Here is a 144,179-nt window from a genome sequence, read left to right as displayed (position 1 = left end):
GCGGACCAAAAAAAGTTGTTCTGGTAGCTGGAGAGTTGCCAACACTGCTCCTTTCATTGTAAAGTGACTTGGAGTACCCAGAAGAGTACTGTATAAATTGATATATATACACAATTGAGGAAAAAAAAGGTTATAAATCAGAATGCAAAAAAGAAAAACTTGGAAAAGAAGAATCCAAGTTATACATTAGAACAATAGGAAAAGGATGTGGGTTATGAATATACATCAGAACAATGGAAGAAAAATAACCTTGGTTATACATGAAACAGGAACTTAGGTTATGAGTCAAAATACAAAAAAAAAAACATCAGAACAAGGAAAAAAAAAAAAGAAAAAAGTGAGTTAATCATCAGAACAATGAAAGAAAAAAAAAAAACCTGGGTTATGTTGGAACAATTCAAAAAAAGAACCCAAGTCATACATCGGAACAATGGGAAAAAGACGTGGGTTTTATTAAAATAAAGAAAAGACTGCTGTAGAAGAATGGTGGAAAAATAATTAGCTTATAAATCAGAACAATTTCAACAAATGTCAACAGCAAAACCAACACATCCAGGACCTGCTTTGGAAACCTCTACAAAGATCAGAGTTAGCAAGGAGACTGTCAGTCAAGTCAATTCTGAGTCCATGCAAGTTTAGTCACATGACTTTCCACCTGTATGGAAACGTTAAGATGAAAGGTCAGAGGTCATCTGCTTAAGCAGAAAGAAAAGCAAGGTTGAAGTAGAATAAGGTACAAGCTCGAGACGCACAGGGAATCTTTTCAGCTGCTGCGACAGCTTCGAGACGACAAGGGACAGAACACATCCCGACAAAAATACACAAACGTACAACAAAGAGTATAAGCTAAATTGATAATACAATTCCTATGACATATGAAGGAGCCAAACTACTACCAAAAAAGTTTTAAAAACTCCACAGTATTTGTTTGTCTGTCTCCATAAAGTTCAGCCTTGGAGTGGAGTAGAATCACCACTTCCTTTGTTCATCACGCGCTCTTCATTAGAAGATAAAGGTAATTATTGCTGGACCGTGTTGGTTTTATCCAACTCTTCTCTCAAAGCCTTTGGCATCTTGAAAGGAGTTTTTTGGTGCCGTTTTGTCAAAAACAACCAGGACCTTCTGACATCTGAAGTCAGTTCCATAATGGGTGACATTTGATCAATGTTCCTATTGGATGATGGTTTCCAGTATACTCTGTAATTGTTATCTCAGGGTCATTAGTTTCCATTTGTCTTCCACAGGTATTCAGGACCTCCAAGCCTTCTTTATTCGTTGTGTAACTCATGTGAAGCCTTATAGAATTGTCTTGTATTCCATTAGTTTGGGAAAGGTCACGAATTACTGCAGTTTTGTTGGACACACAATGTGATTGTGGATGTACTTGATTACAGTTATGCCATCGGTCCAGAAGGTTAAATCTGAGACATACATCCAATCCACTCTTGTTGCGTTCTGTATCTAAGGAGCCTTAACTGACAGTCTCCACTTAGCCATGCTATAAGTATACTTTCACTGATTGAATGCATCCATCCATGTGTGTCAGGGCTTGAGGAGTTCCTGTGGTATAACTTGAGTACATCAACACTTGGATGTACTGATCTTTGAGTATTTGTTTAGCTTTCAGGTTGAAGGGTGATCAAAAGCTCACTGTACAGTAGTCGTTCAACCTATTCCTCAGAGTTATTTTAAAGCTGAAGATGTCCTTTGCATGTTCCATTGAATTCCAAGTGCTGGCTCAACTATAATTTGTTCTTTCAGCTTTTCTTCATCCAGGTCCAGTTTTTGGATTTTGGCGATTAGGAATGTTGCCAACGCCACAGTAACTGCTGACTATGTAGTCAACGTAAAGCGTCATTCAGATACTCATTGATCTTAGACAATCATCCACGTCAACCCTGAGGTAGTTTTAGATTGTAAACCTCCAACCAATACAAGAAAGAACTGACCATCCTGTCCGTAAACCTGCATATCCTGTTATGCATCTTGCTTAGCCCCCATTGGTGGGGATGGGAGCTGTTCTAGCATAGTTTTAGTTTTTGCATAAATGTTTAATCTAATATGCATTATTGATTATTTAAAAGAATTGTTTTTGTTCTGCTGTTCAGGCTGCATTCTATGATACAGCGTAGTTTCTCTCATCTTGGGAGCACACAAAGTTAAGACAGTACATTCATTTATCTAACTATTTTATTGTTGTTATTGAAATCATATCTGTTGAAGTTTTGATTTAGAGTTGTATTGGGTCCAAGCTTGGAGTTTTGTTAAATACTGCTCACTAGTAAAATGTTTCGTCTTTTTGGTTATACTTTCTTTCTGGTCTCTGATCTTTTAGATTTGAGTTTGTATTAGTTCTAAATAATGTAGTTATATTCTATAAGTAAGCTAGGATGACATTCTAAATGAAACTGGACCTATTTTTTAACCTTTGTGTGTATTTTAATACCTGCACCATTCCAATCCCATCTTGAAGGTCTCAAGTGTTGTGGAAAACACCATGTCTGGTACCAGTCCAAGCATTGACTCATCTGGCCTTAGCACAACACCTGCGTATTTATATAATCTTTGCACACGTGATTTAAAGATATAATAACTTTAGTACAGAAGACTTCCTTCGCCATTATGCCAAAACTACCTTAATTAGAATGATAGATTACTTACCAAGAGGAAGAGTCAGGGTGTAGATGGGCCACATCCTTCACCTTGGAACACACCAAGTTAAGATACATTAGTTTATTTAGCAAACCTATTATTTTGATTCATAATCCCATCTATTAAAGTAAGCATTGATTCAGAGGTTTTTTGGGTCGAAGTTTGGAGTTTTGAGCCTTTGTGGTCTCAAATTTTAGTTTGTATTGGTTTAAAAAAAAAAAAAAAAAAATTTATAGAATACAAGGTGAGCTAGTGTTGCTTTCTTGATGAAACTGGACTATTTCAACCTTGATACAATAAAAGTGTGTGTATATTTTAATACCTGCACTACCCAGCTGGCTATGGGACTCCAATACTTCTTCAATCCGATCCTGAGGGTGATGAAAGTTTCAGTGCTGTGGAAAACGTGTCTGGTACCAAAGATTGGTTGTCTGGCCTCAGCCTGAAACCTGTATATAATAATAATTTTAGCACATGAGATTTGACAAATTACCAGAGTACAGAAAACTTGTAGATTAATGTCTGTAATTGGCATAATATATATTAAGTAATCTTTTAATCAAAAATAACTTACCAGGAGTAAGAGTCTGGGTGTTTAAGGGCCACATCAGGAAATTAAACATTCGACTGATCCAAATCTTCATTACCAACAGTTCCTCCATATAAATGTTTCTTCTGAATCCTTGGAATACTTCTGAGCAGTTTCTCATGTTCCACTCAACAGTCAAAGTTTAGGTGTAGCCAAGAGCTTAATACGTCATTTAAAGTACACGCTTAATTTTTGCTTCCATTCTCGTGGATATCTTTGATCTGAGTGGCAATTATTTATCGCCTCATGATTTTTTTTTTTTTTTTTTTTTTTTAAAAGTTTATTCTTTGCCAGGTTTAGTTTACAGAAAATACTGAAGGTTTAAACTATGAGTCTGCAAAATTTCTCAGGTCAATAAATTACATTTGTCAGCAATATGTAACTATGACTATGCAACAATAGGGTCAAAAAAAAAAAAAAAAAAAACAACAATACTGCACTTGAACAACAACCCCCCAAACCAAGACGCCACAACAATACAGCCTTCAAACCACCACAGAAAAAGAGCCTTCAATCCATGACAAACACAACATAGCAAAAACACCGGCATCCAAGCATGACACAGCAAAAATAAGCATCAAAGCATGACACAGCAAAGACATAGGCCTCAAAGCATGACAGTGCAAAGATATAGGCATCAAAGCATGACACAGCAAAGACAGGCATCAAAGCGAGACGAGCGAAAAAACAGGCATCGTAGCGTGACACAGCAAAAATGTGGGCATCAAAGTGTGACAGAGCAAAAAAAAAAAAAAAAAACAGGCATCAAAGTGTGACACAGCAGAATACAGGCATCAAAGCATGACAGGACGAAAAAAGAGGCATCAAAGCGTTTCGGTGGTTTGTGTTGTTTGAACCACATCCAAGCATAGGGTTGAGTAATGTTGTCAAGTCATTGATCAAATCAAACTATAAAGCATGACTCATTCTAAGGAATAATTCAGTTGTGAAACCATTGATGAATATGGGTGTGTTTATGTTTGGCTAAGCAGTGAAAAACAACCCATCAACCACAACAATGTGTCCGAGCTGTGGTGAATGAACTAAAGTTTAAAGTATTTAAGTTCTATTTATTACTTTATTTTAGATTAATTAAAACTAAGCTGCATTATTTGCATGTAAATCAGTTTTACTTCCTCATCTGATAACAAAGAGTTTCCTACTGAGTCAAAGCGCTGAGAAGATCTGCCGGGTAGAGGCCGTTGGAGCTCAGATAGAAAGTAACCTGAGCACCCACAGCTTAAATAAGGAGCCTAATCAAGGTGATGAGCTTCACCTGTGACAGGTGAGCAGGAGGGGAGGATCATTTACTCACTCTCAGTCTCAACAACAATCTTTGTCATTCATTCTTTGGAGATTTAGTTTCAAAACCAAATTAAAACAACAAATAAATGCTGTGGTTATTTTGTTTTACTGACTTAAAAATCAAATATGAAATACAGAAAAAAAAAAACAGATAATCAGCATTTTTCTGTTTTAATATTAAGATATTAATAGAGAAATATTTTTGGAATAATTTTGGAACAGTTACATGTTGTCAGCATGCCACACACAGAGGATAGGACTGCTCAGGGTTTATTTCAGCTGCTGATAAACATGATTTCTATTGCAGATTTCTGCAGTATGTGGTTGTTATAGCTAGAAAAAGCTCCCAGATATGGACAGCTGTCATCACAGAGCATTAATCTTTCATATGAGCATTAATACAGGAACATACAAAGAGATCCTGTGTTCTTGTGTTGATTTTTGTTGTTGATTGTCATGGTTTTGGATTTATTTTGTGTACTTTTGTTGCAAATTTGTATATTTTTCTCTCATTAGGTGTCTCATTTTTGTATGTTTTTGGAGTTATTTTGTGTGTTTTTGGGGTATTTTGTGTTTATGGAGTACTTTTGTGTGTGTTTGGAGTCATTTTATGTGTTTTTGAAGTCATTTTGTGTGTGTTTGGAGTCTTTTTATGTGTTTTTGAAGTCATTTTGTCTGTGTTTGGAGTCTTTTTATGTGTTTTTGAAGTCATTTTGTGTGTGTTTGGAGTCATTTTATGTGTTTTTGAAATCATTTTGTGTGTGTTTGGAGTCATTTTATGTGTTTTTGAAGTCATTTTGTGTGTGTTTGGAGTCATTTTATGTGTTTTTGAAATCATTTTGTGTGTGTTTGGAGTCATTTTATGTGTTTTTGAAGTCATTTTGTCTGTGTTTGGAGTCTTTTTATGTGTTTTTGAAGTCATTTTGTCTGTGTTTGGAGTCTTTTTATGTGTTTTTGAAGTCATTTTGTGTGTGTTTGGAGTCATTTTATGTGTTTTTGAAGTCATTTTGTGTGTGTTTGGAGTCATTTTATGTGTTTTTGAAGTCATTTTGTCTGTGTTTGGAGTCATTTTATGTGTTTTTGAAGTCATTTTGTCTGTGTTTGGAGTCTTTTTATGTGTTTTTGAAGTCATTTTGTGTGTGTTTGGAGTCATTTTATGTGTTTTTGAAATCATTTTGTGTGTGTTTGGAGTCATTTTATGTGTTTTTGAAGTCATTTTGTGTGTGTTTGGAGTCATTTTATGTGTTTTTGAAATCATTTTGTGTGTGTTTGGAGTCATTTTATGTGTTTTTGAAATCATTTTGTGTGTGTTTGGAGTCATTTTATGTGTTTTTGAAATCATTTTGTGTGTGTTTGGAGTCATTTTATGTGTTTTTGAAGTCATTTTGTCTGTGTTTGGAGTCTTTTTATGTGTTTTTGAAGTCATTTTGTCTGTGTTTGGAGTCTTTTTATGTGTTTTTGAAGTCATTTTGTGTGTGTTTGGAGTCATTTTATGTGTTTTTGAAATCATTTTGTGTGTGTTTGGAGTCTTTTTATGTGTTTTTGAAGTCATTTTGTCTGTGTTTGGAGTCTTTTTATGTGTTTTTGAAGTCATTTTGTGTGTGTTTGGAGTCATTTTATGTGTTTTTGAAATCATTTTGTGTGTGTTTGGAGTCATTTTATGTGTTTTTGAAGTCATTTTGTGTGTGTTTGGAGTCATTTTATGTGTTTTTGAAATCATTTTGTGTGTGTTTGGAGTCATTTTATGTGTTTTTGAAATCATTTTGTGTGTGTTTGGAGTCATTTTATGTGTTTTTGAAGTCATTTTGTCTGTGTTTGGAGTCTTTTTATGTGTTTTTGAAGTCATTTTGTCTGTGTTTGGAGTCTTTTTATGTGTTTTTGAAGTCATTTTGTGTGTGTTTGGAGTCATTTAATGTGTTTTTGAAATCATTTTGTGTGTGTTTGGAGTCATTTTATGTGTTTTTGAAGTCATTTTGTGTGTGTTTGGAGTCATTTTATGTGTTTTTGAAATAATTTTGTGTGTGTTTGGAGTCATTTTATGTGTTTTTGTGCTTTTAAGTTTTTTCTGTATTTATGTTATTACTGGATTTGTTAGAGGACAATGTTTCCTGGAGAACATCTGCCTCGAAAAAGGTAAACATTAGCAGCTAGCTGCATGTTTAAACCCACAGGCAGCCAATCACAAGCCAGAAAAACGATGAGGGGGGGAAGAAGGCACTGGGGTATCCAAAGTACACAGTGAGTGATAAAGATGACACTGGATTAGGGAATATTTGACATGACTCGCAGTTCTAGAGGTCAGATCCAGTTTGAGAAGATTGCAGACATTTATTTAAACAAATTTTTTTAAAAATAAAAGTAATTTAGGCATTCCATTATTTAAAAACTAATTTAAACATTTATTAATTTTAGCAGTGAAAGGTGCATGGAGCCTTTTTTCTTCCCTTGTGTGAACTTAACCTCTTCCAGTCTAACAGCCTGGTTGTTAAAACAATGTAATCCACTCTGTTTAACCAGAACATGTTATTTGAAAATCCCTCAATATCCGCGCCACGCCTCAGCACAGGCAGACACTGAAAGGCGGCGACACATTTTTTCTCTTCAATTTGCAGATAAATCCTGTTGTCGGATGGAATCAGTGAACTTGAGGTAAGCACCATGTGTTCCTGTCATCACAGGTTCAAATCCAACGCGTGACCTCTGCACGACATCATCTGTTTCCTTCCCCAAATTTCCTGCCACGTTCCGCTGTGGACTATCTAGTGAAGCAGAGGCTTCCCTAACTGATAATACGGATGTCTTCTTGTTGTTCCTTCAAACATTCGTGTCCCCTGAGGAGAAGACATCTGCTATCATTCATGTCCATGCAGCATGAAAAACCACAGTGACGTGAAGCTGACAGAATACAGTAAATCAATCAAAGAGAGAAGTGTCTTTTTTATGAGCCGCTTTGTTTATTGCGGGCAGCCCGTCAGTTTAAATGTTACTGTGAGCCTTGTATCACGTCTCGTATACTTAGGAAATCGTCAAAGAATTCAACGTTACATCAGAAAATGTTCCAGGAGAAACGTTTTTCCGTCGCATTTCTGTCTTCTTAGATTTCTGACTTCCACTGCACACAAATAACACCTTTACCTTAACTGGGAGTCGACAAATAAACCTGGTAGAAACAGGTAATATTAGGATGGCAAATACTGTATATTTCAGCCTATATAACATAACTTTTAACATTATTTCAGAGATTTCAAACTTGATTTCCAGCTGCAGCACTTTAGTATTTGCACTGAAATAGTCCTACTTTAATCACGTGATCCAATAATGTGTTTTATTACTGCCATTGCCTTGGTTTTCAACATCTAGGATGAGGATTTAAATGTTAATACATTTCTAAAGCATAACAAGTTTCATCACCTGGCAAAGATTCCTTATAAGACCAAAACACATGCAGTCCCATATTGTATTTTCACAATAAAGATATTTTTTGTTTTTTCATTTAATAAATTAATCAAATTTAAAAAAAAATTATTTGTGTAACTCTTTTCATACAAAGCATGCAAAGCAAAGTGCACAACAGTAAGAAAAATACGATCGGAACATAGCCCATTGTCCACATTCCAAGAGCAAAGATCCTAAAACCAACAATCTACTCGCACAGTTCTTTAAAACCCGGGTTTTAATATTTAAAAATCCTGAAAAAAATATATATAAAATAATAAATTATATAAAAAGAAACATAGATAAAAAGGTTATATTCTTTGGCTGAATGAAACAACCAATGAGGAAGCTGCTTTTAATTTGTTTTGTATTTCAAATGTAGTTTATTTTTTTATCTCATGTGAGCTGCTATGTATTTTATTTTCATCTGTACAGCACTTTGGTCAGCTGTGGTGTTTTTAAAGTGCTTAACAAATCAAGTTGGGAGTCCTTTGCATATGGAGGTGAGCATCACCTCTGGAAATATGCCCGGTTGGCGGCTGCGTCAAACCTCATTTTGATCAGCAGAGCAGTCACCGCCCCTTTTTATTTTCCTGATCCCAACCCACCCACGGGCGATGAAAGTCAGTGCACCAGCTAGTGAAGCCTGGACAAGCCCCCCATACACTGGATGCAAGTCAATCTCTATGGTCATGGTAAAAAAAGACACTGGAAGATATCAAGTATGTGGGGGCAACCATGCTGGAGATGAAATACGTACCCTGTGGTTGTTCTTTTCCACTTTACACTGAATCAAAGTAGTAAACAAAACAATTAATTGTATCAGTAAAACAGGTGTTCAAGGTGCACTATTGCAGCGACAGTTGCTTGAACGATGGGTCAGTATTTCAGTTTTCGAGAACAACTCCTCTTCTGCACTTTATTCTGTCAAATTACATATAGAGTGTTTTGTATTTTTGGTCCATTCATTCAAGGATAGAAACATTGTGATCACACTGAGGAACTCAGGTCCAAGCAGACCTTTTACCATGTGCCAACAACAGGCACCACCAGGACAAACCTCTGGCTGTAGGACGGACTTTGAGCCCACAGAAGAACAGAGAATCTCTGTTCTCAAGCAGGATATCTGACAGTTCATTATCCCATTAGCTCTGCTTCATTTACAACCCAGACAACATATGAAAGCCCAAATCATCTGCAGCTGAGGCATGAAGATAAAGATCAATGGCTCCAAGCTGCCGCTTGCTTTGGCTTTTCAACCAATTTGTCGGTTGCCTGCAAATAGAGTTTTTCTGGTTTCTTTAACCAGAGGGAATAAAATTCACTTTTAGTAAAGGTTTTAAAGGTAATATTAGTGTTTGACATGCTTTGGTGGTTTTCTGTATGTAATTCATATTTGAAAAATGCATATTTAAGAGTAGAATTTTATTTTATTATTCTATTTTTTGAAAGCTATAAGCGTTTTGCTGCTTTTATACATCTGAAACATAACATTCACAAGGTAAGTTTGTATAACAGATAAAATAATTAATTCATAATAATAACAATATTAATAATAATAATATTTGTTTTAAGCTGAAAGTTATTATATCAAATATACTTGTTTGTGTGTAATTTTGACAGCCAATTTTGATTGAGTTTTAGTCTGCCTTTTTGACCAAAATGCAACTTGAATTTAGTCATGAGGAATAATTCAGTTTTAGTCAATTGAATGACATTAAGATATAGTCGACTAAATCTATTACAGATATAGTCGACTAAATATAAAAGATGAGTTTATAAATTTTTTTAAAGATTCAATTTCCATTTATCAACCTGATATGGGATGATATTCATGTTTGTAATTACACACAAATAGATTTGATGTGATCAATGCAAATAACCACATGATCACATGAGTTCTGACTGGATTTCGCCCCATGTGACGAAATTATAGTTTTATCACAGTTTAGTGCATTAAAACAGAGACTTGTGGACTGTGGGTACAGATTAGGTGGTATAATCTTCTGATGACCGAGGGTGGTGGCTGCAGCAGATTTGAACCTCCACCACTCAAGGTCAGCGAGAAGATAAGAATTTTGAAAACCAGTTCAGCTGTCATGAAGAAATTTGCAATCTAGAATCTGAACAATTGTTTTGTCTAGTTTTTGGCGTTTATGTTTTGTAAGAAGATCCAGGTGAGTTTGATTGGTGACAATTTATGAAGAATATTAGCTGTACATTGTAAATACCAACGACTTATGAAAGTTACAGATGTCAGTCATTATATTTGTCTTAAGTGAACAATCAGTATCAAAAGGAGGTGGCGTGTTTACATGCCAGCATTCTTTGAGAGCATTTGTTCCCTGAGCATATGCCTTGTTTTCTCTCAAAACCCTGTATGCAGGCTTTTTTATTTATCTTGCCCTATACCATGTGAGGAGAAACAAGCCCGCACAGAAAATGTGGAAGTACTCCTTCACAATCACCTCATGTGCAGCATTTGGCCCCTGCCATTAGATTCTACACATGTTGTTTATCAGTGAAACTCAGTAAAACATTAGATTCGACAATACCGTGTGACTCTAAGCAGTAAAAAGTTCACACTCACAAGCCAAGTTTCTACTTATATATATAATAAAATGGAGCTTTCCCTGTTCCCTGAGGACCTTTTCTAGAATGGTGGACAGATGTTCATGAAGTTGCATTGTGGGGCCTGTCCTATAGAAGTGCAGAGCTGTGTTATTGTTTCTGAGATGCCGACGTCTCGAGTGAGTGCCTTCATCTGAAAACAACAAATATGAAGACTTTCATTTTACTAAAAATTGCAATGAAACATTCTCACGATACCATGATCAAGCAAACAGAGCTTCTCTATTTTAGAGCCTCTGTTTGTCTCATAGTGTTAGGTTTCCTTAGATATCCATTTCTGTACATACACATTTGTTTTCTCACAGAAAGGAGCATAAACACTGAAATGCCTTGCAAGGAGGAAGTTGGTAGGCATTTTCTCTGTTTCTAAAGTTTGTATCTGGGATCCATCACATCTATAAAAGCTCTTAAGGACACTGTGTAGCCACATTTAAAGAGGCCATGGTTCTAATTATTAATTAGGTTATTCCTCTCTCTTGAGTCAGCTAAGCAGAACATATGTGCTTTTGTACATGCAGGCTATGCAAATTAAAGGTAATTGGACCTTTTTTTTTTTTTTTTAACAACACTCTTCAGTAATTTCCTGTAAAAGTTGCAAGACATTTGGATTTATTGTTCATTTCATGGTACAACTAAACATTCCTTCATATACACAGGAGGGCCATTAAAAACTCATATAACAAATAATTTTTGTGTTAATATTAGCTTAATGCTACTGGCACAAACATGAGGAGGGAAACACCTCGGGCGAGTTCTGGCAACAACTTGGCCAGAAAAGTCGAGCCTTGGAGGTGCAGGACTGGCTCCCACTACACATTCGTCTTCATCTTGGCTCTGGCTCTTTTGCCGCCAGCTCCTTGTTGGCTGTTTGATGATTAAATACGTTTTGATTTGCCCGACCATGTTGTAAACTTCCTGTGTGGTTGCTCCGTCAGGTCTGCGTTCCACACCGCTGCTCCCCAAAGGCCTCACGCAAACGCCATTATTATCCCTGCAAATTAGCCCAGTTAACCTGCCTCTGCTCCGGCTCACTCTCTGTTAACCCCTCATTTTTCATCAGGTCTGGACCAAAAACCAAAAGATTGCAGAGGCTGCACCCCCTCCACCTTTGTCCACCCTTGTCCCGGCAGATCCTAACCCCTGTGAATATTAAGCAGCACAGACTGCAGGAATGCCTCGGCTAAATTGGCAGCAGATGTTTTTGAGGGGATTTGGTGGTGAGGTGTTTTGTCTGCAAACTTAGCTGTAAAACATCGCAGGCCTGACAGGTTTTCTGGTGAACCTCGAAGGTGAAAAAGCACAAAGGGCAACGCAGACCTTTATTAGCTCCACTGCAGCTCACTGGTGACAGAACACCCAACCATCCGTTTGACGGTGTCTCATGAGGAAATATTTCAGGTGACCAGCGGGAAAGAAAATCTTAGCGCCAACAGTTAAATTAGTGCAGGAGCTCCTCATCACCACAACAGCATCTCAGTTTCACCCCGTTACCATAATCTACGGCAGTATTTCTCAAATGGAGATGCGTGTACCCCGAGGGGTACGCAATGGCACTGCATTGAGTAGTTTTGAGAGAGAGAGAGAGAGAGAGAGAGAGAGAGAGAGAGAGAGAGAGAGAGAGAGAGAGAGAGAGAGAGAGAGAGAGAGAGAGAGGAGAGAGAGAGTAAAACTGGGTTTCCATTACCCTTGGAAATGTCCAAAAGCTGAATAGTGCAATAAAAACTGGTAATGGAAACACCTGAATTTTGAAAAACCCACTTAATTATCGTTAAAAAGTTTTTACGCTTTCATGAGGAGGTTTTTCCAGACGTTTCAATATTGAAATGTGTTGCAAAAGCACCATTGGAAAAACTTTTTCCGCAAATACACGTCACAGAACGTGACGTACCTGGTCACATGACCACTTCTCTCTGAGAAAACATGGCGCAGTACTTGCAAACAGAGGAGGAGACTTTGACATTTCTTAGCATTATACTTTAAAACAGGGGTGCACAATACGTCGATCGTGATCGACCGTTCGATCGTGCACGTGGGCCTCAAGACCTCATAAATTACTGAGAACGGCACAGTCACGTTTACCAGAAATGAAATCTAAAAAATGAAACCTATTCAGCTTTTGGCCTCAGTTTGAGGGGGCGCTAGCGCACTAATTTGTTCATTTACAATCTCTAATCATCAGTAGAAAAAGACCCTCCTCCAGCCCAAAACCGCTACACACCCGTTCACACCAGCACGTCTAAAGCAGGGGTTCCCAAACTTGTCCCCAAAATAACGGTGACAGAGACTGGCGACCCCCACCTTCCCAGGTGATGATTGAAAATGTGCACACAGGACTCATGCATTTATTACCTCAAACATGGGTTTAACAGCAGTGCAAAAAAAAATAACAGCATGACATCCATGAAATTATTTACATGTTATCAGAATATCTAGTCATGGTTGGTTTAATAGCCACAAAACCAAGCACAGGCTGGTTTCTCTTTGCCCTCGAGACGAGGGTAACGCGAGACAGGTGTTGCGTTGGACAGCGCAACGACCAGGGCGAAGGGGGCCGAAGCTTTCTGCGGGGGGAAGCTGGTGAGACTCACGGGTCAACTCAGGGGTCGGCCCTGATCACAAAACAACAGCAAAAACGCACAAAATAAGAGAAAAATATACTGCATAATAAAAAGAACAGACAAACAACAACAAAATACACAAAATGACACCAAAAACACACACACTAAGATATAAATAATACTTACTATTACCAACAACACACAAAACAACAACAAAGACACACTAAATGAAAGAAAAATACACAACATCCATACAAAGTACACAAAAATAACAGAGAAACAACCAAACGACACCAAAAACACACACACACTGAATAATTTAGATAACACCAACAACACACAAAATCAACAACAAAAAGCACACAAAATAAGAGCAAAAATATACTGAATAATAAAAAGAACAAACAACAACAAAATGACACTAAAAACACACAAAATAATGATGGAAATGATATTGATTATAGAACATGAACTGAAAATACAGATGTCAGTCTTGGTCCCTCACCAGGAAGGAAATGATTGTAAATGATACAAACTATAGAAATAAATCTATTCATAAGGCACTAAATGGTGTTTCATTCCACTTATTTATAAAATGTGTTTCTTTAAAATGTGTGTTATCACTCCATCATTATGCTCTATAATTGGTTTTTCACAAAATTCTGAGCAAAGTTTAGAAGTCGGACAAAGGGATTCAAAAGTTGGATTTAAAAGTTAGAGAAAAGGGTACTTGAGCCAAAAAAGTTTGAAAAACATTGATCTAAAGTACAACAAATCTTTCAACAAAATATAAAAAAATATAGAACTCTCAGGTCAATGTGTCAAATCAACTCCCATTTAAATTACCTTTTAAAAAGCCATCCATGGGAACCTGTGGAGGAAAACGTTGCTTACCTGCCAGTCCCGTCACTTTTGAGAGGAAGCAGGCCTTGCGATGTTGGAGTGTCTGGGAAAAAGATGAATGGCTGGTGCACAAAGAAAATGATTTCGTAGTTTGTTCCAAATACTAAAACCAGCCATGGCTTCAGGCAACGGCTGCCGACATAAACTGTGACACATGTGATTTTTTACTCCCAGCCCAAATTATGATGTTTTGGACTACTGGTGCTCTGGCTCAGGTCCTCAGAGGCTCGGAGGAGGAATTGGTCGTCGGCCCAAATGAACCTTAAGGTCGTAACATGGATAAATGTTTTCACTGACCTAGAATCTGTCAGAAGCAACCCAAACATTGTTGAATGGCTTTATGAGTAATGAAGCGTAAACAACAATGTTTTTACAACTCTAATGGGCCAAATGAATTTAATTTAAATCGGAGCCTCGTAGTACCTTTGAGAACAACCAGAAGGCCTTTTCTGTTATTTCCTGCTCAGACTGAAGCATGATTTCTCCTGAAATATTATACTATTGACTTTTTTCAGGTATGTGATTTATTTAAAGTTTACTTCATTTAAAGGATTTGAAAAAAATTAATGAACTCTAGCAAATCTATTTCACATTATTCCAGCATCTAATCAGGTGTTCCTTCTTTGATTAGGTGTAAGCAACACCATGTTATTGCCACTAACATTGTTTATTTACTTTTATAGTTGGTGCATGAGATGCCATTCAAGCTACAATCAAGAACTTTACCTGGGCCACGATTAACCAAGAATTGTGTCATCGTTGCCAATCTCTTACACAGCCAGCGGCAAAAAGCAACAACAACACGGGAATGTTTAACTTCAAGCTGTTTAACCATATAATTCATATTTCTTTTAAACTGTTTCCTGTATGTCATCCAAAAGTTGTTCTTATCCACAACAGATGCCAGTTTGATCCAAAGAAAAAAACACCAAAAGTGACATTTCTGGCGCTTTTACTGATTCTGTGGTTTTCCACAAAAACACCCGATATTTGCCGAAATCTGAGTGACCGCATATCACAGGAAACGAGATAAAAACAAACAAATAAATAAATGCCAATGAAAATGTTACCTCCTTGGCGAAGGTAATAATAATGAAAATAATAAAGTTATATATGAGTTTTGACTATGTTTAGGTTTTATTTAAACAGATCCCAGTTAGCAACAAACCTTTTGTATCACATCATTTGAAATCCACCAAAATTTGTGTCATTAGAAGAATGGACAATAGAGATCTAATTAAGAGGACATAAATCATTTGTAAATAGTGAACAATGGCCACGGTTACATGATGTTTTTTTTTTAATTTTGAATTATTTATTCCGAATTAAAACATTCGGAATTGTTTTAATTCCCGGTTTCAGTTTGGACAGCGGAGCAGAAGAGAGATAGGAACTAATCACCGGTAAAAAGCCCAGTAAACCTCTGGAAAACAATCAACAGGTATAAATATTATCTCCCTGGTAAAGACAGTAGCTCTAACAACTGGTAAAATGATAAACTGATGATATTACAGCCTGTGAATGCAGTACGGGGACGCATTTACTCATTCTCCAGGTCCTAGTGCCAGACATACGGTGAAGCTCCGTTTACCGTGTTTACCGAGGTCAGTATGTGTTTAATAAGTCCATGTGAAAGTCAGCATGTTTATGCTTCCGTCCATCCACTCTTTTCATTATATCCATGTCTTTTAAGGCTCTTAATAAATAGTCTCAGCTGGAGTCCGGGCCACCATCATCTTGGATTATGGCGTCACCAGCGCGTCATAGCCGCAAGTCGCGCAAGCGCAAAACGATCCGAATTAACTTAAAGCGGAATTAGCCAACTTAAGTGTTTACAAGAAAGAGGAATGATCTCATTCGGAATTAAAAACGGAATGAACCAACCACGTAATTTGGAATTAAATTAGCATTAGGAATTATGTGTTCACAAGGTCAGGTTAAAGGGGAATTTACTTTCATTCCGCTTTAAAGAGGAATTAAAGTTCCAATGTAAACGTGGCCATTCAATATTTTTCAAATTTGCCAAGTTCATGTCTTCTTGAGATTGAAAACAAACTTAGGTGACTTTGAAGCATAAAAAGCCGGCTATATCATGTTTTTGTAGACATTAGGCATGATTCAAGACAGCGAAGAAGCTGCTGGTGGTCTGGACGTTTTAATGTGATTTGTTCTCTCGGTGCACTATGAAAGGTATTGCTGCACACAATGAAGCTTTGTTATTGTGTTCTTGTGTCTCAAAAGTTTAAAGCACGTTATCCATCAAGACTTAAAAAAAAAAGACCTGGAAAGTCATCGGCTAAGTGCTGTAGTAGATGATTGAAGTGCCGAAGCTGTAATGTGAGGGTTTTTCTCTCTATCTGATAAGAAACCATGACATCAGCAGCACATGCTTTCCTCTCCTGTGTGTTGCTATTGCTGAGTGCAAGGTGCAACACATTCTCTGACACGCTGAATGAAAGTTAACATGAACACTGAACTCAAGTGTGGTCATGATCCATTCACACTCTGCCAAAAACCTAATACAGCAGCTCTGGGTTGGATCTGCTTACGTCTTGAGCCAAAATAAAGTCTCTGTGCTTAAAAAGATGCTAACTGCCTTTAACGGGAATTAAAATGCCTCTGCAGGAGAACACAGGCTGTTTTCTCCAAGTGCAGGACTTTTATCGGCTTCCAACAGGCACGCCTCGTGAAATTGATTAATTGTCCGCTATGGGACAAAAAGGAAAGTTTTAAGCGTTTTGGCCATGTCTAACCCGCTGTGTGAAGTTGTGTTATTTTATCTACCGATCGCAAGACAGCAGCAACTGAGAGATTAACCAAGATATGAAAGGTATCAGAAATTATCAGCAATGGCGGATCAAGATGATGACTCCTGGGAGGGCGGTGGTTGCCACCTGCTGTGGGACAGATGCGAGGGGAGCGCGGGGTAAAAGGAGGGTCACGCCTGTCAGCAGTCTCTCAGTTATACACACCAAAGAAAGGGGGCTTCACATATGAGGAGGGCACGAACTGCAGCGCTGACATGATGAGAGACACGAGGGTTACAAGACCACCGTCTTCACTCCACAACATGAAGCTTATAAACTCACATTCATTGATTGTTTACCCTCAGGGACCCCTGCCTGTTCTTCCTCTGCAAAACTTTGAATTTTGTTTGATTTCATTATGAAATGTCAGGTAATTTAGTATCAGGTTAACGTTTTAGTTTTATCTTGATCTTTGTTTTATGTCTAGTGTGAAACGTCTGATCTGAAGGCAGCTGACGGAACTAGAATTTGGCTCATGGTCTGACCACCCATAAAGACCTCACCCTGTTGGTGGTGGCTTGACCTTGATCTATGCTGGAGCTTAGGTAATGGGGGTGGAGTTTTTATGGGTGATGCAAATGGATCTCCTAAAAAACCCAAAAAAAGTAGGATTGGTGGGGATAAGAGATGGATTTTGGGACGCAGAACTTCTTTCATCTTCTAAGATGCACGGTGTATTTAAGATTCAGGTTTTGCAACAAAAGTCATTTTTGTCCAAATCTGCTTGTTTGTTTTTGACGACACTGTCTGATTTTCATTAAATGAAACTCATTAACTGATGATAATATTTGTTTTTGTTTCTCTATGTCCGTTTCCTCTCATGTCAGTGTCCATGGTAGGTTTTTTCTTTCTTTATTTAAAAGGATTTAAAAGGTATAGTGACAAAATTGTCTATGTATGTAACGTGAAACGAGAATCAAATACAATCACTTTTAATCGTCTGATACAGTCAGCAATTAAAGAGGAAACAGGCTTTTGGGGGAGTTAAGCAAATGTATTTGCTGCAAAGAAAAAACATTAGTAAAGTCATATTAAGTTATCTTCTGTTAAAGTGACAGTTGGAGTTGGGTTGAACACTATAGCAGTGATTCTCAACTGGTGGGTTAGGACCCAAAAGTGGACAGCTGGTCAAAAATAATGAAATCAATACTTGATGTCTATCATGTTGGGCGTGTCTTTTATTTTTAAAGATACTTTTTTTTGAAAGGCATGCAGTAAAATGCATGTTGCACGGGAAAATATATAGAATTATGTTTTTAAAAAGTTTGGTTCTGAAAAACTACATTTGGTTTGTTGACGTCTAAAAAAAGTTGGTCGCAATTTAATGACTGTGGGTCTCAGGGTGAGACCATGTTGAGAACCTCTGCACTGTAGGTTTTAGTGTTTTGAAATAGTTTTCGTTCGTTTACATCTTGAGGGATTTTGCGATCTCATCTTTTACATAAGATTTCCTTCCGTAATACAGTTCTTCTTTTTCATCATCTGATTAAAAGAAGACTTAAACTCCCGTTTGCTGTTTTGTTCTCTCATTTTTTATGAGGGAGCTGTTTATATACTTTATATGTGATGCTCCCACAGAGGATGCCTGTCCACGACCCTTATAATAAAAAAAGAGGGATGCCCACTTCCTTCTGGCCTCAGGCATGCCAGTCGTGTCCCTGGGGAGCGGGGCCCCATTATTTATTATTTGTTCCCTTCTTGTTAAGGAAATACTTTCTCAATCGCTCTTTCTCCTTTGTATATTTTTACTGTTCTTATTCTCTTCCTTGATCCGACCCCATCTTCCACTATTTATTTGCTTTCCAAACACAAACTTGGCTCGTTACCTTGAAGCTGCCACGAAGAGGGTTTAAAAAATTGCTTTTGTCCTGAGTCAGGACAGTGTTTATTTGTCTGAAGGAGAAGGAGAGCCTGGGGAATACCTATGTGTAGGTGACAGCTGAGCCGACCTCGGTTACCTTTAACTTAATCAGGTTCCTCTGCTTCAGATTGGAGATATGTTGACCGATATGGCGAGCTCCAATGTCATAATTCATCAGCCTGGCCCTGCCACTCTTAATGTAAAGACATTCCTGCTCCATCGGAGCTTAATGAGTTGTTATGTCCACAGCACATGTTGTGTGAAACAGCCTGTCGCTGAAACTTTGCACCAGAATGGCCCCAAACTCTTTGTTTGTTGGTGTTCGTCTGGGTTTGCTGCTTTTTTATTGCTCTATCCACAGATACTCTGCAGAAAAAAATGAAAGATTTGAAAAGGCCAAGTTTGCTGATCCGTGACTCCGCATTTCAAAGTCACTGCCTTTGAATCAATTTTTTTCAGCCGCAGTGCTGCCCCGGGCCCTTCGAGAGGTTAAAGCAGATTTTACTCAGCTGTCAAGGACGTGTGACGCAGGGTCACCACAGCACAAATATCAAGAGCCTCTCAGACACTCCATGCAGTATGAAAGAAGATCAAAGTACAAACTTTTCAGATATAAACACAAGTCACACAAGAAACTTTTATTATTGTCTTGTGTCAAGTGAAGAACATCTCTTTTTTTTAACAGATTCTGTTTTTTTTATATTGTGTTATATTTAACTTTTAATGTGGAAATCACATCAAACTTCCACAAAAAGCAATCTTTTGATATAAAACAGGTCTGTAGTTCTTAGGATGTGTAACAGAACTAACTAGAAGAATGTGATGCTGCGTTCACACCAAACGCGTTTCGGGCGTCAAAATCGTGCCTCACGCCCCAGTTGGACGCTTGTGCTCATTGAATCAGACGCTTGTCACCAGTGTCAGAAACGCTCTGGACGCGAGTCCAAACAAGTTGGGAAGAGTGCGCGTTCAGGGGAGGGGCTTCTCTGTTGCCGGTGGTGTTCATACAATGGATGATATTGTGGTGATCAGTTCATTTTATAATTCACCCAGTGACTGTGAAGTGGTAGGGAACATTATTGTGTTGAGAAGGCGGTGTTTCCTGTCGGGTGTATTTTGGTGTGACAGTGTGTGCACTGTGATGTTAGAGGGCTATAGAGAATTGCGAGTAAATGGAGAATAAAGTTTGGAGTTCCTTGCTGAACACGCCCCCTCCGAACCCCGTTCATCGGCTCTACATTATCGAGAGAGTGACTTGGCTTTATTTGAGCCTCAGCGCCATTTCTGGATTCACCAGAGCTGTGCTCAGACGAGCGTCGCTTTCAGCGCTACTTCCGTCTCTCCCGTGCCCAGTTTGACGACCTGCTGACCCACTTTGGCGCTCGCATCTCTTACCAGAACACCGACTACAGGCGCTCTATTCCAGCAGAAGACTGCCTGTCCATTTATGCATATTTTTGCATAAATGGATCAGAAGTCGAAGATGGCAATAAATACGTGATCCTCAGACGGGCTGACAGCAGTAGCAAGATGGCATGATTTTAGGTGTAAAGATGAAAGTGTCTATTTGTACGACTGCCGTACAGACAACCCCCGGTGCTATTGGTATGTTTACCGAAGTAGACGTGCATAGCGTCTTAGGGTTACGGTTAGGTTATAACCCTATATTGCAACACATTTTAGGGTTAGGGTTAGGTTTAGTCTTAGTCACGTGACTTAAACTGGCCAATGAGGGGCGCAGCGTACGGATAGAATGTCAGTATATTGATACAGCAACCGTACGGATAGCCACTGCCTGTAAAGATAGAGATGTATTATTTTTGTGGTATCTGGCAATAGATGATAGCATTTCTATTACATTACATTGTTCAAAACTTTACATTCTGTCCATACAGTAGGTGAATTTTCTCCGAAAGTCATCTTCTTAATGGAAAATAGACAACAGCCATAAAAAAGCTCTCCCTTGTAAGTGAAGTCACTGTCTATGTTTAACATATGCAACAAATAATAGGCTTCACCAAATGTCTTAATCAGACACTAAACTCAAATATCACAGGATAACTCCTCATCATTGTTTACTCAGTAAGTGTGGATGAACTTATGTGACTCTTTGTTAAGATTGGAGATCCTTAATAGCTGGAAATAATCAAATCAAACATGAAGCAGGAGGGATCTTGTCTTATAAGTTTTCAGCTTGAGGATCCAAATAAAACACCATTTAGCAACAGAAGTGACACAGATAGAAGCGATCTTTAACTTTTATTCAATTTCATTCTGAAGCTCAAAACAGGGTTTGACATAAACAAAGGAGGATATTTTATGGATATAAATACTGCATACATACACATTTTCACAAACATAAGCTTTAGTCTACACGTTCTGTATTAGCATTTCCTTCGTATGTAGAAGTTACCAAATATATTCCATATAAGAAGGAAAGGAGGATTGGAAAAAATGTTGATTTCAAAGATGATTTTTTTTATTATTTTTTAAAGAGGACACAATTAAACATTTAGATCCAGGGGCTGCGTTTGAAAGAGCTTCACCAAAAACTGCTTCAGGAACCATTTGAAAAGCAAACGCAGCATGTAGCGCACTGCACTGTCAAACCAACAGAGGTGAAAGTAATGGATTACAAGTACTCACGTTACTGTAATTGAGTTGCTTTTATGAGTAGTATACTGTATTTCTAAATCAGCAATTTTACTTGTCTTTAAGTACATTTTAAAAGAAGTAATTTATTAAATTTCTACACCCAACCATTACTGAGTAAATTGTAATTTTTTGTGATTATTTTTTTATTCATGTTTCATGGTCTCAAAGCACATTGAACATAATCCATATGATCTTAGTCGTGCCATTTCTGATCAACTCCCAGCCACTTTCTTGGGTTCAGATTGTGGTTTCTACCTATTATGCTGTTAGCCACATGTCACATTTGGCATGGCACTGTTTCATAAATGTAGCTATACTTGGAGCATGACAATTCTTTTGAAATTTTTAATTGATTTTATTGGTGTTATTTTACTTAAAAAAAGAATTGTTCATTTTGACAAACATTTTATTGTATACAGATGTCTTTATTTACAAAAAAAAAGCATGAGGGGGTGAAAATAACTAATAGAGTGCTTTAATGAAGCTACTTTTTACTTGTACTTGAGTATTTTATGTATGACTTACTTGTACTTGTACTTGAGTACAATTTAAATCAAATAACAGTACTTCTACTTGAGTGTTATATATCAGTGCTCTTTATACTTCTGTCAAACCAAGACGACTGTAAAAGCGAAGGCAACGCAGGATATTTTTGGTGGCTACAGACAGAGCCGTCGTTACATTTGTTAACAGTGAAGGGTCGGGGGTTAAGAGCCTGTAATCAGGCGGAGGGTGAGTGATAGAGGAGGTGGGATCAGATTTGGGATGACTTCTTGGAGCCGCTGTGAAGCTCACACATAAGGGAGGACAAAACATGTATGAATCATGCACTGGTAAAGCAGCTGGAGCTAAAACCCACTCTGGGAAACTCATAAGACAGTGAATGGAAGCAGCCATTCTGTGCACGTTCAGACCAATCCATCTATCTTCACCGTCTCGGGGGCATCTGCCAGCGACCTGTTATCAATGGCCCTGCTTCAGCCTCCAGACTGCATTAATCTGTCATGGTACGCAGAGGTGAAAGAAACGGATTACAAGTACTCACGTTACTGTAATCCAGTTGCTTTGATGGGTGCTTGTACTTTTTTGGGGGATATTTCTAAATCAGTAATTTTACTTGTACTTAAGTATGTTTTTAAAGAATTTGTTACATTTGTAAACCCAACCGTTACTGTGTAAATTATTATTTTTTTAGTTTTAAAATGATCAACGGACATTGTGAAACTACAAAAAATGAAATGACCAGAAAACAATCAAATATTCTACATGTTCTTAGTCGTGCCATTTATGATCAACGCCCATTATTTTATTTAAAAAAGAATTGTACATTTTGACAAACCTTTTATTTTATACAGATGTTTCCAATTGTGCAATATTTAATCTCTTCCTTTTTAACTTTATACATGAGTTGTTCACTGGATGCAAGGGAACCGTAGCAAGATTTCTTACCAAAAATAAACATGGGGGGGTGAAAGTACCTAGTAAATTTTAATTAGAGTACTTTTTCATTGAGCCACCTTTTTACTTATACTTGAGTATTTCATGTATGACTTACGTAGGATTTATCAGTACTCCTTACACCTCTGATGATACGTTTACATCTTTTGTTAACCTTTGCTGTGCTCTTTTGTGGTCTGCATTTTTTTGCATGTGTGTGTTTTTTTTTTAGTATCTTTGGGTGCGGGTGGGGGGTTTGGTCCAACCACTCTGGCTCACAGGCAGCACAGCCTCATCTCCTCTTCCTCCACCAGACTCCTGCATCACAAACACAGGCAGTGATAATAAGCAGCCGCAGTAACAGAGACAGCAAAAGGTCCATCAGTGTTGAAATCAGCAGAAACTTCTCAACAGATTATCTTGGATTTGTAGAAAACTGCAGATGTATTTTAAGGCCATGTCCTCTTTGCTCTCAGTGCTACGGAGGCTTTAGGTTTGATTAATTGCCTGCACGTAAATATCCGTGCTATTAATCATGTTACACTTCTGAATGGAGGATACATTTTTTTTGTAAGATTTGCCTGGGAAATGTTTTAAAATACATTCTGAGGTTCCATATCTTGTAACTAATCCACATCATATCACAAAATGTTGATTTACAACACTCTCGGTGGTAGTGAAGTGAGTGTCGGTAAGAAATGTAAACTTTTCACCCCAGGCGTAATAAGTTAAAAAAAAAACACTCTTATCTGCTGTGAAATTTGACCACTGACAGGTAAAATACAAAACAACTGATACACTAAATACACTAAAATATACACAATAATAACATTTCCCCAGTGTTAACTTTGAAATGCTCACATGACATTTTATTTACTCATTCCTGTTTCTACAGAAGCTTTTGTAAAGGTTCAAAAAGTCCCAACTTTAAGCCAACATCAAAGAGGTGTTTGATACAGTGGTCAGAAACGAACAAAGAGGCAAGATAATCAGAAAAATCAAAAAGCTAATGAGAGTGATGCACATGAAAATAAAAAACATTTAAGTAATCACAAAGAATGCATTACAATAGAATTTCAGTTATTGCTCACCCCAAAACTTTTCATTCCATTTATTCTCTCTACATAAGTAAGGAATGTTTTGGTAAATCTCCATCATATAAAACTCAGGATGTAGTAGTAACGACTTGGATGAAATATATAGGTGTGTATATAGAATGTGTTGGTTAGTGTGGCTGCCTGTTTGTGCAGAGACTGGCTTTGTGTTCCACTGGCAGCTCCTACATGTCTATGAATTGGCTAAATCCCTTTACAGGAAAAGCAGGTTCAAAACACAACAAGAGACATTCCCATATCTACTAACGTTACTGTAATTGAGTTGCTTTTATGGGTACTTGTACTTTTTTGAGTATATTTCTAAATTAGTCATTTTACTTGCAGTACGTTTTTAAAGAAGTAAAGATATACCTGACATTTCTGCACCCAACCATTACTGAATAAATTATTATTATTATTTGTTTTAAAGTTATCAACAGACGTCAAATAATCCATATGTTCGTGCCATTTCTGATCAAAGCCCAGCCACTTTCTATGGTTCAGGTTGTGCTTTCTACCTATGATGTTGTTACTCACATGGCACTGTTTTATAGTTCATAAATGTAGCTATGCTAGAGCCTGATGATTTGTTTTATTATTATTATTTGAATTGAATTAAATGGTGTTGTTGTATTTCAAAAAGAATAGTACAGTTTGACAAACCTTTTATTTTATACAGATGCATTTACGCAGGATTTTGTCTCTTCTTTTTTAAGTTTATACATGAGATGTTTACTGTATGCAAGGGAACCGTGGCAAATGTATTACCAAAAAAAAAAAAGTGAAACTAACGAGTAACTTTTACTTTGAGTACTATTTAATTAAGCTACTTTTTACTTGTACTTAAGTATTTTATGTCTGACTTAATTGTACTTGAACTTGAGTACAGTTTCAATCAAGTAACAGTACTTCTACTTGAGTATATACAGTAGGTCAAGGATATATCAGTATTCTTTACACCTCAGTTGATTAAGTTGTGCCAGTTAAATTCCATCCTGTGTGATTTTATGTTGATAAAATTTGAAAATACATATTTTACATAAAGGGATCTAAGAGGCTTTTATAGGAGAAAAAAAAAAACAATTTCATGGAGTGCTGCATGGGTTTCTTGTAGGGATGGGAACCTCTGGGTATCTCACGATACGATACACGATACAACGATTATCTCACGATATGATGATACTGCGATTATTGATATATTGGTCAGAAATCAATCTGCGATAATCTATGACATAACAAGAAGGAAAAAAAAGATAAAGTGAAAAAATACAATTTTTGTTTCATATCTCTGAAAGACAATAAATTGAGAAAGTGTCCTATGAACAGTGACACTATTTTAGTGCAACATTTCTGTAAATACTGTAAGTGTCAACATACCAATGTAAATGAATAAGTATCTCCAATAGTGCTTTCTGTAAACAAAAAATAGGGTCTTTCTTTCCCGTGACACCATTGTCGTGCAATATTCCAGTAAACAATATATTGGTTCCTTCAACAAACAGTGATGTCATTTCTGTGAAGATCTACCTGCACATTTTAGTGAAAAAGCAGAAAAAGTTTTTTAAAAAAAATAATAATAATAACGTTTTAAAAAATTGATAGCGCGAGCATATCGATAATCGATCGTGCCAAAAAATATCGTGATATATCGCCGTATCGAGATATCGTCACACTCCTAGTTTCTTGTGTTAGAAAGTTGCTTGAAAAAATGTGTTGTCTCCCTGGTGCTCTTCAGTTTGGGGATCCAACTTAGAGTTTCAAAAAGATCTGAGGCACTTTATTACATGAGGATTTTTTAATCATAAAAAACCATGCCAGGCCTTTACAACACTTTACATAACTTGTACCTAAAATAAATAATTAAACCTGCCTATCCAAGAGAGGGAACTCATTACCGTCACCAAAGCGTTGTCTTGATGGAACAATGTTCTAACCTTAGAGGAACAGTTACTTTTAGTGGAGCTGCTTGTTGCTGTTTGTGCAGCAGTGGGAGGAAACCACGGAGAACATGAATGAATTACGGTGTAATACAATTCTCATTACCAAGGAGGAAAAGCAGCAAACATCTGCCCAAACTGCTCTGAGATGCTCTCACAGGCGTTAAGCCTCCCGGTATAATGGCAGCCTGGAGGTCATTAAGGTCTGTTGTGCAGACAGTTTGTCACAACAGGGAGAGAAAACAACGACTGTTTTCATTTCTTATGCAACGCCTATATCACGGATGACAAAGCCTCCAGTAAATAAAGGAAGGCAGGGATAAGAGTTGGCAGAGCAGAGAGCCTTTCCTGCTCCTTAAGTGTCTCTGGGAATGTCTGCTGGGTTAATGAGTGGGAATTAAAACTGTGGCGAATTTGTAAATGTGTGTCAGAGAGGGTGCTGACATTAACAGGTCGGCGTGGAGACAAGCTGGCAGCGTCCCAGCTCACAGCGCTGACAGCGAGGGGTCCTCTCTGTACATTCTAATCAGGCGTTTGGAGAGGCTGAGCTTCGGGGCTGCGGGGGGGCTTTTTGAAGGCCGATGGGAGGAAGTCAGCCATGGTGGGACGGGGATAACTTATAGAGTACGTCAGCGTACATACCAGGACAGCAGATGGTTCAACATCCTCGGCAGACGCAAATGTGTTCAAGGTCACAGACACATTTCCTTTCGCCGTGTTTGTCTCGTGGCATCACGTCAGCCCTTTGTCTTTGTTAACACACACTGTGCACGTTCAGCTGATGCCCCCCACGAGACATTTTGGACAATACTAAACTTGGATGACTTGGTTAATGATGTTTTTTCCTGTGCCGGATGACGATTGGCTCATATTTAAAGAACTTTTTTTAAAAAGCTGTATATCCTAAAATAAAAAAAATGTCAATCCAATGAACTCATCAATGAAATGTGGTGTGTTTAACCTCCCAACAACTTCTCACTGCTGCCATGTTTATATAAAACACTGCTGTTCAAGCACCGTGGGGGACGTCTGCTTTCACACACGGAGATTAAAATCAACATTAAAATTCAGAACAGATCAGAGGTTATAGATTTTAATTGCAATCAGAGGTTCAAAGACAAACAAATCAGTGTCTAACACACACTCACCCCACAATCACCTCTGGTATTAACTTTTAAATTCCAGTTACAGTAAAGCCACTTTAGATATTTAGTATCACTAGATCATATTTATTGATTTCTTGCAGCATTCACTAGCTGTTTTCACCCTTACTAAACTAAATTTGTATTTAATACGTTAAGGTTTCATTTATTCAGACTTTTTTTTTCTTCAGGAAATGTCAGAGGCCTCTGAGGAAGACTGACAGTTGGCAGTCGAAACATGTCAGGAGATCAGAGTAAATTTCCTGAAAAAAAGGCATCTGAATGAATGAAACCTTAACATATCAATTAAAATAAATAAATAAATAAATTTGCTGGAATAACTTTGTATTTCCATCAATATTAAGGGAAAACCTTTCACTTTCTGGCTGATATGTGGGTCAATGACGTGACATCAAATATTCTGTCTAACTGCATTTATTTTTGTAAAAAAAAAGGTTTATTTGCATAACAAAATACCAAATATGTAGTAACTTAGTATATATGTGCTAACTTTGATTTATTTCTTTTTCAATGCTAAATTACTTCTGTAATTTATCCTGTTATTCAAAGAGTCAAAATATCATATGACCAGTACTCTAATGTATTCAAATGTATTTTCTGCCCTATTTTAGTTTTATTGTAGTTCTGTATAAGATGTCAATGTATTTCTATGTTTATTTCCATCATAATATTCATGCAAACCTTGCCCGATGATGCCCATTTTATGAATATCACCCACTTACAGCCACTAATGGTTGATATGATGAAGGAACAATGGAAATTGACTTTTTTATTTATTTTCATCTACTGTTTTTTTTTTTTTTTTATCACAACTTTATTTTGTGACCTCTATGTGAAAATAGTGTCAAGGCTAGTGAAAGAAGAGGGATGTGTATGACAAAACTTCAGATGTACGATCAAAAACAAACAAACATATTAAGTTATTAATAAAATTACTAATTTTTTTAATTAAATAATTTGTTCAGTTTTACTTTCCATCCAACAATGGATCCATTTTCCTTGTTGTTATTTCCTTTTGTTTGTATAAGAGCTATAATAATAATCTAATAATAATGAATGGAGTTGACTCAGAATATCAGTGAATACACAATATTAGCTAATTGTTATGCATAGAGAAAATGATAATGCAGTTACCACCGATACCTGTTCATCAACTGATTCATTTCAGTTTATATTTTCATGGTCATCATTATATTTTGATATTTTTATATTCTGTTTCAATTAAATTTTAGGTCAGCATGTGCCGGGGTTGAAATCAACAGTAACCAATCCTCACTGGTGTTTGAAACTCTGTTAACTTTGCCATATACTCATCCATTTGGTATTTTACAGTTGTGAAGGCGACCAGTGATGTTGCATCACACTTTCTTACCTGTAGGCTACGATTTCCAAGTCTCTTGCCATCTTCTCCCTCAGCAGCTCCTGAAAGTCGTCCATCTGCTCGTTCATCTGAGCCTGAAGGCTGGACTCCTGCTGCCTCATTTCCTCCATCGTGAGCTGAACAACACGTACAAGCGCACACGCACACACACACACACACACACACACGGGGAAGCAGATGTTTAAGTGACAGCATTAGATCCAACCATTGATCCCATTCAGGCTCTGATCACATTAATCAGGTAACTTTCATACCTCCAGCTCAGCTATCTCCTCCTCGTACGCAGCTTCTTTCATCTCAACCTCGTTCACCAGCTCCTCGTTGCACTTTTCCATCTCAGAGAGCTCCTTCTGCAGCTCTGAAACCTTCAGACAACAGACAAAATCAGCAGTAGATTGTAGCTCGCCTCCGCCAGTGTGACTGCAGTTTGATTTACTCAAAGTTTCTGTGAAAATATTTGAACTTTTAGTGAAAAAAAGCACTATATAATTCATCACATCATCACAGCCGATGAGCTTGGGAAACAACTTAAAATGCTAATTCATTGAACCACATAATGTCCCATAATGAACACAGGGGCAATTATTTTGTAAATAATCCATTCTTTTTAAGATTGACTCAAACCTTTACGTAAAACTAGCAGGCAAAATATTATGAAACAAATTAATAAAAACAAATGTTAAATTAGTAATGTGATGAATTATAGGTCAAATTGGCTGAAGGCAAATAAATTTGGTTATTTTAAGAATTTTTCAAGATTTCGATTGGTAATTTATTTTAATGTGATATGTACTGCTTCATGTGTGCGGACAACGGATGCTGATCAAACGTCATGTTCCTGTGTGTCTCTCCATGATCTCTGTTGTGTATTTGTTCTCAGCGCACACAGGGGGGCAGACTTCACTTGCTCGGTAGCTGATCCTCTTCCACACAAGTCCAGTTTTTAACACTGTCAAAAAATCTCCATCTCAGCTGTGAGGATTCCAATTTTCATTTTGGAAAAGTTTCTTTTCTTGTTTGACCTAAGTGGGCGGGGCCTACGAAACAGGAGGGTGTAACAAGTTAATGATGATGGCAATAAGCCAGCGGATTTATCAACACCAGATCTTTTGTATGCTGGGATTGGTCAGATACAAATGTTTCATGAATCACACGTTGGTCCTGTCGTACGACCAAACCTGCACTCAAATTTGCACCCGTTTTCATGCAAGGTTGCTAAAAGAGGGTTGATTCCCTACACTTTCTGGGCGGGAATAAGTCTCTGACTGCTGTTTGGCCCATAGGAGGACGATGGATGGATAGCTGAATATACAGCCAAGTTTAGGTCAGTCATCTGCTCCTTTATAAAACAATGAGGCTGATGCCAAATTATATACATGTAATGACGTGTGTGGAATTTAGACATTAAGGATAATTGCACAACTTAAAAACCCAAGATGACCTGGCGTTTTTAACATTCTCTCTGAACTGGAATTGCACATATTGGACTTTAGAAGACAAAAAATAAATAAATAAAAAGAAGAAAAATAGGATCCTGCTTAGGAAAATATCTGAACAACTATTTAAGCCGGGTTATCAATTCCCCTGAAAGCACATCTGTAGACATTTGATCACGTACTGTATCTCCACAGCTGCTGAATGCTGCTGCAAACAGTGGAAGAAATCAAAAAGGATGGGTTATAAAACAAAAACAGTGAGCTAAAAGGAGAGGGAGCATGTTATATTGAGAGCTCATCACTGTGAGTCAACCTTGGAATGATGCTACCTGATTTATTTTTAATGTAAACATTTATTTCACTGTATATGAGCCTATTAACTGATTAAACAGGTGACTTCAGTATTACAGGAGCATCCCTCCCTCAGACGTCTGAGGCAGCCGTGAATAATTACAGCAATCAGCGGCGTTTTAACAATTAGCTGTCAGAGCCAGATGGGGATCCAGGCGCTGTCGCTTGTTTTTCAGGGAGATGAGCTGGTTACAACTTACACCTCCAAAACTGGCTGAGCTGCTGAATCACAATTTCTAATCAGCACAATAATCTGCTGCTCTACTACTGTATATACATCTGATTTTTAAGGCTGATTTCACTGCACTCTGTTTGTTTGGCCATGTTGTGTCTGAGTGAAAAACCAGACCCGAGGCATCCATCACGGTAGAGCAGAGCATGATCAGGCTGAGCCGTCCATCCGTCAGACTGGAAGGAGCTGATCCCCAGCGCAGCATGTTGGATGAGAGTGGATGAGGTTGAAGTGAGAGTCGGCCTCCGGTTACAGAGGCTGGCTGTTTATTTAAAGTGCTGGAAGCCAAGGCACAGCTTTAATAATGAGAACCAAACCACCATGTTTGTTACTTTGTGGGTTTGTGGTCTGAAGACTTTCTGTTCTCGCTCTCTGTGATTCTTAATTCCTGGTTCGTCTCTTTGGTAATGCTTCAATTTGCTGATTCACTGAAACACTTCTCTAAAACATCTGATTCAAGTTTTTTTTTTTTTTTTTATTCTTTTTTGAAGTAAGCCTCCATTTCATGTGTGGAAGGTTTTAAGGCGTGGGAGTCAAATTTATTCTAGTTCAGTGGCCATTACGGCCCAGTTTGATCTCAAGTGGGCAGATTATAGGTGGAGGGGGGAAAAAAGAACAATTTTAACATAATTGTGCCTTGGTTTTCAATACCAGTTTAATTCACTTAAAAAATTCTTAATTTGCCACACATTTTTGTGTATTTTTGAGGAATTTTGAGAGAAATTGCAAGATTTGTAGGAAAATTGAGAGTTCTTTCCACAATTTGAAATAAAAAATGACTGCATTCATGTGGTATCAACAAAGGAAACATGCAAATCCCTAAAAATATAGTGGAGCTTAATAAATTGCTGAATTTGTCCATCTACAACTGGATAATATAGTGATTTAAATAATAATTCATGTTTTTTCTGTCAATTTCATTTTCTCCTTCGGGCCAAATTTAATACTCTTAAGGGCTGGATTTGGCCCCCGGGCCTTGAGTTTGACACATGTTTAAAAGCATTTATGATGCAACCGACTCTCTTAAGGTCTGCACTTAATAACCGCGGACATAGAGGGCCATAAATCCTGTGTGAGCTGCAGCCGAGCCCATCACATCTCCTGCTGAAAGTGTCCACTGAATAAACACTGGTCAGCAAGATCTCCCACACGGTTTCTCTGCTGTCACTCAGCTTCTCTCCACACCCCTCGCCCACTGTGAGAAACCCAACCATTTCCACCATTAACGTCTGATCGAGCAGCTGATGGGCAAAGCAGAGCCAGTTGTAAGCTGTCAGACCTGTCTTTTTTGTCAGGAAAAAGGTTTGAAAATGTGTTTTGGGAAGATCACAATCAGCCAGTAGCAACCAGAGTCTTAACTGCTGTATAAGTAGAAGAAGAAAAGCGTTGACTTGCACAATAAAATTTTAAAATGTATATTTTTTCCTTTTAGGCAGTAGCAGTTACCATTCAAGCTCAGATCTGGCATATTTTTGCCCAATCAGAGAACTGGGAGTGTTTTAATCAGGTTTGTTTGTGAAGCTTTGACACATTTGTAATAATTTTTTTGTGTATAAAACTACCTGTAAACACTGAAACCTTTCCTGTAGTGAAAGTTCACCATACGAAAAGCAGTAAAGTACTGTATTCTGTGAATGAACACATGCTTATGCTTCGTACCTTTAGTTTTTGTTGCGATATAGGGTTATAACCTAAACCTGAACCTAAACTTAACCCTAACCCTAACCCTAACCCCAATCCTAACCCTAAAACGCTATGTACGTGTACTTCGGTAAACGTACCAATAGCACCGGGGGTTGTCCGTATGGCAACCATACGAATAGACACTTTCTATAAACAATAACAATAAGCAGACCCGTGCTGCGTTGCCAGGTTTGACAGTGCCCCCTTTAGGAAACCCCATTTCCTAAAGGGGGCACTTTATTAAGCCTTAATAAAACCTCAACCTACACTTTAAATATTAAGCCCTAATGTGCTTAAAATGCAGTGTATTGGCTATGTTACCTTATTTTTATATACTACCATGTGTATGGGGAGAGATTTCAATATCCGCAAATTTAATCCACAATATTCACGTGTTTTTCAAATCTACAACTACAACCACAATTTACACGTGTATATGTATTTTGTGTGTATCTATCACGAATTATCATGTGCAAATCTTCAAAAATGCTTTAGAATTGCAAAAATCAAGAAAAAAAAAAAAAAAAACATGTAAAAATCTAAAAAAAATACACTGTACTGTGAAAACTGTGGATATATTTGTGAAGATTTTTTAGACAAATCCCTCCCTATACATGTGAGCCACCAATTAAAGCTTTGAAGAGCCGCACAATGAGTATCTCTGCTACAGATTGCAGTGTTGATTCAGAGTGACCGCAGCTTTATTGATCCCCACACGTTGTTAGTGGTGATCAACAAAAAACCTGGAGGAGAACCTGTAAGTTCCACACACAGGCTCCTGGTCCACCCCAAAGAATAAAACCAGGACTCCCACGTTGTGATGCTAAAGATAACGCTGCCACAGACAAAGTTGATATTAATATTATTTCATATGGAGCTGGGGAAAGCAATGCTGATGCTTATCTAGAATCCAGGGGTTCAGTTCCACCGAGGCCTTTCAAAGAACATGTATGTTAAATTCAATAGAATTACAATGGGAGTGAATGGGTCTCCACTGCATCAGGATAGAGACACACACACACACACACACATATTCCCTAGACTTAGGAACGTTTATCTAACCATAAGTAGATCATTTGTAGTGTAAGAGGAAACTGGAGAAAAGCCACAAACGTTCAGGAAAAACCCAAAGGACAGAGAATAAACTCATGACCAGTGCTGCCAACTCTGAGGCATGTTTTATATTGTATTAAAAACATGAAGCCTTTCTATCATAAACTAAAGCATATTTTCAATAAATCCCAAAACCTGATGAAAAAAGATCCTAAAGTATAGAGTTTCTTTCTGGCTCTCAGGGGTCATTCCTTCTAAATATTTATGACTTGCAAAATAGCACACATGGCTTCATTTCTTGTTCCTACAGCAAAACATACAGCATTTAGGACATTTAGCTTTGGAGTTTTCTGCAGACGTCGGATAAATCAATGACAGCAAAGGTCCACATGATGTTGATTTATGGATTTAAAAGATTAGCGATGATAATCACAAAATCTTGGCGAATAAAACCGAAACGATCTGTTTCCAAGTACATTTTCACGGGTTTTGTTCAATAAAGAGTGACAAAATGTGTGAGGTAGGCCTTCCTGAAACATCTTTGTTACATCTGTCAAATAACACTTTCTTATAAGTTGAGAGAAAACTGCGGATCCACTCACCAGCGCTTCGATCCCACCGTCTTCATTCATCTTTGGCAGATCTGGAAGCTTGGACCCTCCGATTCCCCCCACGTCTGTTCCATCACTGCTGCGAACTTTAGCCGAAGACACGCCGCCGCACTCACACTGGAGAGACAAGAGGTCACAGAGAGTCATGGAAGTTTTTTATGCAGGAAAATAAAAGAACTGAATATATCGGACCAACTGCATTGTGGTTTTAATGGTGATTCAAAGGAATTACAGCCTATGGCCTCAAACAGTACAAAGAGTTTAAAGCAGGGGTGTCAAACTAACTTTGGTTCAGGGGCCAAACACGGAGCAGTTGATCTTATGTGGGCCACAGATTTTAAGCTGGAAAATTAGTAATTTTATCATTAATTTCATTGATTTTCATTATTATCATTAATTTTATCAGACTTCCTGTCTGACAGGAGGCAGCACGTGAAGCTGGGAAAAATCATCTCTGCTCCCCGGACTATCAGCGCTGGTTCTCCTCAGGGCTGTGTTCTTTCTCCTCTGCTCTTCTCCCTGTACACCAACAGCTGCACCTCCTCTCACCAGTCGGTCAAACTCCTGAAGTTTGCAGACGACACGACCATCATCGGTCTCATCTGATGGAGACGAGTCTGACTACAGGTGGGAGACAGACCGGCTGGTGTCCTGGTGCAGCCAGAACAACCTGGAGCTCAACGCTTTAAAGACAGTGGAGATGATAGCAGACTTCAGGAAGAACCCAGCCCCCCTCACCCCCCTCACCATGGGAGACTCTACAGTGAGCTCTGTGGAGTACTTCTGCTTCCTGGGGACCATCATCACCCAGAACCTCAAGTGGGAGCTGAACATCAGATAGATAGAGAATAAAGGATAAATAGGATAAATATAATATATATATATATATATATATATATATATATATATTATATATATATATATTTATCCTATTTATCCTTTATTCTCTATCTATCCTTTATCTATCCCTCATCCTTTATATTTATCATTATTATTATTATTGTTGCTGGGTTACTTCTTTGTTCCATCCATCCATCCATCTTCTCCCGCTTAGCCGTTTCCGGGTCGCGGGGGCAGCATCCTCAGTAGGGAGGCCCAGACTTCCCTCTCCCCGGCCACTTCCTCCAGCTCTTCCGGGGGGACCCCGAGACGTTCCCAGGCCAGCCGAGAGACATAGTCTCTCCAGCGTGTCCTGGGTCTTCCCCGGGGCCTCCTTCCGGAGGGACGTGCCCTGAACGCCTCACTAGGGAGGCGTTCAGGGGGGCATCCTAATTAGGTGCCCGAGCCACCTCATCTGGCTCTTCTCGATGCGGAGGAGCAGCGACTCTACTTTGAGCCCCTCCCGAATGACTGAGCTTCTCACCCTATCTCTAAGGGAGAGCCCAGCCACCCTATGGAGGAAACTCATTTCGGCCGCTTGTACCCGTGATCTTGTTCTTTCGGTCATGACCCAAAGTTCATGACCATAGGTGAGGGTTGGAACGTAGACTGACTTGTAAATCGAGAGCTTCGCTTTTTGGCTCAGCTCCCTTTTTACAATGACGGACCGGTGCAGACTCCGCATCACTGCAGACGCCGCACCAATCGGCCTGTCGATCTCTCGCTCCATCCTTCCCTCACTCGTGAACAAGACCCCGAGGTACTTGAACTCCTCCACCTGGGGCAGAACCTCATCTCCAACCCGAAGAAGGCACTCCACCTTTTTCTGGTCGAGAACCATGGACTCGGATTTGGAGGTGCTGATTCTCATTCTGGCCGCTTCACACTCGGCTGCGAACCAATCCAGTGAGAGTTGAAGGTCACGGTATGTTGGAGCCAACAGGACCACATCATCTGCAAAAAGCAGTGATGCAATACTGAGGCCCCCGAACCGGACCCCCTCAACGCCCTGACTGCGCCTAGAAATTCTGTCCATAAAAATTATGAACAGAATCGGTGACAAAGGGCAGCCCTGGCGGAGTCCAACCCTCACCGGAAACGATTTCGACTTACTGCCGGCAATGCGGACCAGACTCTGACTCCGGTCATACAGGGAACGAACAGCTCCTATCAGGAGGTTCGATACCCCATACTCCCGGAGGACCCCCCACAGGAATCCCCGAGGGACACGGTCAAATGCCTTTTCCAGGTCCACAAAACACATGTGGACTGGTTGGGCAAATTCCCATGACCCCTCAAGGACCCTGCTGAGGGTGTAGAGCTGGTCCACAGTTCCGCGGCCAGGACGAAAACCACATTGCTCCTCCTGAATCCGAGGTTCAACTATCCGGCGGACCCTCCTCTCCAGTACCCCTGAATAGACCTTACCGGGGAGGCTGAGGAGTGTGATCCCTCTATAATTGGAACACACCCTCCGGTCCCCCTTCTTAAAAAGGGGGACCACCATCCCGGTCTGCCAATCCAGAGGCACTGCCCACGATGTCCACGCGATGTTGCAGAGTCGTGTCAGCCATGACAGCCCCACAACATCCAGGGCCTTGAGGAACTCCAGGCGGATCTCATCCAACCCCGGAGCCCTGCCACTACTTCTTTGTTTTCTTTGTTTTTTGTTTCGTGGACCGACCACCAAGACAAATTCCTTGTACTGTCCTAAAAACTGTACTTGGCCATTAAAAACTGATTATTGTGCATTACCACGTATAAAAAAATTCTCAATTATGTACAACACTCATTGAATTTGTGTATTATTTTGGAGATGTCTATAGCTGACAAATAGTATCTACAACTGAATTAGTTGGTAATTTACACAATCATTCATGGTTTCTCTGACTTTTTCACTTTCTCTTGGAAGGTGGAAAAAGATGCTTTAAAGCGGCGATTCTCAACTGGTGGGTCGGGACCCAAAAGTGGGTCGCGGACCTGTACTGGGTGGGTCGCGGACAGCTAATCAAAAGTTAATAAATACTCAACATGTCGTTTATTTTTAAAGAAACTTTTTTTTTGAAGGGCATGCTCTGAAATGCATGTTGCATGGGAAAATGTATAGATTTATGTTTTAAAAAACATTATATATGTGTGTTTTCAACAGCTATTTTTGAAAAACAAAATTTGGTTGGTTGAATTCTAAAAAAAAGAAATTGGGCCCCGATTTAATGTGGGTCCCAGGGTGAGACCAGTTGAGAACCCCTGCTTTAAAGCAGACATAGGCAACTGGTGGCCCGGGGGGGTCATATGCGGCCCCCGAAACAAAATCGTAACCCATGAGAATGGAAGTTACATGAAGCCCAACATACCACACAAAACTTCAGAAAACGACAGCGAAATGCACAAAAAGGCAACAAAAGTACAGAAAATAATAACAAAGATACATTAAATAACCGCTTAAACGTAACATGAGTACAAAACATGAAGAAAATGATAATAAAAACACAAAATGCAAACGAAATTGCCCAAAATGACAAAAAAAAATACACAAAATGACAACAATAACATAAGAAATATAACAAAAACACACATCATGAAAAATTTGCCATACTGACAAGAAAATAGACAAAATGAATTAAAACACCAAGAACACCCACACAAAAATAATTACAAAGACAAAACCCTTTGTTCTTTCTTGTATAAATGCTCTGATTGGTCTTTATTCTAAATGCTAACATGACTGTTGATCATTATGTGGCCCTCGGATCAGACAATGGCATTTTTGTGGCCCTGGCTCTGATTAAAGTCGTTCTAAAAGCTCAGATTTGGCCCCTGGGCCTTGAGTTTGACACGTGTGGTTTAAAGGCTTTCGCACGCACACAAACATATCTCATGACTACTTGGACCAGTTGTCTATCCTTCATTTGTTTTTATTGCTCCTATAATAAAACAAAAATGAAATAAAAAAAATAACTTCAAGCTTTGTGAGTTTCGCATATATTGAACCATCTGTTGCATCTTCTGGACATTTGTGTGTTTGGGGAACAAATTTAACTTAGAGAAGCAAGATGGGGGCACAGGAGTATGTAAGTCATCCAGCAATTACTGTAACTGCTCAAATCCAACAGCAATCATTTTAGCTTCCACACAATCATGTCTGCTAATGGAGGCCAGGGGTAGATGGGAAAGCGTCCAGCTGGCAAGGAAAAAAGCCCGAGAGGGAAGGTGGGACCAATACGCTGAGTATTTCAGTGGATTCAGAAACGCACACATGCAATCAAATGCACACATTAAAAAAAACACTTCTATACATATTATTTGTGGGGTATGCTTTAGTCATTCCTCCAAAGACTGGATGCATTTATACAGACACACACACACACACACATGTGCACAAACACTAGTGTCTACAGCACTGCTGCGAAGGAGCCTGGGAAGGCGGCCTGCAGTCTGATTACAGCCCTGACCTCTGAACCGGGCAGACATCCTCAACCCAGAGGGGGTCAGACCCACCGGAGCTCCATTTTGACCCTGCTTTTTGGTGTAACACACACACACACACACACACACACACACACACACACACACACACATTCACACACGGTCACACTGACACACACAGGTGGACAAAGGCAATCTATCCAGAGCTGCCCCCTTATGATTCTCCACTTCTTTCCCCAGTGTTGTGTTAGGAGGTAAAGAAAACAGAGAGCCAGTATCACTGTGTGATTGGTGAAAGCTGAGATTTACGTCGGGAACTAAAGAGGTGGACGAGAGCGGGTGAGAAGAAAGCGATGCTCCCCAGGAACATCAGAGAGGAAAGAAGAACTTTGGATGTTCTCGACGAAAGCAGAAGTACAAAAAACATCTCTAGACGAAGAGCAGACTTTACTGTGCATGTTGTCTATTTAGCAGAGGTGAAAGTAATGGATTACAAGTACTCACGTTACTGTAATTGAGTTGCTTACATGGGTACTTGTACTTTTTTTAGTATATTTCTACATCAGTAATTTAACTTGTACTTAAGTACATTTTTAAAGAAGTGCAGTAATTTGTTACATTTCTACACCCAACTGTCACTGAGTAAATTCTTTTTTTTTTTTTTTTTTTTTAAATGATCAATGGACATTGTGAAAAATGAAATGACCAGACAACAACTAAATGTATCATATCATAGCCGACCAATCAGATTAAAAGTATAATGCATGGCGCTTAAACAGCATTAAATGCTTTAGAGCAGAGGTTCTCAACTGGTCTCACCCTGGGACCCACATTTTGCTACAGCCATTAAATCGCAACCCCCTTTTTTTTTAAAGAAGTCAACCAACCAAATTTAGTTTTTCAAAAAAAGCTGATGCAAACACACATATACAGTATAATATTTATATTATATAATATCTATATATTTTTCTGTGCTACAAAAGAAAAGTTTCTTTCAAAATCAGAGACAATAAGTATTTATTTATATTTGACCAACTGTACGCGACCCACCTAGTACAGGTCCGCGACCCAAATTTGGGTCCCGACCCAGCAGTTGAGAATCGCTGCTTTAGAATTCATAAAGAGCATTTAAAACTCATAGATTTATCTGTACTTAGAGCCTGAGGATTTTATTTATTTTTTATTTTAAATTGAATTCATTGGTATATTTTTTTTTTTTTTTTAAAGAACTGTACATTTTGAAAAAAACTTTTATTTTATACAGATTACTTTGTGGAAAATAAATGAAGATCCAATTGTGCAAGACTTGGTCTCTTCCTTTTTAAGTTTATACATGAGATGTTTACTGTATGCAAGGGAACCGTGGAAAGATTTATTACCAAGAATAAACGTAGGAGGTGAAAGGGACTCGTAACTTTTACTTTCAGTACGATTCAGTTGAGCTCCTTTTTACTTGTACTTGAGTACAATTTCAATCAAGTAACAGTATTTCTATACTTGAGTAGGACATTACATACGTACATTGATGCGTTTATTCAACACAGCAGTGGAATTGAGCAGTTGTGGCTGGTTAAGATTATTTGATCCAGGTGGTCAGAACCGTCGAAAAACAAGTCAAGCTGAAGAACGAATGAATGTGATGGAGGAAAGAAAGAAAGAACTATGAAGCACATACGCCGTTTGTTTGTGGGATTGGATCATTTATAGCACACGTGTCAAACTCAAGGACTGGGAGCCCTTTAGAGCATCAAACTCAGCCCAGCTTGAGAAAGTAGAAACAATAGAAAGACCACGTAACATTTTGTAATTTACCAACTAATTCAGTTGTAGATATTATCTCAGCCCCTGCAAATACAAAAATTCCATTAAAATCCACAATATTTGCAGAACTCAGTTTTCCACTTCTTATATCACATGACGTCAGTCATCTTTAATCTCAAATAGTTGAGAAATTTAAATTTCTCCAAAATCTGGCAAATTATTCTACAGAATTACCCCAAATTCTCAAAATCAGGTAAATTCAAGTGAATATCCTGCAGGAACCGATATACTCACATACTTTATTATTTATAAATCATTTATACGTGAAAGTGCAAACCAGGGCACGTTAATTCTGAATTTGATCTTTTTTTTTCACACAAAAAAACCACTTAAGATCAAACTGGTCCGTATTTGGACACTCCTGATTTATAGGTTATAAACACTACAATTAGACATTTGAAGACTTTTTTAGAGGAGATATTGTTTCTACAGTATAATGTTTCACCATCCACACATAAACACAATTTACAATCAACATAACAATGTGTGGCATCAGGAGGAAACAAATATCAAGTTAAGACTTCAAAAGAAATATATGAGAATGATTTTTCCTATTAAGGATTATATGTAATATAAATAGTAAACAATGAAAACAGATCATTAACCTAGGGCTAAAGATAAATATAAAAAAGACTTTCATAATGATGGGCGGTTATTTATTTATTTGTTTGCTTATCACCATTTCAACTAAAGATAATTTTAGAGTGGATCAGGATCAATATACTGATTCTGGATCACTTTAAAAACTGGAAAAATCTCTTTGTCATCATTGGCGAAATTAAAGAAATTCATATCTCTGTTCCTAACTGACTAATCTTTATGAACTTGACTCAGTTGTGTCAAGTTGGTTCTTCTATTACCCCAACCAAGTTTCATCTTCTCTCGGTACCTGCAGCCTTTGGGCCAGCTGGGCGTAGTACTCCTTCACATTCAGGACCTGGGTAATGTCCGGACTGCTGAATCGTACAGTTACAGCTCCACGCATCCCATCGTCTGGTCCCAGGAGACTTTCCACCTCCTGCTCCACAGAACATAGAAATAATAAATAATGAAGTACAGTATCATCACCTTGTGGCACGCATAGCATTTAAATGCTTGATTGCAGAACCAGTGTGAAAGATATTTGCTATCATATGCTAAACTTAACTCTGTGCACTCAAGACTCAACATGATTCATAGGTTTCTTTGAAGCCTTTGGGATAGTTAATTTACTAGGTTATGTATTTGAGGTTTTTAATCAATAAATATTCAAGTCAGGGAACACAGTTGAGTTTGGTGGGTCTTGTTTTGATTTATCCTTCAAGTATCTGTCCACGTTAAGGTAAAACACATGTGGCAGTGGTTAGCATCACTGCTATAAAGACCTTTACCCCTAACCACAAGTTTTTCTCTTTGCTCTGCCAATCCAGAAGACAGAAGTTTAAATCCCTGAGTTTTTGCGGTGCTTTTGGGTTTTTTCCCTAACCACGGATGTCTTGTTTGTTTTAGTTCTCAGACATTCATCGGTATTCTGTTTCGTTAATCCACAATCTTTTGTCTTGGTGTGCGGATCTGGCTTCTTCTGCTTTTCTAAATCTCCGTGTTTCGTCACTACGTGTTGATCGGTTGGTTAGGTTTTCCGTCCTCACTCGTCTTCACTCAGGCAAAGCTCCAACTCCTGAATTATTTTCCATGCACTAACAAAGATGCGTTTGTCGAATCATTTGTAAAACTTTGAAAAATGCATAAAATGTGATCGTGTCAGCACCGTTTCCATGACAGGGTCTATTAAAGGAAGTCAAAACCACATCTGATGATTGCACGTGTGACAGTCACGTCCAATATTTGAAAACAAAAGCCTGCTTTTCTGATATTGATTTATATTCAATTATTGTCATAAATTCGTCCGAGATGTTTTACTTTAAAAAATGTTAAATTGAGGAGGAAAAACGTCACTGTGACAATAACTCCCCTAAAGATTTCCTCATGAAAGTGAAACAAGATGGAATGTATTCCACAAAATGTTGATTTTTGTTGACTGTACATCAACAATGACAGGGGGCTTCACACGTGTGTCTCATCATTTCAATGTGTTCACCTCCAGGTGAGAACCTCACATTCATCACAGAGAATGAACTGCTACTGAGCTGCTGTGGCAGACCCACGTTGTTTCTCCATTTTACTGCACCCAGGCAGTAACATGGCGACTGATCTTTGGGGGGGGGGGGTGAGTGGTGGGGGTTAAGGGCCTACCCAACAGCGCTGGTAATAACAACTGTTATTAAAACAAAGGCAACTTCTGCTTTCATGTGTTATTCAGCTGCACTTCTCAGGCCGAGAGTTATGGTGCGTATGCCAGAGGGAGGGTGCGTAGCGCTGAGCGACCTCGCCTTGGCGAGAGGAAACATGGAGTGATGAAGGAGCTGCTTCGCTCTCTGTACCGTCAGCAGACTGATCTGATACTGAGCTGTGTCTGTCATCTCCTGGTGAGGTGGAGAAAATTATAGGAGCGGTACAGAGCAGGGCTTGTGAGTGTGAGTGTGTGGGGGGGGGGGTAATTAATACAGTAATGGTACAAAGATTCTGATTTCATTTTTTAAGTAAGCTGCAGGAGATGATAGGGATAGTGAGAGGCCTATAAGATCAATACATTTGAAATAATTTGCTTGAAAAAAAAATGTATGAAATTGCCTTTGTTTTGATCTCCACTGTAAACACACCGTTTATTGACTTTAAAGTTTCCCACATTGCATTGTGGGATGTGAAGTCGCATTGAAGTGTTTTTTCTTCTGTTTGCCCCCCAAAGACTCTGCTGAAGTGACTTCCCAACACATTTCTGCTATTTTCACAAACTGAAAGTTGCGTACTGACAGATGTTTATTTTGGTGTTTACACAGAAAGATCCCAATCCGGCCGATATTAAATGTCTCAGGAGTGAGGTGATATCACAGGGAATACTGGGAACAAACTACAACCAAAATGGTTTCAAGAAAATCACTGTCCTCCATGGCTGGAAAGAAATCCCAGTAAGAATGAAGTATGCATCAGTCTACGGGACTCCACATCCCATAATGCAATTCGTAAAACTTTTACGACGTGAAACTGTTTACAGTGGAGATCAAACCAAACATTTACATCTTTTTTCGAGCAAACGATCTTCGGTTTACTGATCTATGAGGTCAATATGTTAATAAAACATAACACGCACCATTTGTGGAACCTTTTCCAAACAGTCGAAGTTCTGACAACTGTAACCATGATTATAAACAACCTCATCACCGACCCATTATGTGCCTTTGCTTAACTATGTCTGTCTTTCCTGTGTAAGCAAACACTTTGTTAAATTGTCTAGTGAAGGGAAAGCATTCACCGTTCTGTCTCCACTGGTATCTACTCGTACTACCACTCCACGTAGGCTGTCACTTCCTGTAGTTTCTGTGCGTCCTCCTGTTTCTGGTTTGTGCAGAGTCAAGCAAAGCTGCGCGTGTCATATTTACCACAAACATAGAATGATGCTCAGCGTAAACCTTTGAGACATTCAGCGCCAAACATTCCCTTTTCCTGTTTAGAGTCTATTAAAAAGTGTTTCATTCCTCCCTCCACATGCAGTACAACTCTGTGCAGAGGTTAGTGGGGTCATCACAGCTGTGTTTGTCGCACCAGATCTGGGCATTCCTCCAACACTGCTGTCTGACCTGAGTGCCACATTTTCAGCCACTTTCACGGCTGTAAACTGTTGTTGTTTGGCCACGCTGCGGCTACACACACTCTCCGTCTGTCTCACCGTGCTGTGCTGGGCCTCCATGCTGGCCAGCTGCTCCTCGTAGATGGCAACTTGCTCTCTCAGCGCCAAACACTTGGCTGTCGCAGCATCCACTTCCTGCAAAGGAACTAAAGTCAGCAGATGCTGGAAGGAGAAATGTTCAACTTCATTTATTGAAAGGAGTTAAACAGAAATGTTCCTATGTAAGGCATAGATAGACATTTTAACCCCCCCCCAGGACCAACATGCAGCATCACCCCCTCCGTTCACTGAACAGCAAGTCGACGCCGCAATGCAGAGGAGAGAGAAGGAGCAGGAATAGGAGAAACAGGGGCTAACTAGACACAAAAGACTTGTCATCCAATCCATTTGCCAGCGGGGCTCCTCCGCTCATCCACTCTTTTAGAGCACCGGATTAATTGGTGTTGGATGCAATTAGTGTCAGCATCCACATTGTGGAACAGAGGGAGCGTTTATAGTGAAGAGATAGGGGATTCTCGCTGGGAGCGAGTCAAGAATGTTGATTTACTGCTGAAAGCAAACTTATTCAAGTTCCTGCTGTGACACTGTTAGAAAAAAAAAAAAAAGAAAGAAAAACAGCAGCAGCAGCTTGTGAACAAACTGGCAAATCCCTTGAATTTCAGTGTAAATAAATACACAACTATCTTAATATTTACTCAAGTAGTTTCCATTGACTTTATGTCCCCACTCAAACAAATGTAATCTAATGTACAATCAGAGCATAACAGTGCTTATCATTACAATGTACCCCCCATTAAGGGTACAGTTACATTTAAATAAAAAAAACACACAATATGTCCCATTTTTGGTGATTAGCTGCGATCAACTCATGAAAGTTCATTGAGTTGATATAGAAACAGTTTATTGTGGTTAACCCTCCTCTCCCAGACAGCTTCACTCTTTTTCGTTTCCCACCAACTTTTTTCAGCCTGCAGCTGCTTCCAATTCAAAAATTGAACAAGTGAGCCAGCAGAAGCATTGTAACACTGCACTGTAGCCTCTGTTACAGTCGGAGGGTAGAATCTTTGAATTTGACCCGTGTGTGTGAATGTCAGAGAGGGGAGGGGTGAGGTGGTTTGGCTTGCACTGGATCACAAGTTCAAATTATGATCAACAGGCATCAGATGGTGGACCAGAGGATCAGCTGTGCAGGGGAAAAGAGATGCAGCACAACACTGCCACATAGTGGTGGAAGGACATCAACACATGCAACACCATCTCTTTTATTAAAAGATTCTTCTACTCAGTTATTAATGCTTTCAACATGATTTTTAGGTTTTGTCATATTTTAAGTCATTATATCTGTTTTGGTTATTTTTTGCGATCTGTTTGTGTGTATTTCTGTCATTTTCTGCATTTTTGTTGTCGATTGGTGTGTTTTGGGGTCACTTTCATGACATAATTAATCTGGGTATGTAGTGTTCAACTTAATAGAAATATAAAAAATGAAAACAAACCATATCTGTTGTGTAGGAGATTGTGTGGATTTTTTTAATATTCAATTTGCAGGTGTATAAGAACAAAAATACAAGTTATGATGACTGTGATTACTGTAGTTCTGTGCTCAGCATTTAGGACAAAATGATGATTGAATGATTTGTTTTGGTACACCATTTCTCCACTTGTCTCTTTACGTTACCTCACTGATCATCTGTCGCTCCTGCTGGATGAGAATCCTCTGCTGGGCCACTTCCTCATACTTATTCTGCATCCGTTGGAGCTCCTTGTTCAGCTCCTCTGTGTCACACAGTATCTCATCCTGTGGGCGACACAGCACACAGTGAAGGATGCTGATAGGCCAACCTGTCACTGACACACTGTGGTCACACTGTGTGAGATGGAAACCAGACATGCTCATAAGATGATGTAAGAAGAGTCAAATAAGGCCTGAGAGTTGCGGACACACCCAGCTACACCCTACGCCAGGGTTTTTCTAACTTGGGGTCGCCTGAAATGTATAGTAATAATAATAAAACATAAAAATTACTGATCAAAATTACATTTTTATATTTTACATTTTTTTGATGTATTTATTAATCTATGTTTTTATTATTTTGAACAAAAATCAACACGTAATTCAAGGATTATGCGCATGAACATGGTACATGAAAAAATATCGTTCCCAAGTTCCCAGTTAAGCCCTTAAAATAATAAATAGAGTAAAAGAATAATAGTATAAAATATCAAAAATAGAAAAAACCTGTAATATGAATAGAATATATACAAAAATAATACAAATATACAATGATATACAAAGCAATAGTGACAATTATATCACAGAAATACATAGAGAGTCCAGGAAGGAGCAGAAAGCTAAGAACTTAAATTATTATTGTTATTTTTCAAAATTAAAACACCACACACTGTATTCTTCACTTTCTCAAATTTAAATCTAGTTCAAATAAAAAGCAGAATGAAAATATCTGAGCTGGTGCATATTGTCACTTTGTATTGGTAACAGTATAATAAACATGATCAAAAAACGAATTTTAGTGAAAGAAAGTCCGTGTGATATAAACATGGGGTCATAACAAGAAAAATGTTAGGAACTAATGCCCTACCCTCTGTCTCTGCAGTCTGTCCACCACTGCATCCAGACTGTGGACTGGTTCGTTCCCAGTGGAGACTGTGGTGTCCGTCTGCCTGTTTAGATTCTCTTTTAGATCCCAGATCTGTTGTTCCAGAGTCTCGTTCTCCTCCTCGAAACAATGGGCCTTAAGGGCAAAAGGTCACATCAGCACATAAAGGTGGACAGTAAAAAGCTATATTGGCAGCAGTGGAAGCATCTTTTCTCACCACTTGAATCAGATTGACCAGGCGGTCGTTGAGGGCGGCGATAACTGAGCGGTCATGGACAAACTGGTCAAGACCTGTTTTATTTAAAGTCCTCGCAGCGACAAAATCCAACTTATCACAGTCGCACTCATCGACAGAAGAACGCCTGAGAGGATGGAGAGAAAGATCACATATTGAAAAATGTCATTTAATTAACCCTCCTATCATCCTCAAATATTTCAAACACATTTTACCCTTGGGGTCAATCTGACCCCAGGGATATTTTCCTCCAAAAAATGATTTTTAGAAAATTGTCAGGTACTTTATTTATTTTTTGAATACATAAATAACCCCTTGATAATTAAACCTTGACCTGTTCTCTAGCGCCACCGTCAGGCCAAACTTTTAAATTAGAATGAATTTATCTTGAATAGTTTTCATCCAAATCCTCTCAAATTTATTGACAACATTAATGACCACAAGAGTTTGATCCCTATTTGTTGCAATGATGATATGACAATTCCTACTGCGCCACCATCAAGTCAAACGTTCCGTTTCACTGTATTTTGAAAATCTTTCATCCAAATAGGTTCTAATTTTGGGTGCACATTCATGACTCGTACATAATGAACCCCCCTTTCCTCTCATCAACATGTTTATTTACATATTTTATCTTCTTTTTTGTTACATATTTGGGGTTATTCACTATAAAGTCCTCTGTCTCAGACACATCCTCCTCTACGTCACTTTTACTGTGAAAGAGCTGTTGTAGGGAGGTGTAGGGATGTCACACATGAGTCACACAAGTAGTTTTATGCAGCTAAAACAGCTTGGGGTCAAACTGACCCCAGAAGAACACCATTGCATGCAATATGCATTCAGGACATTGGAAAAAATACTATCATGATGATTTCATGCTTTAACAATTGTTTCCCTCAAATTAGGAAAAATCATGAATTATGAAGCAAAAGAGAAAAAAAATTCAACTGTTATTTTTTTTAATGATAAACATTGAATGGGGTCAAATTGACCACATGGATAATAGGAGGGTTAAGATGAGTACTTTATATAAATGTCGACCAACATCTTCACACTGGTAGGAAACCCTGGTGCACTGACCTGGCAGAGGCGCTGTACTGCCTACTGTTTGGACCCCAGCGTTCCTCCTCAAAGAGCCGACGGTAGGAAGACACTCTGAGCACAGCCATGGACGCAAGAGATTTGGTCTGAGCTACAACAAAACAGGCAAATGGTGACAGCATGGTGAAGTTGGGCTTTATACTGGGACGGAATGTGGCACTGAAGTGCAGCAGGACAACTATAGCCTGAGCATCAACCGGCAACCATTTCACACAGACCTGCAGAGAAAAAGGCGATGATCTGTTATCTCAGAGATGATCCTCCTGTAGCTCCATCTAAATAAATTTAGTCTACACCCTAGCTTCGACTTAGGCCTGCATCGGGTTCCAGAGGTGCAAATTCAAGTTACATGACTTGGACTCAAGTCACAAATTTGATTACGTTAGACTTGACTTGACAAAATAACAAAGGACTTGCAACTCAACTTAGACTTGATAACAAATGACTCGCGACTTAACTCGGACTTCAGCCTGTAGACTCTGGATGACTTGACATCCTGCCCTTCCATGACAAAATATTTTCTAAAATTTATAAAACTATTATTAACCTCTGCTGGACGATACTCTGCGATCCGACTCTGATTGACAGGTCCACCTTTAAACAAACTGGTAGCCAATCAGGAAACAGTTGAAAATATCAAGCGAGGTAGAAATGTGCACGCACGAGCAGAGAAAATGATTCCAAGAGTGATAACCTTTGGATTTAAAGATTATACCATCATTAATAATTGATTTGGAAATATTATACCTTGTTCTACATCCCAGTATGATTATTGTTTGTTTGGTTAACAGAAACATTTTGCAAATTTTAAAGAGGTGCTGGATTGATTTGTTTACATCAGCATTATTTGACAAATACTCTGTTCAAGTAATTCATTGTTTATATCAGTTAGATAAACTTGTTCTGTAAAACTGCACCAGCTGTGGTACAATATGTACTCTTGACTTGTTAAGACTTGTAAATGAAAGATAAAGACTGTTGACTTGACTGTCTTTACTTGGGACTTGACTCAGGACTTTAGTGACATTTATTTATATCCTTTATTTAACCAGATAAAAGCCTCATTGAGATTAGAAATCTCTTTTTCAACAGGGACCTGGCATGGCAGCAGGAGACAAAGTTACAACAATAATAAATACATTCATACATCAGTACATCAAAAACCAGCAGTTCTGGAGACACCAGCTCAAGATGACGAGTCATCAGAATTAAAAACAGTAACATTGTCCAAGTCTAGCTCTTTCCTGGTCCTTTAACAAAGATTTAAATTTTCCAACAGTGACCAGATCTGTTAGTTTCATATCAATCTACAAACTGTTTCATGACTTCAGACTTACTTGAGACGCTAGATTAGAAGCAGTGACTTGTTCCCACCTTTGTTGGTTTCTTTAGGAAGGCGTGTGTGTGTGTGTGTGTGGTAATTTTGAGTTTTGTATTGGGTGAAACGTGTTTTTTTTTTTTTCATTTTCTAATTTCATCATTCGCATTCAAATGGTGATTTTTCCTTAAGAGATTTTTGAGGAACAATTATTTTCAGTTAAGATATCTAAAAAGAATGTATTTTTGTTTAAAAGCTATAAAAAGTTGCAAACCAAAAGTTTTGGTTTTTTTTTTTTTATTATTGTTATTAGAAAGTCAAGGCTTTAAAAGCAAAAACTAAATAAGTGTTACGGCAATTTCTATATTCATCATAATATCGTCAAATGTGTGTTCATGTGTACAATTTGTCATGTTTTAATACATGATGACTCCATTACTCTTTGCACTTTTGAACAGCTGAATCATGTTAGATTAAACAGTACAGATCGTATTGTACTGAAGGCCAAAACTCAAACTCATGTGCAGATATGCACGCACACACACACTATCAAGGATAGATAAGAGTGGCGCCCAATCTTCCTCATAATATACACGTCTTCATCATCCTCAAATGTTTCCACTGTTGGGCATCTGACTCCCTCCTTCTCCTCACCTCAGGGTGGAACTTTTTCTGTTATCTGTATAAAAGCTTAAGCTGTGAAACTGTTAGTTAGAGTGGGTCTTGCCTTTTTGCTCTGCCACGAGCCTTTTGCCTTTCATTCTTTCAGGATAGAAGCTTCTTTTTTTACTCCTTTTTTCTTTAATTTTATAATAAATCTTTTTTATAAAATCATCAATACCTCGCCTGGACTCCATCATTCAACCAGAGCAATAAATCATGTCTCCAAATGAAGTCAACCGCAAATTTGCCCTGACATAAGTTTAATATTTTGTTTGAGTATTTGTTTATATAACATGTTAGGTGTTTATGTTTTGTTTCCCAAAAAGAGACTACTAAAAGGTTTACTTTTTATAAATAAATATCTGTGACAGGATTATTGCATTTGAAGTATGGTTGTGTGGTGTCCTTATTTATTTTAATTAAGTCAAGAAAGCAAAATTCTGGAAAAAATTAAAGGAGGTAAATTCAGGGATAAAAAATAAATCAAACAGTTCAAACAACTAATTACTATCACAAAATATAACATAGCTACTTGGGACAAGGTAGGCAGTCAAGAGTGTTTAAAAAAATATATATAGTCTTGAAAAGAAAAATGGATTTATAGATTATTTTTATTTCTTTAAATAAATTAAAAGTACCAAAATTTTAAAACAAGCGTTTTCTTGTGTACAGTGAGAAATAATTTTGACAAACTGACAAAACTGAATGAATCCACTTTTACAGTGCCATGCTATAACAAATAAAATCAAATTAAACAGTAATGACTTCTCGTAAATAAAACAAAATCAATGAGAGGTAAAGGTGAATTAAAAGGCTGCTGAGAAACTGTTCTCCTAGATCTGGAGGAAATGTTCCCTCAAGCTTTTGCCCACATGAGGGCAAAGCTCTCATCAATTACACAAGATGATAAATAAGAAACAAATAAGGATGGATGTGCGGATTAGTGACAGGAAGTGTATGCGTTTTCCTTTTAGGTACATGGTCTCGTGTCCTTTCCAGATAAATGAGACCACTTCAGAATGATCCATAGCATCTGTTCAGTGAAACTCTACCAGAGCAGGTCCTACTTAGTGGGCTCCACATTGGGTTTGTTGATTTTTAATAATCACATGATAATTTTTGACAGTAACAGGGTGAAACAAATGTGGTGGCGAGAATGAAAGCACACAAAAACAAGGTGTGCAGCTGCAGAATGACGAGCCATGATAATATATGCTGCCAAATCTGCACCCATTAAAATACTGCATCATTTAAAGCTTGAAATTTACCCTTCAGTGTTTACCTGAAACAATGCACGATGGGCTTTGAGCTGTGGCATTGCTAAGGGAACGTATACGTACAGTATTTCCACACAGACGAACGCACACCTTATCATCCTCGTTATAGACGCCGTCACAAATTCACACCACTAAACAGACGTCTGAGAAGACAACCACAAGTTACACCATTTAAAACATCTGGAACTAAAGCGGGTGGATATTCACTCCATTATAATCCACCAGGAAGTCAGAGAACTGACTTGCTTCACAACTCCAGAGGAAGTGACTGAGCAGGAGATAAGGCGTCACACAGCAGACGATCACATTATCACAAAAACAAGCAGTACAAACTATAGGTAAACAAAACATTAAAAAATAAAATAATCAAAGCATTTAAATAACTGCTAAAATACCGCTTATACTGTACCCCTCAGCTCATGTGCAGCAAAACAAATGATTGTCCTAATTATTCTAAAGCTAAAAACATTCCTATCGACAAAGACAAGTACACACTTTTCGTCTATGTCCTTAGATCATCATAAAGTAACTCTCCTAAACTTTAGTGTATGTGAGATTAACGCAACATTTATGGATACATAGTGTTTCTGTTAAATAACCACTCTCTGTTGGGGCTAATTTTGGCATGAGCACCGATGATAACAACATGTGTCGCTCTAGTCTGGAGGCACAGATTCTGTACGTCGTCTCAAAGTGCATCTGCTTCCACATTCAGCGTTCCCGTCTGTTCGTGACACTCGCTCAATTCACGCTGAAAGGATCTGTTACGTTTTTTTTTTTTTAGGATAAGTGCAGACTGTTCCTCCGCTCGTAGCAGATTACCACACGTGTAGAATGTTTGTCTCTACAAAAAAAAAAAAAACTGCAAACTGGGGTCAGAAATTAGAATCTCATCACTCCTCATCTGTGGACATCAGGAAGCCCAGGATGAAGTTGATAGCTTTCTGCCTTTCATGAGGCGTTTGCCTGCCTGACAGGGTGGGAGGCGGTCGGATGAGGAGGCTGCCAAAGAGAGTTGCTGAAAAACAAACAGAGATTGTGTTAAAAAATGTATAAAATTTTAAAAAAATAAACAAGAAAATAGTCTGTATTCAAAAAATAAAGTTACCTATGAGGCTGGCAGTGAGATTGTTGTTATTAGTGTGTTTGAGGAGCTCTTTCAGGAAGGCCATTATGTAGCGAAAGACATTTCGGTGAGACCGGGGCAGCTGGGAAATCAGCTGTGATGAGAGACAAAGAGAAGATTCATGTTGCAGTGTCAGCACTAATGCAGCATTCCACTGGATGCGCACCTGCTCCGAAACTGCTCCGCCGCGTAACTGCAGCGCAATCTGTTGTCCGGCAATCCCCACCGCCTCCTGTTGTACTGCTTATCTGTTACAGCAAGGACTCAGAGGATCCTGCTAATTCATGTGTAATCACGCAATCTATACGTGATTCAACCATGGATAAGTGCAATATGTATATGTGAAATACAAAAAAAATAAATAAATAAATGAAATACAATTTTAAAAGTGCTCGGACCGGGCAAAACGTGGTATCAACGGAAAGATATGGTCCCCCCAAGTCTGAATCTGTGCTTGGTTTTTGGGTTGAGTCCAAATTGCGCCCGCTAGAGCTGATAAGCACAAAAAAGTGCTAATTTTGTCAAAAAATGTGGTAAAAGCAGACAGGTTTTATTCCCCTAAATCTGATTATGTGCTTTGTTTTCAGCTAGAGTCTGAAATGGGTCCATTGGAGGCCCCGGAAGGTCTGTGTTTCCCTCTACCAGGGACAACCTCAGCCAATGGATGGATCCACCTTGAACACAAAGTAGTTTATTTTGAAAATAATCTGGGTATTTTATTATGTGTCTATGCACTACTTCCTGTCCCGCACGGCCTTATCTTTGTAAAATTTCTGCAGCACAGCTCTGGTGTCAAATATAGAAATTGACACAGCGACTTTAATAGAAACCTATTAGCTAAATTGCGGTTCCGCAGCAGTTTCGGATGCGGTGGAAATTGGGGGTGATGCAGCATTTCTCTGTTCTCTGACTCTCACCTGTTTGCACAGGCGGCTGTCGTGAGCACAGTCGAGGCACCGCTGGTAGAGCTCGTAACAAACCACGGGCTCTGGCAAAGCCTCCAAGAAGATGAGCAGCGCTTCAGCTACAGAGTGGTTACATCCAGCTGCGTCCACAGTGAAGGAAAAGTAAGGATTCATGAAGAACTGTGGGACTGAACTGTAGAGAGAAAATCTCCAGCACTAATGCTGTGGTTCATTTCTGCAGAAAATCAACTTAAAAGTAAAAAAGGAAGTGATAAACAGATGATGAATTACATTTTGTTTTATCAAACCAGCAGCCTCCTTTTGAGAATTGTTCTTCTTATTACAATAATTTAAATTCAACACTGTAATATCTTTGTGTGCATAAGACTTTTACAAATTTAGAGTACGGTAATAATTTAAGGTGAAAAAAATTTGTTACATTATCAGCTGATATTTGCACTGAAATATAATTTTTTTTATTCTACATGTCAGTATCTGTATCAGTCATCTTTTCTTGACAAATATGCATGGTTTTACTTGCAAAAAAAAAAAAAGGAAAAGAAAAGGCATGAGAAACTTTAGATGGGGAAAATACGTAAAAAGAGCTGTTTGAGACATTTTAAAAATAAAAATAGCACTTTTTGCATTACTGAAGTTAAATCAGTTTTTTCAAAGATAACATTTAATACATGCTGTGGAGCATCACATTAAAAGTTAGGATTAATGTGTAAATTCCATTAAGAATTATTCATATAATTATATTTATATATAATATGACCTAAAATTAGGCTGGGTAAGAAAGGGTCTATGTATATGTGTGTATATTATAAGATATACTGTATATATATTAGATATATATATATATCTCAGTATTGGAAAATATGGCACACCAGATATCACAAAAACTAACTGTCATAACAATCCTTAAATACAACCATTGCACATTACTTTCATTAGTCCAATGATAGCACTGTGATGGTATCTAATCAAAGTGCAAGTGTTATCTTTACATATTTCTGTTTAATGCCAATAATGGTAGTTTGATCACAATAGAAGGCCAAACAGTGAGAGGCAGATTTACACTGTGTCAATAAATAGGCACAAAATTATCTTGCATGCTTGAATTAGGAGTGTGACAATATTTCGATACAACGATATATCACAATATTTTTTTCGCACGATCGATTATCGATATGCTCGCACTAAGTATTGATTTAAAAAATATATAATTTTTTTTTTTTTTTGATTTAAAATTTATTTTATTATTTTCAAAACTTTTTCTGATTTTTCACTAAAATGTGCAGGTTCGTCTTCACAGAAATGTTGTAACTGTTTGTTGAAGGAACCAATATAGTGTTTACTGGAATATTGCACTATACTGGTGTCACTGGTAAGAAAAGACCCTATTTTTTGTTTACAGAAAGCACTATTAGAGATACTTATTAGTTTACATTGGCATGTTGACACTTATTTACAGAAATGTTGCACTAAAATAGTGTCACTGTTCATAGGACACTTTTTCAATTTGCCAAGCTTGTCTTTGTATTTTTTCACTTCATCTTTTTTTTCCCCTTATGTCATAGATTATTTTAGATTGATTTCTGACCAAAAAATATTGATAATCGCAGCCTTTTCATGAGATAATTGTTATCGTGAGCTTTGTATTGCGTATTGTATTGTGAGGTACCCAGAGGTTCCCACCCCGAGCTTGAATACTTAAATACTAGATGCGTGCTCAACACGGAGAATGTAGAACAGCCGAGTGAGCGAAAGCGCAAAATTAAATGTGAAGCCGTTAACTTTGAAGTGATAGTGACGTTTGAGCGTGTTTTCACAGGAGCAGACCTTTCTAAGATCAGACCCTGAGACGTAATCACACTGAAATTATAAAATAGTCAGCACTCTTGTTGTGTTTCCTGCTCTTGTTCATTTCACTCTGTAAAATCCAGTCGAGTGGGACTGGTTTAATGAGGATACGAATATAGTCCGGGATGCTGGTGTCCAGACAGTCGATGATGCTCTGCAGCTCCTCCTGTAAGCCTGGCGTCTGAAACAGATCCTCCTGGGAAACACACGTGGATCCAGTTCATAATTGTCAAAATGTGTTGGTGTCAGGAGTGCAAAGACAACATATAAAGATATTCCTCATTTCTTTTATTGTTGAAACTCACCTGATTATAGGACTTGGTGAAGAGGTGGTTGACTAGAATCCACACTTCCTTTGGGATTTTTAGGGGTTTGTCCTCACTACTGGCCCCATCGGCCACCAGGAAGCTCATCTTGGACTTTTCCTGCTGAGAGAAATATCACCATATAGTTATATATATATTTTCATCGTAAACAATAATTGTATTCACAGAAGTTAGTGCTGTGAATACAATGCTGAATATTGTGATTCAAGATATATCGAGTTTTCTATTTTGGCGTTATGGAAAATGACAATATCGCCTATATCGAGATTTCATTTATACAATAACAGTACAAATCACATCACACAAGTGTTTAATATTATTCATAGAGTACAGTCAAACAGTGTCCTTTACAATTTTCCATATTTCTGATATATATTTTAAAGCTTTTTGTATTAAAATACTTGTTTTAGGAATCGCTGCTTTCGTTACTTCTCAGAACAGCATGAAAAGCTTAGTTAGATGATCACTGAGTGCGTCCTAACCCAGACCTTCCTCAAAACAAGCCACACTACAGAACTCACTCACACTTGCTGTCCCCTAGAGGAGAAAAAGCCAAATAGCGCAGTTATTCATTAATAAATGTGCCTGTGTGGTATTTTTCATCAGCAAATTTAACCTAGAATTGTCTGTCTGGAAAAACTTTATTGAGTTAAAAATATATAGATTTATATCGTATATCGCCATTTTGGTCCATATTGCCCAGCCCTAGCAGAAGTTAATGTTGTTTTTGTTATATATAAACTCAAATGAATATACAGCCCACCTGCCCCACGGGGTGACAGTAACTGGATTTCACTCAGTAGATTTAATATTTATCTCGACAGTTACAGACATGATGGATGCACACAAACAGCCGCAGTTAGTGATGCGGGAGGTAGAGGAAGGTAGAAACTACAAGTATCCACAAATACAAACTGCAAACAGCTGCTTTAAAAGAAAGAGGAACAAAGCTACACCTTCATCTTTTTGGAAATACTATGGCTATGTGTTCGAAATGGCAAACTCCAAATTATTCACAACAAACACAATGAGTATATACTGTCTACGTTATACTATAAGTGTGATTTAACTATGGTGAGCGTTCCCACTGATGTATACTTCAAGTTTCCAAAAATGCATTTCAAACAACAACAAAAACTGAGGCTAAATAACTCACTAATAATAATAATAATAATAATAATAATAATAATAATAATAATAATAATAATAATAATAATAATCCACTTTTGAAAGTTCTGAAAACATTTTAAGTGAGAAAGTGACCATGTAGAATATTAACATGTGAGTAAACTTCTGGTTAACTGCAAAACAAGAGCCCCTACTTACAATAGTGTCAAACTAATGAAAGACAAAAAGAGATGCTTTTATTTTGAAAAGGGGTTGTTTGACTTTTAGCTTGACGGTCCCAGGACAATTTTACGTTTCACTCGCAATGCATCATGGGATGGTTGAGTATGACCCACTGTGCATACTTAGGAAATGTCCCAATATAGTATACATATGGGATTTTCTCGCATACTCAATCTTTCCATGCTATCTCATGTGAACGCACTACATACTAATTTTGATATTAGACATACCATCTTATGAGTAGTACGTTAGTATGCAATTTTGAACACAGCTTAAATCAACTAACGATATGGGAAGTGTGGAGCGTAATCAATTAAACATTAACAGTGACTCAGATTGAGGAGCAGGTCATTCAGTGACCTTTGACCTTTAATCTAACTGATTAATTAAATTCCTACTCACTCAAAACCACTACATGAATCTATGCTATCCTCATCCTTGTCCTGTGACCAATCATAAATCATCATAAACTCACATTTATACAAGTCTTCTATTGTTTGAATCCCATTGTATATATCAGTGGGACTTTCACCAGTTGGTTTTTATGACTGGCGTGTCAACACTGTGCCATAAAAGCACAACAAACAGGCCTCGTAACCAAGGTGACATTCATCCAGTTCAGATGTGATGGTTTTTACCTTTTCCATGTAGCTGTCCTCTCCCTGTGCAAGATGTCAGCCCACAACCACAGTGGAGATTTGGAAAAGGAATGATGAAGGCAGAGAAGAAAAAAAAAGCAACAAAAAAAAAAAAAAAACAAGAGCAGAGAGAGCAACGTAGATGCAAGTTTTAGCTCTAAAACAGAATGAGAAAAGCAGATCATTGAGTCTTTCTTTCTCCAATCATCAAAGCAGTAGGAATCACCACACAAGTAGAAGAAAATGATAGTTAAAGCACAAATAAAAACGTGCTGAATGCTTCCGACAGTTCTCTTTAAAGTCAATGCAGATTTGACTTTAAAGAGTCAAAAGGAGACAGTGATGGTCATGTGAGGAAGAATTTTTTTCATGAAACAACAGGTTAAAGAAGGTTCAGCCCATCAGCCTTTCCTCTCCTCTAGGAGCTCCCTGCCTCGGTTTCTGTCACTTCCTCATTCCTCTCATTGTCAGAAGTATGCAGCGTAACACTCTCAAACTGCCCAAACATAGACTTTATCTGTGACTGGGTTTAGTTTGAACGTGAAGAGTAAAACAAGCCCTCACATGTAACACGCTGGTGTCAGGCTTTACACAGCAGCAGAAAGATTACCATCCTAGTTAGGCTGCTCTCTACACCAGGGGTCACCAACATGGTGTCTACGGGCACCAGGTAGCTCGCATGGACAATGTGAGGGGCCCTCAGGAGCTCTCGTCACCAATGAGCTCCACTTTCCAGGATTCAAACTCAAAAAAATAAATATATATGATGGATGTGGTTGGTACTTTTAAATGTCAATACTGCTGTTAAAGTTTTAGTATTAAATTAACCTTCTTTAAATGTTTATTTTCACTGAAACATTGTGACAAATGTTTTTAAGTGATGTTGTAGATTTGGTGTATGGGATGTGGTATGTTATATATTATAATATAAGATATATTTTTAAAAACGGACAGCGGATTTTCAAAAAATATGACAATTAACTTTTAGAAATGTTACATGTTATACACATTTTTTACATTATTATCCTATGTTGGTATTTGTTTTACACTATTATCTTATGTTGATATTTATTTTTTTGCACTATTATCCTATGTCAGTGTTTTTTTTTTAAATTTTTTTTTACTTTATCCTGTTGTTTATGTTGTTGCTTTTTGCACTATTATTATTATATTTTGATATTTAGTTTTTTGCACTATTGTCCTATGTTGGTATTTTTTTTGCACCATTATTATATGTTGGTATTTATTTTTTGCACTGTTATCCTATGTTGGTAGCTAGTCAAATAGGAAGATGATAATTTTCTATGAAATGTAATAAAAATTACACAATAGCATACGTTAGGAGAAATAAAGTGTTGCATGTTGAAACATTTCCTACATTTTTAAGATATTGCTATCCTTCCTTATTATCTTACCCTCTAATTAAAGTGAAATCATGAACAATTAGCATTTAAATTAAAAATAAAATTAAATTGGGTTTTTTGCCTTTATATATATATATGTGTTGGTACACATACATTGAAATTTGTCCTCTGCATTTTAACCCATCCCTGGGGAGCAGTCAGCAGCCATTTTGCGGCCCCTGGGGAGCAGTTCGGGGTTAAGGGACTTGCTCAACATCCCACAGTGATGGCCCAGGAGAGGTTTGAACCGGCAACCCTCCGATTACAAGCCTTAACCACTAGGCCACCACTCCCCTAAAAGTTCTATTCTAACTGATAGCCCTATTCAGTACCTCTGAAGTAGTTTGGGGACCTGTGCTCTACACAGTCTCACATTGAGTTATCTGACCGGCTGCTGATCAGCTTTCCCTCACCAGGTCAATGAGCTTGGTGATGGGGATCTCTCTGATGGGCTTCTTCATGCGACACAGGGTCTCCAGTGAAGTGCCGAAGCAGCTGGGCAAATAGTTTCCGGATATGGTGATGAAGTAGTCTTTGCCACGATCCAGGTGGAGCACCAGGATGTCCTCGATCTTGTCCTCTCCAGAGTTCAGCAGCGTGACAGAGTCTTTACTTACATACACCTCCAGGTAGATCTCCAGCGTCTCATCTGATGAGAACCATGAGGAGGTTTCAGAAAACTGTCACATTTAATATAAGGAAGCAAGCATCAAAATAATGTATCTGATGATACAATTCACGATTTGCGCATCACGGTGTGATATATCGTGATATCAAACAATATAATATATATCGCAATATCAATAACGACAAATTTCACCTTTAGAACTTCTGTGATATAAAATAAAATGTATTGAATTTTTTTAAACTTGCGAGAACAAGTAAATGGTAAGTAAGTGTAATTCAAGTACCAATATCAACAAAAAGACATTGTCATCAACATCCCTCGCCAGATTGGTTCTCATTATAACCTTTTCCTAAATGTCCTAAATCTGACTTAGATGTATACATAAGAAAATAGTATCACATTAGAATATAAAATTACTAACTATCTAAAACATCCCCTTTGAAGATACCTCAAACAGAGTAAAAACAATGGAACAAAGGCAATAACTACAGAAAAGATTATTGCATGCTTCTCATTTTCGAACTCCATCAAGGTATTGATACCCTGAAGCCACACCGCGAATTTGACTATCCTATCTTAAACAGTTTCTGAGAAAAACTGTCCCCTTTAACTCGGATGGACGGACGATGCTCAAACCTATTTTGTGGTGGGGGATAAAAACTAGAGGTATGTTTATCAAACTGTCAAATTAAATTTTTCACAAAAAGTTTAACTTTTGCTTTTTCTTTAACAAAGTAACCACCTACATCTATAAAAGTGCTCAGGATGTTTTATTAAAATAAAGCGCAATCAACTTTAAGCTAAAATGCATTGAGGAGTACTTTAACAAGGTCTGATGTGGTTCACTGACACCGAGTGACTAGGCATTTACGTACTATGCATATGTTAGCACAATTACATGTTTTTTTCATTAAAAAAAAAAAAACTTGATTTTGGACATTTTTTGGATCGATACGATAATCGCACAGTGAAATATCACGATATATCGCCAAACTGATTTTTTCTTACACCCTTAGCTTATAATGATGCACTCAGACTCTTTAAAAAAAAAAGCCCACATGGACCAGTACCAATGTATCTGCTGGGGTCAAAACATTGAAGGCCGTCTTAAGAAACTTTAATTTTCTGCCAACTAAATGAGACGAACAACAGAGTCATTCTTATTGGAACCAACATTGTATACAGTGCTATACGTTACTCCGCTGAACTTTGGAAGCACTGGTATGGCCTCCTGAAAGGATAGGGGTCTCTCTTTTAATGTAAACTCTTTTCTGTGATTTATACACTGTATATTCTGTTTATTATATGGACAGGACAACGAGTAAAATAAAGCCTATCTAGCTATCTATCTATCAATCTATCTATCTATTTATCTATCTATCCATCCATCCATCTATATGTCGTATAAAAACATCTCTTTTATAAGACAGCCTCAAGCTCTGAGGCAATGATACCTTTTAGGGAAATAAAAGAGGCTTTCTTATCTTTTTTTAATCTTATCCGACCTTATTTAGCTGAGGGTTAAACTCTTGTCTTTATGTCATGTAATAATCACACCCTCCTTTTGTAATGTTTAAGTCGATCTCTTGAACACTTTCCAGTTACTTAACTCAAGCAAGTGCTTAGTTTTAGCCGTGTATTCATCCAGCATTTTACATTGGCCTTTAAACCTATTTGTCTAATTTAAAAGACGATAAAGAACCTACTTGGCTCTAGGAATCCATCACTGGGCTCTGCATGCAGCCAGGGTTTGCAGTACTGGGAGTCGTTGAGTTTGGGGATGAAGGCGAAGTGACAGGGTACCTGCCCGTCATTGGTTATTTGGAAGCGCTCTTTCTGGAGTTGCCTGAATTTCACATTCTCAAAAGCAAACTGCAGCACAAGCAGAGAGAAACAGCATTAGGCACAGGTCAGGAGAACATATTTCTAATCTCATATTTAATAAGACATGAAGATTAAATCACTGAAGAATAAAAGTGTGACAAAGTTCATGAATATGTTGAGGTTTAATTTATTCAGACAACTGTTTTCAGGAAGTTTACTTTGATCTCCTGACTTGTTTCGACTGTTAATTGCCAGTCTTCCTCAGAGGCGTGTGCTGATCGCTTCGATGTGTCCAATGCTTGGACACAGTTTTGTTCATGACTTTCCGTATATTAATTCCAGCACGTTCATTTTGAACAAGTTTACTTTTGAAAAAGTTTACTTTGATTTCCCTGTTTTGAAACATGTCAGGAGATCAAAGTAAACTCAGTTGTTTGAATAAGTGAAACCGTAACATATTATGAAAAAAAAACAAAAAAAACAAAATAAACTTGCTGGAATTATTACTCGGAAGTCATGGACAAAACTGTGTCCGAGCATTGGACACATTAAAGCAATCAGCAGAAGCCTCGCTGGAATTACGTACTTGATATATCCCTACACTGAAGTAGTCTCAAAGCACTTTATAACATCAGCTCATTCACACTCACAAACCAATGGGACAGAGCTGCCATGCAATGCGCTAGTCGACCACTAGGAGCAACTTAGGGTTCAGTGTCTTGTGCAAGGACACTTTGACACATAGACGGTTATAGACTTGAATCAAACCCCAAACCTCTCAATCAGAAGAAAAAAATAAAATGAAATACATCATCATCATTAGCACCTCTCTCCTGCTCAGAGACACAGACGGAAGGAAGTCGTTCTCCATTCGGTCCATCGCTCGAACGATTTCTTCAAACACCTTTTTGTGGCGCGTCTCATCGACCACTTTTATCTGCAGAAAAAAAAAAAAAACAATATTTATTCATTTTTACAAAAAGTATCATTTGAGTCCAATGTATTCATTTTTTCATACATTTTTATATTTTACTTTTTATTATTTACTCATTACATTACATCATTCCTTCATGTTTTGACCATTTCCTACCCCTACGCTGAAGAGGGAGCTGACTGGCTTGTGGTCGCTGGTTTGCAGCTCCATGTGACTCCGATATTTTAGCTGCTTAATGTTGCTGCCCCGCCACAAGATCCGGTCACACCAAGCGGGAACGCGACATTTTCCACTGCAAGAAACAGCCGCAAGGTTCAGAGGACAGAAATTAGAGATTGGGAAATAAACACACTCCAAGATTACATTTTAAACAGAAAAAACACGATAAGATTCCTTACATAATCAAGAATATCTAATTTTTCTTGTTCTAAATTACACTGGCTTTGGTTTGTGATTTGACAGGCAGGACATCTCCAATGATCGCTGCCACCTTAACTCATTCACTGCCATTGATGCATATATGCCTCATTTAAAATCCAAACGCTCGCTGCCATTGACGCATATATGGGTCAGATGTGTTTTCTGACTGAGGTTGCTAGGAGACAGTGTGATGGAGTTCTCCTGTGAATATCAAGCTTGCACTATGATGTAGTTACCAACTGATGGCATGTAGGTGGCAGTAGCGCAAATTTGGATGAGAGATTAGCCATGATGAGCAGAGGTTAGAGGAAGAGGAAAGAAGTTTATGAAAGAAAATGACACGAAGGGATATGAAGGGGTGGACCTAAGTGGACTATTGAGAGTGTGGCAATGGTGAGAGAAAACGATCAACAACCCAGGCCAAACGGCGGACTCAGATGTCGCAGAGAAGGAGGAAGCTGCATGTCTGGGAACTGAAGGGGGGAGGGAGATCTGGATTAACATCAAAATTTTGGTAAAAAAAACCATGCAACTTTGACCTACATAGCAAAACAATAATAATTTTGCCATCAAAAGCCTGGCCTAGTGAAAGTAGAGAGTCTATTCTTTCAGAATCTGGTTTCAGATTTTCATAGTACAAAATATTCTGTGGGTCTTTAAAAATCAGTCAAAATGCTCTAAAATGGCTGGCACTGAGGAGTGTAACTTTTCTGAAAATGGCTGGCAGTGAATGAGTTAACCTTTTCAGCTGTCGAAAAGTTTTTCTGATCCATTTCTGGGTTTGCGTGATCACATGGACCTTGTGCACATTTACTGTATATAAAAATACCCTTTTTCAGCCAAGTCCATAGCTGCCCCCCCCTCTCTGGAACACACTCCATGCACACATTCAACACTCCACCTACCCTCCAACTTTCAAATCACTCATCAAAACTCACCTTTTTAAACAAGCTTTTAACTTATGATTATTATGCATTTCTTGTAGTTACCTTTGTTGTTGTTATTTTCTTTTTTGACTTATGTGTAACTGTTTTAACAACTGTAAAGTGTCCTTGAGTGTTTGAAAAGCACTAATAAATAAAATGTATTATTATTACTATTATCATAATTAAGCACCATTAGATCATAAATGTGGCACAAAATAATTTTTTTTTTAAAAGAATAGAAGTAAAAAGACACATCAGCTCTCATCAGGTTGTGATAAGCTAATTCAATCATGTAATGTCTTTCTGTATTATTATTTTTTATTGAATAATAATAATTCCCAAAGGTTCTAACCTTGAGTCCCATCGATCTGTTTGGGGGTCATACTTGTAGGTGGGAATGAAGTTGATTTCGCCCTCCATGAAATCTGAGAAAGCAGTTTTTTGCTGCCTCTGAATGTTTAGCTAAAAAAGAAAAAAAAGACAGCAAAATAAAGTGATATCCTCTCAACCACTCTGTCTCCACCCTTTCCTCTGCACACACCCAATACAGCATAACGTGGATGGCTGTTCATCATAGGAATGGGATCCACACAAGGTTCCTGCTGCTTAACAGAAGGTTTTCCTTGCCACCATGATGAATTCATGTTGGGTGTGGGATACATATGTATGTGTATATACGTATATATGCATATGTGTGTATCCATGAAATGAAGAGTCCGTCCTTAAGACTGCTCTACTGTAAAGTGTCTTGAGATACCATTGGTTATGATTTGGCGCTATACAAATAAAAGATTGAACCTTGGCATCGCCTGGAATGTGTTAAAAAGATCATTACTGGTTACATTCAAAATAATATTATATTTCATATTAAAAATAAATAAAATGCAATATAAAGAAAAGAAGAAAAATTAAATAAAAACAGTACAAAAACATCTTATCTTGTCACTTTGTGCACTAATCTTGTCTACTCTGTATTTGTTACACATGATCACAAACTAATTACAAAAAAAAACTGTTCAGGGTCGCCAGACATTTGTGATGTAAAAAAGGGTCACGATCCAAAAAAGGTTGGGAACCACTGAACTAGGCCATTTTATTGATCTTGAATTGAAGACTCAGAAAAAAAACTAATTTGAAGTCATCAAATCTGTAAACAGAGTTTGTTTGCACTAAGCTGCACCGACGTGCAAACACACACACACAATGCCATTTTTAATCACCTGATCCACTTCCTGAAGCTTCTTGAGCTCATTGTGTGCAATCAGCCTTTTAACCTCGGCTGCATCATTAAGGAAGAGTCGATAGTTCAAGTCTCCGAGCCAGATGACAATACTGTCACACACGCACACACGCGCACACACGCACACACACACACACGCACACACACACACACACACAAACGAGAGAAGGATGAGGCTTAACACAACACAACAGTAATGACGCTTTAGATGTAAATATTCATTCTGGGCAAAGACTCACTCGTGCTTGACGATACTGAGAGGTGGGTGTTCCAGTAGGTGGAACGTCATTCGGGCACATATGTCTTTATAATCCTGATTGCGGCGCTCAAAGTCTTCCACGTGCGCTGCGAGATGAGTGTTGACGATGCAAAAACTAGTGTTGTGGAAGATGAACCTCACAGCTACGCCTCCTTTGTTTCCCTGAAACATAAAAAAAACCACATTGTTTTAAACCACATATGTCAAACTCTAGGCCCGGGGGCCAAATCCAGCCCTTTAGAGCATCAAATTCGGCCCCCTGGAAAAAAGTAAAAATGACAGAAAAAACATGAAACATTTTGTAAATTACCAACTAATTTAGTAGTAGATATCGCAGCATCTCCAAATACAAAAATTCTATTTAAATCCACAATAATTGCAGAGCTCAGTTTTCCAGTTCTTATATCACATGACAGCATTCATTTTTTTATCTAAAATTGTTGAAATAACTCAGATTTTTCCAAATCTAGCAATTTTTTTCTTAAATTATTCCACGAAATCACCCCAAATTCCCCAAATCTGGTAACTTTAGGTGAGGATCCCACAGGGACTGATATACTCACATACTTAATCATTTACATATCATTTATACGTGGAAGTGCAAACAAGGGCACATTAATGCTGAAATCGCTTATTTTCCCACCAAAAATCTGTGGCCCACTTAAGCTCAAACTTGTCCGTATTTGGCCCCTTGACTAAAATCAGTTTAACACCCTTGTTTTAAACAAACAGGACCACAGTGTTTAGATTTTGATTCTAAGATGTTTTAATAAATGATAATGTGACAATTTACAACACAATTTATGTTTAAGGAGGTGATGTTTACAGAAATAGTGTCACATTTTAATGAACAAAGCAAGTGTCAGCCTAAACAATCCAAATTGTGGTATTTAGTGTGAGAATAAGTAAACAAACCATTTTCCCCATGATTCCTGTCCCAACATGCTCTGCAGCAATTTCTTTGATATGATTCTGGTGTATCTTTTTCACAAAGACAACAAGCATCATTCCAACCAGTCGTATAATCCGCACCTGAGGAGAAATAAAGCAAACAGGTCTTTTATTGTTGTATTTATCTGAGGCTGAGAATGATGAGTTCTTCTTCGTTTTCTAACTAAACATGCCTCTTTATACAGCCAGGCTGACTAATCAAACATGAAGCCGTTATTTATTCACCCTTTTGTACTTGGCTTTTCGATGTAAGCTCCTCTCTATGGCGTCGACCCACAGCTGCTCCTTAGACGAGTCCATGTAGAAGAAAGCCTCGGTGCTCAGGTCCAGCTCTTGGAAACTATATTTGTACACAACGTCACCAAGCCTGTGTTATTAAGTCTGAACAATCACATGTATGTATTGTGTGGCTTTGAGATTAACACTGCACTGTTTATATACATTCACTGACCCGATTGCATAAATATCAGGAGGGTCAGAGTCACAGCAGAGCCACGGCTCAAGATTGCTGTCTGGAGACTGACCGTTCACGTTCCACGTACCCGTGAAGAACCTGCCAAAGACCAGACAGTGTATCGCAGAAGAGTAGACGTATTTTAGTAATCCATGTCTAACCTAATATTTTTAGGGATGCACCGAAATGAAAATTCTTGGCCCAAATTTAAAACAGAAAATGAGAAAACCAAGGCCAAAAACCGCAAATTATTATGACCATTGCATTTATGAGCGTGTACTAACCTCGTGTACTAACCTCACTAAATTAAAACATTGCAATTGTATAAATGAATATTAATGCTTCAAAGAGTAAATCAATTAAAAACATTTAAATATTTCTTTAGCGCTGACATTCCAACAACGCACAATATAAAATAAGCAAAGAAAATGTTCAATTTGCCCCCACTCATACATTAAATAATAATGTATAGACCTGTAACTGACTGAGCTTCTGGAAGAGAAATTAAATATGTTATCATTAAAATTGCATTGTGCTTTGATTGCAGCGTGCAGCATTTTTTGTGCGCACTGGTTTAATCCCATCAAAGCACCGTCATTTCTGGGCTATAAAGCGCACCGCTGTATTGTCCGCATTCCAATAATTTAGCAATTTTCCAAGAAAAATCCACACAAAGGCCACATCGTAACATAGGCCGCACTCTATTGGCTGATGAAGGTGCCCTTCAGATGACTCAGCCAATCAGAACGGGCAGGTAGACGGGCTGTTCTACATGATTGAACAACTTTATGCCATTTATTGTTTCCTTCCTACTTTTACTCCATTCAGACTGCTGCAGCGCTGTCTCTCTCTATGCATGTGTGTGAAACTTCAAAGCTGCATCCTATGCATTTCTCCGTGTCTTTGCCATGATGAGGGTGTGTGCATGACAAAATGACTGATCAGAATGATTCAGTGGGAGTGCGCTTGATTTAATGTGATGTTTTATTGATCCACCTTAACGGCAATTTCATTGGTCTGATCTGACGGAGCTCAATTTTTTGGTGGCATGAAAACTTGTAAAACCAAAAAAAAAAATCCACAAATTAGCCGCGTCATTGTTTAAGCCACAGGGTTCATTCAAAGCGTGGGAAAAAAGTAGCGGCTTATAATGGTAATGATCTTTATAACGCGGACCAAGTATGGTCGTGATGTAATAAAGAGCACCTCTCTGAAACCAGATTCTGCTTCCGTGTGGTCCACGTTAACGGAGGGCGACGCGTAACAACAGTGGTAGTGTGACACAAACATAAATCGCACTTAAGCGCCCCGTCAACTCTGCTCAGAAAATGCTTTAGTGGTCAGTTGGATTGAAATACAGCTGCTCTGCGGTTCCATGGACAAGTTGGCCCATTTCCAGACAAGTGCGCGCGCTGATTGCATTGTCACAACATCCTGTTTCGGTCGGCTTTTTTCGGTGGCCGGAATTTCGGTGCATCACTAAATATTTTACAGCATTTCTGAGTCAAAACTGTTGTACAAAACAAAGTCTTGCAGCTTTACCTGTAGGGACGGATGTCCACGTACTCGCTTTCCTTCTTCGCCAGGCGGTGTTTAATGAGGTATTCTCTTTGTCCTGCCTGGCTGGAAAACATGGCCTGTCTCATGCTGGAGGTGGGACTGTCGCACCATGTCGCTGGCCTGTCCGGGGAATCAAACCCTGACCTAAAGCTGCTGTGATAGATAGGAGAGGAGAGGGCAAACTCAGATGGATCTCATAGTAAATCGATGGTCTGTTTATTTGGGGTTTTTGCAAAGAAATGCAGCTATGAAGTTAAGCCAACTCACTCCGGCTTAGTGTTAACAGAGTTGTCCTTGGCCTGTTGGTACGGAGCTCTTTCTTTGGGGACCGGAGCAGGAGGCAGAGGACTGGATGGAGAGAACGATGCTTTGCGTGGAGGTAGTGGAGGAACGGGCGGAGGCTCTCTCGTGCCGACTATTCGATTCTGGTGATTCTTTTTTTCTTCCGCTTTATGAACATGACTGAAGTTTTCAAATCCGAATTCTGAGGCAAGTGTTGGAACTGGATTTTTAAGCACATCAATAAATAAGGAAAACTGACAGTAATGAAGAATGGAAACTAAGTATAAGCCTCTTTATAGTCGTCACCTGTGCTGTTCTGGTTGATTGAGGTGCTGTTGACAAGATTAGTAGGGAGTGCATTGGTAGATGTGTGCTGGTTAGCTCCCGGGGCTACAGAGTTAGCTGGCTTTGTTGCTCTCTGAGCTGGGATGGGAACGTGACCTCTATGGGCTGTGGGTGGAACAGGCTCCATCACTTTGGCGAAAAAAGATTTAACTGGAGAAAATAAATAATAGAATTGTCAGAAAGAAATACGGTGCATGAAAAGCTTAAGCTACTACACAGAAAGTAGAGTAACAAGTTACAGTAACTAATGGTAAAAAAATAATTAAATAAAAAAGTTTTTATGTAATACAATAAACTCATTTTCAGCAGCCCACCTAACCGTAAATTTGAAAACGTGATTGTCAATGATGCCATCAAAGCATGCAGCATATGGATTGTGTGTGAACATGAGTGGTGATGGTATGTCTCCATGTCTTTTACCAACAAAAGAAATAATAGGGCCCTTTAAAATCCATGTTAATAAAATCGCGGACGGAATCGCAGAATCAATCAATGAAAACAGAATCAACTGTTGAACGTGGAAATGGTCAGAATCAGTTAGAAACGCCGTCACCGTGAAGCAAAGGAACGTTTTTTTAATGGGGAAATGTTTCCGGGGACCGCTTATTAGGTGCACCGCAGGCCCAAACACAGTCTAAAAAACACGAAACACAATCTAAAGTGCCAAATAACTACGCAACTCATCACTGAATACTAAATATGAAGCCACCAGTTCCCGCTTAACTTTAACGTGTCTGTGAAACTCCGCTGGGGCACAACATCTCATCAGAGCTACAGAAGATCTGTGGATAAAGTTGTTCTGTTGTTGTGGACGAGACCATCGATGGGATTGTAGAGTCTGAAGCATCGTAGGTTAATGATAACTTCTAATACTGTCAAATATTCTGACCCCTAGTGGTAAAATGACAGATGCATCCTTATCTCCATTTGTTTTTGTTTAATCATTACGGTCTGGAATGACGTCATCAGGATCATTTAAATTGGGTTAATTTGAATTAAGTTGATAAAAACTTAATCAATAAAGCTGATCAGTAAACCATTGAGGGGAATGTGGGTGACATTAATGCTGTTCTCATACATCTTTATAAGACATATAAACACTTAAAAAGGTTAGTCAGAATAATCCATGTCACTACAACTTATATCTACCTTTTAATTGCATTATTTTACATTACATTTTCATTTTTGACTTACATTTTTGTTTAATTATGGTTTTTTTTTTTTATTAGTATTTATTTTGTTTCCTCACAGGATTTAAAAAATAATTATTTTCTGGAGAAAAAAAATATTAATAGTTCTAAAATAAACAGAATTAAAAAAAATTAATGCGGGAAACACTGAATTTGGGAGAAAAAAAAAATTAACAGAATTTGGGAAAAAATCAAATGGATTTCATAGGGCCCTAAAATAAAGTGGTGATGAAAAGGTTCCAAGTCAGACTTAAATGAAATGAAAACTAAAAATGACTTTGGCTGAAAGCCTTAAACCTTCCCTGTTGCCATAGCTTGAAGACGATCATTTAAACAGATATGTATTTTCCCTACAGGGAGACTGTCTGTTTACAGGCTGTAGAGTGAAACTTATTAAAGTCCCTTGGATAAAGTTATTTCTTTATTATTATTAGGAACTTTATTGTTTCACTTGGTAAAGAAATATCAAAAATATAGGACACAGTAAAGAAAGTGAGAAAAATTAAACAAATTGATCCAAACCTATTAATAAAGGGTCTAAATTTTTTACCTCTACAAAGAAACTCTTTCAACATTACTTGAAATTATATATAGTCTGTTTTTAAAAGGTAATGTGTGTAAAATACTACTGTAGTAATAAAGCAATATATCTTAAAGAAACAACAGTAAAGAGTATTTATGAGAAGACAGAAGACAGAAAATAGAATGTTACACAATAAAAAAAAAAAAAACTGACAAATGGTAGCTTGTCATTAAATGTGTTATTTAAATATGTCTGGAATGGTATAGAGTGCCATTTGTAACTGGATTTGGGATTGCAAGAAAGCTAATAATAATCCAATTAAACGCAAAATGAATTCAAATCACATGCAGTCCAAATTCTGTCTGATTAAACTGAGCCAATCTCATCTAAAGTAATAAACCCTCTGATCCTTTTACTGGTATGAGTGAAACTGAAACAAACCAGGGAACAAAAACACTAACCCACAACTATATCCATGGAACTGCACCTGTTCATCCAATAAATTCAAACAATTCAACAAAAGAGAGAAGAAATATTTACTTATCTCTCCTGCATTCATGATTAGATCCTCAGAGGAGCAGCTACGTACAGTATATGTGTATCTCTGTGTCCGTAGACCAAGCTGAATTCAACCAAGACTGAGAACGCTGTAAGCTCAGGTATTGTTGAGTTAAGGTAATGGTAATATCTGGAAGCTCAAGAGAAATGTGTTTGCTAACATTTAAAGTTTTAGTGAGAGAGTGCAGCGCGCTGGATAAACAAGTTATCTCTTTAATTATCTGAGATCCTCCATGTTACATCTATGGATAAACAAAGGCTCTGCTCCTAATTTGATTAGAATTAGCTGTGTCAAAATGATATCAAACTTGAGCACTGCAGTGGAAAAACAACAATTACTTATGAACAAAGACAGTTGTCACTAAACCACATGGTTGCCCTATAAGATAAGATACAATAATGTAACCTTTATTAGTCCCACAAGGGGAAATTTGCACAGTTTCCACAGCCGATAAATTAAATTAAATAAATCTAATTTCTACAAAACCAAAGATATTGACATTAGACATCAGAATTTGCTCAAACAACACAGAATGTATGATTGGGGGGGGGGGGGGGGGAGCTGAATCATTTTGTTGACCAAAGAAAAACCTAACAAAAAACATCAAAGCCACCAAAACTCAAAATCATTATGGTACTTTTAAATTCAATAGGTGAAACAATACAGGGTTCCTACAGCTTCTGTCAAATTACATTCAAGACTTTTTAATGTCATTTGAAATTAAATTTAAGACCACCTTCACTGTAAACACAATTGGGGGGGAAAAAATGCCCCATTACTTACATAGGGTTAGGGTAAATTTGTTTCCAGTGTCTAGTGCAGTTGTTCAACTGGTGACCCCCAAAGTAAACACACAAAATTACAGTGAAATACACAAGAAAAAAAGACAAATAATCAAAATCACTCAAAACACACAAGACGACTACAAACATAAATCTACTAAACAACAAAAATACAAAAAATAAAAACCATTAAGAAAAATCTTAATTTGACAGGCAATTTTCTTTAAATTTACGTTTCCCGATGTTGTTAAAAGTTGCTACAAGCATGACGCGCATCTGCACAGAGTCCCGCTGCAACCACGTCACTGTTTTGTAGTTGTTCTGCTTTCGTGATTGCGCGATGTTACGGTAAATTATATATTTTTTTAAAACCAATTAATGTTATCATTTATTTGGCAATGTGAGACTAATTACAATCATAAAAATCATACGTATGTGTTAAAATGTAAGAATTTTGAAACATTGATTTAAGACATTTTAATGAAAACTAAGGCCGTATTTTTAGATTCATGAATTTAATGCCTTTTAAGACTTTTTCAGGATCCGCCTGCAATAGAGTCAAATTGATTTTACATAACTTTTATGAATTTAATATAATTCATTTTTTAAAAATAAAACACTATACTCAAAGAAATAACATTTAAGCATCAAGCTAATGTATTGTGTAACATAACGATTGATGTATTCAACAATGTGTTTCAAAAATCACAAACATCAATGTGTTTGAATTTAAAATGTCTTGTTCTTGGTGATCTTGAATTGAATCATAACCCAAGAGCAATATACTAAAAACTGAAAAAGGCACTGGTTTTTGTTTTTATGTTATTTTCAGCTTGTTTTAATTTTGTTATTGCTTTTTTTTCCTATATTTGTGTATAAAACATGTGATACTGAACTGATTCGTAAATATGAGTATAACTGAAAATTGTATCACTTTGAAAAAGCCCAAAACAAAATATTAATGGAGAAATAAAACAAACTGAAAGGTAACACACAGACATAAACCATGTATGATCATTCAAGCTTTCGAAAACAAAGGAATTTGCGAACAAGATTTAAGTTTTGAATAATAGTGAAATCAGGCAGGTGTAGGATTTCAACTCCTGTGCACAACAAAATCCCTTCACTGACTTAGTTGTGGGTAAAGTTCTGGAAAAACAGCCCCCAGTGTAAAGTAAATGAACCGCAGAAAGTAAATGTTCAGTGACTGATCTGATCATTAATAATCTGCTGAAAGTCTTACCGTGGTCCTGTGCGCTCTTCACCTGAGCAACAAAAGTCTGAGTCCGATCATCGTCCTGAACCTCCAAGAGCAGATCTGGGACTTTTTCTCCTTTTATTCGTATTCGGATGCACGCTAAAGGAGAAAAACATGTCTTCATGTTAGATACTGAAAGTCTCTGGAAACACATAAAAAAGCAGAATGTCCTGGACACAAAGAAAAGTGACTTAACAGTGGAACCAGTTCAGGATTCTTGAGGAAAACCCTGGCAACTAACGACCAAAGTAAAGCCCCTAAATAGGTACTAGCAATACTGTGCAAAAAACTAAAAATGTAGTTTTAAAAACAATATCATATACTCACAATCTACAGAGAAATCAATGAGAAGAGCTTCTTCAGCCTCTGAAATGAAGAGAACAAATACAATACTGTTAATGATCTACAGTGGGAGGTGTAGTGCTGTGGGGAAGGATTCAAACAGCTTTTCTTAGTTGCATTTTCAGTTTTGTAATAAACACAGGTGAAAGGAAAAGTATCCTTGACCGAACCTGTTCACTGCTGTTTTATTACAGAGGCAAGAGTAACTGAACTGAGGGCAGGAAATGAAGAAAAGGCCTGTGCGTGTGTGCGTTTTTAAAAAAAAAAAAAAAAAAAAAATCCAGGATGTTTGCAGCGGTTGACAGCAATTTGGTTCAGTTAAGTTTACTTTGCAAAGACAAAAGATTTTCACCTACCTCGAATAAATTCAAAGTTACCGTTGATGGGTATTGACAGCTGAGCAACCGGGCGAGACACAACAGCATCAGGGGTCGCCAAAACATTCAGTCTGGATAAGAAAAGCACAAAAAAAGTCATTCAACATCAGTTCTAGTTAACTTCTCAATAAGGATTAATGTTTAAAGCAGGGGTGTCAAACTCATTTTAGCTCAGGGGCCAAATACGGAGCAGTTGATCTTATGTAGGTGGCAGATTTTAGGCGGGAAAAATAGTAATTTAAGCATTATTGTGCTGTAGTTTGCACTCTAACTTGTAAATAAATCATTAAAAGCAATAAGTGACAGATATCAGTCCCTGTCTTTGCTTTAAATGTGTTTTTTGATCTTGTGGCCAATTTTTATGTAATTTGGGGACATTTTGTGGAATAATTTGAAGAAAGTTGCAGGATTTTGGGGGAAAAAAAATCAAGTTCTTTTAACAATTTAAGATGAAAAATCATCATGTGACATAAGCCTGGGTGAAAATGTGAGCCCTGTGGATTTTAATTACATGTGTGTATTCTTTTGGAGATATCTATGAGATATTTACAACTGATTTAGTTTAATTTGCACAAAAATCCATGGTTTCTCTGAATTTTTGACTTTCTGCAGCGGCCCAAATTGGATGCTCAAAAGAGCCGGATTTCCCCTCTGGGGCCTTGAGTTTCACACGTGTGGTTTAAATGATCAAATAAATGCAATGGAGATGAGATGATATCCTGATGATAGCGTTTTTTTTTTTTTTAATTCACAGAAATATTAATCTAAAAGTGTAATTTAGACATGCAATGTCTAAAAAAAAATGAACAAATCAGATAGTTTAATTGGTGATGAAAATGTAAGTTTATATTTAAAACAAAAAACAACTTAATGCACGCATGCATGCAAAACGCTTTCGGTACTAAAACACAGAAGGGAACTCATTAGCACTGTAGTAACAAACACTAGTACCAGACAAGCAAACAAGCATTGTTAAAAGCAGGAGTTGTAATATTGGTTTATGCATGAATTTCCAGTCATAAATGACTAAGAGTGGAGATCAGAGGTGCATGCTGGGCCCTGCCCACACACACACTTCCTGTTCATATCAAAGTGACTAAACTGCAGAGGAAAATGAGTCAGCTCTGCACCACAAACTCCCCCAGAATCAGAAAAACCAGCGCTTGTGTAAAACACAACATCCACCATCATATCAATGCCTCTCTACAGCTCAACATCAATATACAGTATATTTAAAAAATAAAAAAATAAAAAAAAAAAAAGAATTACTATTATTCAATATGCTGTATGTCTTTAATTTTCAAGCCACAGGTGGGGTCATATCATGACAATATCATTTTATATGTCTAGTAACCCTGCATCAGTGCTTTTTAACCTTGGGTTGCCTGAAATGTCTAGTAATTGATTAAAAAAAATACTGAATAGAAATCATTTATTTATTTATTGTTAATATTCTTTTTCAAATTAAAACAACACAATCTTAAACAACTTCTACTATACTTCTATACGTAGTTATTCGTAATAATAATAACAAAAAGACAGTCATCAACATCCCACGCCAAATTGGTTGTCATCATAACTCAAAACCTTTTCCTAAATGTATTAACTCTAAGAGCTTAGATGTATAAATAAGAAAATATTATCACATCAGAATATAAATTTACTAAATATTAGGGATGCACCGCAATAAAAATGTGTGGCCAAAGACGAATAAAATATAAAAAACTTGGCCGAATACCGAATGCTGTTAAGTTTTTCACTATGTTTTTAATAGTGCATAAATAGCATAGAATACATTTTTTGACATGTTTTTTTAAAGAAAGTAAATGTTTACTTAATATTCTGACATTTTTAAAATATTCCAGTAGCCTTTGCTTTTCAAAAAAGTACAACAAAGTTTCTCATTTATGTTAGCCCTTCAAATAAAACAAAATATACATTCCAAAAACAAACTAAAGTGCATTAAAGTAGATAAACCCACAACAAATGAATTATTGTCCTTTTGGCACAAGTCTGCTTAGCCAGAGTAGATAGGCTAATAACAAAAACCTAGGACTCTATAAAATCCATTTTATTTTTTTCCAAATTCCGTTTTTTCTACTTTAATTTTTTAAATTGTGTTTTTTATCTTTTTTTTTTTGAAAGAAAATATTAGTTTTTCTATTAGTTTAGTCTTAAATACAAAGAGTAGTATAGGAATCAATAATTAATGATAAAGATCATTGTACAGAGCACTACGTTGTCATAAAATACCCCACTAGGTAATTGTAAACAGTAAAATAGCTTAGTCGCTTCTTCAAAAAGATAAAAAAAACTAAGTATTTCCAAATTGTAGCCCCAGTGGGAACAATGAATTGTAGCGAGTGCACTACATTCCAGTCCAAATTAAATTTAACAAATTAAATTTGTTTTCCTGCTGAACAGAAAAGAACTCCAAAGATTAACAAAGTGAAAGAAAACTTTTTATATATTTTATATATACTGTCAAATATTAAACACTGGTATACTATTTTTCACAATGGCTGTTATTGTTCTAGGATTTCCTTTCTGGCTAAATATTTGAACAAAACCCTCCCAGTGCCAAGCTTTATGTTGGGATTGCAGCTCAGCTCAATATGTCTGATTTTAACGCAGTCAGCTGAGCGTGGAACAGCCCCTGCTGTTGCTCATGTGAGCGTCATTAGAGCAAAACAGGACCCAGTTAAGGAATGCTGGATTTGCTGAGGTGGAAGTGACTCGAGGCAACATACATGTAAAAATGTAACAAACTCCCAACTATCAGCCACAACATCCCACATACAGAGCTGTTATACTTGGTGCACATGGAATGTGTTTAAAAAGCACTGCTGGTGTAAAAGCTAACCTCCTGATGCTTCACATAACTGCATTAAGTTAGCTTCTTTTCATGTGATTTGTCCTTTCTAACCTCAATAGTTCATATCAGGGCACAAAACGGAATTACTCCCTCCTATCACTACAAGGTAATAACCAACCATAAAACTTCATTTTATTGTTTAGGCCTTTGTCAACCACCCAAAGAAAGGTAAATTATTTTATATATATATATAGTCAAAATGTTATTAATCAAGCAACTGCTATTGGAAAACAATAATATTATTCAGTGCAAAGTGTAAAAAGCTTTATTTTACAAAACAATGCAGCACATTAGGGCTGGGCAATATATTGAGATTCAAAATATATTGAGTTTTCTATTTTGGCAATATAGAAAATTACAATATTGCCTATATCAATATCTATTAGGGCTGCACAATTGTAGCCAAAATGAAAATCACAATTATTTTTGATGAATATTGTGATCACCATTATTTACCATGTTGGGGGGCAAAAGTGTTTAATACATAACTTTAAAACAAACAATATGTGTACAGTTTACAGTGCAAAATGAACCAAAGGCTAACAAAATAAATACATTATTATAGAGTGCAGAACCCGTATTTTAAATGTAAATATTGCCAACAATCAGACTAATTTAATCGTGGCAACCAAAATCCTAATCACGATTAAAATGTAATTAATTGTGCAGCCCTAATATATGCATATATATAGCTCATTTTGTATTAAAATACTAATTTTAGGAAAAGCACTGTTAGATGGATTACTGAGTGCATCCTAACCCAGAACTTCCCCTAAACAAGCCACACTGCAGAACTCACTCACACGTGCTGTCCCTTAGAGGAAGAAACGCCAAAAGTGGCACAGATTATGCAGCTTAGGGCTGGGCGATATGGCCTTTTATAAATACCGCGATATTTTTAGGCCATGTCACGATACACGATATATATCTCGATATTTTGCATTACCCTTGAATTAACACTTTGATGCACAAAATCACACCAGTATGATGATTCTATATGTCTACATTAAAACATTCTTGATCATACTGCATTAATATATGCCAATTTTAAACTTTCATGCAAAAAAGGGGATATCACAACTAAGTCAAAGAATTGTTATTCTGGTGTGAATTTATTGAGATTCATATCATTATCATCATTTTGAGGTATGAATTTTGGTCCATATCGCCTAGCCCTACAGCACATACTTTAAAGTGCATGTCCAGACAAAGTACAGCATTTAAGAAACCACCAAAGTTCATAAGAAGAATAAGACAAAATGACAAAAAGTGTTTAATAATCAAACCCCATTGAAATGTCCCTCGTACTGTCTGATACAGTGTACAGTGTACATGCCTCCCTGATACTTACATAAATTCTCCATTGCGCTCTATTAGTGACAGCAGTCTGGACTCCTTCTGGCCAGACCTCAGCTCCAGACCTTTTACAGTGTAAACAGCACAATCAAGGAATAATCATCATAACTGAGGATGAAAGAAGTGTCTAGATATCATAAGATCAAGGCATAAGACTGAAGGGGACAAAAGCAAAAACAAATTGAATAGTATTAAGATTTTCTGCAATCCCCTGTGTGAAAAAACCCAAATAATAAAAAGACGATCTGCATTCTAACCCTGCCCCGATTTTGGGGTGAGGGGGTGTTGTTCATGGATCCATAGTGGTGTTGGTAAAACTTAAAGATGTGAACTTCGTTTGACAATAGCCCAAAACAAGATTGAAAATGATAATAATCCTATTGTAAAAAGCACGGGACAGCAGCCACACACCAGCATAAAAGAAGCTTTTTTTGGGATCAATGAGTTGCTCATGTTCTAAAATGTTGGTGGTTATTGTTGGTGCGGGTAGTAAACCTGACACTAGGTTATAGCAGAGCAATAGATTCATGTTAAGATACCAGTGCAGGGAATTCCTGGAGATGTTAACACTGATGGTACGTGAAAGATCTCAGTGCATTGTGTATGGAGGTAGATTTGTCATTACAACTGAATCAAAAAAAACAAAACAAAAAAACATTTTCAATCAAAAAACGTTAATTTCTTTTACTTCAATCAAAAACATATTTTCAATAAAAGAAAAAAAGTGTTCAAATGCAATTATTTGGGTTCAATTTTTATTTATTTATTTTTTTGCATTTTAACACCTTTTCTTTGATTGAAAATATTTATTTTTGATTGAAGTAAACTTTTTTTAATGAAGTGATTTTATTGAAAATATTTTTTATTGTATGATAAAGACACAAATCTACCTCCAAACTTGTGCTGCATAGTTGTCCTAAAATCAGAAAGTTCATGCTGACCACCTCAAAGAAAGTGAAATTTCTCTGCACCTTTTAACAGGACATAAAATTATCTGATGGCAATCAGAGAAGATCCAGGAAAATATTACTTTCACATTCTTAAACGTCCCCATAGTCCCCAAAGGCTATTGATACGTTTCCGTATCAATAGACACTCCCGTTGTTATTCTGTCCATTATTTATCATTATTATTTATTCATTATTATTCATGATTGCAGTCGTGAAAGAAAAAAACATGCAAATGGACGTATGGAAAGTCATAAAGCTGTGAAATAGAGGAGAGCAGCTCAATGTAAGAAATAAAGTTAGTTTTAGTAAGTTAAAAGCACAACATTTAGATTGGTAGCATGTTGATAAAACATGTGCCTGCTAGAGAACAGGCAAAATCTGACTAAAACGTGATTAAAAAAGGATATTGCCAGACATTGCTCCTCACTTATCCCCAAAGCTGACTCCATCCTTACCAACAGGAGACAGACATCGGTACAAACATGGATCAGTTGGTTTCCAGCGGTCTCAGCCCCGACGCTGAGGCGGACAAAGTTAAATCCACACCGGGTACCGCGACGGCCTCCTTCCGGGCAGCTGCTAATGCTAAGCACCTCTGTTCCAGCGGTGCCTGTGGGTGCTATAGCAGCTGGATGGAGTCAGAGAGGTCAAAGAAGTCAAAAAGTCCCTGTTAAAGTCCACCGTAGTGTTTTAAACCATGGAGCAGACGATATTTCCATAGGTCCGCTCGGACTACATGACACCTGAGCCGCAGACTGTTGAGCTCCGGCTCAGTTTACTGTCCGAAGGCTGACTCCAGGCACCAGGCTGGCATGCCACAGCGCCCCCTGCGGCCAGGAGTGTGAACTACAGCCATGTTTTTATTGACCCTTTCATAGAGAAACAGGAAAATAGATTTTCACATAATATTTTATTCAACTGATCTTTAATATATAAACCAAACATTTGTATCATTTTAATTTCATGCTGAACTAAGTAAAAATGTGCCAAAGTATGTTTAAAATGATGGAGCAGGCTTAAGGAATGGGATAAAATCAGGGTTTGGGTCAATTACATTTTTCAATTACAATTATGTCTTCAATTATAATTACGTTTCAATTTTTGAAGTTCAAATGTATTTAATCACAATTACTGAGCCTGCCATAAATAAGCTCAAAAAAATGTAACCGTCCTCTTGTGTAAGCTTTCTGTTAGCATCTCTTATGATAATGGCTCAGTTTCTAACCATGTCTTAAATCAGCTGTAAAATACACTAAAAATATATTATTTATCATCTAATTTGTTTTTCATCTGTTGGTTACCTCGTTAGGCTTCCTTGTACATGAAAATATTAGTATTAATAATTTTGGTGTGAGCGTCTGAGCCTTTTTTCTGTATACCCCTAGATTTATATATATATATACATTTTTTTTTTTTTTTTTTTTTAAATGGTAAAATGATCCTGAAGAGAACTGACAGGTAGTGGGAAAATATGATATAAAACATATTTTGATAATTGTTAACTACATATCTACATAGAGGCTTGCATTTCAATTCAGTTTTTATAGAATTTCCATACCAATTGCAATGACAAAGAAAATTATCTGATCTCAATAATAATTCAAATATGATTAGAACAGCAACTGATTTTTTTTTAAACTGTACTGTCCTCTAGTGTTAGAAATATGACAGGCTTTCTGATCAATCAAACGAGCTAACAACCACATCAAAACTTGTGTTAAATGTACGTGTTTTATTCATGTTAAATATGATTTGAAGGTACTTTCCCCTAGTTAGTTTATTATAGTAGAAATGTATTATTGACGTTATTTTTAATTAACTATTTATTGATTTTGAGAAAATATGAAGTTTGATTTGAATGTGCTGAATACATTTATTTTATTTGTATTTTTTTATGTTTTTTCAGATTATATTTGATTTGATTTAATGGAGGAAAAACGTAGAAAAATGTAATATGCGTAAACATTTGTTCAATAAAGTTTTATTTTGAATCGCTCCTCTTCCACAATGTTCCGACTAGGAAATGACACCGAAGCTAATAAATACCAACATTACAAACGAATGAATTGAATTAGTGTAGGATTTGTCTGTAAAAATAAAACAAACAAAAACAATCTACAGATTGTTCTTCTTCTAAATGGACGGTGTTTATTGTCTTCGTGTGAATCGGCGTCAAACTCAGGACTTCAGGTAATAATACTGTTTTTTATGCTAAGTTTAGTTAGCATCACAGCTCTCCGTGTTATAAAGCTCGTATTTGACCACAAGTCAAATATATATTTTCAGCTCCTGTTAGGTTTTCCTAGTCCGCAGTGATATATCAAAGTAATAAACTAGCAGAACACGAAGCAACAAATGATGTTTGAGCTTTCCAGTGGAAATTATATAACTTTCAAAATAAGAGTATCTTTTCAGTTTATTGGTGTGTAAAAGTTTTACTTCATACATTTCGCATGTATATTTGTAAATTATTCTATTACTTTAATTGATTGGAAATGACATATTTAACCCACCAAAAATAAGATGATGAAAATAAGAAATATTTAAAATCAAATGAATCAAAAAAGTGTTTTCCGTTTATTCTTAAATTATGTATTACCAATGTGTGCAACATAGAGTAGAACATTGCAACAATCACAACAAAGTCTTTCAGTCAGTGCAAACAACACTAATTTTAAATAGAATAAATAGGAAACAAAGATAAAAGTGCAAAAAAATAAAATAAAAATCAGGGTGAGACGCAAGAGCTGCCAAAACAAAAATATATATTTACAACATGTCTTACAGGAAATGTCTACAATCCAAAGGACTCCTTGATGGAAGTTTGTCTTTAGTCAAAGACTCGGATGGGTTTGTTCTCCTTCCCCTCACGTTGTCTACTGTGTCCCAGCTGGATCTTCACGCTTTGCAAACCACAATGGGTTCAAATGATGCTTGTCAACTAGTTTGGACTCAGGTAGATATGGCTGTTTTTTTTTTATACACAGACCTAATTTGTAGGGCTGCCAACTTTGGTCGCTTAGTCGACTAATTGGTCGATGCCGTCGTGGTCGACCAAGATTCTCATTGGTCGACCAGCAACGGTATCAGTTTCAATACCATTTTTTTAAAAAATGCAATGCACTTATACATGCGATAAGGATTAAATATCAAATATAATTTCTTTAATGCTTAAACATGATTCTATGTCCAGCAACAGCTGTGTGTGAGTGTGTGCTGCACTGCAAAAAAAAAAAAAAAAGTGTTGTGCTTCAACTTTCAGCGCAGAGTGATGTCCTCAGAGCAGAGAGGGAACGAATTAAGACAGGCTTGAAGCACAAGCATCCACTATTGAATCAATCCTTTTTGTGCACAAGAACATGGATTATCCTTATATTTGATACGTGGGTTATGTAAATAGATCCACTGCTGTCTCTGGCGCAGTGACGCCCACTGCTTACCTGTGTTTGACATGCGTTCGTTTCCCCGTGCGCTGATCTGATGTTGACATTGACAGTTGTTTATTAATAAAAGCAGGTTTATCACTAAAACAAATGTAAATATGTCATTTGTATGAGGAAAAAATGGTTTTAACTGTTGGTTTAAGGTCGGGCACGAATATAAATACCTAATGTCTGTCGACCTGTAGATTTTACTTTTGCTTTGTCGGGTACTGGTCAAAGCTTGAATAAGGGTCATTTCATAAATTGTTTGTGTTTAAAAGCAAATCAGCACCACAACATGCCAAAACTAAATATTTGTGTCTTTTTTCTTTCTTCTTGTCCTCCTCTGCACCTGCTCGTTCATTCTTCGTTCTATTTTTATTTTTTTATTTTTTTGGTCGACTAATCGCTTCGTGTGCCATAGTCTTGGTCGACCAACCATTTTCTTGGTTGACTATAGCCCTACTAATTTGACTGTGCAGGATCTTTAAAGTCTGTGTGCATGTCATTAATTTCGGTGTCCCGTTTCAACCGCAGACTCCTCCTCCGTGCTCAAAGCGTAAAGGTGGAAAGAGGAGCTGTAATAAACTGGAGGGACTCCTCCAGGAGCTGCTGGAGTCTCATGGTGAGAGATGGTCAGAGGAGATAAAGGAGGATCTGCCTCTCAGCTTTCAGCGACACGGAGACCTGGTCCTGATAGGAGACAACACTTTCTGCCTCTCACTGTGGAAGAAAATGGGTCAGAGAAAATTAAATACATTTCTGTTTTGCCTTGTTAGAGCCAGATATGTAACAATGACCCGAAATGTAACAATAACCAAATTGTTTAAAAAAAAAAAAAGAAATGCAATAAACCCAAAATGTAATAACTTGTCAATAATGTAATGCTGAACGCAAAATGTAACAACTCTTTGTTTGCTATTACATTTTGTGGCAGGCAAAATATTTTTCCCCTAATAGTAGTATAGTATAATTGTGTTACATCATAGAGTGAGTCAATGATTTATGGATTAAAGGGCCTATTGCTTCTATGTAGAGTGTAGTATCATACACAAATGGGTATGCGTAAGTGTGTGTCAAAAAAAAAAAAAAAAAAATATATATATATATATATATATATATATTAGAGCTGGGCGATGTGGTCCAAAAATCACATCTCAGTATTTTTTCCCTGAATGCCGATGTACGATATACAGTAAATCTCAAGAATTTTAATTCTAATTAAGTCTTACCAGAAAGACAATTCAGGGTTAAAATTGCTGATTGAAAATGCCACACAAGTACATTTAATAATAAACAGCTGCACAAAATGTATTTTCCCCTCTAAGGGACAGCACGTGTGAGTGAGTTCTGTAGTGTGGCTTGTTTAAGGGAAGGTCTGGGTTACAACGCACTCAGAAATTCATCTAACTGTGCTTTTAATGCTGTTCTGAGAAGTAATAAAAGCAACGACTCCTAAAACAGATATTTTGATACAAAATAAGGTAAAAAAAAACCATCAATATAGGCGATATTGTAATTTTCTATCTCGCCAAAATAGAAAGCTCGATATACCTTGAATCTCGATATATCGCCTAGCGCTAATACAGTATATATACACTTAAGCATACACATTTGTTCATGACACTACACTCCACATTGAAGCAATAGGCCCTTTAATTCATAAATCATTGATTCACTCTATGATGTAATACAATAATTACACTATAGGAGAAAAAACATTTTGTTTGTCGCAAAATGTAATAAAAAACTCAAAAAGTAACAATTTGTTACATTTTGGGCAAAAAGTTGTTACATTTTGCGTTCAACATCTTGTTACATTATTGCATTATTGGCCAGTTATTACGTTTTGGGTTTTATTAAAAAAAATATGTGCATAAAAGTTTTAGAACACCACACTTTTTTCCTGTTTTTTACTGAAAATTATTCAGTTTTTTGTGTCATTGCACTGTGAAACAAAAGCGTAGAACAAATAAGCAATTTGAGTTGAAAAAGAAATGATAGAATCCATGAACAATACTGTTCACACCACAGTGTGTTCCAACACTGCTGCTATGCAGACAGAGGGGGTTGGAAGTAATAGTGGTGTCCCGATCTGATTTTGATATCTGATATCGGTCCGATATAAGCCAGAAAACAAATATCGGATTTTATCGGACTGCATCTAAAAACTTTGATATATATTATATTTATTCAATTGTAGAATACTGTAGATATTATGTTGAAGGTTAAAATGTACGTATGTAACCAATTGGTTAATAATAAATAGGTCAGTTTCTCTCATTCCTACTGTTGCTGATTATTGTTCTGTTTTCTAACATTCCACACCAAAAAATAAGTAATAAAAGTATGTATGATTCGTATCAGATTGATATCGGTATCGGCCAACACTCAAGGCTGCAAGTATTTATCGGAATGTGAAAAAGTTGTATCGGGGCATCCCGAGGACGTAACCAAGAAAAGTTGGAACACCTGTAGGAATTATTAGCACCAGATTCCAAGGCTGATTCAACCTTCATTACATTTTTTTAACCCACTTCGTGTTTCCTGAAAAAGGCCTATTTGTATAATTCTGAAATGTACATTTTTTTCAGTTTAGGGTAACCAAACCTCGTTTTTTAACCTCTGGCTGTTCAGTACTTACCTTTGTACCATTTCAGCTATTCATTGGACTTGCACTACTTGAATTGCAATAAATAACTGAAAAAATGTAGGTTTTTTGATATAACAATTCAGTTATTTTTACATTTCGGGCTGTAACACACCTCCTATTAATGCTAGATGTAGCTTAAAGAAAAATCGTTTTTTCTGACTTAGGTGAGGATTTATGGAGCACAGTTGCCAAAGGACTCGGAGCAAAACGACTGGCAAAACAGGGCCGGGTATCCAGGGATGGGTTTAGAACCCCTGAGGTCACGATGCTGTTGGGTGAGGACAGCTGGGTCACACACGTCGACAACGGTATCAGGTAAAATCCCAGTCTATTCCACTGATTACTGTCACACTGGACATGTCTGCCTTGTTGCTGGTAACCTTTAAAAAAAAAAAAAACAAACCTGAACGTGTTTTTGTTCCAGCTACCAGTTTGATGTTACAAAATGCATGTTCTCATCTGGAAACATAACGGAGAAGCTCAGGGTGGCTGCATTCGACTGTACAGGAGAGACTGTGGTGGATTTATATGCAGGTACACTAAAGTTGTCAAATTATGAAATAAACTGATGAAAGTAAAAAAAAAAAAAACTCCTACAAAAAGAGGAATATTTTGTGAAATGAATTGCTTGATGCATCAAGATGAGGTTAGAAAAAATTGTAAAAATTCAAAACCATATTAGCACCTTTTAAACTTACTGCAAATTGCAAATATAAATAAATAAAATCAGCAGACATGCAGACAGCATTAAACAAAAAAAAGCCATGCTGGTCATTTAAAGGCTCAGATGCTAAGGCTTTATAAAGAAACGTATTTCACTCACACACTCTCCAGGAATCATGGGAAATCTGTCAGCTGTGCCCATGGTTTTCTAGGTTTTGTTGCTAAAGACCTACAGCAATGGTTCCCAACCTTTTGTGGGTCGTGACCCCCATTCTGACATCATCCATTTCTGGCGAGCAAAAGACATTTTTTTTCTTCCTAGAATTAGTTTTTGATCATGTTTTTTTGTATTGTGTTACAAATACAGTAGACAGGTTTAGTGACAAGTTGCACCAGCTCAGATATTTAATTTTAATTAGATTTACATTTGAGAAAGTTAAAGTATAGAATACAGTCATTTAAGATTGTGTTTTAGTTTAAAAAAGAAGAATAATATTAAAATTAAACAATATATATATATATATATATATATATATATATATATATATATATATATACAGTATATCTTAATCAGTAAAAAATAAATAAAAAATGATCAAGTACTAGACATTTCAAGGGACACCATTTACATTCCAGGCGACCCCACATGGGGTCACAATCCCCAATGTTGGGGTAAAACTACTGTTAGAAAATTTTGTTTTGGAATATTCAACCATACTCAAATATCAGTAACTGAACCGGTGTTTTGTATATCGCCCAAAATATGATTATTTTGTTTGTTTTTAAGAAAATCCTTCAATTCTTCCTAAAACTAGGAAATACTTCCTATATCAAAGTGCTGTTAGAGTATTTTTAGATTTAATAATATTCTGTAGTTGTGTAAAATTTGACTTTTTTAGTACCGTACATCTCATGCAACTACCGTCCCAACTGAACACATTGCAAGAACATAATGTCAATAATGTGTTTTGTTCTGGAGCCTTTAGACAAGTTATGGTGCACATAGGCCAGTGGTGAGCCTTACTGTTATTTCCATATCAGGGATCAATAAATGCTTTCTTATTCTACTGCTCTGTGTGGACAATAATCTGATTTATGTCGCATGTTGCTGTTAAACTGTGGCCTTCTATCACCCTGTGACAGGTATTGGATATTTTACTCTCCCTTATTTAATGCATGCGAACGCCTGCCACGTCCACGCCTGTGAGTGGAACCTGGAGGCAGTCAAAGCTTTACAGAAGAACCTGAATGTGAATGGCGTCTCAAATCGCTGCACTGTTTACCAAGGAGACAACCGTCAGGTACAGAGATCACCTCTATTTTTCATCTGCTTATTCTAACTGAATTGCATTTATTAATTCACCCTAAATTTATATTAGTTAGATTTGAGTAAAACTGCAGACCTGAGGGCAGTGCTTCTCAAAGTGTTTGGCACTCCCCCTGCTGGGTAATGGAAGTATGACAGGTGGGGTGCGACAAACAGGATTGCAGTCTGCAGTTTGAGGCGGCGCTCAACTTTTGGGGCAGAGCTCAACGTTCAATAAACCAATCGCGTTCAGTCTTACTCTAACCCTAACCCATATCTATTTTACATGCCTATAGAATTATGTAACATAAACAATTATTTTTATGGCACGATTTACTTATTTTGAGGTTGATTATTTTTAACTGTCTGAGAATCACACAGCACAATAGCATGCCGCATTGAGCTCCGCCCCGAGCTGCGGACTGAAAGCCTATAGCATGCCGATGTTGAGCAGCTTTGTGCTCCGCCCCGAACTGCGGACCAGAGTCAGTGGTACTTCACAAACGTTTCAATTTCCTGCCAATCTTCTTAAAAACATTTCTCCAACATCATTAACACTAAACAAAATGTCTCCACACAAACAAAGTAATAATGAATAGCTTAAAAATGTAAAGAGTATTAAATTATTAGACTGCATTAGATATGCATTAGGAGAACTAATGAAGTGACATGTGAAGTGGAGTAGAATAACAAAACAAATTTGACTTAAAGGAAATTTCCTTTTTTGTTTTCAGACTGCAAACAATGTTTAATTATTTCTTGTATTTTTGACTTGACATTTGTTTTTAAGCTGGGTTACCGGACTCAAAACGTCACTCACTTTGTTCTTCTTCTTGTTCTTGTTGTGTACACTAGTTAATATCGCTACTCCTCTGTTATTCGTGAACAGATCGGGCTGAAATTTGGTAGGTATAATCTATGGATGTGTACGCATTGACACTCAAGCCTGATTTTTGATTTGGGGCCCAGGGGGGCTCCAAAAAAGAAAAAGAAAACTAAAGTCGATTTCTCATTTATATGCGAGTCAAATATTACAACGGTTGGTGGTACCGAATCATTGGCACATACCAATGTATAAATGGGGCCCATTACCTCGTATGTGTCACGGGGGGCCCCATTTGTCAAATGACTACTCCTCCGTTAGTTCTTGTTAGATCAGAATGCAGTTTGGTATGAATACTCTATGAATGAATATGATGAGACGCTCGGAGCCCTTTTTTTTAAATGGGGTAGGGGGCCCACCCCCTATTTCCACTAATTTCCACATTTATGGGAACATAGTCGTGTGATATATCCTTTCAAAGGTAATTCAACGTAGATTATGATTATGCTTCGCACAATTTGATTCCCTTTTTTCGGCAATTTCCATTAAAGTAGATTTCTCATTTATATGCGAGTCTCCAATATTACAACGGTTGGTGGTACCGAATCATTGGCACACACCAATATGGAAATGGGGACCATTACCCAGCACATTTTTCAAATGACTACTCCTCTGTTTGTTCTTGTTAGATCGGAATGCAGTTTGGTATGAATACTCTATGAATGAATATGATGGGGTAGGGAGCCCACCCCCCATTTCCGGTAATTTCTAAATTTATGGGAACATAATCGTGTGATATATCACTTCAATATAATATAATATATCCCCTTTTTTGGCTATATCCTTTAACATAGTTTTCTTCATTTGTCAGTCAAATAATGTGACATTTGGTGTTATTGAGTCATTGACATACCAATATATGAATGAGGCCCATCATGTCACGGGGGAGCCAGGAGAATCTCCATTCTTTAACCATAAACTGTTTTTGACTTTTTGTGTTTTCTCGTCAGCTCCAGCTGTGTGACGTCGCTGATCGAGTCAACCTGGGTCTCATCCCGAGCTCTGAGGAAGGCTGGCCAGTTGCCTGTCGACTACTAAAGAGAACAACCGGCGGCGTTTTACACATTCACCAAAACGTCACCTCGCAGTTACAGGCACGTCATGATGTACCGCAGGGACTTTCTGGGAAGAGAGCAGACAGGAGGGCGTGGCAGGAATGGGCCAATGAAACGGCAGAAAAAATAGCTTCTCTGCTAAAGGACGTCACGGGTGGACAGTGGACGACAAACATCCAGCACATTGAGCGTGTGAAGTCGTACGCACCTCACGTTCACCACTTAGTGCTGGACCTGGAGTGCAGACCATCATGACTTGAACATAAACTGAGTGAATATGCTGAACTAAAATCATTGAGATGTTGAACCTGAGAATGATTTACTTTGTTTTTCTCCTTTAGGCAGAGGTGTAAAGAGTACTGATATATCCTATACTCAAGTAGAAGTACTGTTATTTCATTGAAATTGTACACAAGTACAAGTAAGTCATACATAATATATTCAAGTACAAGTAAAAAGTAGCTCAATGAAATAGTACTCAAAGTAAAAGTTACTATAGTTACTTTCACCTCCCATGTTTATTATTGGTAATAAATATTGCCACTGTTTCCTTGCACACATTAAACATCTCATATATAAATTGAAAAAGGAAGAGATGAAATCTTGCACAGTTGGAACTTGATTGAGTTTCAAAATGTGAATAAAAAATAATAAAAAAAACACCAATTAATTCAATTTAAACTTTTTTTAAATGCTTAAGTATAGCTAAATTTATTTATGAACTCGAAAACAAACAATAACAAGCATTCAAAGCTTTTTTGGCACGGTGCAGTATGTTTCATCTGGTTGGCCAGTTATGATGTGAATGCTTTTGATTGTTTTCTGGTCATTTCATTTTTTTGTAGTTTCACAGTCATAATTATGAGAAAGAAAGTCATAATTATTCGATAGAAAAGTCATAATTATGAGAAGGGAAGTCATAATTATGGGATAGAACGTCATAATTTTGAGATAGAAAGTCATAAATATGAGAAAAAAGCTGCAATTATGTAGAAAAAAGTCATAATTATGAGAAATAGTCACAATTATGAAAAGGAAAGTCATAATTATGGGATAGAAAGTCATAATTATGAGAGAACGTTCCACATATGAGATAGAAAGTCATAATTATGAGAACAAAAGTAATTACATGAAAAAAGTCAATCATAAGAAAGTCAAAATTATTAAACAGTAAGTCATAATTTGAGAAAGAAAGACAATTATAATTATGTCTTTCTCAATAAACTTAATACACTTAAATATAAATGAGAAAGTGAGTTAGTACCTCATAATTATGATTTTCTATCTCGAAATATGACTTTACTAAATCCTAATTATGACTGCACTAACTCATAATTATGACTGATGATTTTTTTTTGTAAAATTACTGTTTTCGAAATATACTCAAAAACATACAAGCACCCATAAAAGCAACTCAATGACAGTGACTACTTGTAATCTGCTACTTTCACCTCTTGTGTTTAGGTTTGTGTAACTAACAACCAGTCACTGTCCTCTGATGGGTTGTTATGTGCTTTACTTAAGAGCTTTCCAACAGTGCAGATTAGCTTCAAGTGTTTGTTTATTCGCCTCATAACGTGAGCCAAGATATTACATCACTGGTCTGATTCACACGGAAACATCCAAACGTCATTCATGACATCAACACTGACCAACCGTGACATCTTAAAGTAATGAACTTCCAACTCTGTTGAGCAGTAAGCTTAGGACTCAGCGTCACTTATGAGGCACTACACTATGGGTTATTGTACTATTACAGTTAGATATTTAATATTAAATATAGATTAGCAATCTTAAGCCACAAATGTAAGTTATACCAACAGGTTTGAAAGGACAGGTGGTGTCCACATGCTTAAACTGTAATGAGGCGTGTCCCTTTACTTTTCACCAGCGTGACCTTGATATGCACGCAAAGATACAAAGATGATGCTCTTAAAGGTGATCCTGAGCAAACAGCAGATTAGAGATGTTTCCATACCGAGGACTAGCAGAGTTAAGTCTCTGGAAATCACACGAATCATATGATACATTTTCACAGCCTCCTGCTCCGACCCCGCTAAGGCTCAGAGGGCACATTTGTAACCAAATATGGGAATCTCTTCTGGATGATTGAGGTTTAGCTTTGCACTAAAAATCAATGCTGAGGGTAATGAAGCAGCTTTGGAAAGAGAAACATGTTATTTTGGCCTTTGAAAACCATCTGGAGATCCAGAGTTTTGTCTTTTCTATCACATCAAACAACATTTGTGGTACGTTAAGGTTTCATTTATTCAGACAGCTGGCAGTTGAAACATGTCAGGAGATCAATGTGGATTTCCTAAGTAACAGTTGTCTGAATAAATGAAACCTATTCAAAAAGAAGACAAAAATAATATTGCTGGAATTAACATATGTTGTACTTGTTGATATGTTTCTGAATTAGTGTGATTTAGAGCAGGGGTTCTCAACATTGGGGTCAGGTCGCAAGACACTTGGAGGAAGTCGTCAGATGCCTTCAAGAACAGATTTTTTTTTTTTTTTTTTTTTTTTTAAGAATTTGAGCCCATTTTTGTTTATTTTCAGCCTTTTCCTGCAACTACACCAAACTTGCCATATTTTCACCTATTTTCATCACATTTTCTTGCCATATTTGCACTCCTTTAAATGCATTTTTGCTACTTTATTCCCATTTCTGCCACTTCCCTATCAAATTTCAATGCCTTTTCTGCACATTTTTTTTTTTCCACTTTCAAGACATTGTCATCGCTCATAAACCCATTCCACCACTTTTCCACCTAATGTCGCATGTGTTGACCCAATATTGTTACTTTTAACCTCTTTTCACCACATCTCATGCTTATGTTTTGCCAATTTAACCACTTTCGTGACTTGTCATGCCCATTATTTGCCAGCTTTGAACCCTTTTTTTTACCACTTTTTCTGTCTGTTTTTGGCCACTTTAATTTGCAACTTTTAACCAATTTCTGTGGTTCTTAAAATCTCATTTCACCACTTTTTCCACAATTTTTGGTCACTTTAAATCCAGTTTTTTAAAATCTCTGATTAAAACAAGGATTTACATCTTTAAGATGACTTTATACTTTGGAATAATAATAATAAACTTCCTGGATAACAGTGGATATTATTCAGCTAAATAAATACATGTTGTTATCACAGATTCATAGAACAATGGACCATTGTTTTGGTGACTTTATGGATGGGCCCCTAAAAAGCCCTTTATTCCCCCTTATCGATGGCCCTTTCTCCACATGACTGTTCTTCAATGTTCATGTCTGTTTCAACCACCTTCAGAAACGTTTTAGTATAACCATCTAAACCAACTAACTTTTCTACATGTTTCTCCCATCTTATTGGACCTGAAGCCATTTTAATATTTAGTTTTGTTTCCTTAAGTGAGTGAATTATTCATCCCATTCCTCTTACTGCCCTAGAGACAAACAGAAAGACAACATTTCCAAACCTGTAATGCTTTTCATTTGCCTTTTGAGCACCTTGTTCAGTCTCGACTCCGTAGACGCCCTAACAGCAAACAGTGACAACGTAAAATGCAAACATATCAGCTGTAGTTGCAGAATCTCCCAACTTCTCCCACAGGTTTTAGCTTTTAGGGCCACATTTTAGGGAACCATTTTCTGTTCATTCTCTTGATCACATGTTTGAATAATTGGTTATATTTTAACTCAGTGTTTAAGGGTCTATTTCTGACCATCTGTATAAAGCAGAGATGGGCAGCTATCACAGATGTTCTACTATAAAATAAAAACAACTCTGAGTAATGATACAGGAAAAAAAAGTGTATTTTTGATGTCATGTTGTATATTTTTTCTCTCATTTTGTGTGTTTTTGTTTTGTGTTTTTTTGACTTGTCATTTTGTATAATTTTCTCTTATTAGTGCTTGTCGTTTTGTGCTTTGGGTGTGATTTGTGTTTTGTTTTGTTTTTCTTGTCATTTTATGTGTTTTTGAAATCCTTTTCATAATGTTTTCACTGTCATTTTGTGTATCTGTGCTAATTTTGTATATATATTTTTTTGCATTTTGTGTGTGTTTGTTGCTGCTTTGTGTTTTTTTTTTAGTTATTTCGAGTGTTTTTGTTGTCATTTTATCAAACTGAAACTGAATTGCCCCTCAGCATAAATAAAGTTTTCTGAATCTGAATTTTAGTTGTTGTTTTCACTGGGGACCGCACAAAGTTTGTCTGAAGGCTGCATGTGGCCCCCTGGCCACCAGTTGCCCATGTGTGGTATAGAGACCACACACAGGCAGAAGATGTCACAAATATAAATGATTATAGAAATAAAGAAAGTGAGAAACTACAAAATACACATTTATCCCCCTTAAAAAGGCGAGATAGTTTAAAAAAAAATGTTCATAATAGCTACCCAAAAAACCCCACAAAACTACACAAATAATGGAACTAATAAACATTCACAAAAAGGGAGACGGGGCGGGGACAATTAGCATATGTGCGAAACATTTACGTTCAACATTTAGATTTAGATTTAGATTGAACATATAGATTTAACATTTAGATTTAACATTTAACATTTAGATTTAGATTTAGATTTAACATTTAGAGTTTACATTTAACATTTAGATTTTACATTTAACATTTAGATTTAACATTTAGATTTTACATTTAACATTTAGATTTAAAATTTAGATATAAAATTAAGCATTTAGATATGATATATAACATTTAGATTTAGATTTAAAATTTAGATATAGATTAAACATTTAGATATGATATACAACATTTAGATTTAGATTTAACATACATTATTTAGATTTAGATTTAAACATTTAGATTTATATTTAACATTTATATATAAGATTTAACATTTAGATTTAACATATAACATTTAAATTTAGATTTAAAATTTAGATATAGATTTAACATTTAGATATAATATATACCATTTAGATTTAGATTTAAATATTTAGATTTAATGCTTTTTTTTTAAACTGGTTAAATGTTGTATTAAATGTAGGAAAATGTGCTAAATATGAGAAAAGTGAGATAAATAATGAAAATGTGTTAGCTACAACTTTTATACTAAATTTTTACACTTGGCACCCCATAAAATAAAGGCTCCATAGTATGTAGTCATCCAGATGTACCATAAATTCTTGTTTTAATCAGAAATAAAATGGGTTAAAAGTGACAAAAAAAAAATGGTGAAATTGCATTTTAAAAACCACAGAAATTTCTTAAAAGTTACAAATTATAGCAGCCAAAAACAGATGGAAAAGGTTGTAAAAAGGCTTCATAGTGTCAATATTGGCTTAAAAGGGGAGGTTTGGGTAAAGTAATTTAAAAAGTAGGAACAATTAGTTTAAACTGGCAAATAATTGGTATGAAAAATTGTGAATGTGGTTAAAATGGCTTTAAATAAGCATGAAATATAGTGAAAAGAGGTTAAAAGTGACAATAACTGGTCAACATATACGACATAGGTGATGGTTTTATAAGCGCTGAAAATGTCTTAAAATTGTGCAGAAAAGGCTTTGAAATTTGACAGAAAAGTGGGTGCAATGTAGCAAAATGTTGCATTAAAATGAGCAGAAATATGGAAAGAAAGAGGTTCAAATATGGTAAGTTTGACGTAGCTGCAGAAAAACAGTTTAAAAAAATAAATAAATAAAATAAAATGGTGTCTCGCTACCTTAAATGGGGTCCTGACCCCAAGGTTGAGAACCACTGCTCTGAATAAGATAAAACGTCACAAAAACAACCAAAGCACACGTATAACCATTAACTGCAGACATTCTCTTAACGAATGGCAGCTATTGTCAAACAATGCTCCAAACGTTAACAAAAAGACACCAAAGTGTTTAAAAGTGTTGGTAAAGAAGCACAAAGACAAAGACACGCCCCCTGACCGCCGGGGGCTTTTTTTTTTTTTCTCCCCAAGTCCAACAAACTTCCAACTCCAGCCCACTTCCCTATTGACCACGTAAAGTATTAACAGCTCTAAATGTGAGAAGGTTCAGACTTTTTCCCTCCACTACGTCCTGCCCTTCACTGTAGTTTATTCATAGTAAATACAGGAGGAAGGAAACGCACCTGTCATCATGGAAAACGACTAACTTTCCTTTTCTTCCGGGTCTCACGCTGCGCCTCCAGAGAGGAAGAGGAGGGAGAGGATGAAGAGTAGGTAGTAGAGGATCGCAGGAGATCCACTCGATCATCTCGACACCATTAAAACCACCAAATGCGCTGTTGTGCTGCGGATCTTTAACCAGCAGGTGAGTCACTTTCATTCTAACACATTGTTTTCCTTTCATGAACAAAACATAACAGGACGGAATATACACGGTTACACTTTTAAGAAATAAAATAAAATGTAGGTGTATTGGAGCTGCTGCAGTTTTTCAAGATGTTCAAATAAATAAATAATAAATAAATAAATAGTTAAATATATATATATATATATTTTTTTTTTTTTCACAAAGTATGTCTTGTGTTCTAGCTGTTTTTAATGAAAGCCCATCCACCCCAGCTGCTACACGCATTAGTTCACTGTGCATTTGCTTAGTTAAGATGTTTTTATTTTTTATTTTTTACCATTTAAAACAGCACAAACTCGGTCAAAAACATGCAACATTTCCTTAAAGGGCTACAGTCAGTGAAAGCAGCTCTTCCTACTCTTTCCTAGTGGACTGTAGCTATTCACATAACGAAGGAAAAACAAGTGTCTGAGTTATAAAGTTATAAATATATATATATATATATATATATATATATATATATATATATATATATATATATATATATATATATATATATATATATATAGTTTTTAATTGCAGGAGGAGGAAGCTATTGTCCTTTGAAGCCAGTTTCTAAAGTTTTAGTCCACATTTACATGAGGCTGTTAGAGGTTCTATGTTGTTAAACTGGGTGAAATATTTATTTAACCATGTATCATACTCTACTTCAGTGGTTCTCAAACTGGGGCAAGCACACCCCCAGGCGTCCTTCAGACAATTTCTTGAATTTTTTTTAAAAAGAAATTCAAAACACCCTAGTATTCATGTTGCATATCATAAAACTGTATAATGGGGACCAAAGCACCAATAGAATAAACATACTTCACATATCACACATTTATCCCCCTTAAAAAGGTGAGATAGTTTAAAAAATAAAATAAATAAATAAATAAAAAAAAAAAACACCACAAAACTAAACAAATAATGGAACTAAACATTCGCAAAGAGGGCACATGATAGGAAAATACACATGTACAGTGTACAGATATTGGATATGACACACTGCTGTATCACTGTGAAGTACGATGGCTAAAAAAACATGCAAAAAAGTACTTGTTTTTTTTTGTTTTTGTTTTTTTTTTTTTAAAGAAATGCATGTTTTGTTTATACTTTGGTAATACTTAAGACTATTTCTACGACAACAATCTTGAAAAGTTCAAAGAATAGACCATTCCTATTGCTTCTAGAGATACAAATGGCAGTAAATTGTGTTTAATATGAGGTTTATGAGAGGGTCTTTGAAATATTTTATCCTATTTAAGGGGTCTCGGGATCCAACACTACATTCTTAGCAGGTGCAGCATGTTTATCAAAAACAATTGTTTTAATTTTAACTCTTGGGTCGGGGCCCAAAAGTGGGTCCCGTTTTCAATGAGTCACAGTCAACTTTATTCTGAAAAAACAAAAAAAAAAAGATCTTGTGATTATTATTTTAAAACGTTTTTTTTTTGTTTTTTTGGCAGAAAATAGCAAAGTATATTCAAACAGCTGGCAAGGGATGGAGACATTTTTTGCTTATTTTTTTTACTTAATTTGTAAAACTATAATGGACATTTGTTGTGGTTGTTTTAACCTGTAAAGTGTCTTTGAGTTTCTTGAAAAGTGCTTTTAAATAAAATGTATTATTATTATTATTATTCAAATCATTTGAACCTATGTTATATTGGTTTCTAGTGTCTGTGTTGGATGCGTGTATCACCACGTTTGAGGTTTGAAGGCTTTAGGATGAAAAGAGGCAAATGGAACATTTCAGATATTCTGCTTTTCTGATCATTTATTTCCTTTTTAACATAATTTGGTACAATTACATCCTTATTTTAGTTTATTTAGTTTTTTTCAAGGCTTTCTCAGAAAAAAAACAAAAAAAACAATCAATTCCCTGGGCCTCGTTGGTTATGTTTGTTGCACCATCTTTGAGAGCTGGTTTTTTACGTGTGATTTGTTGGAATTTTAATCATGGAAGTAAAACAAACTGCCCTCCACACAAAAAGCCAAAGAGGCATTGACTCCCCCTCTGCTCTGGACCCCCACTTTTTTACACAATGAAAAACCAGCATAAAGACTGAAGAGTGTTAGTTATGTCAGAATCTGTTTTTATTGCTAAGTAGAGTGTATAGACCAGGGGTCTGCAACCTTTACCCCCCCAAAGGAGCCGTTTTGCCTCGTCTCGCCTGGATTAAAGTCCTTCCAGAGCTGAAAAAATTACATCTCACTGAAGACAATGCAGTGTATTCAATTATATACAGTTAAAATAGTTTTAAATCATTTCATGAGTTAATGGATTTGAAGGGCTACAAAAATACTTGAATTTGACAACACATGATCATGTGATGTCGCATGCTAATTTTTTGCAACATATCAAGCATGCATATTAAGTCGGCATGTTGGGCAATTAAATAAATCCTTTCCCCGCACAAATAAAATTTCTATTTTCTTCCAGAATAGTCTTTTTGTTAGTTTGGTTATCTTACCAGGATTTAAAAGTTATGATTAGCCACAGGTGCAGGAAAGTTGATGGTCTGTAGATGATGAAGTAGTAAGGTGGCAGTTATTGCACAATATGATTATTTTTAGGTTAACCAATGGTTTTATCATCATTTTATTTGAAGTTAATGCCATTAATCATCAATACCCTCTAATTCATTATTTAATTTATTTTTTTAAAGCTACAGGGAGCCATTGCAAAAGAGTCAAAGAGCCACATGAGGCTCCAGAGCCACAGGTTGCGGAACCCCAAGGAATTTTTACATGGTGGATGGTCCAAAACAAACCAAGAACAAACCAGAAACCAGAGGTCGACGGATATATCGGCCAGCTAATATATGGACTTTTTTCCATATTTAAGCACTTTAGAGTAGCCATCCATCCATCCATCCATCCATCCATTTTCATACCGGCTTATTCCCGTTTAACAGGGTCGCGGGGGTCTGCCGCTGCCAATCTCAGGCTCTCATAGGGCGCTGGGCGGGGGTACACCCTGGACAGGGCGCCAGTCCATCACAGGGCCTTTAGAGTAGCCATTAAAAAAAAAAAAAAGAACATAAAAAACTTCCATTCGGATGTATGAATGTACAACAAAAAAGTAATAATTATAATAGAATGTGCATGGGAAAGGTAGAAGCCAATAGGCTTACAAATAAAAAGCCGATATAATAGGATAAGGATATAATATAATAGTCCCTGATCAAATGCTGCATCCTTATCCTATTATATCCTTAATATGATAAGGATTTTTGTTTACTTGGTTGTGTGCGGGTATATTTAAAGTTCAATAAATATTAATATGTCTTTCATAATCAATGTTTCTTTAAAAAAAAAAAAAAAAAAAGTGTATCTCTGCCTCAAATATCTGCTTCCAAAATCGGCTTTAGATATCGGCCATCGCCTGAAATTTTTGGTTAAAAATCGTTATCTGGATCGGCCTTTGAAAATCCCATATTGGTCGACCTCTACCAGAAACAGTATAATAATAATAATAATAATAATAAATATGAAGGACGAATATAAATATAAATGCTCATTTGCCTAGAAAATAGGGAGTATCCTAGGTAACTACAGGGTTCATTCCATCCGCATGTTATATTTTCGTATGAAATGACTCAAAATGGACAACCCGACGATGACGGACAACAAATCTGACTTTATCTTAAATGATCAAATCAGCTCCACCCGTCTCTGTATCATTAGAGGGTGGGAACTCATCCTCGGAGCCGAGTGAATGTTTTCTTTGCCTCACACGGAACAACCTTTGGCTTTGACCAGGGCTAAAGATCTCTGTGGGAATGTCCTTACGTATCCTGGATCCTCTGAGTCATCCATCAGCTTTGAAGGGCAGGGCTCATACAGAGTGTTGTTTATGTAAGAAGGTCCCCGTGCTCTTGGCTTTATGGGGATGTTCAAGTGATGAACTCTTAATATTGGCACAGGATAACACATGCAGATCTAATGGCTATTCAAACACACGTCAGCAATACGACGGTCCACTATCTGGATCCTTTATCAAACCAGGTAACAATCTCAACCTGGCCAACAGTGCAGCACAAGTTGTTGTAATGAAGAATCAAAGTGATGAGGCTTCACCATAGTTGAGTTCATCAGTTCTGATGGCTTTAATTCATGCATTTATTTTCTAACAGTAGCACACAGTGAGTTTATTTCCTTTTCCTTTCCCTGTTCTTCCTCAATGCTCTGCTGTGTTTCTTATTTTAGAAATGTAAGTCGATCAGGACACTAGGGCTGCTCGATTATAGAAAAAATAATAATCACGATTATTTTAGTCATAGTTGAAATCACGATTATTTGTCAACCAAAAAGTTATTTATTTTTTGTACGAAAAAAAAACAAAAAAAATTTCTTTAAACATAAATAAAACCCTTCAAACATTAAAATCAAGTATGTTCACTTTTGCACAAAACAAAACACTTCTTGCACGTGATGTGTCTTTGCTCTAGATCATCATCATCAAACCCAAAGTGTTCCCATAGAAGAGAATTTGACTTGCCTTGCTTGTGTACCAAGTGTTTTTGCTGCGTTTCTCCTGCCATGTTTCAAGAACAGCTTTCCTCGTGTTAGCCTGCAGGCTAGCTTTAGCTTTGAAAGGGGCGGGGCGGAGGGGAGGAGCTTGCATGTGCATGAATTAAACAACTAAAAGTTAGTATTAATAACATGTTTGTGCCAAGTTTTATTATTTGTAGATGTCCGAAATTGTGGGTTTGTTTTACTTAGCAAATTAAACATATATATATATTAAAAAAAAAAACATTTTTTTTTTTTTTTCATCGTTTTTTCTCGATTATGTTATTTTTGTAATCGTTGGGTGTAATAATCAAAATCGTAATATACTAGGGGTGTACATTGCCATGAATCTGACAATACGATACGATTCAAGATTTGTGTCATGCTACGATATATCCCGATACTAAACAATGCGATATACATCACAATTTATCGCAATATCAACACATTTATGAAAAGTATCAAAAACAAGTGGTATGTTTTTGAAACTGTCAAATTATTTTTTTCAAAAAAGTCTAACTTTTGCTTCCGCAACAGATTCTGATTCTGTTTAGTTCTTAAATTCTGTAAAAAAAAAAATAATAATAATAATTCATTCATTCATTTTCAGACCCACTTATTCCTGTTCAGGGTCGCGGGGGTCTGCCAGTGTCAATCTCCGGCTCTTATTGGGCGCTGGGCGGGGGTACACCCTGGACAGGGCGCCAGTCTGATAATAATAATAAAAAATAAAAAGTAACCATAAATGCATTGAGAAGTGAGGTAGTTTAACAAGGTCTGATGTGGTTCACTCACACCTCATACTGGGCGTTTACATGTCATGCATACAGTATGTTAGTGCATTTAAATGTTTTTTTTCATTAAAAAACACGATTAATTGGATTGATACGATTATCGCGCTGTGAAATATTGCAATATATTGCAGAATCTTTTTTTTCTTACACCCTTAGTATACACTATTAATGTAGATATTAATATTCATAGATAAACATTGATCACAAAAAAGGGGGAAAAGAAGGGACGAGTTGAAGTTACATAGTTTGCAAAGAAACCCGGCGTACACGGTTGGCATTTATTGTAGAATTTTTACCCCCTTTTCGAATAGATAAATGTATCTACTTTCAAACAGGCTATAACCTCATTAATCCACCCGTGTGTCATACTGTAGATTTCCATTTAAAAAGAGGTACTCAATATTGTCCTTGTGACAGCAGCATATCTGTTTGTTTCTCTCAGGGTCCGAGGACGACATGATGCCAGAGGCGACCGACATGATTGACCTGGGCTTCCTGTCTGAATCTGAGCGGGAGCTGATCCTGGAGGTTCTGCAACGAGACGAGGAGTTAAGGCTTTGTTGAGGAGCAGCGAGTGCGGTGAGGACAGAGCTTTGTGCTTCACCTACCACTTAGTTATTTTAATGTAGTCCAAGGCCAAAGTAACTAATTATTCTTTAATGTCAATGTGTGCAGAACCTAATTTAAATTAAATGCAATTGAAGCAGTGGGTTTATTCTCAAAGTTTAAACAAAATTAGCAAGATTTCTGCTTCATGATGGATGTGTACCTGAAACTTTAAGTACAGTACTTCTAAGAACATTTCATCTTTGCAAAGGTGACAAACTAACTTAAATGTTTCACACCCACCTAAAGGAAAGTTTAAAATGTGTGTGAAAGAGTTCCCTGCCTTTCCTTATTTTGCAATCCATGACATTTCCTTTTGTTTGCGCTCTACTGCTGTCCGACAGCTGCCACTAATGCTCTGACTGGTTGATTCCTGCTTCTGTATTTATATTCAGTCATTGCACAACCATCAATTTTAAAAAGTTTTAAAGTGCAATAAAGTATTGCAATAGATTTATACTGTACTAATAACATCTATATCAGGGGTATTCAATTAAAAGTCACCGAGGTCCAGTTACTAGAATTTCCTCCAAGTAAAAGGTCCGAACATTTTCATTTCAACACACATTTTCATATGGTTTCGATAATATTTATTGTCAATGCAGGAAACCTTAACAGAGTGAACTTGTATAGTAACTCGCTCTTTACCATAAATAAAAGTAGTCCCTGCAGGCAAATAAATTTAAGGCCTTTTTTCAGAAAACAGAAACCTCAGATAAAATAAATAAAACAGAGCCTAATAACCATTTTTTTCTCTTAAAAGTGAAAGGAATAATAAATAAAAAGTGGCTCTTTTAGGGACAAACAAGAAGCAAACAGAGCACTGACTACATTTTCCTTGAAATCAAAGAGGTCCCAGCCTAAAAAACTGACAGGTCAACATCTTAAGAACATAATAAATAATAAATTGCTCTTTTAGTGGGAAAAAAATGGAGAACAAGCTTGGACATCACCTTGTCTCTTTTGATTGTTCTTTTTCTCTTAATGAGAAAAATGGGCATGTGACTGCCCTGCCAATGATTTAAATCTGGGTTGGAATTGAGTCAGGGGCCATCCTCATGCAGACATGTAAGTGACTATTGGTCAGCCTAGAACGGTACTTGTTTTTGATGATGTTCATGGTGAAAAGGCTGACTCACAGCTGTAAGTAGATCCAAACATGGTCAAGGGGTGCAGTGCTACTTTAGTTAGACCGGGGAACACACTCTCAGACACAGTCTGTAGCCAGAAGGTAGCAGGGTCAGTTGCCTCAAAATGCTCTTTTAATGCATCATTTCCTTGCAGATCAATCAGCTCAAGCTGTAGAGATCCTGCATGTGCCCACTTGAATGTCTGTGTCACCTCCTTTGAAATCCTCTGACTTCTCTGATCAGGAAAGGATTCTGAATTAGCAGAGGGAGCTGTGGCCCAAGGCAGAAGCTGTTGAACCTGTTACTGAAGTTTCAATCAGCTTGTTGATGAAGTCAACATAGGGAGAAAACATCTCTCTCACCCTGCATCTGTTCCTGCAGTTTTGGGAAGTGTTCACACTCTCCTTCAATATCTTCTTTGAAAAATGTCCAGCTTCCTCTGGAAAGAGCGAACAGCTGTCATCAAATCAGCAACTGAATTGTTCTGGCCCTGCAGCTTTAAATTGAGCTTCATTAAGATGTGATGTAATGTCAACCAAAAAAGGCAACCATATCCATCTTGTGCTCATCTTGCAGAAACAGTGAAAACGTGTTGCCTCTCATGGCTCTTGAACCTGCTTTAAGAAAGCTTCTATTTCTTTTCGAATAGACCAGAAACGTCCCAGTGCATTGCCCTTACTCAGCCACCTTACATTGTTGTGCAGTAGCAGGTCATTGGCATTTGCCTCAACATCTTCCAGGTATTCTCTCAGGAGGCGATGCTGAAGGGATGAGGATGCCCTAAGGAGTTGATGAGTTTCATCACTGTGGTTTCATTACTTCAGCAAAATGTTCTGATAGAGTGGCACACAGAACAGTCCTGATGGATGAGACAGTGGTAAGCAATAAGATCTGGGTTGTCCTCTTTCATCCGGGACACAGCCCCCCGCTCTTTTCCCACCATGGCAGGGGCACCATCCGTGGTGACAGAGACAACCTGCTTCAGATCTATGCCCCTCTTTGTCAGCATCTCTTTATTGCTGCATATATGTCCTCTCCTCTGTGTGTGTTTCAAGTGGGTGTTACACCCAGCAGGTCCTCACAGAGCTCCCTCTTATCTTTGTGAAAAAATCTCACATACACCAAAAGCTGGGCATTATCAGTAACATCTGTAGATTCATCAATTGCCAAAGAAATGCATGGTGCACTCTGAATGGCTGCATCAAGCTGTGCCAATACATCATCTGCTATATTTCAGATTTTCTGGTTGCTGTTGAAGCTGACATCGGGATTTGTTTGATTTTTTCACACATCTCGTCTTTTTGTTTCCCCTCAAATAATGTCTCAGCAACAGCATTTAAGCACTCCTTCACAACTGTCCCATCACTAAATGGTTTTTTTTGTTGCCCCCAAAATCCACGATACCTTAGAGAGCATTCGTTTGCACGTTGCTGGGCTGTAAATGTATGCGTGATGAGTCGGGTAGACCTGTCATACTGGGCTTGCAGTTCGGTTTATTTTGCTTGGCCCTCAGCTCGGACTTCAGGGGAAAACTTTGCTCAAACGAGCTGTGCTTTGTTTCGTAGTGCCGCTTCACGTTGCCACTTTTAATTAAGTGCGACGTTTTCGGAGCATATGAGGCACACTGGTTTTGAACTGCCTGCCGGAAGAATGAACATAAACTTCTCCGTCCATTCATCTTTAAAACAACGGTTTCCGCATCGACCTTCCTTCTTTGGAACAAGCCATGTCTCTTCCTCTCTGCTCTGGTGCGCCGGCCGTGCAGGGTAAACAAAGGATTTGATTGGCTCAACGGAGTGAAGCAATTGCCGTATTGACTCGAGTAGCAGCGCCCGCCGTCTATAGTTCAGACCGTCAGAAAAAATGCTCCATGAAAATCGTCTATTCTCGTAAATTTATCAGAGATTGGTCACGGCTCACGGGTCCGGACAGAACCATCACTCGGTCCGAGTCCGGACCGAGGTCCGCCATTTGGTGATGCGTGATCTATATAGTGTTGTTATTTTTGTATTTTATCTTTTCGTCGCTGACAGTGAAGATTTTCACCCATACTAGGAATACATAGAAAAAAACTAGGATGAGTTTAATTTATTCAGACCACTCCTGATATGTTTCGACTGTCAACTGCCAGTCTTCCTCAGAGGCATCTGCTGATTGCTTTGATGTCTCCTTTGATGTTTCCTTGACTTCCGCTTAATAATTCCAGCAAGATTCTTTTTGAATAATTATCTTGCCGTCTGAAGTTTCTGTCTTGTTTTTGTTTTAGGAAGCTGAAGGTGGACTTGCTTGACATTCGGAGGAAAGGAGCCAAACGCAGCAGTGAAAAATACAGTCCGAGAAGCTGTGGCCGATGTCAGCAGCCTCTCAGTGCGCTCACGTTGTTCCCCACCCAGTGCAAGATGTGCAAACACCGCGTGTGCCGCACATGCCGAGAAGTGCTGATCGACGGGTCCTGGGTGTGCAGCGTTTGTGCCAAAGAATTGTAAGTTATGTTTTGGTTGAGTTGTAATTACCTACATTTTGGTATTTACAAATCAAAACATACATGGATTTATGATCTCTGCGCTGAAAAGAAACCACTTTAACCTGTTTGCCAAGTGTTTGCTATTAAAGTAAATGTAATGCAGAATGAACTATCTGCTTAGTGTAAGCATTAATGCTTTTCATTTGAATGGGTGTGACTTAAGTTCATCTATCCTGTTTTCTTAATGGTTTATCACTTGTTTTTCAGGGATTTAAAGAAAATGACCAGCGACTGGTTCTATGATCAAAGGGTAAATCGCTTCTCATCAGCTCCCGGACACGACATTATCAGCGTCTCCCTTAAGAAAAAAGCCACCGGTTGAGTTGAAGTTCAGGAAGCGCATATCAGCAGCTCAGCCAGGAATGTAAACAGTGCTCAGCTGCAGTCTCAGCAGGGGTTTTTCCAGCCCAACAGCTAACTAACACTGTCCTTTTGTACGTTATTTTTTTCTTTTTTCCTCTGTGTTGCAGCAAAAAAACGCGAGACAGCAGGAGAGGCTTTGTTAAAAAGTAATGAACTGAACCCACACCCTCCTCATCGGCCTCCACCTCCTCCTCCTCCTGTGCAGATTCCCAGAGATAATTTTCAGCCAGACAACAAAAGGTGTCCGTTTGGTCTGCTTTGAATAGGAAATGTGTAGTTTTGTTGTTCAGATTAAGAAAAAAACAACATTTTATCATTAACAGCCACACAAGTCAGCACTCGGTATCCATCGCATCAAAGGACTCTTTCGATTCAAAGCCAGCTCGCAGCGACACAGAGTCTGCAGAAAATGCCAGTATTACCAGCACTAAGATGGGGACTGAATCCAGGCACGTATCCCCAGAAAAACGAAGGTGAACTACTGATCATATATTTACTTTAAGAATTGACTTTAACTTATAAAAGATCACCACTTATCTTCCTGAAAAGAATTGAAACATATGTTACATTCATTTAAATATTACTCAGATATCTACATCAAAAGTTTGGGTTTAATAATTGTACATGTTGGCAAGTGCTGCAAAATAAACACATCATCAGATCATTGCTTATGCATGCATGCACCAGGATCACAATACATATAATCTTCCTGAAAAATAAATGAAAATAGATATATTAATTCATGTTTTAATGGGGATTGAAATCAAATTGTTCACCCTTTAAAAGGCATCGTTTTCATGCACAGTTGTGGCTGCAAAGAAATCGCAAATTTCACCCTTTCCATGTGTAAAGCGTTGCGGTGGCCATCTTATATCTTGCTCTGGATGCAATTTACAGTATTTTAAGCTAATTCCTGACAATCCTTGTCCCCAAAAACCTACATTTTGCCACAAAGATCATCTTTCTACATCTAACAGAACCAAAGTTATGTAAGATTGGAATTTGCAATATGGATGGTGGCCATCTTGGATCTTGCTCTGAGCACAATTTACGGTATTTTAAGATATATTATTGAATTCCTTGACCCTGAAAACATATAATTTGCCACTGGGATCATGCATCATGTCAAAAAGAACCAAAGTTAGAACAAAATATCCAAATTGGCAATACAGGTGGTCGCCATCTTGGATTTCTTCATTTTGAGTGGGAACCGTTGGTTTGCCAGCATGGATTCCATTAAGATTGGATCAAGCAGATTCAAAAACTCCCATGTACAAGTTTTCATGTTTTCTTTCAGAAGTGAACATCTTTTTGACATATCTGCTGGGCTATAATGTTGATAATGTGTTTATATATTGTGTAATCAAGTTCTGGTTGGCTCAAGATAAGGGAAAGTTCCCTCCAGTCCAGTTTAGCAGGATCCAGTGTCTCTAGTCTGATCGTTCCAGTTGAATCAGCTGCTGTCAGCTGTGAACATACCAACCCTCCAACTGTAAGATACTTTCCCACACTTGTAGAATATCTTATCCTAATCTCTTCAGATCAGATCACTCCATTTTTGTCATGACAGGAAACAAAACCAGAAGGTCTGAATCCAGAGCTGGATGTTGACCGACTCTTCAAGAAGAGTGTCAAACGACCCACAAAACATCCTGGTGAAGGTGCGGAACACACACACACGCATGTGTTTGTAGGAGAAAATGTGGGTTATAGTGTTTGGTTTTTCATTGCAGAGTCTGTCTCGACCCTGGACCTTCGTGATGGACTTGGTGATAATTCAGGGACATCGATGGGAAAGAGGAGCCGCTCTGTTCCTGGTTTGGATGTGAAGGTGAATGATTATTCCCGCTCAATTTGGCAGAGCTTTGTATGTCGTAAAATGCCACATTATTAATGGGATGTATTACTTTGAATAAAGACTTGGCCTATCCAAAGTAATATTATTTATTCCAAGGTTGACATTGGATATTTTCTCCCTGTTGGTGTTGTCAAATATCTCTCTCTCTCTTTCTCTCTCTCTCTGTCTCTCTCTCTCTGTCTCTCTCTCTCTCTCTCTCTCTCTCTCTGCTATAGGAAGATGAAGGAGAGGAGGATGAAGATATCGACAGCTTGGTTCATGTTCATAAAAGGACAATAGCACTGAGTTCGTCCAGTCTCCACAGCTCAAAGGTAGAGGGTTATTTCTGTTCTTCAGGCGCACTGAGAATGGCTGATTTTGTCTTATAGAAACCGAGTCAACTTTTTTTTGTCATTGCACACGTTACAGAGCATCAGAGCAATGAAATTTCATTTCAGTTTCATCCCATCCAAGAAAAACACGCGCTGATGGGGTCCAATCTGAACGAGCACCTGTAACATCACCATTTCCTCCTGCATGAACGAAAGTGCACGTCTGAAATTAAGTAAACTGTCTCCATGGTTACTGGAGAGAGATAAAACAAGTCATGGTTTAAAACTGTTTTGTACTGAGAAAATTATATATTTATGTAATTTGATGTTGTCTTTTGGTGTCTTAATTCAAATATTACTTTACGTTGTGCAAATATTAAAGAGTTTAGCACATTTTAGCCAATCAAACATATAAATCCTAACAATAAGACAAAACAGACACGGTTAAAAGACAAACTTTAAAAAGTAACCAAACCCCCTAGGTTTTGGCTGACGTGCGTCTCGGCTGGAAATTAAAAAAAAATAATTATTGATTATGGGTGGAGCTTCTGAAGTAGTGAAGACACACCCAGTCTATACTATAAAATCTGCAAATAACTGAATCAATGCTATGCCTGTATGCTAACTATCCTCTCAATATTCACTATACCTCTCTATTCACAATTCTCTCAATCCAACCTACTCATCACAGATTGCAGAGTCCAAAATTTAAAAGGGGCGGGGCAAAGAGGGATGTAAGAAGACACCAAAACATCACAAACCACCTTTTTCAGCCAGTAGTAAAATTGGATATTAATAGCAGTCACTTATATTTTTACAACAAAATATGGCAAACGGAAATACTTAGACAAGAAGCAATCAGTCAACAACACTTCTTCAAACCCAAATACATTTGTTTTCAGCAGAAATTATTCATTTATTTATTTAATAATGGACAAAACTGGACAGAAGAAAAACAAAGACAAAAAAGGAGTAAACAAGCAGGATAATGTAGATAGTCTGTATTTTAAAATACATGCTGCAAATCGTGAGGCTTGTTGGCATAAAATTAAATAAAATAGGAGACCAAAAGGTGAATGAAAGTCATCCAGAAAAAAAGGGCATTACATGGACAAAAACATATTTAAAAAGACATAAATAAGTACCGTAAATACAACAAAGACATTTTCTATACATCAATACACATTTTAGTTCATATATTCACACACAACAAGTTTAGGAACACTGAGGAATCATTCTTGGTGGTTATGTAAAAAGGGGAACCATTTTTTCTATTTTGGTTTAGTTTTTCCAGTTTAAAAGTATGACTTTACTTACTCTTTAAACACAAGGGTTTCTAATTACATCTAAGCACTGGATTAAAAAGTTTGACCTACAAAAAAAAGTTAAATCCAACAAATGATCTATTGTAAATATTGAGTGAATCGACCTTCAAGGAAAAGGTTTCCTTTTAAGAACGGCTCAAGAATACCTCTTTATTTTTGCAGTTTATTATTTTCCAGTTTAGAATGTATTATCATTATATTATAGGACAGACTGGAAGCTACAGCGTATTGGTTCTAAAAACCTTTAAATCAGACATAGGCAACTGGCGGTCTGGGGGCCACATTTGGCTCTCCGTCTAATCCGGCCCCCAAACCAAAATTGTAATTAATGAAGTTGGAAGTTACATGAAGGACAACATAATACACAAAACTCCAGAAAAATGGAAAACGACAGCAAAATGCACAAGAAATGCCAAGCAATGTCAAGAAAAGTACAAAAAGTAACAACAAAAAGATCAAAAGTTATTCACAACAAAGACACTAAACAACCACTTGAACACACAAAATGACTACAAAAACAACAACATACACAAAAAGACTTCAAAGACACACACAATTACAGAAAAATACACATTTTGACAACAAGGACAGAAAAAATTTAACATAAAACACACATAATGACTTGACAAACACACAAAAAGACAACAAAAATTTGTCATATTGACAAGAAATTCTACAAAAGTCATTTAAAAGCACACGAAATGTGTGTTTTTCAGTCTTGTATTAATGCTCTGATTAGTCATTTCTCTAAATGCTGACGTCAATGTTAATAATGTGGCCCTCGGATCAGACAATCACGTTTCTGTGGCCCCCGCTGTGATAGAAGTTGCCTATCTCTGCCTTAATTGAGAGTTGCATTGGAGAATAAACCGGAATGTGTCTTTTGTTGAAATATCCCTCCATCTATCTAACCACAGACATTGTAATGGACTAATTGATGCCACTATTTGTGTGTGCAGAGTACGCTGGGCAGCATGGCGAGCATTTACAGCGACGCAGGAGACTTCGACAGCGTGGATGTGAGCGGAGACATCGTTTTCTCTCTGAGCTACGACGAACAGACAAAGAGTCTCCACGTCTTTATCAAGGAATGCTACAACTTGGCCTACGGTGACAGCGCACGTCAGCTTTGCAACCCGTAAATACTTGAATTCTTTGGGACGTTTGGTGTTTGTTTACCTCTGTAGTTCTATTTGCACCTCTGAAAAAGCAGATTTCCAGAGGTGTAAAGAGTACTGATATATCCTTGAAAGTATACTCAAGTACATGTAACTAAGTCATGCATAAAATACTCAAGTACAAGTAAAAAGTAGCTCAATTCAATAGTACTCAAAGTAAAAAATACTAGTTACTTTCACCCCCCCCGTGTTTATTTTTAGCAATAAATCTTGCCACAGTTCCCTTGCATACAGTAAACATCTCATGTATAAACTTAAAAAGGAAGAGATTAAATCTTGCACAATTTGGACTTCATTTATTTTCTACAAAGGCGTATGTATAAAATGAAATAAAAGGTTTGTTAAAATGTACAATACCTTTAAAAAATAAAATAAAATACCTACGTAAATAAATAAAACTGTAGCTAATTAACTCTAAAACTGAGAAAATAACTGGCATTCAATGCTGTTTTGGTGCAGTGCATTAAGTTTAATCTGATTTTTGTAGTTTCACAATGTCCGTTGATCATATTAAACAAAAAATATAATTTATTCAGTAAAGGTTGGGTGTAAAAATGTAATGAATTACTTTACTTCTTTTAAAATGCACTTAAGTACATGTATAATTACTGATTTAGAAATATACTCAAAAAACGTACAAGTACCCATAAAAGCAACTCAAATACAGTAATGTGAGTACTTGTAATCCATTACTTTCATTTCTGTCTTTGGGTTATGTAACTAACAACCAGTCACTGTCCTCTGATGGGTCTTTCTGTGCTTTACTTAGGAGCTACCTAAAGTAAACACGCTAAAATGACTGAAAAAATACACAAAACAACTGCAAAAATACACAAAATGACAACATAAGTACACACACTTACATTACAAACACATGACAACTGCAGATATACACAAACGCAACTGAAAAAAACACAAAAAAAAACTCAGAAGGATATGTAATCCATTACTTTGACCTCTGCAGATTTCACTTGTGAGCTTACTTCCCTCACTGATGTTAGAGCCAATGTGATCAGTGTAGATAAGGAGCTGCTGTGTTTACAGAATCCCAATAATCCCATCCCTGATGTGATTAGGTGTGTCTCACAGGAAATTAAACGCCAGTCCCCTTTTTAGCCGTCTCCCAGGCTTCAGTCAGGAAACACGGCTGCTGATCAAACCGTTTGATCCGGGTGAACCTCTGTGACCTGTTTATGTTTCAGCTACGTCAAATGTTATCTGATGCCGGACAAGTCTCGCCAGAGCAAGAGGAAGACGAGCATCAAGAGGCGCACCACCAACCCGGTCTACAATGAGACACTGAAGGTGATGGTTTGAGAAAGTGTTTGCACAGTGGCACTCCCAGATTAGAGACCTTGCTCCTTGGCTGCTGAAACAGGACCAACATCTCTGGGTTGATATTGACACTGCAGGGTAGAATAGCTGTTGTCAAATATTGATTTGTGTCGCGGTTTTTCAGTGTTGTGTCAATTTAAATAACGTAACTCGCCAAACGACAGGACTGAGCAAGAAATCAGCTGGATGGATTTCTTTCTGAATGTGTAATTATTTAGATGTATAAACATTTAATGGTTTTCCTTTTTTTTCATATATTTAAAACTTTGTCGTTGCAATTGCCATGAAAACTTTATATACATTGTCAATTATAATTAAAACGGAAAACAGGGGAACCATGTTACAGTTCTACACATACTGTATGTAGTTAACAATTATTAAAATATGTTTCATAATCAAGCTTTCCCATATTTTACCATTTAAAAAAAACAAAAAGAATGAAGACGCCCTCACCAAAAATATTAATACCAATATTTTCATTGATTAGGAAGCCTTTTAATGAAACCAACAGAAAATGATGATGATATGGTATTTTTTACAGCTGATTTAGCTTTGATTTAACACAAGAGGAAGGTTAACTTTTATTAGGTAATTTATTTCAGGCTCTGTAATTGTGACGAATTGTAATTGAACTTTTATTAATTGTGAACGTAATGGTAATTGACTTTCTGAGAATAAAACAACAATTCTAGTTTAATTGGAATTGGAAAAAATGCTGGTCACTGTAGTCGTAATTGAATTATAATTGAATTACAAACACACAGAAATAGTCTAATGAACCATTTCTCCCAATATTAGTACCCCATCAGCCGCTCTAAGCTGTTCACCCGCTCCCTGTTGATCTCTGTGTGGCATTATGGTCGTCTCAGCCGGAACGCCTTCCTGGGAGAAGTGGACATCGGCCTGGACAGTAGAGACCTCGACTCTCCATACGAGGACCGTGTGGCCCTCATGCCAAGGGTAAAAAAAAAAAACGTAGATCCTTATGTCATCATTTTAAACATCATATGTTTATTCACATCTAATTATCTGTGGAAAAAATTTACAATTATCCATTAAGAAAAATATCAAATAATGCACAGGTCAGCAGTAATGAATTAAATAATAATTTAATCCCCACCCTGCGTCACAATTTGGTTATTGGCCAAGTGCCAGTTGAAATCACACAAAACCTTAAGTTAAAAAGGACATAGTAATGAAATAGTAGTTATAGTATTAAACTGTGTTTAAAGTGTCTAGTTTCATTTGTCATTGACATGGAAAAATGGACATCGGAATGTTTGTGTCTTTTGCTTTTATTTTAACTACATTAACTCAAATATAATGTTATATTGAAATTGCTTCAGCGTAATTTGCTTTGAATTTCCCAAGTAACAAAAATCCTTTAACCTTTTGTAAAAACAACTGTTTTCTATTTTTGTGTGTGTGTGGGGGGGTGGGGGGTGGGGGACTGGCTCCTGATTGGTGATGACGTCAGGGTCGCCTGTTTATTTTTCAGCCATGCATCCTCACTTGCATTTTCTTCAGATAATGCAAATATTCTAGTTTTGAATATCCTAAATATCAAACATCCTTTAACCTTTTATAAAACAGCTGCTTTCTATTCTTTTTAAAAATCATTTTGTAGGGTTAACAATCCATGAGTATTATCTATTTATTGGTTGATTTCAACAACATGCCTTTAACAGTATTTTTAGTTAAAAAAACAAAAACAAAACTGTGTTATTGGTAAAACAAAAAGGTCTGTACATACCAATGCTGATGACTGTTAGCTTTATGTGAGAGATAAGTTACTCAGACCATTTGATGAGCATGGGTGTTTTGTTGAAATTTAATTTTCCAATTAATGTATTAGCGTCACAAAACGCAAACTGGATTGGTCTGTAGACTTACCGTATTTTTCGGACTATAAGGCGCGCTTAAAATCCTTTAATTTTCTCAAAAGACAGTGCGCCTTATAATCAGGTGCACCTTATGTATGAAATTAACTACTGTGCTTCAACATACTGAACTGAAAAAGTGAGTGTATTCTGTATTTTATGTGTTAAACCTGAACAATGTTGAGAGTTATTGTTAATGAGTTGAATAAAGTTTGACTTATCTGACTATTTTATTTCGCTTAATGAGTCATAATAATAATAATAATAACAAACCGGTGCGCCTCATAGTCCGGTGCGCCTTATGTATGAAAATAGACCCAGTCAGACCCATTCATTGATAGTGCGCCTTATAATCCGGTGCGCCTTATAGTCCGAAAAATACGGTAATTCAATCACATAAACTATAATATTGAAAACTCGAAGATCTAATCAATAAATAAGTTCAATATTTACTAGTAATGCTATCCAATTTGTAGGACATTCTATCCAACCACTTTAAAGGAATAAAATAAAAATGGCTTCTGTTTTATCTTTAGGTCACATCGCTTATATCCTTGTTATTGCTCTGTCAGCATTTAACCAAAGCTACTGGGGCTGTGCTCTAGTTTCACAGACTCTTTTCTACAAATCTAGGTTCATTTGATGTGAGCTGCAGCTGAGGCATAAAGCAATGATGAATTGTGTACACACGTAGTGTTTACCCTGAGCGTTTCCCACGTGCTGTGTGCTTTTTCATCTGAGAGCTTCATCGTGCTTTGCTTAAAGACATTCGATCAGATTCCTTGTAGTAAAATATTGGTGAATATAATACATATAATAGTTGCATCGTGGTAATTATCAGGTATTTTCTTAAATATTTCAGTGTATACACTATATTCAGAGCTCTTATTGTGAAAGAGAAGTGGAAGCTGTTATTCTGTTGAGTTGAGCCATCTTTTCAACCATTTTTTTGTTAGTTTTTTATGATTTTTGTACATAATCGGGAAGTAGTGGCCTTAGGAGTTAGGCGGAAAGAAGATATGCTGTTGTTACTTGTCCACAGCTTTAGAAAAGATGCATGTTAAAGTAGTTTGGTGTTATTAATTCACTGTATGTACCTTTAACAGCCAGCACCCACTGGGTTGACCACAGCCTTCGCTCAGTACAAAGGAGAGCTGGTGATCTCCCTGAAGTACATCCCAGTTAAAAAACCAGCTGCAGAGAATGTCAAAGGTAAATACATTTGGCCCAGGCTGTTTCCTCTGATTAACATATTATTTCGTGTTTTTTTTTTTTTAATTATATATTATTCCCAGGTAAAAAAGCAGCGCCCACGGAGGGAGGAGAACTCCAGGTCCTCATTAAAGAGGCCAAGAACTTGATGGCTATGAAACCTGGAGGCACATCAGACAGTTTCGTCAAAGGGTTTGTAGCAAACTATCGATTTCTACCTTCTGCCACGTAGACAAACTGCTTAATGCGTGGTCGTTCTGCAGGTATTTGTTTCCTACGAAAGCAAAGTCCACAAAGAGGAAGACATCTATAGTGAAGAAGAACCTGAACCCCCACTACAACCACATATTTGTGTACAAGGACCTGACTCTGGAGCAGCTGAAGGAAATGTGCCTTGAGCTGACGGTGTGGGACAAAGAGGCCATGACGAGCAACGAGTTCCTGGGGGGACTCCGTCTGAGCTGCGGAGAAGGTTAGAAACCAAAGCTGGCTTGGGTTGAACATGTTGGGCATCAAAATTAGCATTTGAACACATTACTTAATCAGACAACTCAGCAAATACTGTATGAGAACATCAAAAAGTGATGGAAGGGTTGCAACTTGGGATTTAGCCAGAGATCACCTTTTTATAAAGGATAATTTGGCCTTAAAGCTGCTATCATGAGTTTCTGAGAGAACATCTCGATGTCCCCCCCTCAACAGCTCTACTTCCTCCCCTGCCTGTGCCAATCTAACAGAAGCTACGCCTCTACGTTTGTTCACGCGCATTTGCAAAACATAACAAAATCGCATAACTGCAAAAACTACACATTTGTTGTTAGAGTGCCATAACTTTTGATTAAAACATTTTTATTACCTGTCCATGAGAAATGTCGCCAAATTTTGGTCCGCTCGGAATTGTTTTAAAAGCAGAAGATGTTTATCCACAAGCTTTGTACCCGGAAGCTTTAGTAGAAGCTTTTTAGGTTGGTAATCGTGGAATAGGTAACTGGAGTAACTCCTCCATGACGCTAAGCTGCTCAGAGTGATACCTGTTTGAATTGCGCGGCCTCGTTGCCGTGCACAGTTTCCGCAGCACGCACATTCACTTTGATTGACAGTCCTCGCTCCAGGAAGTCGAAGCCTATTGGCTGGGCAAAGTCGTCGATCGTTTCCATTTGTATAGGTGTCTATAGGACGAAGGCGTGACTTATATACATTAATGTATATGAATGACCACCGGCAGTAGACCATATTTAAAGACTAGTTTGGTATTTTTTCGCATTTCAAAAGAATTATACATAACATAGATTTCTCGGAAACTCCGGATATCAGCTTATTTAGTAAACATGTCAATCTTGCAGCAGATCTGAGATGGTTTATGGAAGGATGATGTGATAAATAGGAAACATGTTCTTGCAAAACTGACAACAAAATAATAATTAAAATGAAATCTAGCCTATGTAAAAAATAAAAAAAAAATAAAAAATCCAGTTTCTAACATTAGTTTTTACTTTTCGATGGACCAACGTAATTCTGTCTGGTAGTTCTGAAGGAACAGATTTGTTGTTTGGTTTTTCAAAATGTCAGGAAACAGATTACATTGTTTCTCAAGCTGGAGAAGAAAGATAAAATGCCTCCAGCCAAATTAAGTAGTGGTTCCCAAACAGGGGTACAGGAGCACATTGCAGGGGGTTCTTGGAAAGATTTAGCAATTGATTAAAAATAAATCAGTTCCTAGTTGCTTTTTAAGCTATTTTTTTTTGGACGAATCCACCACAAACTAACAGTACAATTGCAACATTTTCTTGTAATTTATTTATTTTATGCTGAGGCCTTTTTATCACACTTTTGACAATAGGAGACAATAATTAGCTGCATTTTACTGTATTGACACTGTTTTTAATAAATTCCATTTTAAATTTCACTCAATGTTTTAAAGCTTTAGACACAGTTAAGGGTTTAGGAGAACCCGCTTATCCACAAAATTAAAAAGCATTTGAAATTATGGAGCAGGTACTAATGATATAAAAGCAATACACACGATTTGACAAAAATGCAAAGGGTGTACACAGGACAGAAAAGATTGGGAACCACTAATATAGAGGATTTCCACTTTTTAGGAAGCAAAATTAATAGTTTAACATGTACAGTTAAATTAGAAAAAAGTTGTCTATTCTACAGTGAATAAAATGAGATTTGCCTGCTAAAAGTAGCTCTTAATTCTTTTTTAGTGTATGTATTAATTGTTAAACACTGAATCTTTCTGTTCATTTGTAAATCCAGCACTGAGAGTTGTGTTCTAGATTTCAGCTGATAGAACAAAAAATGATGAAAACATCTTGTTTAACTGGTTTCAGTCATCACAAGGGCACTTCTATAGTTACAAGGCAGATCTGGACTTAGTTTTATGGTCACGTTAAGATTCAGTAGCTCAGTCACAGAACCATGGGTTTGCTCTCCTTACAATACAGTGTGTGAATTATTTGCTCTTGTTTTTTTTTTTATTTTTTAAAGTACGATTTTGTAGATTGCCATTGTCTCTTTGGTTTTTTTGTTTCAAAACCAAATTTTAAAAAAAAAGAAAAAATTGATTTTGTTTTATTCATTTAATACCAGAAACAGGAAAGCGGAAAAACCAAATACAAAAAACAAAAACAAAAAACGGTGTATTTCTGATTGGTTTTCCGGTATATATATATATATATCAGAAATACACTGTTTTTTTTTTTTGTATTTGGTTTTTCCATCTTCCTGTTTCTGGTTTTAAATTAATATAACAAAAAAAACAATCCGTTTTTTTTTCTTGGTTTTGAAACAACATAACCAAAGAACGAACGGTACGCGAATTGATATTTAATACAACTTTGTGGTTTGCTTTATCTCTGCAGGAATGATAAGAATAGGAAAAGAGGAGGTGGAAATGGACTCTGTTGGAGAGGAAGTGGATCTATGGGAGAAGATGATGCAGTACCCTGACTCATGGGCAGAGGGAACTCTTCCTCTCCGCTCCACGATGGGCAAATCTAAGGGGAAATGAGGCCTGGATCATTAAATAAGATCCTACATGTGAGACACAGAGAAATTGAGGCCTTCAAAACAAATATGAGCAGACATCTACTGACATGTCAATCTTCACCAGAAAATACTGACGCATTTGTTTGACTCGTGGCGAAGCGTCACATTTACCGTTTAAAACAACGAAATTGTCACTTTGTTTAGTCGAGTGTTTATTATGATAAATGTATTGCACAGAATGTGTTAAAATATGCTACTTTTAACTGTGTACAACAGCCTCACAGTGAGATGTACAGAAGTAGATTATAATCAATGATATAAAAAAAAAACAACAACTTTATCTCACAAATGTTGACCATGTTATAACATGTCAGTGGGTTTTATATAAAATACTTTATTGTAAAATGATGTTTATACAATGTGCATTAAAACGTTTGTTATACATAGACATTGTACAGGTTCGTTAACATCAAGGGTGGGTGCCTTGAATATTCTCCTTGTCCAATAAAAAATAACTGAACACAACAACTGCCTTTCTCATGGTGAGTTTGAGCCTAAATGTCAAAAGAGCGTTTTTAATTTCAGAAAAAGCTCAGGAGTGAACCTTTAATCCCTGATTATCTGAATGCATTAGTGTCACAATTTCTTGTGTTTCACTGTTTGTGTTATACATGTCTTTATATAATTACAGACATCATGACCAAACTTTGTATTCCTTCAGAGTGGACTTTAATTTAGTTATTTATAGATGATGAAGAGGGCGTGGCTTGTAAGCAGCAGGAAGGAGTATGTGACGGCGGAGCCTCATTAATGCCAAGGGATGACCACGTTATGGACACACTATTCCTTTACTGGTCAGTGAAAGATGCTGCTGGAGGCCGTGAAACATTAGCATTAAGCTAATAAAAGAATTTGATAAAATTTGGATATTTTCACCAGCGTTTATTTATGTGTGTGTTTGTTTGTTTGCAGGGTTACGTCAAAAGTTCATAACAGATTTTGACAACATTTTAACTGATGATAGACTTCACGCCATTTTGGAGGGGATTTGGATCCATATACTGACTCTGGATCAAATTTCATCATTGGCAAAAGTTCTTTTTTTTAAATTTATTTTTACATTTTTTACCTTGTCTGCACATGCTTTTGAAGGTCAATACTACATGATGTGCAATCTTTTTACAACAGCAGCGCATGTTTTGTTATTGCAATTAAATACTGTAAATGAATTTGTTTTATTGCATAATTGTGACCATCACCTGCCCTCCCTAAGGAAGGGTGAGAAAAACTTTATTAAAGGGAGAATATAAAATAAGAGGACAGTGATGTGTCGAGGAGAGGGGGAAGGGAATAGGGAAGAGGGAATCAGGGTAGGACAATGGAATGGTTGGGGAAGAAAATTCAAATCTTGATTCATAATTGACTGAATAACGCCCCTGAGTTTGATCTGATTCAGATCCGGATTGCACATTAATGGGGATAGACATTTTAAACAAACCTTTAAAGTGTTGCTTATGATCAAGGTACCATGATCAGGATCACTGATCCAGATATTTGGCACTTGGTGGAGGTTTTCTCTCTTCGTGCTCTTATTTTGTAATTAAGTTAGTGATTTATCTAAAAATATAAGAATATATATTTCTATCCAACAGTGAACAAATTCTGTGACATTCAACATCAGACAAATATTCAGCCTGTTTAGGGTTGGATGGGCAAATTTAGAATTCCACATGCTATGATATGTTAATTAGGTTTGTGTTCATCACTTGTTATTTTGCTGAATAATCTTGCTGACTGTGACAGCGATAATGTAGGCCCATACAGACAGAGAAGGGACACTTTCATTTCCAGGTCTACGTTAGACAGGGCTTCAGTTTGGTTGTGTGTCTTCCTCTTCTACATGTTCAGCAGCTCCATCGCAGAAATTTCGGTAGCGCTCAAACCTCTCTCGTTCCTCTTCATTCATCATGAAACTGTCTATGTAGGAGAAGAGCTCCTCTGAGCCCACCGGAACGATGAAGCGCTCTCGGTCCAGCCCGAGCTTATCCAGCAGGACCATACTGAAATACCCTCTGGAGATTCTGAACGCCTGTCTGCAGAAAAAACACAACAAAGCAAGCTGTTGGAACACTTTGTCTATAAAAGTGTCTATTTGTACGGTTGCCGTACGGACAACCCCCAGTGCTATTGGTACGGTTATCGAAGTACAAGTACGTAGCGTTTTAGGGTTAAGGTTAGGATTAGGGGTTAGGTTATAACCCTATATCGCAACAATTTTTAGGGTTGGGGTTAGGTTTAGTAAGGTTTAGTCTTCGTCACGCAACCGAAACCGGCCAATGACTGACCTATCACATGACCTAAACAGGCCAAACAGGAGCGCTACTTACAGATAGAATGTCGGTATATTGATTCGGCAACCGTACAGATAGCCACTGCCTTTTTGTATTACTCAGCTCTGATATTTGTCTGTCAGAGAAACTTTGTTTACAGGGAATTTTTCCAGTCTGGAAAAGCTGGGACATACCTGTGGATCAAATTTCACAGTGACTGGAAAAATCTTTACTTGTGCCTCCTAAGAGGTGATTCAGACTCAACTGAGCAAGAAGCTCTCAAGAAAAAAGAAACCAGATGTTAATGCGTTAATGGCTTGCCATCAATTCCTCTAAAAGCAGAAAGTGGTTCCATGTACTTAATTTTCCACTGGTTTGTTTTTGTTATTTGGAGGCAAAAAAAAACGTTTAAAAGCTCCTAAGAACCCAAACCAGCATCTGAATAAATAACTGATGTATCTCAGTCTTACCTCAAACCCTCTATGACTTCAGCTTGAAGCTGACTTTCTTTAATCCGACCCGTCTCTCGAGGCGGCGAGCCCAGGAGCTCGATGACGGTCACATGACGGAGGTCTAACCCACAGTCGGCTTTCTGGAGGAAACAGATTTTAAGGTTCTTACTATTTGTTGTACTAAACTATTTCATCAACACAAGTTTTTCTCACCTGTATCATGAAATTCTGTAGTTGGTAGTCCGAGTCTGAAATGTTTGGTGCAGACAGGATCAGCAGTCTCCTCTTTTCATAGAACTGATCCAGGAGAGCTGGGGCCGTCTTCACGTCGGCTCTAAACTCCATCGCTGCAAAGAGGAAGTGACTGTTCAACCCATATAGTTATGCTATATAGGCACATGCATTTAAGCTATACATTATGTAATTAGTGGCAAAGTTCGTCTTTAAATCTACCTCAGAGAGAATGCATTGCACACTTCCCCTATAAGCAGCAGTAAACCCAGAGAAAACTATGACTCCTGTTTATATTGTTAGTTGAATATACTTCATTTTAGTATTTGCGACATTGCCAATCTTCTTTCAGAAGGTGTTCAAAAATACTTTACGCTACAGTCCAGCAAATACAGCCTAAAATATTAATGTATTGTACCAAAGGCAAAATTGGAACTAAAATGAAGATGTCTGTCCACTCTCGGAGTTCAATTGTAGAATAATTTTGATAAAATAAAATAAAATACATATATATATATATATGTATTTTATTTAATTTTTTGCATTATTTAAAAAAGGCAACTCAAATGTACTTTGGCAAAGTTTTAGGGGTGGCACACACAAAAAAATCACTGTAAGAAGGAAGTAAAAATGCTTCTATGTACTGTATCTGTCTACCGCATGTGTGTCAAACTCAAGGTTCGGGGGCTAAATCCGGCCATTTAAACCATCTAATTTGGAATGCAGGAGAAAGTAAAAAAAAAAAAACTCTTCTACGTATATACACAAATTCAATTAAACTTCACAATATTAATTCCGCAATTTTCCCACGCTTTTAGCACATGACTGCCTTTATCAAATGACTGGCATCACTTTAAATCTCAATTTGTTCAAAGGACTACATTTTCCTGAAATTATTTCTCGTAATTTGCAAGAAATTAAATAAAAATTAGCCACAAAATCAATGACATTTAAAAGAGAAAATCCTGCAGGGACTGATATCTATCGCTGCTTGGATATTGTCAGCGCCTTACATACTTTATTACATCAAAGTGCAAACTTGGGGAAATTATTGTTGAAATTGCTTGTTTTCCCGCCTGAAATCTGCTGACCACTTATGATTAAACTACTTTATATTTGGTCCCTGAACTAAAATGAGTTTGACACCCCTGGTCTGCAGGACTCCACATTCCAATGCACCCACTTTTCTACATTGTGGTGCTGGTATTTGCAGCTGTACCACTACTACACAGACATTATAGTGCAGGTGTCACCAACCTTCCTGAAACTGTGGGCAACTTTAATGCTAGTGAATAGTCCAAAGGGCTACCAGTCTAAAAAGCACTACATTTTCACTGTAAGTTTTATCGTGCAACACTTTATTTCTCCTAATTTTCATTACATTCCAGGAAATCATCATGTTCCTATTTTACTAATTACTAGCCAAGAACAATTTTAAATAATCATAAAAAATGTAGCATGTTGGTCCAATTTAACCATTATGTAGTATTTTCTGAAAATCCAATATGTATTTTTTTTAAAAACTTATCTTATCACAACCCATATACCAAATCTGTGACACCTAAAAACATTTGTCACAATGTTTCAATGAAAATAAACATTTAAAAATTATGCATGTAATACAAAAACTCATAAAGTGCAGCAGTATGTTGGTCCATGAGGGCTCCCTGGTGTCCGCGTGCACCGTGTTGGTGACCCCTGTTATAGCGCATGCAGGCTCAGTACGCACGGACACACTGGGCTGGTTCTCCGCCCCAGTTGCGGCTGAACTGGCAGACCCGACTTGACACGCCTCTCAGCTCGTATCCTCCATCACAGCGATAGTCGCACGTGGCGCCGTAGTTGTTGCCGTCAGAAGAGCAGGTGAGGTAACCATGCATAGGCGAGGGCAGTTCTGGACATCTTCTCACTTTGACCAAGAAGAAGTTAGAAGTAAAGTGAACTCTGGTGTGTGTGGCAGTGAATAATGCAGGTTTGTGTAAAGCTTACCCTCGACACGTACTATAAACTTGCAGGCCGCCCTGTTCCTGGCGAGATCGTACACTTTGTATCGAATAATGTGTCCTCCCTCTACAAAGTCACTCCCTGGCTCCTGGCCAACGAGAATCACACTGCCGAATGGAAAACAAAAAAAAGTCCAAAATGCTTATTTTCACCTTACAAATACATGGACACAGAAGCAGAGTGAAGCAGTGACCTACTCCAGAGATTTGTCTGCAGTGTCTGTGGCGACTGGTGGATCCCACGTCACCCTGGTGGTGAGCTTTCCAGGCTCCGCAACCTTGAGTCTGGATGGAGGACACTTAATCTTTGGAGGATCAGTGTCTGAAATAGATTGGTGGGAACCTGACTCAATGTAGTACCAGAGAAAACACATTTTTAGGACTGTTTTGGCTACAACAAGCTACACATAAATACTGAATCAACACGAAGGGACCGAGCCTGGAGGATTTCCCAAAAACTGATGTAGGAACTGTTTTTGTGGGAGTGTACACACACATGTGGGCCTGGTTATGGGAAAGAATGATGGAAAACAGCTCAGATAAACCAAATTAGGATTCATGCTCATGTAACAACTTTAAACAAAAGACTAAAACAAGCTTGTCCAGATAACGTCATTTTGTATACTTGGGCCAAGAGGAAAAAGTTGGATGTTTATCTGTGGATTTGAATCACTGCAGAAGAAAACAAAGCCAATGGACATTTGATTTGTTTTTGTGCATGTATCCCATTGGTTTTTACACAGCAATATATATATCTTTAGTTGAGTTTTGTTACTGCATAACTTCTTCATGGGGCCTTGATGTACCTGCACACACTGGCTGTTCTCCGCTCCACCAGCCTCCATGATGGCATATGCGCGATTGTTGGCCATCGATGCGATAGCCAGGGTCACAGGTGAAGTCGCAGCGAGAGTCCACCACGAAGCCTTGAGTGCAGGTGTATCGACCATGAGGGATGAGGGGCAGCAAGTGACATCGCATCCCTAAAGGTACCACACACAGAAAGGTTGAAAACCTCCATCGCATCCAATCAGGTTCCTCTGCTGTTTCCCACAAGTTTCCTGTTTCATTTTGGGAAGGGCAGTATTACTTCTGACTTTTCTATTTCATAAGAAAGTTTGACTCAGGTAAGCCTAAACCCTTGTGTTTAGCTTCACTGCCATATGTTTGATTCCCTTTCTGCTATGTTTAATTTGTAATGTTGTTGGATGCAATGCAACAAGGCTTTGAATATCTGAAATGTCAGCGTTAGAGACCTCAAAGAGTAACTAAACCCTGAGGTGTTGGCTGGTATTGTTTTGTGCATCTAGGCTGTAAATTCAAAAAATGCCTTGACTATGGGCGGGGCTTCTGGAGAAGTTAAGACACAGTCTGTAGCAGGGGCATCAAACTCATTTTAGTTCAGAGACCAAATAAGGACTAGTTTGATCATCACAAGTGGGCCGCAGGTTTTTCGGCGGGAAAACGGACAATTTCAACATTAATGTGCTCAAGTTTACACTTGCAGTTAGAAATTAGACATAAAGTATGGAAGGCATCAACACTATATCAGCAATAAGTGGCAGATACTTACTTTTCCTTTGATTTATTTATTTTTGGACCAAATTTTATTGAATTTGGGAATATTTTGTGAAATAATTTGAGAAAATTTGCAGGATTTTGGAAAAATTAGTTTTTTCAACAACAATTTACAACTGAATTCTTTGGTAATTTGCATAATGATTCCAGTTTCCTTTTTCATTTACACTTTCTCCTGAGGGTCAAATCGGATGCTCTGAAATTGATTTGGATTTGGCCTCCGGGACTTGAGTTTGACACATATGGTCTATAAAACCTCCAAAGAACAACCTACAGTATGTTATGCTAACAACCAACACAATACTCACTTCACCTTTTTATTTACAATTCTCTCAATCCCGCCTACTCGCCACAGATTATGTGCTAGTTTTTATAGGGGGGAGGGGCTAACAGTGGTGGTTCATGATGTAAGAAGCCACCAAAATGTCACAAACCACCATTCTCAGCCAATGGCAAAATTTGATTGTAATAGCCAGGTTACAACCCATAGAAAGGAAGTCACTTTTCCATTTTTGCAACAAAATATGTATTGTTTCAGATCAGCTGTGAAAGTAAACAGTGGGTGCTTGTTTGTCTGATGGGAGCTTTGTAGTTCTTGAACAGATAAGCTCTTCATTTATTAACTATTGGATCTTGAAGTGTGAGTTGCACATACTTCGGCAGTAGGCGGTCCCTGACCAGCGTCTGTTAGTGAGGCACTGAAGGGAGTTTTTTCCCAACAACCGATATCCTCGATCACACCTCATGTCACAGCGGGTGCCCAACGAGCTCCTGTTTGCCCCACCTCGAGGGGAGTGGCAGGTCACCTCGCCATTGGTCAGACCCAGAGGGTGACACCAATATGGATCTAGCGGAAGAAGGTTAGAAATTGATCAATATGAATCATATATGCATAAGTTCAGGGTTGGGGTCAATTACAATTTTGAATTACAATTACATCTTCAATTATGCATGTCCAATTACAAGTCAATTACGATTACATTGACTATACCTTTTTCCTATTACAATTATTTTTTTCCCCTGAAAGTCAAATACAATTTTGTTCTCAATTACTAAAGTTAAATTACAATTACTGAGTCTGAAGTAAATAATTCTGTAAACTGTAATCTTCTAGCGTTAGCTTTCTGTTAGCATCTCTTATGATAACAAGTCAGCTGTAAAATGCACACAAAAAATATTATTGATGCAATTTGTTTCTCAACTCTTGATTTTCTGAGTCTTCCTTATCCATGAAAATATTGGTGTTAATATTTTTGGTGCGGGGCGTCTGAGCCCTTTTTCTGTCAGTATAACCTGAGATTTTCAGTATTTCAAAATGATAAAATGATTCTCAAGAGAAGTGACAGGTAGTGGGAAAAGTAGATCTGAAACATATTTTAATAATTGTTAACTACGTGTGTTTGTGCGTGTGTGTGTGTGTGTGTGTGTGTGTGTGCGTGGTGTGTGTGTGTGTGTGTGTGTGTGTGTCTGTGTAAGCCATGGAACTGTAACGTGATTCCACAGGTTTGTGTTTCATTAAATTGTAAATGGCAGTTTTTATAAAAATATCCATGGCAATTACAATTACAAAGTCAATTATCTGAACTCAACTAAAATTAAATTATGGCTACAACAGCAACAGATCGTAATTTCAATCAATTATCGATTACACAATTACAATTTGCTGTGCTTTATCCCTAATTAGGTAAGGTTAGCCAAAAAGTAAATACAAACCATAATCTGACCATTTTCTGTAAGGTGACCCCACACACTAAGGGAGAACATGCAAACTCTGCACATAGAGACCAAAATACACGACCACCTTTGTAGTCCAGCTGAGGAGTGCTGTCCTCCTCTGTGAAGTCTCCGTAGCTGTCGTACACTGTGGTCCCTGAGCCAGCTGCAAACACAGGCAGATGGATTTAATGTTATTCTTACAATGTAGGTCACACTAAGATTCTCCAAACAAACACTCACATTTACACAACTTCCTGTCAGGTCTCTAAGCCCAGTCACCAGACACCTGGTTTTACAATGGACACTGCAGAGAATTGTGCTTGTTTTTGAAATGTTGATTGCGTTGGAAACCATGCGTCTTAATGGTCACCTTTTTAATTGTGACACCAGTGAAGGATGTTCTTTAGAATTTATTTTTACTGTTATCTTTTGTTCTCTGTAGTTGGAGAAAAACATTTCCTGTAGATATCCCCAAAGTGATGGCGAGTGGGATTTTTCCAGCCTGTAAATGCCAAACAGCACTTCCTGTCTTTCAAGCCCTTTTTGTCTTGTTGTGTTTAATTTTTTAACAATGCAGCAAATGCAATACTAAACACATGAAGATGAGCAGAGTGAACATTTCACCAGCATTTTACTCCTAATGTTTCACAGTCACTTTACTCCGAAAGTCATATTCCCTTATATCAGGGGAATTCATATATCAATACCATTCACTACAATAGTTCATCACTTTAAGAAAGCAAGTGGTGCAGAATTTCATTTGCATGTGACTCACTTTTATCTCATTTTTAATTTCATTCATGTCCAAAATTTTTGAATTCGTATGCTTTACTAAAGTCTTACTAAAGCATTTCCTCTGATTTTGGGTGTTTGTCACTTTTTTCTCATTTTTCATTTTTCACTTACTGCATTTTCATCCTAGTTTAAGTGTGCGCATCAGATGTGCACTAAGTTTTAAGGGCCTTGTGATAGCCTCATCTCAGAAATAAATTAAAAATTAAAAATTAAATGTATACACCTTACCTCTGATGATGGGTGTGTTTCCTGAGGTTTATAATACATTGCTTTCAGGGCTGCAATGAATAAATATATTGACGAAACTATGTGCTTTGTTTTGGATTTGTAGGAAATACCTCATCCAATGATTTAAGACCACAAATATTCTGTTTTCTAACCACAAGAGGGAAAAAGAAAACGATCAACAGAAATAGCATGAAATCTCAAAACATTATTTTAAAAATCCTCACAATCTATTTTTACACTGAGGAGAGCAATACATGCTGTAGACATGAAAACAACAGGCAGAGTCTGTGCAGCAGCGATGGTTTCTGTCCATAGAGTTGCAATCTTAAGTCTTTTTCCTGTGTTTCATAAAGTGGATTTCAGGTCACACACAAACATGATTGAGGATTAAAGGAATGCTTGATGCATCCACAGAGGAACGTTTCAATAATGATCAAGCACTGATTTGAAGCCAACAGTAAGTAAACTGCTTGGTCAGCACATGTAGTAGCAGATCATTCCAAATCCGTCATCGTTTGAACCACTTTCACAGTCAGAGGTGATGAGACGCTCTTGTCACACATTCATTCGTCATATAGTCGCCACAGCTATTCACCACATCTGGATTTAATACAGATGTGACCACAGCATTGGTGAGGGTTGTTTCCAGGAAGCAAGGAAAGAAAATGACTTCTACACTAAATATGTATATACAGTTGAAAACGAGCTTAGCAGCTAATACTGACACATTTACATAAATGTTCATTAATGTGTACTGTCCCTGTCAAATAATGAAATTAATAAATAAACAGCGGGGTAAAAAAGTATTTGGCAGCCACTAATTGTGCAAGTCATCCCACTTAAAAAAGACGAGACAGGTTTCTAATATTCATCATATGTACACTTCAGGTGTGAAAGACAGTATGTGGAGGAAAAAAACCAGGAAATCACATTGTATGATTTTTAAAGAAGTAATTCGTAAATTATTGTGTGAAATAAGTATTTGGCACCTACAAACAAGCAATAATTCTTTAAGAAGCTCTTCTACTCCCCACTCGTTACCTGTATTAATTTCACCTGTTTGAACTTATCTGTATAAAAGGCACCTGTCCTTCACACTGCCAGACTCCAACGTCCACCATGGCCAAGACCAAGACCAAGACCAAGACCAAGACCAAGACCAAGACCAAGAGCAAGAGCATGACCATGACCAAGACCAAGACCAAGACCAAGACCAAGACCAAGAGCAAGACCAAGACCAAGACCAAGACCAAGAGCAAGAGCATGACCATGACCAAGACCAAGACCAAGACCAAGACCAAGACCAAGAGCAAGAGCAAGAGCAAGAGCAAGAGCAAGAGCAAGACCAAGACCAAGACCAAGACCAAGACCAAGGCGAAAAAAAAGAAGAAAAAAAAGCATAACACTCAAAACAGATGTAGCTTTAGTGTTTTAACTTTTAGAAAAACACTGTCAAGGATGCCCAATTGTTAAAAGTCCCTTTAATTTCATAACATTTGTTTATCTGATTTTGTTGTCATTTTGATTGTCTTTATCTATCAAACAAATGTGTGTAGATTATGAAGATAGTTTTTACCTGTGAGGAAGAGGATGAACACAGCAGCGGTGATGCAGAGGAGCATGTCAGTAGCAAAAAGAGAGTCCTGCACGATAAAATGTGGTCCGATGTGTGACTTGGAAAAAGGAAAACTGCAGAGTTCAGTTTCAGGAGAAGGAAAATAAAGGGGCGTGTGTGTGTGTGTGTGTGTGTGTGTGTGTGTGTGTGTGTGTGTGTGTGTGTGTGTGTGAGAGAGAGAGAGAGAGAGAGAGAGAGAGAGAGAGAGGAGGGGAAAAAATATGGGGCCATTATTGTAACAAAACTATTTGTATGTGCGTAATACAATCCGTGTACGCACACAAAAATAGTTGTGTTACAATAATGGCCCCATTCAAATGTACTAGTGTTCAGTACTCAAGTAAAAGTAGGGATACTTGAACAAAAATTGACTCTGGTAAAAGTAAAAGTATGGAAGTTGCTCCCATACTTGAGTAAAAAGTATATGCTACTAAGTGTCCTTTCAAAAATAAGACAGGATTTTTAAACCACCAAATTCCATATCTTTCATTTTTTAAAGAACTTGTAAAATACTTGTACATGGAAATAAGTTCAATATGTTACCTTTGAACACATGGAGAATGCATCACTCATTATAGATAACATTTGTAAATAAAATGTGTCAAGAAAAGAAATAAGTACAAATGCTCAATTAAACCCAGAGCAGCTTTGAGTTTAAGATTTTTAAAAACTTGAAAATGTTACCCATATAATAAGAGACCTGCCTAACAGAAAAAGCTCAAACTACCAAAATGTTGTCTTTTTACGTCGTGGCGTCATCTTCGAATGTCTTAAAAGAAACAATTGCTCATTTTTAAAATGTAAGGAGTATAAAGTACAGATATTTTTTAAAAGCAAAAGAATTAAAAGTAAAAAGTTGCCAAAAAAAATAAATTCTCAAGTAAAGTACAGATACATGAAAAAAAACTACTTAGGTACAGCAACAAAGTATTTGTATTTTGTTACTTGTCACCTCTGGTCTTTATTATTCAATAAGAAAAAGAAGAAGAAAAAAAAAAGCTTTTCATACAAATATGAGTTCAATAAAAAAAAAAGTTTCAATCAAAGTAAAACTGTGTTCAAATGTACGCTTCCGTACAAATGCAATTATTTGGCTCTCTCAAATATGATTTTGAATTTGAGCATTCTCTGATTAAAGTAAACTTTGTTTTGATTGAAAAGGTTTTTTTTTATTTTTTTTTTTTTATTTTATTTTATTGAATAATAAAGACACAAATGGCACATGGAGGAAGGAGAAAAAATTGTGTTTTTCTAAAATCTTATCTTGTACTATTTTTATGTCAAAATAGTTGACACTATTTGTTATTTGAAGAAAAGAAGAAGAAAAAAAACAATACCACATTATTTTTAACCACACTACATTGCAAAGCCTATGAAATAACACTTCTGAGTGTTTTTGACTACAGGACACTCTAAATGGGGGGGGGGGGGGGGATATGGTTATTTGTGATAGTATATTTTACTTTCACTTCAGCTGAAAATGTTATACCCAGAATATATCTATGGTTAGTTGGTTATTTTTCAAGCTGTATTTTTTTCCTCTATAAAAATATCGTATCGTCATCGCGAGCCTCGTGTCGTGTATGTATCCTCCTAAACTTTGTATCTCGTCCCACCTATACGATTTCTGTTTTTATTTATTTATTTTTATTCTTCTTCTGTTGTTTTGTTTCTGCTTTTATTCTGACAGTGCGTCTTCCTGCACGCGCAACAGCAGTTTCCGTCTCATTTCCGCAGACTTGACGGTGGTCCGGATGAAGGGACGTGTTTGAGGAAAGTAGATGTAGGTCAGTGACGACATTTCCCTTTGGATTGACTCCTGGAGTAGTTTTTGTTGTCCTCCCCCCCTCTCTCTGCTCTCTGAAGAAGGACTTTTGTTCGAGTTTTTAGCGCTGATTTAAAACTGCAACATGTCGCCTCCGTCCCGTCGGCTCCAGACCAAGCCTGTGATTACCTGCCTGAAGACTTTCCTCATCTCGTACAGCCTCATTTTCTGGGTGAGTTTAACGGTCAGACACGGAGTGAAACCCACAAAGGAGCAACAATGGTGCCAACGAGGCGAACTTTTGTTTCACTATTATTAAAGAGCAAAGCGCAGTCGGACCGCTGCTGTTGTTTCTTTCACCGACGTGGACGTGTTTTTTTTTTTTTTTTTTGTCGTGATTTATCCAGCTGCAGGTTTTACAACCGTGACACAGCGGTTAGTGTTTCAACTCCGACTAAATTACTTTCCTTGACCGTGTTAAAGAGATTACACCGTATACGATTTAATCCGATAATAATCGGAAACAAGAGTTTGCGAAGGTTTTTTTTTTTTTTTTTTTTTTTTGCTATTTAAGATCACATTAAAGCTAACTAATGCTATCAGGAGTTTCGTGAAGCATTGAAGTTCTCCAGGTTCAGTAAAGGGTTCACACCAGGCCGCTGGTTCTTAAACTAGGGGGTGCGTGACGTCATTGCATGGGGTGCGCGAGAATGCCCAGCACCTGTGTCAAACTCGAGGCCCGGGGGCCAAATTTGGCCCTTTAGAGCAAGGGTGTCAAACTCATTTTAGTTCAGGGGCCAAATACGGAGCAGTTTTAACCCAAGTGGGCCACACATTTTATGCTGGAAAATGAGTAATTTCACCATTATTGTGGCATAGTTTACACTTCTACATATACATAAAATACTAAATATGTAAAAAAAAACAAAAAAAACAACCATATCCAAGCAATAAGTGACAGATATCAGTCCCAACAGGATCTTTACTTTAAAATTCTTGGATTTTGTGACCAATTTCTATTTAATTAAGGGAATTATGTCATAATTTCAGGAAAATTGAAGGATTTTATAGGTATTCTGAGGGTTTGGTTTTTTTTCAACAGTTCAATAATAAAAATGATTGCGACCATGCGATATAAGCACAGGGTAAACTGTGAGCCCCTGCAAATATTGCTGTTTCATTTACACAATGATGCATGTTTTCTCTGTCATTTTTACTTTCTCCTGCAGGCCAAATTGGATTCTCCAAAGGGCTGAATTTGGCCCCCGGGCCATGAGTTTGACACATGTGCTTGAGAGCATCTAATTCAGCCTGCAGGAGAAAGTGAAAATGACAAGGAGACCATGAATCATTCTGTAAATGACCAAATAATTCAGTTGGATATTGTTAGTTCATTATATGTTACATATTACCGTTATTTACTGTATATGTGAAAAACCTTGGGCACAAAAATGTTAAAATTGGTTACTTTTTGCAGCCCACTTGAGATCAAACTGGTCTGTATTTGGCCCTTGAACACTCCTGGCCTAGCACATTAAAACATAATCAAACGTGATCATAATTATTCCAAGAAGAAAAGAAGAAATGTCTTTAGGGTCTAGATCCAATAAAGTTTGGGAAACACTGGCCTAGTTTTTTGCGGTCAAAGAATGTTATTACCAGAGGTGCAAAGGGTACTGATGTATCCTATTCAAGTAGAAGTGCTGTTATTTAATTGAAATTGTACTCAAGTACAAGTAAATCATGCATAAGGGGTGGGAACCTCTGGGTACCTCACAATACGCAATATGAAGCTCATTATAATGATTATCTCACGATATGACAATACTGGGATTATCAATATATTGGTCAGAAATCAATAGGGATGTAACGATTAATCGTAAGGCAGTTAAAAAATCGATTCAAAGGTATCATGGTTAACATCGATACTCTGAAAATTGAATCGCAGTACTTTTTTAAACAGCAGAGGGTGCTATATATGTATCCTTCTCGTCCAAAAGTGTAGGCGGCGGGCGGAATCTGCTACTACTTTCTTTCTGGTTGCCTTCTTCTCTTAAACATGTTCATAAATGATTCCTTACCCCTTTAGCACTGAAATAATATCTGTAATATTACATGAATATCTGTAAAAGTCACGTTTTTCTATTAGCCCTGTCTGCTAGCGTAGCATCTCTTCTTCACTGCTAGAATAGTTGCATGCCAACCGACCACTGGGTTACCAGCGCCCTCTGCTGGTCCAAACAAATATCTGATGTAAATACGGTGCAGACTGTTTTTTTTTTTTGTTTTTTTTAAGTCCAATTGTTAAGGCACAAAATACATTTTCAGTTGCACTTTTAAAAAGAAAAGGAACTATTATGTAATTTTGCATTGTTTACTATAGAACCAGAATTTAAATTAATAGGCTTCTTCTTTATTTGTATTATTCCTTTATTTATTTCATTCAAGATTTATTTTTAGTTAAATTGCATTGTTTTGAATAGTTTGTCAAAGGATTCTTTTGACAATGAAATATATAAGTAAAATAGTACAGTATTTTCTAGTTTTTTCCCCCCAAAAAATAAAGGAATATTTTTCAGTCATCATTTGTCTACAGTCCCATTTTGTAAAAAAAATCGTGAGAGAATCGTATCGTGAACCCAGTATCATGAATCGGATCGGGAGTTGAGTGAATCGTTACATCCCTAGAAATCAATCTACGATAATCTATAACATAACAAGAAAAAAAAAGATGAAGTGAAAAATTACATTTTTTTGAAAGACAATAAATTGAAAAAGTGTCCTATGAACAGTGACACTATTTCAGTGTAACATATCTGTAAATAAGTGTCAACATACCGATGTAAACTAATAAGTATCTCCAATAGTGCTTTTTGTAAACAATAAATTTCTTACCAGTGACACCATTATAGTGCAATATTCCAGTAAACAAAATATTGGTTCCTTCAATAGTGACAAAAAATTCTGTGAAGACCTACCTGCACGTTAGTGAAAAAGCCAAAAAGGTTTTGAAAAATAATAAAATAAGTCTTAAATATAAAAAAACAAAAATTTAATCGATACTTAGCGCAAGTATATTGATAATCGATCATGCGAAAAAATATATCGCCATATCGAGATATTGTCACACTCCTACATAAGATACACAAGTACAACCAAAAAGTCACTCAATGAAATAGTATTCAAAGTAAAAGTTACTTGTTACTTTTACCCCCCACGTTTATTGTCAGTAATAGATCTTGCCACGGTTCCCTTGTATACAGTAAACATATCATGTATAAACTTAAAAGAAAGAGATGACAGTTGGAACTTCATTTATTTTCTACAAAGGCATCTGTATAAAATAAAAGGTTTGTGAAATTTTATAATTCTTTTAAAAAATAAAATAACACCAATGAGGGCTCAACATTTCCTTTGTGTCTGGGATGTTTTGAATCCTGTTTTCATTCGTCTCTATAGTTATTTTGTAAATATTGGTTATAAAACTTCTCAAGTTTCCCTTCTTCCTTTGTAAACATCTGGATGACAGCTCAGCTATTGTTCTAATGCTTCAAATATTAACTAGGTTTTGGTTACTGCCATTGATTTGTAAGGAAGAATTTGTCAGCAAATGTTTTATGTTTTCGTATTAGAACATTGTACAAAAACGTGCAGCAAGGGCAAGTTATTATTTGTCTGCTTGTTTTTTTTAAAAATATTTCTTAGTTACCAATCAAAAGCTTGTAATCTTTTAAGCGATTAACCCTGAGGCTAAGTCAGGTTACACCCTGAGCACAGGTGAACACATTACACTTTATCATGAGTTGTAAAGCAGAAGCAGCATCACTAACTTTTGTTTCATTTTCTAGCTAATGTTTCTCTGGACGCCTTCCATCACCAAACAAACCCATAAATACTCAACCGTAATTATTTGGCCTTTCTCCTCGTGGTCAGTTTGTATAAAGTTGTTTATTATCCAATGATGAATAGTAGCGATTAATCTGCACAGGCAGGCATGTTGTTTTCACCAGAGCACTTAAGAGTTTGGCGGTGACATTAAGGATCCAAAGGTCAGTGCATTAGCAGGGCTTGTGTTTGATGTTGTTAATGTTGGTCAGGAAGCTTCAGTCACTCTCCATTTGCTCGTCATCTGTATGTGTGTGAACTTTTAGTGATGATAATATCTATGCAAAAAACAAAACACAATTGTAGTCATACTGTTGCTTTGATCAGCATGAAACTCAGATATTCACTTTATTCAGTCACAACAAAGTTGATTTTAATTACAGTGTTCCCGCAGGTCCTTCAAAAAGTCTTAAAAGGCATTCATTTCATGAATTATAAACTTAAGCCTTAATTGTCATTAAAATGTCTTAAGTCAATGTTTCAAAAGTCTTGAATTTTAACACAGTATGGTTTTATGATTGTAATTAGTGTCACATTTCGAACTAAATGGTAACATTCGTTTTTAAAATGTTTTATAATTTTCTGTAACATTGCACAATCAAGACAGCGGAATCAACTACAAAACAGTGACGTGATTGCAGCGGGACTTTCAACAACATGGGAAAATGTAAATTTAATTTAATTTTTTCTTAATGGTTTTAATGTTTTGTATTTTTGTTGTTGTCTTATAGATTTCTGGCTTTTTTTGTAGTCATTTTGTGTGTTTTTAGAGTGATTTTGATTATTTTAGTCTGCTTTATTTGTGTATTTTACTGTCATTTTGTGTATTTTTGTGTTGTTTAGTTACTTTGGGGGCCACGGCACTAGTTGCCTGTCTGCACTAGACACTGGAAAAAATGTACTCTAACTAGAGCTGGGCGATATATCGAATATACTCGATATATCGCAGCTTGTAGTCTGTGCGGTGTTGAAAATGACCATACCGTTAAACTCGCGGACTTTTTTTTTTTTTTTTTTTTAAATTTCTTAGTGGCATTATGCACAAAAGGTGCTGTAGTGGCAACACACAAAAACGAAGTTTTACCACTTCCTTGCAGGACATGAAGTTTTCTGACTCGTCTGTTCCAAACATAATCCAATAAAAAATGAAGAAAAAAGAGGCAAGCGTAGGATGAATCAATCTGATTCTTTAATCCACAAAAATAGAAAAACTAAAATAAAAGTTCCAAAATCAAAGTGTCCTTATATTTAAAGCTCAGTCTCAAAGTCCCAAAAATAATAAATCCTTACGTAAAGACCACACTGACGTCCGACCGCGACAATGACGTTTCCGATGGCGATGACGTCATTGACGGTGATGACGACGATGACGTCACTGACGGTGGCACTGGCGCTGACAATGCTGACCACTTTGACTGTTTAGGTTGACGGTTTGAACAGTTTTTACGGTCAGAAACACTGTTGCTCCTCGTCCTGCTTCACTAAACTGCTGTCCTTTGACCGCATGGACTTCACCAGCCTGTGTTTTCCTTCACTTTTCGACACTAACCCACACTTTACGGTAGAAATCCAGGTTTACAGCAGCAAGTCAAAACCAATGGAGCACAGAAACTCTGATCATTTAAAAACGTCAACATAAATCAATATTTAAACAATATTACCTTTAAAACTATTTCAAACTTACCTATTCCAAACATATTAATATTTAAATATAAAAAATACTGACATAATAATGATATGGCTCTAACAGGTGCACTTAAATTTAGTGTTGTTTTGAAATGCCATCTTAATGACAACATGCACAAAAGGGCACTATTTGTTTTAAAATATTGTAGTGGCATTATGTACAAAAAGTGCACTTTAATTTTGTGTTTTGAAATGCCATGTGAGTTGCATCCTGCACTAATGTCTTGTTTTGAAATGTCTCTGTGACAATTTTGCACAGAACGTGCACTTTCTGTTGACAATTTTATGTTTGAGCCACTCACTGTTTAATAAATACAGTTATGTCAACTTTGACTTAGTTGTGACATCCCCTTTTTTGCATGAAAGTTTAAAATTGGCATATATTAATGCAGTATGATCAAGAATGTTTTAATGTAGACATATAGAATCATCATACTGGTGTGATTTTGTGCATCAAAGTGTTAATTCAAGGGTAATGCAAAATATCGAGATATATATCGTGTATCGTGACATGGCCTAAAAATATCGCGGTATTTATAAAAGGCCATATCGCCCAGCCCTAACTCTAACCCTATTGAATGATGTGGCATTTTTTCCCCAGTGTGTTTACTGTGAACTTACATTGGTCTGAAATTTAATTTCAAATGGCAATAAAAAGTTTAGCATTTAATTTGACTGAAGCTGTGTAAATTATCAATAATTGGAAACATTTGTTGTTTTTTCTAATTGTTAAAAAATATTTGTTCATGTTTTTTTAATTTTATTTTAGGAAGGTGTTTCTTTTGACATTAACTTTGACTTTAAATGTAAATATCAGCAAAGAAACCAGGGATAACAATGATTTAGAGCCGGGGGTTGTTGCTAACTTAAAATAAACATGAGCTCATATTCTGAAAAAAGGGCCACTTATCTCTGCTTTCCCCTTTTTATCTTTGCACCGAGCAAACACAGGCGTGTGTGTGTTTGTGTGACCACAGTCACTGCTGCTATGAACACAACATTCAGGTCAGTGCTTTTATCAGCTTTATGGCTGCTGGCTGATTGGATGGATGTGTCCCCCTCCAGCTGTTGACTTGTGCAGTGAGCATTAAGAGGAAAGATGCTCAGACGATTGGATCAAATCAGAAGCTGGAGGTGGAGGAGCCTCCGTGATATGGAGGAGAATCACTAAAACAGGAACAGGCCGAGAAATGTTTAACTAGCATGTGTTGATTTTTAGTGTTGTCAGTGATACAAGATGGGAGCAGCACTGATCAAATGCATGGAGGCTGTTTCCTGTTTGTGTCCGATACAAATGCTGGTTTATAAAGTGTGAAACATGTTTGTAGGGTGTATATCGCAATATTTTACAGCGCGATTATTATATCGATCCAAAAAATGTCCAAATTCATTTTCTTTTTATCATGTTTATTAACAAAAAAAAAACATTTAATTGCGGTATCATATGCATAGCAATTAAAACGCCCAGTCACTAGGTGTCAGTGAACCACATCAGACCTTTTTAAACTACTTCACTTCTCAATGCATTTTAGCTTGGAAGTTGATTGCACTTTATTTTTCTAAAACATACTAAGCTCTTTTACAGATGTATGTGGTTATTAAAAAATACAATTAAAAGAATTTGAGAACTTAACAGAATCAGAATCTGTTGTGAAAGCAAAAGTTGGAACTTGTTTTTGATATTGGTGGTTTGCGAATTACAGTTAGTTACTATTTACTTGTTTTAGCAAGTTTAAAAAAAGGAAATAAATTGTATTTCATACCATTTTGTACTTGTGAAGGTGAAATTTGTAATTATTGATACTGCGATATATTGCAATATATATCATATTTAGTATTGGGATATAACGGGATAATACTTGTCGTGACATGCAAATAATTTATCGTATTGTCAGATTTTATGGCAATGCACATCTCTCGAAGCCGGTCATCACCAATCATCATTTCCCAGTTTGAAATGTGTAAATAACCTATGAAATATTCAATTATTTAACCCAAACTTGGCAACAAGAATAAAACTTCTGAAAGACGTTTTGAATTGTTACAGTTAAATTTATGGTTACCTCGTCTTTGACTTGAAAACACACTCTGCGGTGATAAATGATGAAGACCAGACAGGAGAGATGATGAAGTAATAAAAAAATGATTTAATCTAAACGAAATAAAAAGGTACAAAGCGGGATAGACAAAGAAGTGGTCTCCTCTGGCCAGAGGAGAAGCGCGAAGAGAGAGACCAAAAGTTCCTTTCACACACATTTGTACCCCACTGTCCCACCTCCCCCCTTCCACAGACAATAAAGAAGAGACCGGGGGGGAGGTCAGTCTGCCGGAGTTGACACCTCCGATGTCGGGGTGAAAGTTAGGGGGTGTGTGTGTGTGTGTGTGTGTGTGTGTGTGTGTGTGTGTGTGTGTGTGTGTGTGTGTGTGTGTGTGTGTGTGTGTGTGTGTGTGTGTGTGTGTGTGTGTGTGTGTGTGTGTGTGTGTGTGTGTGTGTGTGTGTGTGTGTGTGTGTGTGTGTGTGTGTGCGCGCGCGCGCGCGTGTGTGATGTCTGGGGTGGGTTTGGATGTGCTCTGGCCTTGGAGATTAAACTGAGGCCAACTGACATTCCTTTAGAGAAGCTGTATTATGGGAGTATGAGCCCACTGACTTTGCAGGAAAAAGAAAAGACATCAGACAGGCGTGGAAAGTTACAACTTGGGGTATTAAGTTGAATGAGATCAAAAAGCAAATATATGAGTATACATAATTAATCAATTTTGTCACCACAAATGAAACTACATTTAGTGCAAATTGTTTGGTGTTTTTTAACATCAAACATTTCCTGGTGGATTTCTTGCAGTTCATTGATGCGATTCCCTATAAATTCCTCAATTTATTGGGACTCGTTTTGTTTATTTCAGGATTGTTTTTGATACTTGACAAAAATAATGAATTTCAAGGCAATTTGCCAAGTAATAATTTTAAGAACGCCTAAAAACAATGAATAAATGACAATTACCAGGGGTCTCCAACCTTTTATTGTCTCTGAGCTACTTTCGAACAATGAATGTGCCGGAGAGCTACTATTCAGACCGCTAATTTCCATATAGAACAGGTAAATGTGCTTATTTTGGATACACATTCAAATATATTGACAGAATTAGGGCTGCTAACTTTGGTCGTTTAGTCGACTAATTGGTCGATGCCGTTGTGGTCGACCAAGATTTTCATTGATTTTTTCTAGTCTTTTCACGAGCTACTGGTAAAGGCACCGCGAGTGACGTGTTGGAGATGTCTGCCATATACTATGTGCAACTTCCTGTGTAATAGATAAATAAAATACAAATGTAAAGAGGTTTAGGAAACATGTACGACCCAGTGTGCCACGCTTGGAAAAACATTTTTTTTTTTAAGGTAGAAATAAAACTTCATTATTATTGTGCCACATGTGAGATTAAAATTGCCCCCAAAGCATTGAATGTTTTTCATTATAATTCATGTTTTCTCTGTAAGTTTTACCTCAAACATTCTTTAACATATGGGCTATGGAATATGGGCTTGACACTTTTAATCAACTGTTTTTTTTACTAGAAGGAAAATAAATCAAGCATTACTAAACCACCAACCTATTATAAACGTTCATTGATAGTGATGTTATGCTCTTTTAGTTACAGTATTTATAGCACAGGAAGCTGTACCAATAATATCTATTCGGAATAAGGATTTTACTATTTCAATTGGATAAGTCTAATATAGTTGAACTACTTGGTTCCCAGTTTTATTAAAAACCAGATTTCTGGGTTTTGTCAGATGGTGGGAAATGGCTGTGACTTGACAACATGCAGCTGGATGATTGATAGCACAGTGCCAGAGAATGGAGACCAGGTGGTTTCTAGCCTTTAAAGTCAAGCTTTCTCAGTGTCCACCCTAAAAAAAACTGTCTTCCTCCTTTTCTTCGGCTCTTTCGTGTCTGCTCTGACTCTGTCACTGCTCTCAGTTCACAGGTGTGATCCTGCTGGGGGTCGGGATTTGGGGGAAGGTCAGCCTGGAGAAATACTTTTCTCTGGTTTCTGAGGAGAGCACCAACGCACCATATGTCCTCATCGGGACCGGAGCCATCATCATTATTTTTGGTCTGTTCGGCTGTTTTGCTACGTGCCGTGGCAGCCCATGGATGCTTAAACTGGTTGGTGATGGAAAACGCAGTTGTAGATATTCTGTCATGTGACTTTTTGTGATCATTTTATTTCCTGTGCTTTCAGTATGCCATGTTTTTGACCCTGGTGTTCCTGGCTGAGCTTGTTGCTGGAATCTCAGGCTTCATCTTCAGACACGAGGTTAGTGGTTTAAGAGGGTTTAGTTCACTGGTTTCCAACCTTTCTTGGATCGTTACTCTACAAAATTCTGGATACCCCAATGACTGCATTTTATTGAACTAGATTTATACAGTCCCCTCCAAAAGTATTGGAACTGTAAGGTCAATTCCTTTGTTTTTGTTGTATACTGAAGACATTTGGGTTTCAGATCAAAACATAAATATGAGACAAAAATTCAGAATTCCAGCTTTTATTTCATGGTGTTTAATCTACAGTAGATGTGATAAACAACTCAGGACAGAGCACTTTTTGTTTGAACCCACCCACTTTTCAAGTAAGCAAAAGTATTGTAACATGTGATGGGCGTTTCTAGTTGTTCAGGTGTTGCCTTTTAGATTAATCGTATAAACATTAAATAATTCTTGTTTTTGGCTTTGGGTTTCACCTGTGAAAACTGGTCTTCATGTTTGCTTAACAGCAAATGCAGAGAGCTGTCTATGGGAGAAAAGCAAACCATTTTGAAGCTGAGAGAAGAGGGAAAATTGATCAGAGCTATTGCACAAACATTGGGCATAGCCATTACAACAATTTGGAATGTCCTGAAAAAGAAAAACGACTGGTGTAATGAGCAACAGACATCGAACAGGTCAATCAAGGGTATCAACAGCAGTTGATGACAGAAACATTGTTAGAGATGTGAAGAAACACCTAAAGACAACAGATGGTGACATCACTGCCAAGCTCCACAGGGCAGGGGTCCTGTTCGAAAGAAGAAATATAGAGGCCATACCACAAGATGCAAACCACTCATCAGCAAAAAGAATCGGGAAGGCCAGATTGGATTTTGCATAGAAGAACAGAGATGAGCCACAAAAGTTTAGGAACAAAGTTTCATGGACTGATGAGACCAAGATTAACCTCTACCAAAATGATGGAAAGGCCAAAGTATGAAGAAAGAAAGAATCTGCTTATGATCCAAAACACACAAGCTTATCTGTGAAGCATGGTGGAGGTAATGTTATCACTTGGGCTTGCACGGCTGCTTCTGGAACGGGCTCATTAGTCTTCATTGTTGATGTAACTCACGATGGAAAAGTGGAGGGTTTTAGACTGGTCAAGTCAATCACCGGACCTTAAATCAATAGAGCATGCATTTTAGGGAGAAACCCCCAGAAACAAAGAAGAACTGAAAGAGGCTGCAGTAAAGGCCTGGAAAAGCATTTCAAATGAAGAATGCAACAGTCTGGTGAAGTCAATGGGGTCACAGGCTTGATGCAGTTATTGCACGTAAGGGTTGTGCCACAAAGTTACAAGTCAACTACTCTCTGCATACACAATCAAAAGACCAGGGAGGCTGGCCCAACTGACTGTTGATTTTTGCGACAGTGCTACGGCACTTGTGGCCACTAAGGGCGCTTGATTTGAAAGGTACAGGTCTAGCGCCCCTAGTGACCAAAAGTTACACAGTGTGCCTTTAAAATGTAATTTCTGTTCCAATACTTTTGCTCACTTGAAAAGTGGCTGGGTTCAAACAAAAGGTGCTCTGTCCTGAGTTCTAGATGTAAATATCATGAAATAAAAGCTGGAATTGTGAACTTTTGTCTCATATTCAGGTTTTGATCTGAAACCCAAATATTGACCATGCCGTTCCACTACTGTTGGAGGGAACTGTATTTGAGATACTGAAAGTATAGTTTTAATTTGAAAAAAATTATAATTAGAAAAAATGTTCAACCTTCTGAGATGGAGATAAACGTTCCTCACTGGGAAAACTTCTGAATTTTCCATTCCTTATCACAAATACTTGAACTGGATCGGCTGAGAAATGTCTCAAGGACAGTTATTGGGACTTTAATGGCAAGACTTTTCAGGAGAAAGCTCAGGAGAAACTCATTTGTTTCTACAAGGATGGCCATCAAAGACAACATTGCCAGTTTACTTTGGAGATGTCTGTTTACTTGATGAAGCCTGTCACATTGTCACAGTCAAACATTAAATCCACTGTGTATAACGTTCATCAGATCAAGGCCACTTTGGGCGTCGCCTACACCAATGCTGTGAAGTCTTACAACAGCACCGAAAGCAGCAGATCTGCAGTGGACGTCATCCAGAGTGCAGTAAGTAGCTTTTCTACATGTTTGTCAGTACCTCTGAAATTCAAATTATGCTATTGGAAAATCTGTTTTCAATGCAGTTAAAAAATAAATCCAGCTCTTTCGTCCCCCGAAGTAACTGTTTCTTCTCGTAGCTGCAATGTTGTGGCATCTCAAACTACACTGACTGGCGGGACACGGATTACTTCAAAGAGAACGGCCTCCCCAGTAGCTGCTGTAAAACCAATGATGTCAACTGCACACCAGAGATCCTGAAGGACTTGGACAAGGCTATGAAGGAGGTGAACGTAAGGGTGAGTGAGCAACACACAGCACAGTCTATGATATGAAATAATCCAGCCATGCTTTTAAATGCTGAGAAAATGTGCATTATTCAGCATTTTGTTGTGCTTTTTTCCACAGGGCTGCTTCTCACTTGTGACCTCAACTATGGAGAATAATCTGGGAATCATCGCTGGAATCTCATTTGGGATTGCGTTCTTCCAGGTACGCCAGTTTGTTTAATATACAATACAAATCATCAGAGGTGTAAAGAGTACTGATATATCCTAGTCAAGTAGAAGTACCGTTACTTGGTTGATATTGTTCTCAAGTACAAGTAAGTCAGACATGGAATACTAAACTACAAGTAAAAAGTACATCATGGTACAAGTAGTGAATGGCACCCAATGACTTAAACACTTCCGGGGGTGAAGGAACAGTGGATAGTAAAGGAGATAGGAGGGACTACTTGGACGCAGCCTGGGTCTAATAACATCAAAAGGACTGCCCCCTTGTGGCCAACCTACATGTTTCCTTTTAATGACAGAAAAACAAATAATCATTAAAAGCTGATTGGGCTGATTAGCATTTTCACCAGTCCCTACATTTGTTATTGTTAATTCTATGATCTGTAGAGTTGTGTTGCTTAGTGAGATGTGTTTTGATGTTGATTTCCTTTCAGCTCATTGGGATTTTCCTGGCCTGCTGCTTGTCTCGATATATCACCAACAACCAGTACGAGATGGTCTAGAGTTGCCTGCCACTGGTATGTACTGCTTTTGATTTGCAGACATCACCAACAGATGGGGCTTTTAATTCATAATACTAAACAAAGGCTCTGTGTAGCTGTGGTTTAATGTCATCAATCAAACTGCTGTGTTTTCTGTCTGCAGGTGACTGACAGACCACTCTTGGTGCAAACTGAGTTGATATTTTAAGATTATTTGTGTGTGTTAGTTGACTGTATTTTAGAGGGACAACTCAGCAGCTTCTTTTTTAATTCAGTCTCATCAATGTAAAGAGGAGGTAAAGTAAAGTAAAGGGAGAATACCCATCAGTGGGTTTGACTAAATAGAAAAAGGATTGCACATTTCAGTGATCATTTACCTCCATCAAGCCTTAATGTCTTTATCTAGTTCTCACTTTGTTGTTGTAATTGTTTTTTTTTCCCCTTGCTGCTGCCTTTTCTTTGTAATTTTGCAGTTTAGTGTGATTTATGAAATGTAAATGGAAAGTTGGTAGATTTGCAACCTCTGCTACACTACATGTGGAGCTCAACAGATGGACCAGAGTTCACCACCTTTGATGCTGTTTGGATCAAATGGGACAACGAGCGTTCTGAGTGAAGCAGGCCAGTACTGTGAGAGGGCCTGCTAGTGCCAAAATAAAGCAGCCCAGCCAACTCTTCACTACAGTTCTCAGTGTTAAAATGTTATTCTATTGTGAATGCATGTGAAATACTTGAAAAAAAAAAAAAAAAGATAAATAAAAACCAGTATCCTTAACTGTGTGGCATCCAGGGTTCCAGTGCAGCTTGAATGTTTCCTCAAAAAGTTTCAGCCTCTTTTGAGTTTTTTTTTTTTTTTCTTTTTCTTTTGAAAGAAGTCCCAATGTGATCATTCTACGTCACACTTCAGTTAGTGAGGATGCGTCCTGCACTATTATCTGTTTTTTCTTCGCTAACTCCTACACCGTTTGTCCGAGTTTGACAAATAAGTTATCAAAAAAGGTCCAAAGATTTATGCTTGTACTTTTATCATTTGTAACTTTTAAACTTTTTGACTCATTAAATTTTTTCTTTCACATTAATTTTCTATTGAGAATGTTCAGCATTTAAGGCCTTCATCACCAGCCATTCTTCAACTGATTTTGACCATTCAACCTTTAACATGTTCAGCTACTACCATCAACCTTATCTCTAATGTTCAGCTATTGCTAAGTTAATGCTCGGTTAGTGCTAATGCAAGATTAATGCTATTGCTAGGTGAATCCGTATGCTATTGCCAGGTAAATCTAATGCTAGGCTGATGCTAATGCTAGATTAGTGTTAATGCTCTTGCTAGGTGAATGCTAATGCTAGGCTAGTGTTAATGCTAGACTCAAGCCTTTGCGATGCTAATACTTGCTTTATGTTACTACTAGGTAAATCCTAATGCCAGGTCAGTGTTAATGTTATTGCTAGGCTAATGCTAGGTTTAGGTTAATGCTATTGTGAGGCTGATGCTAATGCTAGGTTAGTGTTAGTGCTAGATTAATGTTATACTAGGCTCATGCCATTGTTAGGCTAATGCTAGTTTAATGTTACTGCAAGGTGACCGCTAATCCTAGGTTAGTGGTCATGATAATGCTAGATTAATTTTATCAGGTTAATGTTATGCTAATGCTAATACTGTTGCTAGGTAATGTTATTGCTAAACTAATGCAGTGCGATGTGAGCCAGCACCTACATCCTCACTT

At 37.3% G+C, this 144,179-nt stretch overlaps 6 protein-coding genes across 16 annotated transcripts; 3 read left to right on the top strand and 3 right to left on the bottom strand.

Moving 5' to 3' along the window:
* Window positions 1–22,963: 22,963 nt before the first annotated feature.
* Window positions 22,964–49,269, bottom strand: vimr2 (vimentin-related 2). The gene is made up of 11 exons (XM_028460112.1): window positions 48,916–49,269; window positions 47,558–47,669; window positions 46,460–46,604; window positions 46,225–46,377; window positions 45,303–45,422; window positions 43,664–43,759; window positions 40,790–40,918; window positions 33,766–33,891; window positions 28,663–28,773; window positions 28,400–28,524; window positions 22,964–23,151 (listed from the first exon to the last, which is right to left on the bottom strand). The coding sequence occupies exons 2-11, from the start codon at window positions 47,644–47,646 to the stop codon at window positions 23,109–23,111; spliced, it is 1,137 nt and encodes a 378-aa protein (XP_028315913.1). The 5' UTR covers window positions 47,647–47,669; window positions 48,916–49,269; the 3' UTR covers window positions 22,964–23,108.
* Window positions 49,270–50,152: 883 nt separating this feature from the next.
* ocrl (OCRL inositol polyphosphate-5-phosphatase) lies at window positions 50,153–79,279 on the bottom strand. Of its 10 annotated transcripts, none has more exons than XM_028459640.1 (24): window positions 78,893–79,279; window positions 77,531–77,610; window positions 73,284–73,375; window positions 72,913–72,951; window positions 72,571–72,684; window positions 68,235–68,423; window positions 67,914–68,148; window positions 67,629–67,799; window positions 66,084–66,185; window positions 65,858–65,972; window positions 65,597–65,713; window positions 64,662–64,843; window positions 64,403–64,514; window positions 63,535–63,644; window positions 61,993–62,128; window positions 61,729–61,839; window positions 60,785–60,950; window positions 58,864–59,099; window positions 57,048–57,071; window positions 55,039–55,161; window positions 54,845–54,929; window positions 52,880–53,007; window positions 51,945–52,056; window positions 50,153–51,854 (listed from the first exon to the last, which is right to left on the bottom strand). In XM_028459640.1, the coding sequence occupies exons 1-24, from the start codon at window positions 78,932–78,934 to the stop codon at window positions 51,730–51,732; spliced, it is 2,946 nt and encodes a 981-aa protein (XP_028315441.1). In that variant the 5' UTR covers window positions 78,935–79,279; the 3' UTR covers window positions 50,153–51,729. The 10 variants fall into 10 exon arrangements, with proteins under 10 accessions (XP_028315441.1, XP_028315442.1, XP_028315443.1 ...); XM_028459641.1 differs by having other exon boundaries at window positions 55,039–55,158; XM_028459642.1 differs by having other exon boundaries at window positions 67,629–67,796.
* A 1,109-nt stretch (window positions 79,280–80,388) lies between these two features.
* trmt12 (tRNA methyltransferase 12 homolog) lies at window positions 80,389–88,907 on the top strand. Of its 2 annotated transcripts, none has more exons than XM_028459846.1 (7): window positions 80,389–80,675; window positions 81,273–81,441; window positions 82,445–82,646; window positions 84,725–84,875; window positions 84,985–85,094; window positions 86,367–86,524; window positions 88,369–88,907. In XM_028459846.1, exons 1-7 carry the CDS (start codon window positions 80,623–80,625, stop codon window positions 88,720–88,722), a joined length of 1,197 nt encoding a protein of 398 aa, XP_028315647.1. In that variant the 5' UTR covers window positions 80,389–80,622; the 3' UTR covers window positions 88,723–88,907. The 2 variants fall into 2 exon arrangements, with proteins under 2 accessions (XP_028315647.1, XP_028315646.1); XM_028459845.1 differs by having other exon boundaries at window positions 80,391–80,675; window positions 88,363–88,907.
* Window positions 88,908–100,495: 11,588 nt separating this feature from the next.
* On the top strand, window positions 100,496–117,144 carry sytl4 (synaptotagmin-like 4). The gene is given in 17 exon segments (XM_028459373.1): window positions 100,496–100,603; window positions 100,605–100,627; window positions 104,051–104,266; window positions 104,516–104,625; window positions 104,779–104,911; window positions 104,995–105,144; window positions 106,040–106,163; window positions 106,242–106,332; window positions 106,405–106,502; window positions 106,745–106,840; window positions 109,125–109,303; window positions 110,546–110,648; window positions 111,477–111,638; window positions 113,665–113,770; window positions 113,854–113,962; window positions 114,034–114,242; window positions 116,641–117,144. Coding segments are annotated over 17 exon segments (2,157 nt in total). The 5' UTR covers window positions 100,496–100,504; the 3' UTR covers window positions 116,790–117,144.
* On the bottom strand, window positions 117,142–127,806 carry srpx2 (sushi-repeat containing protein X-linked 2). The gene is made up of 10 exons (XM_028459374.1): window positions 127,677–127,806; window positions 125,163–125,240; window positions 124,017–124,208; window positions 122,590–122,766; window positions 121,982–122,105; window positions 121,770–121,891; window positions 121,510–121,689; window positions 119,763–119,896; window positions 119,568–119,689; window positions 117,142–118,860 (listed from the first exon to the last, which is right to left on the bottom strand). Exons 1-10 carry the CDS (start codon window positions 127,720–127,722, stop codon window positions 118,638–118,640), a joined length of 1,398 nt encoding a protein of 465 aa, XP_028315175.1. The 5' UTR covers window positions 127,723–127,806; the 3' UTR covers window positions 117,142–118,637.
* A 1,631-nt stretch (window positions 127,807–129,437) lies between these two features.
* On the top strand, window positions 129,438–143,227 carry tspan6 (tetraspanin 6). The gene is made up of 8 exons (XM_028459874.1): window positions 129,438–129,712; window positions 139,029–139,217; window positions 139,294–139,368; window positions 141,369–141,464; window positions 141,596–141,754; window positions 141,864–141,947; window positions 142,405–142,488; window positions 142,616–143,227. Exons 1-7 carry the CDS (start codon window positions 129,626–129,628, stop codon window positions 142,471–142,473), a joined length of 759 nt encoding a protein of 252 aa, XP_028315675.1. The 5' UTR covers window positions 129,438–129,625; the 3' UTR covers window positions 142,474–142,488; window positions 142,616–143,227.
* Window positions 143,228–144,179: the final 952 nt, after the last annotated feature.

This window comes from Gouania willdenowi, chromosome 10 (assembly GCF_900634775.1).
Source record: "Gouania willdenowi chromosome 10, fGouWil2.1, whole genome shotgun sequence".
Lineage (NCBI taxonomy): Eukaryota > Metazoa > Chordata > Actinopteri > Blenniiformes > Gobiesocidae > Gouania > Gouania willdenowi.
Note: the sequence above shows the minus strand (reverse complement) of the source record. Positions and strands in the feature narration are given on the sequence as shown.

Bases quoted from the DNA above. Each gene is read 5' to 3' on its own strand.
- trmt12 (XM_028459845.1), top strand. From the start codon at position 80,623: ATGGACGGTGTTTATTGTCTTCGTGTGAATCGGCGTCAAACTCAGGAC. The intron at 81,442-82,444 runs GTAGATATGGCT...TTTCAACCGCAG, and splicing joins GTCAACTAGTTTGGACTCAG to ACTCCTCCTCCGTGCTCAAA. The intron at 86,525-88,362 runs GTACAGAGATCA...TTTTCTCGTCAG, and splicing joins ACCAAGGAGACAACCGTCAG to CTCCAGCTGTGTGACGTCGC.
- vimr2 (XM_028460112.1), bottom strand. From the start codon at position 47,646: ATGGCTGTGCTCAGAGTGTCTTCCTACCGTCGGCTCTTTGAGGAGGAA. The intron at 28,525-28,662 runs GTATGAAAGTTA...CGTGTTGTTCAG, and splicing joins AGGAGATAGCTGAGCTGGAG to CTCACGATGGAGGAAATGAG. The intron at 23,152-28,399 runs GTAAGAAAGTGT...TTTGTGATGCAG, and splicing joins TTGGAAATCGTAGCCTACAG to GAGTCTGGTGGAGGAAGAGG.
- ocrl (XM_028459640.1), bottom strand. From the start codon at position 78,934: ATGGAGTCAGCTTTGGGGATAAGTGAGGAGCAATGTCTGGCA. The intron at 73,376-77,530 runs GTAAGTATCAGG...TTTCTTATCCAG, and splicing joins GAGCGCAATGGAGAATTTAT to ACTGAATGTTTTGGCGACCC. The intron at 65,973-66,083 runs GTCAGTGAATGT...GTACAAATATAG, and splicing joins CCTGATATTTATGCAATCGG to TTTCCAAGAGCTGGACCTGA.
- tspan6 (XM_028459874.1), top strand. From the start codon at position 129,626: ATGTCGCCTCCGTCCCGTCGGCTCCAGACCAAGCCTGTGATTACCTGC. The intron at 139,369-141,368 runs GTTAGTGGTTTA...AACGTTCATCAG, and splicing joins GCTTCATCTTCAGACACGAG to ATCAAGGCCACTTTGGGCGT. The intron at 141,948-142,404 runs GTACGCCAGTTT...ATTTCCTTTCAG, and splicing joins TTGGGATTGCGTTCTTCCAG to CTCATTGGGATTTTCCTGGC.
- srpx2 (XM_028459374.1), bottom strand. From the start codon at position 127,722: ATGCTCCTCTGCATCACCGCTGCTGTGTTCATCCTCTTCCTCACAG. The intron at 119,897-121,509 runs GTGCGTACTGAG...TCCTCTTTGCAG, and splicing joins AGAACCAGCCCAGTGTGTCC to CGATGGAGTTTAGAGCCGAC. The intron at 119,690-119,762 runs GTGAGAAAAACT...TGTTTCCTCCAG, and splicing joins TACAGAATTTCATGATACAG to AAAGCCGACTGTGGGTTAGA.